Raw genomic sequence first — 134,879 nt, 5'->3', positions numbered from 1 at the left:
GCCGATGAAGGGTTAACTGCCAGATAAAGTATTGAGTGGAGGAGAAGGAGGGCAGGCTTCTCAGGTGTGAAGAATGGAATGAGAGAGACATAGGAAGAAGGGATGAGAGCAGGGGGATGGGCCGCTCAGGAGCTTGTATTATGGTTGCAGGCCCACGTTGCCAGGCAACGGAGCTGAGCGAGATGCCAGGTTGCTAGGTAACCTGGGGGATGCAAAGCATAGCGTGGTGCAAATGAGAGATGGGCGAGAGATGGGGTGGAGCTGTGCTGCTGGGCTGCTCCACCTTCCCGCTCACACTCTCTGTTTCTCACATCAATGTCTTCATCCAGCTGTGAATGAGAGTCACAAACTCAGCTTCATCAGGGAGTCAGGGTGCTGCATGCTTCAGTATCCTGCCAGTTTTACTGAAATGTAAACACAGTACAACAGGCGCACCGTTTGTGGACTATTCTCATGATACACACACTAGAGCTAATATAGGATGAATCATTGATAATGTGATTTCAGACAACGTAGTATCATGTATATTGTCTGCTATTTTAGTTATCATGTATGTAACATATCTGTCTTTTATTGTATTAAAGTGTTGAAAGTAGAGCTGCAGCTAATCATTATTTTCATTATCGATAAATGTGTCATTTTTTTTCTTGATTCATTGATTAATTGTCTCAGAGTTTGGCTTATCCAACCTATATTTCAAAGATCAAAGATATTAATGTAACTGTCATAGAGGAATAAATGAAAGATATCCACATTTGGGGATTTTTTTTTTTTTTTTCTTTTTTTTGTTAATTTTGTTTTGGCCATTTTTACTTGAAAATGATTTAAATCTGAAGTGAAACTTATCAAAACGTTCTTGTGAAATCAAAAGTAAAGCTCTCTACCCGCATGATGTGTGTCAATATCTTCTGAAAACACCCGCAGTCATACCCAAAATATTAGCACATTATCATCAAGCTGTTGAATCAGAAATGTTCTATTTTATTTTTTGAACATGCCCAGCTCAAGTGTGAGCCCGCGTACAGTCTGTCAGTATGTCACAGAGCCATTCCGCTTTTGCTGGAGTGGAAACGATAGACTTCTTCTAATCAATACAGTATCTTTTCTGCAAGAGTTTGCATTGATCAGAATGAAAAGTATTTTTGGGTGCCCAAGTAGGTGTGCAGTTCAAAATCAAGGCAGAATTATATTAAACATCCATGTATTTTTTATGTAAAACAATGTTTTAAAAAGACAAATATGGGTTGAACGGTATATTTAGCTTAATTTTCGTTTTGCCAAATCGACGTAAGGGTTCACTACACTGATGATGATAATAAGGCTGTAGGCCTGCAAGGCGTGTTACGGCAATGATCGAGAAAAAATGAGAGGAGGAAGTGAATGAGAGGGGAGAGAGATAAGAGAACGGATGGAAAAAGATAAAAAAAAAACAGAGATGCTTGTGTCATCAGGCAGGGAGTTGGGGGGATTATGCAGTTGAGAGTGGAAAGAAGGGAATCGAGGATGGGGAAGAGGAAGAGGGAGAAATAATGCTAGATCGTGGAGAAGGGATAAAAATAGTTTTCCTTTCTTGTGCACTCTGGAAAATGGACGTCTAAAATTGTGTGGATGGAGTGTTCCAGAGGGAGATTGAAGGGGGAAGAGTGTGTGTGTTTGTGTGTGAAGAAGAGAGATATGACGAGAGAGTGTTTGTGTGTCTGCAGACATACACACGTACGCCATTGTCTGTTGTCATACTGTGCACTATAATCAGTTTTAGATTTCTGTTTGAGTGTTGCCCTCCAGTGTTTTGATGGCCAAAAAAGAACCAAAAGACCAAAATGATAACATTGATTCAATTCAATACACTGTAGTTTAATCCATGTTCCAAACAGTGTGTGTACACACACATTTACATACGCACACTTCCCCCCTACCCTCATGATGTGGTTTGTTCCACTGATTTTGCGTAGGTGGGGGAGGGGGTAGAATACGATTTGATTGGATAATCCAAGGATTTAATATCCCCTAATCCTGGCACAATCCTCTCTGCATTACTGCAGGGAGTAAGATTAACTGTATGTGTGTAGTATGTGTTTGTTTCTGTGTGCACAAAAGGGCGGGTGCTCTGTGAGTGGGGAAAAGTGGAGTGCATACTGTGTGTGTGTGTGTGTGTGTGTGTGTGTGTGCTTATCTGAATGACATGTACTGTGTGTGTGTGTGTGTGTGTGTGTGTGTGTGTGTGTGTGTATTTGTGTTGGCACCACAGCATGCAAATGGAGCTGTGTTTGCATGCGGGGTTTGGTCATGCGTGCATGAGTGGACGTACCTCCACTGAGTGCAAGTGGTCATGCAAGCTCACACACGATCATATATCACAGATCTCGCCCTCATGCATCACTGCTGCTCACATACGCATTCCTCAGAGATACAGAAACTCTGTCTTTCAGTGAGGGCTTCTTAGTATGCAGCAGGACGGATCAAACCGCGCTACAGTATGGAGCCAGCTCCCTGTACGTGCGCACATTTGCAGATGGTTACTGTTGATTAAGTCTTAATTGGAACGTGAGTAATTAGAGGATAATTTGACTTGAAAGGAGCGTGTGGCTGTTCATGTGTGTTGGAGTGAAGGAAGAGAGAAAAGCAGAGTGGAGTACAGTGTGACTGACGAGCAGAGACTGTACTTTATTTGCATTTTTCTCTAAGGCTCAAGGAAATTTTAATTACTCTGCTACAGTATAGATTCAGCTCCCTCACCTTCTCGCTCTCCTTCTTTTGCTTGGAGCCAAATCACACTTACTTCTTCCTTTGGATACTGTCCACATCTCCACATTAGTCTCATACATTTTCTGGTCTGTTATTGTTCTCATACATTTTTACTCAATGCTCATTTCTCACTCATAACAGTAACTCAAAGAGAAATGGCAAGAGGAGGATAGTATCACGCCAGCAAATCACTCTCCAGCACAAATTCTTTGTTTACCGAAGAGCACAGCAGTCGCCCTTGGCAACCAGCATCCTTGTTTACCTACCCAGTGTGCCGTCATATGATTGCCATGACAACGAGCTGGTTGCTATGGCAGTTTTCCGATGCCATTGTGTTGTCTTTGCAGGAACAGTGTGCACCTCTTACCTGCTGCCTTGTGTTGAGCTGAGTTTTCTCCATCTCCTCTGATTCTTTCTCTGATCTGTTTTAATGCATTATCAGAAATTTATATTATCTGGCTGCTTTAAACAATAAAGATTTCAGTGTAGGTCAAGCAAACACACACTCGCTCACACACAGATACTCAGGAACTGATGAGCAGTGATTGATAAGCCATAGTTTGAAATCATTAGGTGCTTCTGTTCATTCTGTTTTATGGGCCCAAGGATGAGCTTGAATAGGTCTAATGAGGGAAGAAATGTAAGACGTGATGGATGGACAGAAGGATAGAGAAAGGGTTAGCAGACACAAATCTTGCTACAATCAGCCTGCTCTACAACACAGCCTGAAATCAATGAACAAGACGGGACTGATCGATGAGTTGATAGTACAAGATGGATGGCAATGTGGATGGACAGCAATAGCACCAGGACAGAGATATGATGAATGGGTGGATGGATGCATGGATGGATGGATGGATGGATAGATGAACGGAGTGAAAACTGTCTGGGTGGAGTGTGTGCGTATTTTCTGTAAGTTTATGCCAACAGCTCAAATCAATAAAGGTGTGGGGTTAAAAATATACAGCACTCCTCCTCTGAAGACTGCATGTGTGTATGTGTGTGTGTGTGTGTGTGTGCGCGCGCATGGGTGCATGTTTTACGTGAACATGCATGCAGATGTGTTTGCAACTGTGTGGCTTTGTGTCTATGATGGTGTGTGATGGCCTTGCCTTAGATCAATAGCTTTGTGGTGACAGCTAAGAGCTGATTAATCAGATGTATGGACCAGTCTCTCTCTGCTCTGCCCTCTCCTCAATTACCAGCTTCATTACATTGCCTTAACACCCCACTGGGACCTTTCTCCATTCTTCTTTCTCATCCCCTCCCTTTCACCTCCCTCTCCACCCTCCTCCTCCTCTCCATCCCTTCCTGTCCCTTTTCTCATCCTCTGTTCTTCCCTCTTGAGTTTTTGTCCTCCCTGTCTTTGAGTAACTCTCCATAGATGCCAAATAGATCAAATTCAGCCAAATCACATGTTGACTGGCAGTGAGACAAGTCACAAATTAGTACATTTTATGCTTTTTTGCAGCACAGTGAGGGACTTTAAGTCTGAGCCTGACTGATAACATTGTTTTTTAAAATATATGATGGCTTGCACTGGAAAGCAGGAGTGTCTACCCTTGTTTTTTTTCCTATTTCGGCTTTGTTTTGTGTATCAATGTCACTCCCTTCTTCACCCCCCCTCGTTCTCCTTGCTCAATCCCTCCTCTCTGGATCCATCCATTTTTCTTCTCTCCCTTCCTTGCACTTCTTGCCTCTTTTCATCACCATCGTTCTGCAGCCCTTCTCCTCCCCCACCCCATCCCGCTGGCATTAACACTCTGTCTCATTGCCTCAGTGCTATGACTAAGCACTGTGTGTGTGTGTGTAGCATGTTTTTGTGTGCCTTTCTGTGTGTGTGGGACAAACCTGTATGTCTGTAGGTAGCAAATGCATAGACAAGCCATTCAAAGCATGTGTGCAGCATGCATTGGCACTCTAGGCGATGGATCTCTGTAGTCGTGACATTTTTTAGACAGTCAGAGTCATGACTGAATCACGCCCCTCTCCTCCCCCTCTTTCTCTCTCTATTCTTTTTGAATCATCCTCTCAGGGGCAGCTTTGCTTTCATCCTCCCACTCTGTCTCTCTGTCTCACTCCTCATGTAATGCTTCTTTTTCCAGCGTTTCCATTCACTCCCTGGGTTCCTCTTGGCCTTCCACCTGCCCTTTCAGTCGGTCGAAGTCAGTCGGGGTCCCCCAGGCCTCTCTCTCTTGCTGTCTCTCGTTCTCCATCCTTTTATTTTTAGCTGACTGCGCCTGTTCCCTTTGCACACTTGTCATCTCATCCCACTACAATATCTACACCCCCCCCTTCTCTCTCTCTTCTCTCTATCTCAATCTACTCTTGTCCCTCATCTAATCCGTAGTTCTTCTGTAATCCAGATCAACTGGCCTGCATTCTTAATCTCGTCACTTCTCAATCCCCCCTCCATTCTGTGTGTGTGTGTGTGTGTGTGTGTGTGTGTGTGTGTGTGTGTGTGTGTGTGTGTGTGTGTACGTGTACGTGTGTGTGAAAGAGAGAGAGAGAGGGAGAGAGAGAGATCAGAGATTGGAAGGTTGTGTGTGTTTTGACACAGAAAGAGAGCAGCCTGGGACAGAGTTCAGACGCACCTGTCACCTGCTAACCTTGATTTATCAGTACCTAAAAAGACACATGGACACACCCAAAGACACACACACACACACAATATATATATATATATTTATATATACATATATATACACACCATCAGTGAAATTATTTTGTTCAAAAGTCTTGGCATATCACACTTTAAGCAAACATAATTTGTCAACACCGTCCCATTCAAAATATTTTTAACTATTGTACTGTTTTATGAGACACTTAATGGAGTTCATTTGGTCCAAATAACGTATAATTTGAGTTTTTCACTTGTTACGCCATGTTCTTACAGTAGTATTAACATTGTCCACTAGTTTCTCATTTCAAAATTAGTCCCTTAGCACATTTGCAGAAATGCTGGATTAATGTGTGTTGTCCTTATAAATAGCTAAATGAAATGTACTGTATCTATAACCATGAAACAAATGTCATCTGGCTGTCCACTGTGAGTGGAGGCAGTCCTAAAGAAATGTCCTGTGCTAAGACAACTGGAGAGGAACTTGTAGCGGTTGACCATCTGTGTTGATGTTCCTTCTTGTTTGTTCCTCAGATGAATCGGCCAATCCAGGTGAAACCGGCTGACAGTGAGGGCAGAGGAGGTGAGGCACACACTTAAACACACACACACACACACACGAACACACACAAAATTTCAGTGTGACAGGGAGAAAGGTGTCAAGTTGGATCAGTTAGAGATGGAAAGTAGTCAGCGGTGTGTTCGGTGGCTTACTTGAACACTTACTTTTAGTAAATACACACGTTCACAAGGACACAATTCAAACAAAAACTCTTTCCACTCCCCTCCCATATTATTGTTGTCTGTAGTCAATACTGCTCCCTGGTGGACAAAACTAGTAGCGTCATAGGTAGTTAGATTGATTTCTTCAATTCTACATTTTTTCAGTTTTATTTTATGTAGTGTTATATATGTACATATACATTTTTCTGTTTTTTTTTCCTGTTGTTTCTGTTTCATACTTGTTTTGGCAATGTAAACATCTGTCTCCTGTGCCAGTAAAACCCCCTTTGAATATATTTAAATGAATGTATTAACACAACTTCTGTAGTTTATGTATATATGTATATGCGACCAAAGTTTATTTTGTGTCCTTTGTTCTTCCACATGTCCTTGGTCTCTCAGAGGACAGGAAGTTGTTTGTGGGCATGCTGGGAAAGCAACAGAGCGATGAGGACGTCAGAAGGCTGTTTGAGCCCTTTGGCAGCATAGACGAGTGTACTGTGTTGAGAGGACCCGATGGCACCAGCAAAGGTAAAACATTGTGCAGAACATATGGTCATGACCATACGCAAACCTTATTTCTTTTATCAGTAGTTTTATTCAGTCTGTGTGCTGTAACGGACACTATCTTGTTCCAGGATGCGCCTTTGTAAAATTCCAAGGGCACGCTGAAGCCCAGGCTGCCATCAACAGCTTGCACGGGAGCCGCACAATGCCTGTGAGTTGCATACATGAGATTACAAATGATTAAAAACAGACACACAAGGCAAGCACACACTACATGGTGTTTGTATGGTCTTCCAAAGACATGGATATAAGAGTTAAATCCTTCTGTAGGTAATATTTTAAGTAATGTAAGCCTGTCACGGGCATCCTCTACAATATATTCTGGGATAGGCCCTAGCCCCATTTCACTCACAAACAGGATTAAGGGAATAAAGAAAATGAATCAATCAATGAATAAACATGGAGCCCATTCCCATTAACAGATAAAGGCAACAACACATAACATTACTTGTAATTGCAGTTGAAACCTAACGTCTCCATCTTTCGCCACACAGGGAGCGTCGTCCAGTCTGGTGGTGAAGTTTGCCGACACAGAGAAGGAGCGGGGGCTGAGGAGGATGCAGCAGGTGGCCTCACAGCTCGGCATCTTCAGCCCCATGACCCTCAACTTCCCCGCCTACAATGCGTACACACAGGCGGTCAATGCACAGGCAAGCAGTGCACCCGAGCACTACACACACATATGCACACGTTAAGTTTGTAAGGGGAGTGCTGTGCTTATGAAAGGATGTAATAAGTTTGAAGAGGCTATCAGTGGTCTAATTGGGGGTAATGTTATTACACAGACAACAGAACATACGTCATCTGGCATTAGCTTTCCCGCAACACACAACCATTAACCCACTGACTCAGGACATAATGGCCTTGTAATTAGATCTCTATTCATCTATTCCTCCATCACTCCCTCTCCCTGTCCCTTCCTCCTATTTTTTCTCTCTCTTTGTCTCTCTCTCTCTTTTTCCCATATGCATTTAACTGTCTCTTTGTCTTCTCTCTTTCCCTCACTTCCCCCCCTCTTCCTCCCTCCTCCCCTTCTTTTTCTCCGTTCCCTTCCCTTCCCCTCTCTCTCTCTCTGTTTCCTTCCCTGTCTACAGCTTGTCCAACAGCAGGCCCTGGTTGCCCAGTCAGCGTACTTGTCTCCTGTGGCCACAGTTGCCGCCGTACAGATGCAGCAGATGGCAGCGCTCAATGCCAACGGAATCATTGCCACACCCATTACACCCATCACACCGTCCTCGGGTAGGCTCCCACACACGTAGCCCTTAGTTATTAATGTTTTTTTGAGAGTATGTTGCATAACTACAGGTATTGCGAGAGTTGCAGAGACTCATTATCTGGGGTTCGATCTTTGTCTGTAGGTACAAACACTCCACCAACTATTGCAGCAACACCTGTGCCAGCTCTCCCTCCGCCAATAGGAGTGAATGGTTACAGCAGTGTGCCAGCCCCCACCAATGGACAACAAGCAACAGAAGCACTATACACCAATGGCGTTCATCCATATCAAGGTATCTTATTAAAAATCGAAGAAGTATACAGAAACGTTGAATTAAAGGAAATCCTAAATTTGTTATCACATTGCTTGCATTTTCTTCATTTTCGTTGTTTTTCTGTTTTCTCACTTTCTAGCTCAGAGTCCAGCAGCACTGGACCCCCTACAGCAGGCCTATGCAGGCATGCAACACTACACAGGTTGGTGTATGGACAGATTAACCTCTAGCTAACTGCACACACAGTGTGTAGTATACTCTTTCTGTAACAAAGGGCTTACAACCAAACGTCACCTACTGGACACAGCAGATGGGGTTAAAAGGCCTTTATATTGTTTAACAGGCAGGCTTACGAGGTATGTAAATGAAACAGGCAATCAAATGCTCATGCAACTCAAACTGAGTTGGCAAATGAACAGATAGGAAACAAGTGTACAAACAGGTCACAAGAATGGTCAGATGAATCTCACCAAGTGCTGCTATGTGGGTGGATGTATGTTAATGTTAATTGCTAATGTCATTGTGCACATTCATTTGTGTTATGTGAAACAAATATTAATGTGTAGCTAAGCAGGCAGCTCATGTAGTAGGTTAAATCAGGATACTTGAAAATGGGCAACAAGGAAGTTGACTGCCATTGTTTCAAGGGTGGAAATGTTTCAAGGGCAAATGGTTGAGTTGATTTTATATGATATATCTGATCTCAATGTGACACAGGACACGCAATGGCTGGTGATAATGTAATAAAACTGCACACCAGACTTAAACCAACATTGTCATTGTTTAGCAGACTTGCTCTTTTCGACTGTTCCTCTTAATAGTTTTCACCTTCAGCTGGAGACATTCCACTTCAAACCAAATCACTCTATTGGACACTTCCATGTTGCCACCTGTTGTTTTTACCCAATCAGATTTTGTTACTGTCTCTCCCAATAGCGGCTTATCCTGCTGCCTACGGATTGGTCGGGCAGCCGTTCCCCCAGCAGCCGACACTGGTTGCCCAGCAACACCAGCAGCCCCAGCAACAGCAGCAGAGAGAAGGTGATGTGACTTCCTGTCTGTCTGGGGCCACGCCCCTCTCTTCAGTGATCTCTTTTATCACAAGGTTTTCACAGCCTGACATCATTTATGAAGCTGCCTAATATATATGCGTGTGTGTGTGTGTGTGTGTGTGTGTGTGTGTGTGTGTGTGTGTGTCTCAGGTCCAGAGGGCTGCAACATCTTCATCTACCACCTGCCTCAGGAGTTCAGTGACTCTGAGATGCTGCAGATGTTTCTGCCTTTTGGCAATGTCATCTCGGCTAAGGTGTTTGTTGACCGTGCCACCAACCAGAGCAAATGCTTCGGTGAGACACACAGACTGGGGGGAGAGAGGGAGGGAAAGGGAGAGCAGATGCATCACAGAAAGCAAAAGGATGAGTGAAGAGGAGAGGGGGGAGACTTTGTATCCAAATTTTGTATCCAAGTGAATTTGAGACAAAGGGGATGCCGTGGAAGAGACGTGCAATTAAAATAATGACTCTTCTGTTTCTCCCTCTTCCAGGATTTGTGAGTTTTGACAACCCAGCCAGCGCTCAGGCCGCCATCCAGGCCATGAATGGCTTCCAGATCGGCATGAAAAGACTGAAAGTGCAGCTCAAAAGGCCCAAAGATGCCAACCGCCCGTACTGAGTGACAGCTGAGGGGAGGAAGAACTTAAGAGAGGTGAGGTGGCGCTGAGGAGGTGACGAGTGACACGACTTGAAGAGAAGTGAGGTGTTGTATGTTGGGTGACCAGGAAATTAGGTTAGTGAGAAAAACACGTGGAGAAGGAGGTAGCGCTAGTTTTGACAGTGCAATGCTAACTGATGGTACAAAGTTAAAATGAAAAGCTTAACATGACATATCAGTGAATATACGTTGGGTTAGTCATGTGAAAACAACTTAATCAACCCAGGAAAAGTGAAAATACTAAAATATTGCTTTATTTTCTTTCACAATCTTATTTATTTTCTTTCCTGCTGTTTTGATCTTTTCCTGAAACGGCAACTTACCTCACCCAAGATCCTCCCGTCCAATCATAATTCACGAGGACCCCATCGCTATGGCAATGGTTGCCTAGTGACCGATAAAGCCCCGACCCCCCCTTCCTCTCGCATTGTTGTAAGTTGATTGGTTGGCCTGTGTTTGGGTTGCTGTGGCGATTGATTGCCTGTGTTGGTCGCCCTTGGCAATTTTTGTTGTGTCACCTCGAGCAACCAGCCATGCGTTGACCTGCATGTCCTGTTGCTGTAGTGACCACAGACTGTGTTTGGTGCATTGTGACTTTATTTTGTATTGACCTGTGCACATACTGATCAATAACTGTCAATAGCCAGGCCTGTACTCCGAATTAATTGATTTAATTGGATATTGGATACACTTTAATCATTGTACAGTCATTTGATAAATTCTACAGCAACGCTCGTTATTTATTTTGCAGCTTTGTTTTTGATCAGTTTCTGTAGTGTTCTGTTTGGTGTCATTATGATTTGAACAAACTGTTTGGGTAAAATAGTGAGCGTGGGCATCTATGTGTGCATATGTGTCTGTGTTACACTGCTAGTGTGTAATACAGGAGTGCATAATCCTCGTTGTACTGGTGTCTGTATAGAGAGGTGTTCCAGAGGTTTCCACAGCGGACTGGTGGAGAAATGTAGAACAGCACTACAGTTTACTGCAAAACATGACATTATTTTGGATGGAAAAACTAACACGCTGTCACGATTTTGGGCAGCATACAACAACGGCAGGCCGTGTTGGACAAGAGGCCATGAAATGATTATGCAGTACAGCACAGAGAAATTTAAACATGGGTACAAGCTGGTCCAAAACATGGGCTACACAGGTTAAGATGGAGATGAACAGAAAAGGCTGAGTTTTTTTTTTTAAAAAAGCACACTATTTTTCGGCGAGCATGCATTTTGTTGAGCTGTACTCTGATAGGCTGAGTTATGTATTCCTGGATTCTGATTTGTTTACACTGTTTGATGTGGCACTCTAGTGTTTTTGCTCCTTTGTTTCTCTTCTTGGTTTCTTTTACATCTTCTATCACTGCTCTTGTGGTGTTTCCTCCCTCTCCCCTTCACTACTCCCCTCCTCCTCACCCCCCTCCTACGGACCCCTTATCTCCTCCTTCTTGTTCCTCCTTTCTCTTTCAAAGTCTTTCTTTGCTTCTCTTCATCCCAAGTTCCTCTTTCTATTCCTCTAGCTCATGTTTTGAGGTAAAGGGTATGTGGTTGTTATGGTGGAAAAACAAGTGCCTCTTGCTTATTGGAGAACAGCCTTCAACTATAGGAATTCTGGGAGAAATAAACACAGAGAGAACAGAGGATCTCTTTAGTTTGAGGTAAATTCAATTCTCCACAAACCCTAGCCTTTACCAAAGAGGAGAAAATGTGTAGCTGCTGTCAGGCTAGCGTGTGGACGCACCGTCACATGGCAGCACACATTATAAATAAAGCATTCTGTTTCTATTTCTAGACAAACTTTATATAACAAATCCTTGCGGATAATAAGAATAACTTCAATGTCTAAGTTACTGTCCATCTCTAACAACTACCACTATTTGAACCCTTAAAACTGCTCCCCCTGCCTCAGTTAGGTTAATTATCACCCAGAATTTCTATACTGCCAATGCCAGAGAGTGATGCATGTCGGTAGTAGTGTTTGCTTGCCATTATCCAAGGCACACGAGCGCAGCACATGCTCATAATGTCACACACATAAACACAATATGCCCAGATACTATTAACATTTACAAACAAACACACACCTGCAGACACACACTTCCAATCACACAAGGAACACGAATAATGGATTTTCACTGTATTGAGTTGCATGATCCAGACACTGTGTGTGTATGTGTTAAAGCACCATGATTTATTGCTGTTGAAAGACAAGAGCTTTACAACTGTGAATGATGCCTTCTTGTTTTCACTCACCGAGATGAAATTGAAACAAAGACAAGCTAGGAGCATCCCAAGGTGCAGTTTGCTGCAAGACGTACGATAGCAGTTCAAGTCATGCCTTCCAGAGTTTTGTTTGATGGGAGGAGCATGTTTGACAAGATGTGAAGATCAGACAGAAACATGGAGCTCCATTGTATTTAGAACTTTGCTCTCTAATATATCCTCCCTCCTTCTCTGTCCCTCTCTCCTTGTTTATGTGTCACTCCCTCTACCCCCCAACTCTCCCTCTCACAGGTGACCTTTCAGAGTCCAGCCGAGGTGGAATCCCAGGGTTCATAGTGCTTTCAGACTGTCTGCTACCTTTGAGCGTCCAGGGAGTGCAGCCACACACACACACACACACACACACAAATACACATGCACTCTCTATACTGAACCTCAAACGGTATGAGGCCGATATACAAATGTACATAAAGTGCACAAACACACACACACACACACACACACACACACACACACACACCTGCTGACACACACAAATACACACAGTTCACACGAGTCAGTAATCTTACCCATACAGGCAGGAACTTGGTTTGATCACAGTGTGTGTGGAGTTTGCCAACAGGGTGCTTAGAACATTTAAGATGACTCAGACCAAACATGTATGGAAGGTACTGATGAAAAATGCTGATATATCACTTCAGTAGACTTTAACATGTCTATGCTATGTCTATTACATGACAAATATAGAGGGGCCGATGTTTCATAATAAAAAAAGAAAGAAAATACAAAAAAGACGACTAAATTAGTAGGTTAGAGAGACTTTGGAGAAAATCCTAATGACCTGTAAATAGTTTAGTTTACAAAGAGCAGCATTTAAAAAACAAGAAAAAATGCAAAAAGAATACTACTTTAGATAAACACTGAACAGGACACAGCGACATTATTATTATTATTTATTATTATTATTATCATTATTATTATTATTATTATTATTACCACTAGTAACATCATCATCCTCATAAAGGGATATTACATTCCAAATTGTAAAATGGGAAATCACTAACCTATTTTAAATTTCTACTTAGATTTTAGGTGAAACTTGGGGGAGGGCGGGGATTGCACTTTTATTCGGGAGGTTTTAATATTTGAGCTATTTTTTATTTATTTACTAATTTATCAATTATTTTGTTTATTGGGAGAAGGGGTTTGAGTGGGTTGCAATATTTTGATTTTAGAATTTTCTAGAGAAAACCTTTTGTGGGCCTGTTTCTGTCAGACTCTTGCAACCGAGTAATTAAGATGTATGTATTAATTACTACAGCAATTATATTTATTTCTAATTTATTGAATCCTGTTTTTGATTCACTCTGTTTTTAAGTTAAAATAAAAAGTATTATACTAAATGTCCTTATGTGATTCATTGCATGTGTTGGTGTTTGTATGTGTGTGACAGAGAAATTAAGAGTGATTTTTTTTGATGATTTTGTGTGTGTACATCCATCTTTTGAACAGAAGGGGGCGTAAGTGCAGCTCATGTAACTACACAATTAGAGCGTTTTCCCCTGCATTAAGGTGATGTACTGTTTGTTATCTACTGTATTCGTTTATGGGAGTAGGCTACTTCAGACTACTATCAGCAGAATTAAATGCTGTATTTGCTTTATCTTTGAGGACATAGCTGCAGTTAAACTCTCCTCCCTCCAGGACAATTCTACAAATGTTTTCCCTCAAGGAGCTGATCCTCATTGAATTTACCAAAACAGAGAAAATAATAATTTAAGTGCACAGACCAAATTATGAGTCAAGATAAATTACTGATGACCTCATAATACAGCATTTGAACAACAGTATTCACCGAATGCATAAAAGATAAGAAAAAAAACTCATCCCGTGGATTCACATTTTATTTTTCTCTCCTTGTGATTTTCAAACTTTTCGAATAGCTCCACTCTTGTTACCTGAAAGTAAAGCATGCAACACGTGTTTTGTTCATGAGCAGATATAATTTTACTGTCAAGAACAAGTACAGAGTTCCATATGCATATCTCAAGGAGGAAGGATCAAGTGTGTAACAATACTGATTGTGAGACTGCATCAGTGTGAAGCATTTTCATTGAGCATGGGCCCATATGAAGAATAGGAAACAGGGCATATTTTAAAACAAAAACATTTCTTTAACTTCATAAATATGATGCATGAGGTGGTTAGGTGGCAGTTACAAGCAACCAATTAATTTTTAAGGTAAATGTGAAATTAAACAAGATCAGGAGAGGTTGTGCTGACTGTTCATATGTGGCAACCTGACCTTGTCTATCCAACCTGTTGCATGTGTGCAAACTGTTACTATCTGGAGCGAGTCCTTTTACAGGCTCCAGGTCAGTCGGCCTTATGTCATTCTGTACAGCATGTCAGCCTGCAAGCCCTCACATGCCTGTTTTATAGTTCATGGGTCAGAAGGATAGGAGGATAACCTTTCTCTACCCCATTTGAAAAAATGCTTTGGCACAAATATCACAGGAAAACTACACAGACCTGCAGAGGAAAACATTTGGAAGCGCTTTTTGTCTTTTAAAAAAAGCCAAAGGTGAACAAAACTGGTTTCCAGGCTGGAGATAATTTGAGGTGAGTCTCATACACCACAAAAGCAGTTGTTGGTCAGTGGGTAACAAGGGCAGTTAAATATTGAAAGAAATATACATATATATGAATACTATGAGTTATAACAGTCATTAAGATGAATCTTACATTTCAAGCAGTAAATGAATGCAACAGTAGATTGCGCTAAATTTACAAATAACAAGAAGGTCAAGGGTCAGCCATAGAAACTGGGGTAAAAGCTTTGATTCCAGCGAACAATCTGACACACAGCTGAGAAAAACAGTAGTTTTATCATCCATGAAAACAGGAAAATGGAGGCTTGTGTGATTATAAACATGATGAACCAGACTGCGGGGGTCTGATGCTCATTAACCCGGTTCTCATCTGTGCAAAGAAAGGGGATAAAACTTCTGTCCTAGCGGAAACAAAATGCGGATGTGTGTGTGTGTGTGTGTGTGTGTGTGTGTGTGTGTGTGTGTGTGTGTGTGTGTGTGTGTGCGCGTGCGCGTTCTTGTGCTCAGACGTCATCTACGTCCCTCCCTCTCCGTTACCCCCTCACTCCTCCCTCTGTCTGCACCCCTCAGTCCGCACTCGTGCCGGCCCGACCTCAGCCTACACCCGGCCAGACACCCAGACAGACCCCGCTGACTGCACACAAGTGGGGAAAAATTAGCAGGGACACGACGAGAGAGAAAATAGACTGAACATTTGGTGGGAGGAAAATTGCCGGGCGCATTGCAGCATCTCACATACTCTCCCTTCTGTAGCTACTTTTTTTGTTTTCACCCCACATCGATGTTTTAATTAAGAGGAAAAACAAACTTTGCTCGCCATGGAAAGATGTAAAAATCCCCCCGGATACTAAACTTGGACACCCTGAGAACAACCAGCGGGCTGGGCACTCTCAACAGGACCGTTAGGTTTTCAGCTAGCAAGCTAGGTGGGACCAGGACGACTTTGAGGGAAAAGACCAACATTTTCGCTTTCTTACCACAAGCCGCATTTTACGCTTCACTGCGGGGAAAAACACCAAAGTAAGTACGTTTCACTTTCATGTCGGCAAGTAGGCGTTATTCATTTATGTGCGCGTGAGTGGGCTAGCGGTGGGCGCACGCTCCGCATCCCCTCTTCGCTCAGACGTCATTACGCATTCATGTCGGAATCAGTTGATTAAATGTAACAGGCTCCTTTGGGTGGTTTTAACGGTAGAAAAAATAAATAAACAAATAACCAAACAAAAACAACAACACAAATGGCAGAGCTGTAGAGTTGGGACCAAAGTACGTTAATAACCGTTTACCTTTGTTAACATGAAGGCACGAGGGTTGCCTGGCTTGTGGCCCAGTGGAGGGTCGGTGTCTAAAGTTTGCTAACTAGCAGCAGGTTATACCACATCATCACCGTAAGTACACAACTGCAGGCCACGGATACAACACCCTGAGTTACAGACAGACATGACGCCACGTATAGACCATTTAAAAAGAGTTTTGTTTTTAATCACAGTGATTTTTGTTTGGGACCCCCCCTGCTGGCACCATTGTGGTCTTCATTTAGCTTTTCCGCTATTTTCTTGAAGAGTAAAAGCTAGCATGAACGCCACTGTGAGGGGAAAGCACTGAAAATGCCGGACAAAGAATTTAGGGAATAAGAATATCACAAATTGAGATACTTCAAATCGGACTGTGTATGTTTCCAGTCACACTCATTCATACTCAAAGTTATGTGAATCTGTGACTTGAATGAGTGTGCGGGTATTGTCAAGCTTTGTATCCGGGTCAAAGGTCATGTTACCTTGCCTTCACTACCTTTGCACAGCAGCACCTCAGTGTTGCAAATGTTAGATGATCATTACCCCTCAGAGCTTCCACTCAACAGAAAGAATAGCCTCGCATACTGTATATCCAGGAGCCAATCTAATTGCTCTGGGCAAAGTAACTTACTCAAAGGGCAGAACTGGCCTGCATCCAGTCAGAAGAGAATCAGCATGACAGTATTACCCTCACACCTCCTGAATAGGCCTATTCAGATCAGTCTGCTGACTGATTGAATCACCTCATCAATAATTCATGTCAAAGACATTGAAGTTGACTTTCTTCTAAAACACAGAAGATTGGATAACAGTGATAACACAGATCGCTGCAGACTGCCTGTCTGGTCTTGGGATGATTTTACATCGTCTCCCACTTGCAGTGAATCATTTTCTGCAACCTCTGTGTTTGCCTAACCACTGTAACTTGTACTTTAATGAAATTACACCGAACTGTTTTCGGAACCAGAGGAAAGTCGAAAATGTGAAGGATGTGTACTGACCCACCCACAGAAAGCATGACCTGAGTTACAGCTAATGAACCATGTGCAGAAAGCATGAGCTGCCACTTCATCCCACAATATGTGCATTCAGTATCGCTACTGTGATCTGCAAACTGTGGCTGCATGAGATGAAGGATGTCAGTACATAAGATTATTTCATCACTTCCTTACATCTACTCAAGTATGTGATTGTTTTTTGAGAGCTAATATTAATGTTTTCGGGGTAGCCACAACACCGTGAACATTTCACCAGTACATTCGGTGAGTTTCCATCAAACTTTCTACTCTCGTCAGTTTTGAAATTGCAGGAAAACATCATTTAAATGAGGGCTGCAACTAACGATTATTGTCATTATCAATGAATTAAATGAATCATCTGCTCCAAACAATGGTTAAAACTATTGTCTGTTCCCAAATACATTCAATTACTATACTGTGACAGAGAAATCATCAAATATTCTTGTGAGAAGCTGGAACCAGTCAGTGTGCCTCAAATGATTAAGTGATTATCAGATTTATTGCTGAAAAACACTTTGTCAATGGATGATGTAATGCTACATTAAATAACATACTAATTAAGTGCTTTACAGGTTATCGTCTCTGTTCGGAAAGGTGACCCATTACATCATTTTGATGACGGAGGAGGACTACTACAATATTTGAATCAATAGTCAGATTTACTGTGTCAGTGGTTTCTAACCTGTTTTATTGTAGCTGTTCTCAGGGACTCAGTGTCACTGTCAGTCCAATGTGCAGTGAAAAAAAAATGTCAGTCTTAGTGCTGGGTATCATTTCAAATCTTACAACACGGGTGCTAATATGATACCAGAGCTTTATCAATGATAGCAGATAGTACTGGTATATGACACAAGATGAACTTAGTGTTGCATTTCTTCATTTATAGGATCCATATGAGGAACTTTGCCTTAATATAATGCAATCTTAATTTAGCATGACAATGATTCAGTTCAGGAAATATGTAATCAAAGAATAAGTGAACAAGACCAAACATTCACTGCCAACTTTCAGTACCTGTCATGTACTTGGGGCTAGAGATATATTTCAGTCAGTACTCAAGAAGTATTGAACTCTATGCTTCGCCGGTGTTACGCTTGTAGTAGTTCATTCATAGGCAGTTTGAGTTTGCCTGCATGTGTGCATCTACTACACTGTTGCTCTAATCATTCAGTACTGTAGTGACACTCAGTTGGGGGACAGTAACGTTCAAGGCCATAAAATGAGTTCGGGCTGCTGACTTACTTGCAGATTCAGCCCCATTTTGACTCTCGACATGTGACCTTTTGCGACATCACCATGTAGTCGTTCTAATCTCTCTCATCTCTCTGTGCCTGTCTCCTAGTAATTTTTAAAAGTTGCGGTTTGAATGAGTCAGCCGTCTAAGTATGGATAGATATGAGTAAATGGGTAGTTATACACACATAGATGGCATGTTATTAGTGACTCACAGTCATAGTGTATTGCTACTGTCTTGTGACTTGTGGTCCTGTAGTCGACTCAGTCTCCCGTCATTCACAAAAACAAAGTATTGGGTGACTGTAAAAGTCCATAAGATGTTATTCATGCATGGAGCGTGAATGGGGCAGCTGGGGCGCTCTCTCTGTATGGTGGCAGCATGTTTACATTCTCCAAATATTCCTGGACTCTGTACCAGGTTCCAGTCTCGTCTGTTAAGGTTTCCTTTAAGGCTTGATCCCTTTCATTTCATCAAGATTTGAGAAACTGCAGTATGGCTTTATAAACATCAGATAGAGCTGAATAGAAGCACATCAGTAACATCTGGAGCTGTACCCTGCCGGCCTGATGCTGGATCTCTGTTTACAATCACCATATCCTTGTGATGTGTATTCATAGTGAGAAGGAGAGAGAGGGGACAGTCAGAGAACTTCCTCTCTCCCTCCCCTGCCAGAGGAATCCTTTATTTTTATTGGGCCTTTGAAATGGTCAGAGTCTGGTCATATGATCCCGTGGGCCAATGGAATGTAGTGTTAGAAAAGCTGTGTGGGGAAAAGAGTTTTAACGTGCTGAATTCACTGCATGATCTCTAGCAACCCTAAAAATATCCTCTTAAGTCCACTCAGCAACAATGCAAAATGTAACTTCTTCTGCCCTTTGAACCATCTTCATTTGTGCTCAGAGGGTCATGTAGTTATCTGTTTTTGGTGAGATTACGCTGCTTTTTATGGAGCCAGATATGCACAAAAATAGGCTGTTCAGCAGATCTCACAAGATCTGGCAGGACACTGCAGGAGAAGTGAGATGTTGTGCTACTGAAGTAGAAGAGTTGGCGAAATGACTGGGAAAAAATATGTCATCCACCACCACCTGTGCTAGGAGAGAGGGAGAGAGGGGAAAGCCCTGCGCTCGGCCAGCCGTGCTGCTGCAACAGGAAATGGGGGCCATGACTAACATGACATGATGTGGAAAACAACTGACACACTCACCCATGATACGTCTCATGGACAGTGTCAGAGGCTACAACCAGCAGCCGCTTGTTTCTTTAGGACTGACTTAATGCACGGTGGTCTGTCAGCGTCAAACAGCAAGAGCTGATCTGAATTAGTTGTATTTAACGACCTAGTCAGAGATTAACGTAGCAATAAGAGCAGGGTGTCAAACTTCAAGGCTTTCTTGTATTGAAATGTGTTTGTAAAACTGCACAGAAAGCTTACGTGGAATAACTGCTCAGGTTTCTGAATCTGATTGTTCCTGATCCATGATGATGTTCTTGTGCGTCTTCCGCAGCGTTTAACATTTTGCAACTTTTTCAAAGCTGACATGATGGGGCGATTAGTCGATTAGCAAACTGTAACCATGTTAATCATTTAAGTAGTTGTTTCAGTCACTTTTTAAGCAAACGAGCCAGAGGTACTGTGGTTCCAGCTTATTAAAGGTGGGGTGAGTCATTCTGGAAAAAACAGTTAATATTACCATGTCTCCTTTAAAATGTGATACACATTAACATGCCAAATCCCCCCACCCCCTCACTTTTTTCTGATATTTTGTAAAACAAATGATTAATCACTGAAATAATCCATAGATTATTTGATCATGAAAATAATTGTTAGTTACAGCCCTTTAACGTCGGTGAAAAGAAATAAGGGTTATGTAAAAGCATGTCTTCAACCTCAAAGTAACGTTTATTGTATTTGTGAATCCTGTGCGTGAAGCACAGTTCCTTACATCCAGATCTAATTTCAGCTGCATATTTTAAAGCCAGTGCAGGGAGAGCGTTACACATAGCTTTGGCTCCGTGGGCCAAAGAGGGAATCCTTCTTGATTACTGCCAGGGAGCAGCAGGGCGGGGATGGGAGTGGAAGTGAAGCGGTTCCAGGGCTTTGGCATGTACAGCTGCAGTGAGTTGGGAGGGGAGTTGCTGTAGATCTGCAAGGGGACTCCAGGGACAGAGCGTGTGGGGGCGCCCCCGCTGCTCTGCACATATGGATGAATCATGACTCACAACCCTCAGACGCTAGTTCTCCCTCACCGCCACCCCTTTTACTCTCTTTTCTGTGCCACTCCCTGAACTTAGCAGCAGAAATATTCATCTCTGTACTCTGAATAAAACACAGCTCTTGCAGCTGCTATCGACAGTTTAGGAAAGCGCTGGTGTTGAAAGCAAGAAGCTCAGTTGTTGGTCTGAGTTTTCCTCCCTCACGTGGGCCTCCTGAGCTCCCTGCCTGCACACTGCTTGTGCTCTGTTTTATGCATTAGGAAAAACCTACAGCCGGGCTTCCAGTGAGGCGGAAACAGTCATACCTTCATCTAATTCTCTTAATTACATGGTCCCATGCATTCCTAATCACATATTTCTTCCCATACATACATAGCCAGGCCTGTATAGTTGCTACCTTTAAAGCAAGCCCCTATAGACTGCTGTTGATTCCGATTTTAGGGGGAACGATGCCACCATTTTGGTTTTCTTTAGGGTGTGATTCTGCCTCCAGAACATGTGTATCTTGGGTTCTTCAGCCTTGAGCTTTACAGCCTAATAAACCCACAGAGTTGGTGCTGACTCCTTGTGTGTCCCCTGTTGCAGGATGATGTCTGGGCTGAGTGAGTGGTTCTGGCAGGAGCGGCTGTGGTTTCCGGAGGGCCTGGGCTGGGCCGACCTGGAGGATCGGGATGGACGAGTATACGCCAAAGCCCAGGACTTGTGGGTGGCGCTGCCTATCGCTCTTTTTTTCCTCATTATCCGTCAGATCTTTGAAAGGTCAGTCCATTTTTCACACTGTCTGTCCCGATATCTGTTTCTTTGGTTATTGATTCAAACTTTTGCTTGTGTCCAGTCTAACTCCTGTCTTTTTCCTTTGACCACTGCCTTGTCTTCCTTTTCTGTCTCCTTTAATCTGCCACCATTTATCTCATCCTCTGACCTCTAATTACATTACTTTACAGAATGCAGTTTTTATCTCTTGCTTCTTTTACCAGCAGTTGTTTGATATTCCCCAGCTGTGCCATACTTTATAATAGGTGAAACTTCCTTCTCTCAAGTCACTCATTGTTTCTCACACAAGCACCGTCTTCCTGTTTCCAACAGCTAATCTTTTGGAAATCAGAAACTCGTTGCAGTGTCCGCCTGTGCTTGATTGCTGCCTGATTCCAAGAAGCTTCTTTGTCATTATTGTTTTTTATTTCAACCCCACATCCAGTCATTGAGTGATAACTTATAATGTGGGTTCCTTGAGAAATATGATAAGAAAAACAAACAACAACATAACAGTATTATTACATTCAAATGTTGTCTATAAACCTGAATGATGCTTGTTGCTCTTTGGTTTGTAGCCTGACTTATATCAACCTCATTTAATTAACTCTTTGTCTCTGTTACCTTCATTTCCCTGAAATTTGGGTAATTCAGATCAAGAGAGTTTCCATGACTGCACCCTGTACTGCATCTTTGCTTCTTCTCACGCTCTCTAGCTTCTCTGCATTTCACCTCCCTTTAATCTCGACAACCTTCTTGTGATTGCAGGACGGTGGCTGCACCCCTGGCTTCTCTGCTCGGGGTGAAAGACACAGCACGGCTCAAAGCCCCTCACAATCCCACACTGGAGTCCTACTACTGTAACATTACCAAAAACCCCACACAGGTAGATGTGCGCACACACACTTAAAAAGACAGAGCACCATGCGGTGTGTGTTGTCAGGAAATTAGATACTTAAATGTGACCTCTTTGTGCTCTTCTCAGACTTCAATAGCAAGTCTCTGCAAGCAGACTGGCTATTCAGAAAGACAAGTGCAGCGATGGTTCAGGAGACGACGCAACCAGGACAGACCAAGTTTGCTCAAAAAGTTTCGAGAGGCCAGGTAAAGAGACACACACTCACACACTTTTATACATGTATGCACACGCTTCTTCAGAGCCACGGAGCAGGTCAAAGCAGCTGCTCAGCCTTGCGTTCCTCCAGCTATATGAGCACAGAGTAGCCCTCTATTTTTAACATGCACTCATTACAGTCCCACTCTGCTGCTACCAGGCATGTAGTCCACACTCTGCTCACACACACACAAATCCAGCCATCCGCACACTCATTAGCACAGGGCCTCAGCAACAGGGGCTCTGTCACCACTGTTGGTTATTTTTGTGTGTGAGCATTAAGTGTAGCAGAAGCTAAACCAACAGCATGATCACCCGATAATACGAGGCTGCTGAAACGAGCCCGTATCAGCTGCCAGGATTCACGCGGATGGCACACGGTGGCAACAGATGACACTGAAAAGATATGCAGCTAGCATAATTCTGTTAGCATCACTAGGACTGATACACTGGCAAATATGCAGTGATATGCATGTCAACACATTGATAGGTGATCTGTGCATTATTCCATCACATATGTTGTGTTCAGTGTATAAGTTCTTTGTAGTGATGCTACTGTAGTTAACATTAGCTCATCTGTCGTGGTCATTCTTCATGTCAATACTCAAAAAAGTAATGTATTACATATTATTTGTCACCTGATCTCACCTGAGATGCATTGTCATGTGATTGCCAGTTAACAGTATGACCCAACATATGCCATGTTATCAGGACAAAGCTATGTTCTAATAAGGAGGACAAGGTCTTTATTTTATGCTCTTTAATTAAGTAATACCACAAAGTCAAGCAAAGTTGGTGAAAACCAGCCCAAAGAGCACTTCACAGAGAAATGAATCGCATGTCTGGCACCGGCAGTACCAATAAGTGCCTCAAGATAAAACTATATCAATACATAAAACAACATAAAAGAGGTTGGCCTCCCTAACACCGCCTGTTACAAATATTGATTGCCACAAAATAGATAAATGAAATAATATAACATACTCGCCTTCCTAATACCATTAGATGATGACAGACTTGAATGGAAATAAAAACAAACACACTCAAACAAACTCACTCGAGTCGCTTGCTCACCAAGCCGTGGCTTTGTAATAGACTAATCCATCTCATTTCTTATGATTATTACTACTGCTATTAGGAGGAGTCTCTCAAATCATTTGTCAAGCATCCTGTTCCCTCATGGAGTCAGCAGAAGGCTGAAGAGCCTCTCCACGGGCTCACTAGATGGTGTCGCTGTGTTGAAATTCATGGATTTCGTCTTTATTGTAGGGAAACGGTTCAGGGTCTCCATCTCTGACCCCAAATATCTTCAAATATACTTCAGTGTTAAAGCTGAAGGACGCTGTATCCTCCACGTTGACTGCAAAGAAGTCTAGAGGCGGGAGTCTGTCGCTTAAGCGTTGTGTCCTGCTCATGGTGGGGAAAAGGCCACACAATTCTGCCCCTTTATGCAGCAGATACTTGAAGAATTTAGGTAATGCAAGTAACAACATTATTGTTTGATTAGTACCCTCCATGTGATTATTGAATTCAGGAACAGTAGTGCATTCCATCACTGCATTGCAGACTAATGTAATGTGATAAGAGTAATGTATTACCCTTCAACACTGGTTGACACATCCATCAAATCATGTGATTCGATGGGCCAGTTCACCTAAATCACAAGACGACACGGCTTTCATTGGAACTGCTCGAAACATAAAAATCGTTCTCGTGACAGACCGAAAACAGTCTCACCACAGGCCCGCTCAGGAGGTGCTCTGGAGCTTTTGACCAGATCACAGGGTTTTCCTCAGCTGGATGGAATTCCTCATTTGTTTGGAGGTGCAGGCCTCCAAATTTCCATGTTTTTCACAGCAGACATGTTTTTTTGCTTTAACTTGGTGTGAAGTAAATGTTGACTGCACAGTGTAGCGGCTATAGAGTAATAACACCTTCTGCGTTTCCTATAAGCCGCGTTTTCACTTTTTCATTTCTGTCTGCCACTCGGTGCGATCTCCCAGGAAAATGAAGGCCGGCTGGCAATGCAGTCAGGCTGGCACTGTTTCTGTCTGCTTTCATGTCTCCATTATCTCCATTATAGACTAAATGAATGAGTGAACTCGTGCTTTTTCTCCTCATGTTTTCGCCCTTCACCCTGACCCTGATGTTATTATCTGAAATTATGACATTTTAACTGCTCCCCTTCAGTGGACATGCTTCTTTCTCTTCTTCTCTTTCTAAAGTGGTGTTTTTTTCATGGAAATTTGGAAACAAATGCAGTTTTTTGGTAGTTGCTGGGCTCTCAGGGAAACCAAAAGCAATCCGGTTGTCTTTGCGACAGTGGCGACAACAGTGATACCACTTGGAAACTCTAGGGCTGGAAAAGTTGTCAGTTTCCACTTCTACATTTTTGAGGATGGGGGCACATTTTTTACATGCCGGCTGTAATAATTTCTTCCAATAGAAGTGACAGAATCCACTTTGTGTTTCCGTGCTGGCCTGCGGTGAAGGATAGTAACACCAAGTGGGAAGTTTGTACCAAAAAGGCCGTGACTTTGGAACTTGTTGATTTGTCTGACTCTCCTGAGGCCTAATATTAGCCTCAGAGAAACTTTGAGATAGATTTTCACACAGAGCAAAATTTCCGCATTACTAAACTGATGTGACCCTTTAATATGCAAGAAGACGTTTCTTTTTCTGCTATATATGTGTGAAAACTGCTAAACCGGTCTCCAGTGGATTGATGTCGTACATATGATGCTCGTGAGGGTGTGTGCGGATGTGCATGTGACCGCATGCTTGTCACTCCCCGGTTATGGTGTGTCTTTCGCTGTGTTTGTTACGACATTTCTCTTCTGAATCAGCCTATTGTTTGTGTGCACACAACAGGCTTTCTGTCTCTCTCCCTTATTTCCCACCACTGGTGTACCTCTCACACTCTCACTGCCTCGTCTCTCCCCGTGTTGACCCTTCTCTTCTTCTGTTTCTCTGTGTGTCTGTGTGTGCTGCTGCTGCTGCTGCTGCTGCTGTGCTTTCTGTGTGAATTCCCCTCTTTACACCTGGCTGCAGTGGGGATGACCCCCTCACTGTCTCTGTTACAGGATATTATGAGGGAGGATACTGTCTGACAGCTCTCATTGTCTGTCAGCATGTGTATGGCTCTTTGTGTGTGTGTGTGTGTGTGTGTGTGTGTGTGTGTGTGTGTGTGTCCTGATTTGACATTCTCAGCGTAGTTCACCAGATTTTTCCAGGCCGCTCATTCAGCCTGCCGTTTCTTTCCAACTTTTCTCTTGTGCGTTTGTGACTGTGAGCGAGAAATGTGTGCTTGTGCGCACATGTGTGTGTGCGCGCGCGTGTGTGTGTGTGTGTGTGTGTGTGTGTGTGTGTGTGTCATGCATTTATGTGTCTGCTGGTAGAAAATGTGTTGACTGTCTTTTCCCCATTGACTGAGTAGAAAGTGTGTTTGTATGTGTGTGTGTTCTCTTGCAGTTGGAGATTTACCTTTTACCTTCTTGCTTTCATTGCTGGCCTGGCCGCCCTCATCGATGTGAGTACTGCCATGTTAACCTCAACCCCTCCTCCTCCTCCTCCTCCTCGTCCTCCTCTTCTCGTCTCTTTACATTCACATCCTCATTCGTCACCCGCCCTGCCATTGTAACTTGACGGTTTCCATGGTAGTCGGCCTTTTTTGCTGTGATAATCTCAGCTCCCGCACAACCAGAGGGGCAGCACTGACTCATTGTCATGCTGAGTCAGTTGTTATAAATACACCTGTCGAGCTCTGCTGTCTCATTCACATCGCATCTCTCCTTCCAGAAACCTTGGCTGTATGACCTGAAGGAGATGTGGGAAGGCTTCCCTGTGCTGGTACGTCTCTGAGATGGCTATCATTCTGAATGTACCAGGTTATCTGCAGGTGTTGAAAGGTCTTAGAAAGCACTGAATGCAGTACTGTCAAAGTGTGATAGAAATGTCAATTAAATTAATCTATTTAATAAATAATTGTAGGCCTTATTCTCCCTACTGTTTTTTTCTGTCAGTCTTTGACAGGAATGACTAGAGAAGGTGTTCGGTTTCATAAAAATAATCTTTAAAAGGTCTTGAATCTGATTTTGTGAGCGCTGCAGAAACCCTGATACACAAATAACAAGACACCCTCCTGATACAGAGTTTACCAGGGCTTATTCGTTTAGATAATTGGTCCATCATTCAGCAATTTTTGAGCAAAAACGCCAAAAGTGAATCCATTTCAGCCTCTTAGTATTCGTTAGTATTCGTTGGCTGTCTGTCTTCTGTAATTGTCAACTAAATATCTTTGGGATTCTTAACTATATAAAACAAGCTATTTCAAACAGTTCTAATTAAAACCATTGTTAGTTGCAGCCCTGCTTCCCAGTGTAGATTCGAACACATTGGTGTATTGATTTTCAAATGAAAGATCTGTTTCCTCTCCAGACTCTCCTGCCATCTCAGTATTGGTACTACATGATTGAGCTGGGTTTCTACGGCTCTCTGCTCTTCAGTGTGGCGTCAGATGTCAAACGCAAAGTGAGTGAGTTGATCAGGGGAGCACTCTCCTCCTCAGTTCAGCTGTTGTAAAAACAAAAGACTTGTGACATGTCTGATACGTGTACAGACAGTAGTTCATTCTTTTCACTTTTATCTGGTCAGTACGACATAAGTGACCACTTGCAGGAGGAACTCAAAGTCTGCTCTCACTATCTGATCAGTCTGACATCTGGTACGGACTGTCGGTGGACATTAGACTGTTGTTACACATGTTTGAATGTGTGTGTGTGTGAGTGAGTGTTTGGACTTTGTTCAGCCTGGGTCAGCTGAGCACAGTGGGGAAAATCTTACCAAAGAGGCACAGCGTGTTCCTCCAACACAATATTATAACCCAGTTTCCTCCTAAGTAGGATTTACTACACACGCACACACACACACACACACACGGCGACCCATGCAACACACTGTGTACATAGTCCCAACATGTTATACCATGTCTCCTTTTGCCATGCCTTTTTCTCTTTAGGACTTCAAGGAGCAGATTGTTCACCATGTAGCAACCATCCTCCTCATCAGCTTCTCCTGGTGTGTTAACTACATCCGTGCTGGGACTCTCATCATGCTGGTGCACGACTCTTCCGATTACCTCCTTGAGGTAAATGTCTCCAAAGAGTCATCGTAGTACTTAACATTCATAGTATATTGATTAGCACACTTTGGCAAGCAAACCAGTGAAGAGTGCGTGCGGTAAAGAGGCATATAGAGTGAATGTGTAAATATGAGTGGAGCCAGGATGAATAATCACATCACATTTTATGTTGCTGTCACTGTATCTACCAAACAGAAAAATGCTGTATAGTCTGTTTACACGCTACATCTCTGCTGAGTTTTGATGATCTAGTGAGCCCTGTGAAACTTCAACAAAGATAAATTGTGATGGCGACACTGCCACCTTGTGGATGAAACTACACTTTGGTTATCTTTAGTGGGATGGAGGCAATCCAACAACCATTTTCATTATTCATTTTTCTGAAAACACTAAATTTTCTTTCTCTGTCTCTCCTTCTCACAGTCTGCAAAGATGTTTAACTATGCTGGGTGGCGAAATACCTGCAATTACATCTTCATCGTATTTGCTGCAATCTTCATTATCACTCGCCTTGTCATCTTCCCTTTCCGGTATACACACACAGACGCACACAGACACACACACACAGACACACACACATTTCATGTTATTTAATTTACCTTGTCCTTAATCCTCTTCATGTCTGTTGCAGGATTATTTACTGTACATGGGTTTACCCAGTGACCATCTATGAACCCTTCTTTGGCTACTACTTTTTCAACGGCCTTTTGATGATTCTGCAGTGTCTACATATCTTCTGGGCTGTCCTCATCGTACGCATAGCAGTCCGCTTCCTCACCAACAATGTAAGCAAACAAGGAAATCTAATATAAATATACACTAAATACCCACAAGGTGAAATAAAATACAAGAAAAGGCAAAAACAATAATATGCGCGTGTACTGCGTGTGTTATGCTAGTAGTGGCTAATGTAGCCTCGAGCTGCCATCCTCATGCAGCGGTGAGGAGCAGACAACACGGTCTGATCAGCTCACTTTTATCTAATTCAAATCCCCAATATTTTCCATTTTCAAACTTGTAGTCTTCAGCAGCAACAGGCACTGTTTTGTGAAGTCCGATAACTTGCCTCAAATGTTGTCAGTGGCGTCAAAGTGCTTACATCCTCATCATGCAGCCTTGATGACCAGACAAATATAAAGACACCAAAGAGAAAATAGAACACATAAGAACTACACACATGTGCAACAGAAGAAGCTATTCCATAAAAGCTATAAAGAACTGCAGCAGTATTACATCTCATATCATCTCACAGATCTCTTGTGCACAGCCAGATGCACCCTCTCTCTTTCTCTCACCCACACACACTCACAATTACATGTCCATGCATGTAACTGGATGATTTGTTCTGACACTGGCCAGAGCTCCAGTACAGTTTGAGCAGAAGGTCTCCTTCATTAATGATGCGTTTCCGAACGCCTTCTTTTTTTTAATTGATCGTTTTGTTTTTCTTCCAGGAAAAAGTGGACGATGAAAGGAGTGACAAAGATGAAACAGATGAGTCTGAAGAGGAGGAGGAGGAGGAGAATAAAAAGGACATGAAGAAAAATGGACCAGTGCAGAATGGTCACACAGTACACAACAACAACCACAGCAAGACAGAGTGAAAGCAAACAAGTGTCAGGATGAAAGAGTGTGAGAAGGACTCATATCCCTCAGCAGGGGAGCAGGAGGGAGGGATGTAAAAGAAGGAGAAAGAAGAAGGAGCGTGGGTCAGGGAGGTGGGGGGAATCATTCCATAAAACCAAGAACAGCAAGTATCTTTAGGAAATTTGACACTGTTACTTTTGCACAGCTCAGAAACACATTCACACACGTTCATTCGCACTTTTAGAGGGCACAGAGATCCAGCAGATGATACACACGACACTAAGAGGCATGGCTTTTTTGCTTTGTCATCTGGGAAAAAAGTATCATCGTCAGCGTGTGATGTCGGTCCCAAAATTTCAAAGAGACAGGGGAGAAAATGGAGAGGAGCAAAGTGTGGAGAGGACGCGGGAGGGAGGAGGGCGATACTGCTTCTACTTTAGCTTTCCTTGTTCTGTGTGCCTTAGAGCCAGCCAGCGGCTGTTAAAACGCCATTTTAAAGCTTTCTGCTTGAATCTTGTGTTGCTTTATTTCGTGGTACCTTTTTTGTTTTCTACTAAAAGAACAAAAGAGTGAAAGTGAGTTCTATGAAAGTGAGACAACGGGGCATTTATTTCCCTGATTTTCTGTCTATGCAATTACGTAAATGTTCAGCTATTGCAACGTCTTTGCACAAACATGCGGTGTCTCTTGCATACTGTAATAACTGGCAGTAGGACTGTGTGCCTCTGCTCTCCAATGCGGCCTGTGCCATTTATAAAGTAGTCTGCCTTGTAAGGTTTAAGGAGCAAATTGGGTGTCCGTTTTGTAAATAACAGCAAGAAAATCTTACTTTCTTGTTTTGATTCCTGTTCCGTTCATAATCCAGCGTACAATTCCTGCTTCCAAAAGAGATGTCTGACCCACGGAGGTCCTTAATTCTTTGCCATTTGAGCAATCAGAATGAGTGCTTTAGCACAAACACTGCAATATGAACAGCTTCCTGCCAAGTGTTGACGAGGCTGAATGTCTTTCCTCTGTGGTTTACCTGAAGGTGTTTGAACCAGTTGAGTCTTGAATCACCCTGATGATGCCACCCACTGAAAACCAATAACTCTTCATGAAATCATTGGAAAGGTGGGTTGTCGTGTTGAAATATAGGTGTTTTACTAAGCTGAGTGGAATGTGACACGTCAACCATTTAAAGATTTTACAAAAATGAATCAGATTTATTCATTTCACTGCCTAATGACCTGGATTATGTGTGTTTGCCTGGGTTAGACGTCGAGTGTTGATTAAGTGAATGGTTTAGGTATGATTCTGTGTATGAAATGGGTTTGCAGGTATTGCTAATTGATGTTGCTGTTTCGTTGTCATGCTTTAAAGTTTTTTTTTGTATGTCAAGTGCCTTATCTGTAATGTACGGGAAGCTCTTCCTCTCGTTTTCTCTTCTGTCTCCACCTGACATCACATCCTCCCTCCTCTGTCTCATCTGTCGCTCACTTCTCTCCTCTTCATGAATGACCTTCCTTTGAAACTCACCCTCATTCCACCATCAAATTCTTTTTTACTAACCCAGACCAACCAGCAACCTCTCTTCCCCGGTGATACAGAAGAAATAGCTGGGTCCTAATTACAGTGTTACTATTTCTTTTTTTATTTTTATTTTTTTTTTGTTTAATAACTAAGTATTGTTGTTGATAATAAAAGCAAAGATCATGAATCACACTGAAAGTGCTTTGGAGATGTTTTTATTTATTTATGCAACAGAATTCTTGAATCTTTATCTGATATAATGTTAAAATACATTTTGACCTTTTACAGAGCTGTGAAAATACTCTATTACAATACAAGGCTGAAAACCGTACTTAAGTAAAAGTATTAAAGGTTGAGCTAATTTGAACTACTTCACATACTGTTTGGTATTTTAATCCACAGCTGTGCGTCATTTTCGATAAGACTGGATGTTTGTAGTGCGGTGTCCTGTGAGAAGCACGTATTTCCAAAAAATCTACTTTAAAAAGCTGAGGAAAACAGCCTGCTTTCAGCTTTGTGACGATGAACTTTCCAGCTAATCCAAGAGGGTTTAAGTCATTTAGCTTAAGGAGTTTGAGAATTTTCTCACCTCAGGAAAGAAAAATCCATATTCAGAATCACTTTATATGCAGATACATTGGTTTTCTTTGAGCTGGAAAGGTATGTTTTTTTAAGTAACTCTTAAAACAAGCTGTCAGACAAATGTAGTGGTGTAAAAACTATAATATTTGCCTCTGAACTGTAGTGGAGCAGACACATTAATTAAGTGACGTAGCTTGAGATTGTACTAAAGTACAGTATGTGAGTAAATGTATTTAGTTACATTCCACCACTGAAAATCAGTCATCCTCTTAACTCTTATTAACGTATTCACTCTGGGAATAATACCTCATTTTTTCTATCATACAGTTAGACCTCTGAATTTCGTTTTCTAAGATACTTTGGTCAAAAGTGACTCAGTGCATTTACTCAAGTACTCCACTAAAATATTGTACTACTTCACTACATTTCAGAGGGAAACATTGTACTTTTGAGCCACACTACATTTATCTGACAGCTGTAGCTCCTGGTTACTTTGCATTTTACATACAAAGATATGATCATCTTAAAACAAACAATGCAAATACAGATTAAACAGTACAGTATACAAAGTAGCTGTATAAGCTCCACCTCAACCAGCTACAACATTAAAATACTGTTTACACGATAAGCGCCCATTCTACTTCCTGTTGAGTACTTTGAATTTTGAGTGCATTTTACAGAAATCACATATGCATGTTAAGCATTGAAAAGCAGCCCTGTGCATTTCCTCAATTACTGTTCTGTGCGGTACTGTATTTGCATTTTGTGCAACTTCCCACTTTCACTCCACAACATTTACTGCAGAGAAAATACTGCACTTGTTACTCCACTTCATTTGTTTGGCAGCTGACATTAAAAACAGATTAAAAAAAAAAAAAAAAAAGCTGCATATATAACAAGCAGGATCAGTTAAGAAAATATAAAGCATTGTTGTAGCTCAAAACACCCCCTCAAAGGTGGCTCCACATTGACCAGCAGCGACATTGCTGCTAATACATAATATGTTACACATGTTATTTAAACTTCAGTGAACTTCTTTAATCGGCTAACATTATGAATGCAGGCCTTTAACCCGGAAAATAGAGTATTTTTACATCACCTCATTGGTATGTCTTCTTAAGCTAATGATCTCAATATTTCCTCCACCAAACAACAACTTCAGGGTCAGATGCTGGAGGAAACCACCAGAAAGTCAGAGTCTGCCGCACTTACGATATATACCCAAACGGTGGTGCTCTAACTTTACGGACTCGCACCTCCCTCCATTGCCAGCGGGGCGGTGCTAAACATGGATTTCCCAACATTTCACGTCATTTGTATCTGGCTTGTGTCGTATCCAATAGAAAGAGGAGAAAAGCAGACACTGTAGACACCTTGCGCCCTGCTAGCTTGAAACGCCATCTTAAATAGAAAGGGGGTTTAAACCGGGAGAAAACAGGGTAAAGGGCACTGGGGGGCGCAAACTGTTATTTTTGTTTGTTTTTTAAATCATCGGGTCACTCTGGGACAGTACTAGACATGGCTTTGCGCGTTTCTAAGACGAAATAAAGGCGCATACGCAAGGAAATCGGCAAGGCACTTGGTAGCCTCTAGCTAGCTAGCTAGCAAGGGGGAGGGGCGGGGGGGTGTTTGAGGATTTTTTTTCCGGACCCGAAGTTGTTTGTTTATGTTATTCCACACGGACATGTCCTCTTCAAACCCAGGTAAAGTGCAATAAAAATCACAGCGACAGTTTATTGACTTCTAACTATGCAACTGTTAATCGGATGTAGGCGTTTTGTCATGCAGCGCTGAAGTGGACACTTTCCTAAAGATAGCGTGACAGCATCAGCTAAGTTAGCTTAGTAGCAAATGCCACAGCAAGGCTAGCTGGTTATTGCATAAGTGGTAGCTTGCTGGCATGCTAGCCAGCTCACAGTGGCTAGATTAGCGCTAGCTAACAGTTAAGATAGCTCAGCTGCGATCTTTTTACATGGCTAGATGAGATAACGTGAGGTGAGAAGTTAGCTGAGTACCATCCTGGTGTAGTTGATGTGTGTCTGTTTTTAGGTAGTGTTGCTTGATAACATGCTAAATGTATCTTTAACGTTAGCTTGGTGTCGTGATTGTTCTAGGTCTTTAAATACAGTTTGTACACACGCATTAAGATTGTACTTAGTTGATGAGGGGCTAATTTTATACTAAACGTGCAGACTGTAAAATAAAACCATGTCATTTCTTTGTGTTAATAATAATTTGGCCTGTATGCATGGGCACGAGCGAGTGGTTGAACGGTAGTTTCTTTTTCACAATAGGAAATCAACTGTCAGCTCTGCTACATTTAGTCTCTCTATGCCTCTGTGTTATTAATAGAGCTACCAGACCCAAATCTGGGTATGGGGGGAAGTGGGACCCAAGCAAGTGGCGGGGCTGTTGTACCAAAAGGGACCAACAAAAGAAGAGCTGCGTAAGTGTGTGTTAGTGGTGCATTTTGTGCTGACATGTCAGTATTGTGTTATGTGTATTTGCTGACTTTCAGTTGTTCTTTCATATGATTGTGGTGAAAATTCATGTGAGAATACTACTGTGAAGCTCCTCATGTGGTGCTCTTGTCCTTATTACAGGCCGGACTTTGATGATGATGAAGAAGGCAATAAGTTGTTCAGGTTTGCTTCAGTTTGTTCTGCCACAAGAAAGATGAGGTGGTATGTCAAATGTTAGGATAGTTGACACTGCAGAGACAACAAGCAATGTTTTCTTTGTTTTTCCTCAGGTGTGACGACGATACAGGAGGTTCCAATGACAAAGAGCGCTTTGCCAGGTAGGAGGATAACATAGGAGAAATAGATTTGTCTAGGGGGTGTAGGGGAGCAGTATTATTGATACAGACCCCATGCTGCTCTCTTTCCACTTTCTATTTTATTTATTTATTTTTTTTACGCTTCTTTTTATTTTGGTAGTGATTTTTGGGCCTGTGTTTTAGTGGGTTGGTTTCATTTCCAGGTTTTTGGAAGAAGATCAGAGTTTTGCAGATAAGGAAAAACTAGCCAGGTATGGCCTGTACCACTGTGGAAGGCTGCCTCTCCTGCTTGTATCCATAACAGTATTGAATGCACTGATCAAATACTATCCTGTCTGGCTGGTACCCCAGCAAATTGTCATTTTGACATCACAAAATTACTGGTATATTCTGCCGCTTACTGCGTCTGTTTTGGTGCTTGTCAGAATGTTATGTTTCTTTGCCCAGGGTAGCTGGTTGTCTCTCTCAACCCACCACTGTGTTATGTGTCACTAACTGCTATGCTGTGTGTGACTCAGATACATCTTTCACTTTGATAATCCCTTCCTCTTGAGCAACTGTCCTCTCTGTCTTTTTCTCTCCCCCCTCTCAGGACATCTGAAGGATCTCTCTCTATCTGCACTTGCTCTCTTTTGCCACAATATCTGGCCTTGAAAGACCAGGCTGTCTTACTGTCACCATCATTATAGACCATTGACTACACGTTATTGTTTTGGGCGTTCATCATTTCTCTCACCGTCTCTCATTCCCACCTCTTCTTCCCAAGTGGCATACTTACATTGCAGCTCTAACTCTAAACTCTACTCCATGTTGTCCACCCGCCCGTCTGTTTTCCCCATCTCAATCCCTCCTATCCTCTCCACCTATGCCGTCCTCCCTCGTTTCCTCTCTCCAGGGAGAATCATAGTGAGATTGAGAGGCGGAGGCGCAACAAGATGACAGCCTACATCACAGAATTGTCAGACATGGTGCCCACCTGCAGTGCACTAGCACGGAAACCAGACAAACTCACCATCCTACGAATGGCCGTGTCCCATATGAAGTCTCTGAGAGGAAGTGGCAATACCAATGCAGATGGGTCGTACAAACCCTCTTTTCTCACTGACCAGGTATGAGTGACCGAGACAGAAATTTTGAAACTGATGCGTCGTCAGCTGTGAAATATAAAAGAAATCAGGATTTTGGTGAAGGCCTGTTCAGAGAATGAAAAAAATTCAGATAAGGCAGTGCTACTTTGGTAGAAGTCACCATAGTGAATTTAATATACAGGCCTCACACATGCAGTTTAGTTCACGCTAAACCTCTGAGCTCAATGGAAATAGAGTGAAAGAGGACCGAAAGTCTCACCTTTTAAGTCAGGAAGTTAGTTTTCTCACATGGTAACAGAAGGGTAGTTGCTGTTTTTGAATTTACTAGTGTAATCTAAATTTGTCCCTTGGTCAACTTGTAAATTGTTCAGAATACACTTTGTGAATATGCAGTCGCTGTAGGAGAGCCTCCAGCAACTGGTGTAACAAACATGGAGTTAGCGCATGTCTTTATACACCCTCCCCAGGTTAACAGTGTGGACAGCAAAGATCAAGGTGCATCGGCATTTGGGTCTAAATTTAGAGAAAAGGGAGTTTATCACAAAAAAAGTGAAAACATGAAGACTGTAGGTTCATGCTCCATGATCAATCTCTCAGTGCTTAGCATGTCTTTGATGCCATCTGTTTACAGGAGCTGAAGCACCTCATACTGGAGGCAGCCGATGGCTTCTTGTTCGTGGTGTCATGTGAGACTGGGCGCATTGTTTATGTCTCTGATTCCCTGACACCTGTCCTCAACCAGTCACAGTCTGAATGGCTGGGCTCCTCCCTTTACGATCAGCTCCACCCAGATGACACAGAAAAGCTCAGGGAGCAGCTCTCTACTGCAGAGAATAACAGCACAGGTGCGTAGGATGCACACAGACGAAATATGCAGACAGAAGTCAATTTCTGATCACTGTTCATGTCAAAAATGTGTCCTTTGTCAGTATAAAAAACATGTCCCCACATGATCGCCTCACGATTGAGTTGAATCTGACTTTTTGCCTTCTAAAGGGAGGATGTTGGACTTGAAGACCGGAACAGTGAAGAAGGAAGGTCAGCAGTCATCAGCCAGAATGAGTATGGGAGCCCGTCGATCGTTCATTTGCAGGATGAGGTGTGACTCATACTATGCATAATTACCCACTTTATTATCTTTATTGATATGTCTGCCTGGATGCATAAATTGCCCATGTGGTGGCCTGTGTGTAATTGCAGGTGTGGCTCTTGTCAAGTGGAACCGCTGTCCATGAACAGACTGAACTTCCTTAGGAACAGAAACAGGTGACCAGAACCAAAGTTTTTCTTTTGTATTTGTTTTTTAAAATTGTGCTGGGATTTCTGTGCAGACAATAAGCCTTCCTGTGAAAGCCAGTGGAAATGAGATGCATGATATAAGCACAATTTTATAATTGGTGTAGAAATAGGACTTGTTGACCTGTACTTCACATTTTACAATTTCTTCCTTCACGTCAGGAATGGTTTGGGCACAGCCAAGGAAGGGGAGCCCCAGTATGTAGTGGTCCACTGTACAGGGTACATCAAGGCCTGGCCCCCTGCAGGTAATACGAGTAATTTTGTCAGGGTTGCCTATAACTATCTGTTATAGTTACGCCATAATTTAACTAAGACCTGTAAATTATGCTAAATGTAATAAATCATATTCATGAATTACTCCTCGGGGTCCATGTTAACATAGTATTTGCATGTTTTGTCTTTTAGGAGTATCATTAACAGACGATGACACAGACAACACTCAGGGTAGTCGCTACTGTCTCGTCGCCATCGGGAGATTACAGGTAGGATGGATGCCTTGTGTCAATGCACTAAAGCAACTTACAGAGATAGTCGTTTTTAACTAATGATGTACGTTCATTATTCAGTAGTATATATCTGGAAAGGAACAAAAAGTTCTGTAATTGTGAAATTGTAACCATTTGTTTGGATCTTGATCCACATAGCTGATAATTTGTATATGTCAACAAAGAATAAAATCACCTTTACTGGTGGTAAAGAGACATGTTCTTTTGAAAAAGAATATCTACCACAAGCCAGTATTTTATGGTCACAATCTGCAGTCTTATCTGAAGTGGATTATTGCTGATGTTTGCACTGTTACTGTGCGTTTTGAAATAATTTCTTGGCCTGTTAGCTGTCAATGAAACATTGATGATATTCATGACTTTTGAGTAAGCACCCAACAGGGACAGTGATGATTTGTCCAAGTAGACAACCAGATGATACTGAACATATTAAATACAATGCGCAATGTGACTTTTAGCTTGCTATGATCCATTGAACATTATTGTGCAGACTTGTATTTTTTTGAGTATTGTGCTTATGCTAAAAACTGAGTTTTGCCTTTATTTCCCCCCCACTTCAGGTTACTTGTTGCCCAGGTGACACAGACATAAACAGTATCAGTGTTCCAGTGGAGTTCATCTCACGCCATAACTGCCAGGGCATGTTCACCTTCATAGACCACCGCTGTGTGGCAGCTGTCGGCTACCAGCCGCAGGTAAGACTCACAGCTGGTGGAAATATCCGGGACAGGCACTGTGTGCTGGACGGCATCCCCTGACAACTGCTGTCCCAGAAGTTAATGTTAATGTCTTCGAGGGTAATGGTGGTTGCTGTGTGTTGCAGGAATTACTGGGGAAGAATATTCTCGAACTCGCCCACCCTGAAGACCAGGGCTTACTGAGAGACAGCTTCCAACAGGTGAGGAATATGAATCTGTGCAGCTTTCTGAGGACTGATTTTTAGCTCAGCTTATCTCTTGTGTTTGTACCACCACATTAGTGTGTTGAATGCACTTGAGAATACTCCACTGATTAAGTATCATACTCCTGTAAAATTGTTGAGTCATTGTTGACTCACAGTGGAGGGTTTAAAAAGAAAAGCTCAAAATCGACACAGCAGAAGTCTGTTTTATTCCACTCACACGCTTCTTGTTTCTAAAAACCCAGTGCTTACGTTACTCACAATGCAGCGTCACTCTACTGTACAGATTCAATTGTGTTTTGCAAGTGGAGGCTAATGTAGCTTCAAGCTGCTAGCCTCAAGCAGAGATGTGGAGGGGGCTACAGAGTTCTGGTAAACTCACTTTTAGTCTTCATCCCTATCCCATGTGGCCTTAAGTGACATCATTTTAGGCAGTTAGTCAGACTTCATGCAGCTCCCTCGTTAGCTACAAAAGGCTTTGTACAATGCAGTAATACTCAGGACCTGTAAGCAGACTTTGATGTGGTTCCGTTTAAGTAGCTGAGTTCTTGTTGACTTCGTGCAGTAATCTGATTTCTTAAATGTGCCCGTTTTTAATCTGGGTAGGCTCTCCTGTGAAGGCCGATTTATTGGTCATGTTAACACCATATCAGATGTCTAATCTGCATTTGCGTTTACATATGCATAACAAAGGCTGGACATGAGGAAAATATAGCTGTGACAGCAAGCTTGTATTCACAATAAAATAATTAAGAGACAGAATAAAACTGATCCCAAGTAACATCCTCTAAGTCTAAATTAGCCACTTTCTACATCTGAAAATTTGACCATTGGTTAAAAAAAAGACATTCATGCTGAAAGATATCTCCCTGTAACAAACCTTTGTGTGCATGTAAAACCTCGTTTTCACTGATTAAACATCATATTATAACTGTTTGACCGGCTGGACTTGTGTCCACAGGTGGTGAAGCTGAAGGGCCAGGTCCTGTCCGTGATGTTCCGGTTTCGCTCCAAATCAAGAGAATGGATCTGGATGAGAACCAGCTCCTTCACCTTCCAAAACCCGTTTTCAGAAGAGATTGAGTATATCATCTGCACTAACGTCAATGTCAAGTGAGTCACACTAACCATAGAATGATTTTACCAACACTGGTGATTATGCAACATGATTACACAATCAAATACAGCACTTAATAAAACCACTGACGTCTTGAAATGTGACTGTTGTGAAAAATCCCACGGTCTGAATGCTTACCTATCACCCTCAATCCCCAGTTCCTCTTGCACCCTGACCACAACCCCTTTTAAGAAACCACACACTGATCACTCTCTTCCTACCTCCCACCTCTCCTCTGCACCCATCTCTGATTGTGGGGCAATAGAAACTCAACACAGGACCCCCTCACTCCCATCTCCTCCCCAGGGGGTTCGCTGCCCCCATCCCTGGGCCAGAGCAGCCCAAACTGCGCTCCTGTAGTGCTCAGCCCTGGGCAGGTGGCCACCAGGTGAGACCAGGCCTGGCCTGACTATCCTCCCCATGCATGGGAGAACGGGCTGCTTCTTCATGGGACTTCACTGCTGTTTGTAGCACACTGCAGTCCTGTTTTTGTTTTCATTTTCCACTCTTGGTGATTCCTCTCTCTATCGTACTCATCTCTTTTTCCCTGTCGTATTAGAGCAACAGTGCTGTCGTCTAATAAGAAGCATGTGTAATAGCTGTTTTCTTATAGTTGGTAGTGAATTTGGTTTAAAGAGACTTTGAACACAGGAGGTGTAGCATGTTAGCCGGATGGATTTGTATGACAGACCTTTCTCTCCTGAAGCGTGTTACTGTGTTCCTCTTCTGTCCTTGTTTCTCTTTTATGTTGCCATGGTGACTGGTGGCGGGTTGAGAGCTATTTTGTCAGCAGGTGTTTGGGATTTCTCACTCAGGAGTGGAGGGCACGGAAATGGAAATGAGGCTATTTTAGACTGACTCTCCCTCACTCTGCTTCCCTTTTCAGACAGTTACAGCAGCAACAGCAGGCCGAGCTAGAGGGAGGGGGAACCAGAGACGGCCTGTATGAAGCAGGACCAATCACCCTCTCACAGGTAAGCCCAGGCACATATGGCGACACATAAATGTCCAGTTTGATTGAAGCGTGGACTATGCCCTGTTGGGTCCCTTGCTGTAGTGACTGATCAGGCCTTTTTATGGAAACGGTGGCAGGATGTTGATTACTTGCCCAGCAGGAAAACAGAGGCGGATGTCAAGAGAGTTTCATTGTCACAACGGACTGCCTGCTGTTTGAATGCATGCTTGAACTGAGCACTTTCTCTGTAGTACTTGATTATCTAAAGATATTTTAAGCCTGGAAATGTCCCTAACAAAATTCAAAGTGCCACATTTGATCACAGTCTTGACTGAAACTCTGCTCTTGCCTTCAATGTGCATGTAGTTGGAGCTACGCAGTCAACTAGCCTTTGAAGTTATTATGTCCCCGTGCTGGCAACAGCCGTGGCCAAAGGCACGATGTTTTCAGATTTTCGAGTTGTTCTCATGAATGCAGTATCTTAAGAACACCTGGAGGGAATTTCATTATATTTCATTACATCTAGCACAAACATCCACTTAGACGTTATAATTAATTAACACTGAATTATCGCTAATTCTTACTTTATTCAAATGTACTTGTGAATTATTGTGGTTAACATATTATACATACTTTTCATGCACACACACAAATCACAGAATGTTTGTCGGTGAAAGTTGGTTTAAAGTCATGGAAATCAATCGGCCCAAGTGTGAATGTAAAGACACAAAAAGTAATTAATCTCGTAAAAATATACATAGAGTCTACAAGAGTAAAAGAAAGTTGAGTAAAGTGCATAAGTTAGTGAAACACTACACAAACAGTTACCTAGAATGTTCTATTAGCAACACGTTAGCTCCAAACAGCTAGTTAGTATTAAGGCTAGTTTGGTTAACAGTAAACTGATAACAGAAAAGCAACTAATCTCCCCAATTATAAACAGCAGCCACAAAATTTAACACTAAATACTATTGAGTACGCTAAAAGAGTATGAGAGTTTTTTCAGTGTGCCCAAAACTGTAGCATGAACTAAACTGCACACAAACACTGGACACTACACTTGCATGAATATCCCAAAATGCAATGCGGCATTGATGCTAGCTAGACACTACATATTAGAAAGCAACATTAATTGCTTTTGTTTTCCAGTAATTTAAGAATTGTTTGGCAAAGAAGATGCCAGCGAGATCCAAGAGTTTGTCTGTGGCTCACAGTTCTTCTTCTCTATCTTCTTACTGCATGCATATCAAAGAGGTATTATATGATTATCGTAATTTGTATGATCACAGCTAGATAACGGTAGTACACATATTGAGTATGTAGTGCATACTATGGAATTTCGGAGGGGCCTTCACTGACAGGTCTGAGAAAATGGTGGATAAAACAACGTCTGTTAAACTGCCTTGGACCTGTGCCAGTAGTGGTTGCTACCAGCAACAGCTGCCGTTGGCAAAGCACTTTATTTACTCTGTCGTGTCCTCTTTATGTACCCAGTGCTCTGCTCTGCTAATTCTACTTCTGCTGCTTCTGTCTCCTCTGCACATATGACACCTGGTGCATGTTTGTTCCTGGAAAAGGGTTTTCTCTCTGTGTATGTGTGTTGTACTGTACAAATTGTAAAGATTATACATAAATAATAAGATACAAGAATACAGTTGACTTGACTAGGGCTGCAGCCTAACATACAGTAGCTCAATATTGTGGTTGGTTGTTTTTTTCCTGCTTTTGAGTCCAGTTTAGAACTCCTTTTGAAGAACTTGGTAGATTAATGTAATGTCTCCTGCTATTGCAGCTTCCTCCATCTGTGGTGAATGTGAGATATCATATTACAGAAACTAAGTAGACGTTTGATGTTGGTGCCATATTTGACAGCAGCTTCACAGCCTCTGTAAACATACCAAATGCAAGTGTGCTGAATTGTTAATTTCAAGTAATTAAACCTTTAGGTTGAGCTAATGAATGTTCACAATTGAAGTCAGGCCAGTTCATCACCTCTTAAAAAAAAAGTTTTGGCGCGCAATCCCTGACTGGTACTTTTGGTTGTCCTCAGATGCCAGTGCAGCCAGTGACAGCAGCAGGGCCAGACCACAGCAAGAGCCTTGAGAAGCCAGAGCTCTACCCCTCCCTGTTCCAAGGCCCAGATCAGACCAAGGTCCTGCCCTCCACCCCTACTCCTTCCACGCAGCTCTACTCTCCAGCCAACAACTTCACTGCTGGTCGTCCCAATGACGTGTACAGGTAGGAGGTCTTCTGTGTGTATACATGTCTGTGCATGTGTTCACATGTACACAAGATGTTAAACCTGGAGGGAATACTTCATCCAATCAACTCCTTGGACAGTTAATGTCACTTACTAGAGAGAAGAAGTTCATGATCATATTCTTACACAAACACATGGCGCAGAAAGGAGGAGTGTGCCTGCAGCTCTGTTCTGTTAGGTTGAGATCTGACTTCATTCGGGTATATTGTGAACTTGGATAGCAGACATTTTGCCAACCACAATAAGTATTCTTGATCTTAAGATAATTTGATTGTTATGTTCTGTAAAGTATATATGAATAACCACAGGGACTTTGCTGTCATGGGAATGAATGTATGTAGGCTTCCAGCTGGTTTGCATGTCTGGAGGTTTTGCCTATAAGAGCAGAGCTGGCATGGGCTTTTTTTGTCATGATATTGTCTTGTGTGCAACAATAGCTCCTGGGAAAACTCCCAGTTCTCTCAATTGTGAATCTGCCATATACTGCAGTCCACATGAAGGGTATAGGAGAACAAAGGCTTCCCACATGTGCTTTAAGTGGGTACAGATGCTGCCTGACAAAAATTATGGTCCCTTCTGAATGTATTCCTGAATGTGGTTACTGTATGTTTCGAGTTGTTTCTCTCACTGTTGCGCTGACTTTGAACACCATTACCTCATTTGCTGCTAACCTGAAAAGAACATGTTTGATCAAGGGTGATTTTTTTCTGTCATTATTTTCTCTCAGTAAACAACAGAACGCTCTCTCTCTGCTCTTCACGTTTGTCAGCAGGCAAGTCAATATGACTCCACAGATAGCTCCACAGATGGCTCAGCCAGGCCACTCAGCAGGACAGATGTTGGCTCAGATGTCTCGTCAGAATGGAGTCCCGCACTCAGTTACCCCGTCCAGCACTGGCAACCCCCTTCATGGAGGACCAGCAGGAGGAGGATGGCCTGGAGCTGGTGCTGGAGCTGGAGCTAGACCACAATTTAATAACCAGGTAAGCTGGTACAAGATTCATTGCCTGATTTTTTTCCTAAATGTTTGGTGTTTACTCAAATTTCATTCAAAAAGGAAACAAACTAGACATGCTTTCCATATAGATACTTTTATAGTATTATATCACTTATTTAACATCGACCCCACCTATCTCGAGTCAACAGATGGAGTTACTCTTCCTTTTCTATCCAGCAGGTGGCTCCCCAGCCAGCAAAGACCATGTCTCCACCGTTTGGACGCATGGGAGGATTTGGAGGTGGCTCCTCCAACTCTTTTGACCAGATGCCTACAGGTGCTTCTCCCACCACTACCAGCGGTGCAAACTACCCTCCCATTAATGTGCGTGCCAGCCTCAACACCAATGGTTATGGTAGGTTGTGTGCGTGCATGTGTCAGTCTCATCTCTCTGTTTTATACAAGTGCATCCTCTCACCCCCCACTGTACTTCATCCCAGATGGCTCTCAGTCTGGGGCACAGTTCCCCTCTCGGGCAGCGGAGGCAGTGTGGCCCCAGTGGCAAGGCCAGCAGCACTCACAGAGTAATGCAGAGCAGCATCCTCACGCTCAGGGCAACCAGCAAGACATGTTTCCAGTGAGTGATACGAGCCTCGTCTCTCTTTCAAGCACTTTCTTCTCCTTCTCTCAGTCACTTTAAATTAAACCTCTTTGTCTCTTTAATCTGATTCAGGATGTGTTGTCTATGCTGGACCAGCCTGCCAACTTCAACAGCGATGACTTTGAGATTCCAATCTACCCTCCATTTAATGAGTGACCTGGTCAATACTTTTCTGCTGGTCTAGCCCTTTGTCGTCTTGGCTGTTTTTGCCCTCAGTCTTTCTTATATTTAGCTCTTCTGCTCCTCTTCCTGCTCCTGAGAGTAGCACTAATCCCTTGCTTTGCATGGCTTAAATTGCACTGCCACAAGCCAGTTAAAGATGGAGGGATATATCTGACTGCAGATATACAGGGGAGGCTAATCAAGGATTTGCTACTGACTAAAAGATGATTATTTTAACAATATTCCGGCCATTGTAAGAGAATTCTCTAGCTAGCGTTCCCCAAAGCTCAACAACCTATGTTGTAGATATGTGATATATATATATCTATATATATATATATATAAAAGCGCACAATCACACAACCACACTTGAATAGATTGCACAGAAACCCTCTCTCACACTCTGGTAAACATACCCAGGAAGAAAACATACACACACAAAGGCCTTTTATTTTAATATGTTCCTAGTTTTACTCAGGCATTGATGAAGAGTGTATTTTGCTGTTGTACCCTTTAGCATGTAGACTAATCACTCCGATCATGTATTAAAACTCTCAGGAAATTGCAGGGATATACAGCTTTCTTTGGTGATTTTTAAATTCTCAGCTGTGGCACGCAAACCCACCACCGTCTGTGCTAACCTCACTCACCGTTTTAAACCCACAGCATGTCTCTGCATGTAAGCACTGCTTTCATGGAGCGCTTCAGCGATACTGAGTACACTTTTCTCTGTACATTGGTGGCTTCACCTATAAATTTTATAACTTTGTTTGTCCTCTACATGTGAGGATTTCTTCTTCAGTGAATGATTTACTTCAACAGCAGACACATAGTGTTACAATGGCTGCGTACTGTTTGTCTCAGTGCCCATTGGAAATGTATACAATCTATTTTTCTTTGCCTACATATATACAGTATGCACGTGTGTATGTATTGTAAAATGGATGCGTACAGAGTCATTATCAACTTTAACACAGTCGTAGGGTGTCTGACTTGCTTGATAATCTTCTTTCTGTGGCCCTGCTTTACCCTGTACCAATAATGGGCTTTTTGTACTCCTTTTGTAAAAGAAATATAAAAATCTCACAGCAATAATTAACAAGCAGGAATTGTGTACCTTTAAAGCCATTCTTTGTTGTCATACATGTTGTCCTTGAATAATGTTATTTTAAAAATGGAGACGTGGTAGTAATGCTTGATTTAATTGAAATGTTTCCCAGTATTTTATTGTTATTTCGACATTTTTGATGATCTCTTGACTTCTTCATTGCCCTTGTCTGATTGGTATTTTATTCGTGGTTTGATCAGGGTATTCAGGATTAAAATGGAATAAACAGAGACAAAAACAAAATGAGCTTCACTTGAGACCCCCCCAGAGTATTTTTTTTTTTTTTTTTCTAAGTGTTTTGTCCTCCTGTTTGTGACAGACATTTTGACTTGGACTGAATCTTTGCCAACCAGCTCCAATCACCTGTGTTTTACAATCAGTTTTTGGTAAGTTTGTATTGTAGACGATCGTTGTCAGACGAAAAATAATTCTTCTAAAATATTTGAATTTGTAAAATGTGGAATTAGTTAAAATTTGACCCTTTCGATTCCAGTTTTCCATTGTTGGTGAGTAGCACTTGCACACTCATGAGGACAAATTATGTAATTGTATGAAGACGCGTGCTGATAATTGTCCAGTTTCCATCTTCATGAGGGTGGTATGTCGGTGACTATGTGGTCTTTGTTCTTGTTGATAACTGCGTTGGTTGCTCTGTATCGAGACTTCTTTTTTTTTTTTTTTTTCCAATTATGTGAACTTTAATCACTCATAGAAACACAAATATATAAATATACTGTATATGTCCATGAAATGTTAAACGAGAGAAAGATATGTTTGGTTTTTGTATTAAATTGTTATATTGTTGAAAATGAAGAAGTGGGACTGTGTTTTGAATTCATTTAATACTTAATCACAAAGTCATATTTGATGATCGTTGCTTTACTGCAGCAGTACACTCTACTGATCACACTCACGCAGGCTGTCTTTAATTACATCCATGCATGTATTGACTTCCCTGAAACACTTTAATGTTATTAACGCGTAAAGAAACAGAAGCCAGCTTTGGTTTGACTGACCTATATCTGCTTTTCCTTCCCGTCCTGTGTCTCTGTGAGGACACAGAGACCTGTGGGTATGTCCTGGGATCAGTTTCTGCCTTCTTCATTCCCTCCTCTCTTTCTCAGCCTCGAGGTGAAAACAGATTTAATTAATGCTTGTACCGGTGTTAGATAGGTTTACAGCTATGCCCTGTTAGGGTTGCACTCGAGTGACGTCTTGTGCTGTAAATCTTGTTTTGCTAGTTTCATTTCAACACGTGCTCTCTCCTCCTGCTGTTTTCACTCAGATCCACTGTTATTAGCATAGAGTCACTTTACTCTTGACTTGTGTGTCTCCCTGAAGTGGCATCAGAGTACAAGCAATCTGCATTTTTTTGGTCAGGATCAGTTTCCAACCCTCTCAAGTGGATTGCCACGAAGGCATCATATCCTCTTTCTCCTCCTCAACCTTTCCATTTTGCATCCTTTCTATTTTAAGCACATATTTTCCTTCACTTTTAAGACCATAAAACAACCATGAGCATATGTGCAGACGTGTGTTGAGTGAAGTGATTCAGTATAGACAGTGCATCTTAATCTGCACACATTTGCTTTGTAAAGCTTTAAAAACGTGTGCACGGCCACATTTTTCTGTTGTGTTTGTCATGTGTTCATGCCTTGTGCTGACCAGGGATCCAGTGACTCTTGTTAAGGTGTCATCTCCTGTACACGTCTCCTGTCCTGCAGAGACCAGAGAAATGGGTGTTCTAATCACAGGAACGGCCTGATCGTTACCAAACTCCCTATTAACTATTCATGGAGGACACAGGTGCCAAATGGGGCTCTGTGCGTCCACCAATCCATTTTATGGAGGACAGTAAGTGTCAATGTTGGGAGAAGAAAAAGAGGCCACACGTAGAGGAATGGTTTGTCGAATTCAGACAAAACAGAAGAAGAGTTGGTGTCAGCGAAAAATGCAGCGTGATGGACTGTCTTTCAGCATCAACAGAGGAACTGGTTGAACCCATTCAGATAAGGGTAAACTGGATTTTCGAATAATCTACTACTACTTTGGTGTAAAATAGGGAAATAAACTGAGGAGACAACTAAGGAATAGACCTTTTTTTTTAAGTGTGCATGTGTGGATCTGTCATCATGGACCCTCCAACCCTTCCAGTAAGCACATTTGATGTGGATGTGGACCTTGGTTTTGCCCTTTTCTTCTTTTTCCTGCTCTGTTTCTTCTTGTTGGTGGCCATTGTCCGCTGTGCTCAGATGGTGCTGGACCCTTACAGCGCTATCTCTGTCACGACGCACCAGGAGGAGCAAACAGAGGACTGATGAACCTGCACATTACACAGGAGAGGTGACATCTATCCAAACTCCTCAAATGGGACCACAAACATCAGTTGCCATGAACCAAAGAATAGTTTTTCTTAAGACTGAGACAGTCTGGTGGAGCTCTTTTTGACCTAATTCCAACTTTTTTATTATTTCCACCTTTGTAAACATTTTGCACAAAAAAAGCTGTCTTACCAGCAGCAGCCAACAACTTCAAATCATGTGAGTATGCAATGTAAATCACACAATATACACACAATAAATGTGCAGTGCTGTCTATGCTTACAAATAATACAAGCTATGCATGGTTATAGATACAATTAGACATGGTTAGAAAAATCCTCAAAGAGAAAATAAACCTCATTAAAATATTGTTGAAATGTGAAACATTTGAGATTCGAGTCATTGTCACCATGTGGTGAAATGTGCAATAGGTTCATGCTTTGTTTTTGTTTTTTTTTTTAAAATCTTGAATTTTAAAATACAAATGTTTTCATTCAGGTGAGCCTTCCTGGTGTGATGAGCATAAATACATGCAATTCCATAAACTGAAACACTAATACACACAACTTGAACTACAGAGAAGTCTGAGGTGAGATCGGTTCATCATAGCAGACTGTACGCTGTGAAAAGCAGCTTGATAAAGACAGGAAAATGTCCTGCTTTCCACACTAATGTGGCACAGATGTTTCAAAGTTTTCAGTGATGGACATATAATGCAAAGCAGATGTTTTGCCCTTTTCCCTAAATTCTGTCACACAATATTCTGGAGCTTTTGCACAAACTTTCATGCAAGAAGTTTGTTTTTAATGAACAAATGAAATAATCCCTTGAACTTGTGGTATGTGTTAGCAATTCATCACTAGCAGGTCTTTCAGCAGAGTCTAGGAAGAACCAGGAGCCATTATGTCTGCGCACCCTGAGTCTAAGGCAGGGCCTGTCAAAGTGAATAGACTAAGTGGTTACTAATTAACTGTTTAAAGTTGTGGACAGGAATAATAATAAAAGTATTATTATATAAAATTACAATAATCACGATTGTGTGATCTGGTGTGAGTCTACTCCAGTATTCTTCACCATGTAGTGTTGGTGAAATTATTCTGGCACGATGATACATCTAGGCGCCTGTATCCAAGATGTGCACAGCATCATGTAGCTAATGTGCACGTTTTTAATGCCTGGACATTTCGGATGGGCGGAACTCTCGTTTTTCACAGAACAGTGCGGAAATAACACCGCCCAGTCCTACTGAGGCAGGTATCGCCCGCCCTACTGTGTCTCTGATTGGTTAGTACTCTTTGCCCTCGTTGGTTGGGTTGCTTAGGTTTAGGTATTAGGAGTGGTGATTGGTTATAGTTGTGCAAGTATATAAGGGTAAGCCAATCAGAAGCAGAGTAGGGCGGGTCATCCATTCGTCACAATAGCCCCCGTAATTTAGCTATACTGGGATACAAAACATGCACTCCTTGTTGTAGCTAGCCGGTAGCGTTAGCTAGTTAACGTTATATTTACAAGCAACCAGGATGGAAAGCACCGAGGGGTGAGTGTTGGGTGCTGTCTCTAAACGAAGTTTCCGTCTGATGTGCATCTAGCGCAGCTCCAGAAGACACAGTGTTTGTTTCCCTGAGACCTGCATCAGTCGGTCAGCAGAGAGGACACTCTCCATGCTAATGCAAGGCTAACGAGCTAGCCTGCTCTCACTGCATCAATCTTCACTTTGTTGTCATTTAGCTCCCTGTTTTCCCGCGGTGTGTTTTATTGAAGTGTCAGTGAAGTTATGGTGGGTTAAGTTTACAGTTAACTTACTCTGTCAGTCGAGATTAAAAGAAGAAGTTATCCAGATAATTTAGCGTCAGTTTACCTGAATTTTGGCTTTCAAACTGTCCCTTGTTGTTATTACCAACGTTAGCATGCTACTCTCCATTCAGACTTAGGCAGCGTCTTTAAGTTCAACATTTAGACGTATATTAACTCATGTGCACATCAGTACCACACTAACGTTGCATACTCTCGCAGTGATTTCTTTTGCTGGGACTGTTACCGTCACCCCCTGTGTCTCTGTGCTTTCCTGACTGTAAACAGAGGAACTTTAACATATTAAAGTCAGGCTGAAATGAGAGGGAATCAGTAAAACTAGCTCTTGGATGCACTGAAAACCTGCACCCTTGCCTGCACCCTGATCAGGGATACAGTAATGTTTATTTTTTGTGAGCAATTTATTCTTACAGTCAGATATCAGTATACATTTCTCATGAGTCCATGCAGACATGTAAACGTCTGTCAGCCTTGTCAGCAGATATGTTCCAATATTGCTATATGTCACAATATATCGATATATATGCTAAATCACATATTAGACAATCAAACTGGTGATCAAACCTCTGGCTTGTGTTTCAGTGTTGTGTATCCAGTCAGAACAAACTCTTTCAATGTGTTCAAATTTAAAATCCTGAAAATGTCAATTCTGCAGGTGGCCAATTGGCAATAGATGTAATGCTTTAAGTATTACTTTATATACACTGCTTTGCTGTACAGTCAGTCTATATCCATATTTGTATTTTATTTGAAATATTCTACTTTATGCCATTTGGAAATCAGATCATCTTTTACTTGCTTAGCTATTCACAGTAACAGAAATTTTGACCAGACTTTTGCATGCCACTGCAATTATCTATGAGTGAGATCTAAACAATAAACATGCAGATATCTGAAATGATGTTCAATGTCCTGTTTCTAATTTTTTTTTTCTCCTCAGAATGGAGGTGGATGGCTGGGACCCCAGTCTGGAGGAAGAACTGGGCATTTCTCTGGACGAGCTGAAGAAATGGATTGAAGATGCTGTGGAGAACAGCGAGATCGTACAGAAGAAAAAGGCTCAATTGACAGAGCTTAAGGAATGGGTGGAGCAGAAAGAAAAAGAGGAGGCGAGGACGGAGATGCTTCTCAAAGATGCCCAACAGTGAGCAGACCTTACCCAGAGTCTCTTTTATTTATTTAGTCAATATACTTATTTTTACAAGCACACATCTCTTTCAGTATTAACAACATGCAAACACAAGTTTTCTATCAAACACTAAGGGTGGCCCCGCTGGTGCTGCAGTTGATGTTCCTGTTTTCATGGAAACCACAAAAATATTTCCCTGTTTTTATGAGGAATTGGCTGAAATCATTTGATGACTTTGTGCATTATGTTCAGATTTCATTTGTCACACAGTGTGATTATTTTCACATTTTCTGCATAACTAATAAGAATCTGTGGTTGTGGGTGGAATGTGTGAACATGGACTGTGTTGTGGGGTGCATTTCAATCCTTTATTGGCTAGTGCTACAGCAGTGTCATGCGTCTACGTTGACCGAGGCTCGTGACAAATCTTAAGTAAGGTTAGCGAGCCCATAACCTGGTGAGAGAGAAATGAGGGAGAGAATTACAACAAAGGTCCCCAGCTGGACACCTTTTCCCAAATTTCAAATCCGTAAACCTCATTGTGCAAAGGCAAGCCTAAGGATCGCTGTCACCCTGACGCTCCAGATGGTTTGTTGCACAGAACCATTTGGTTGTCCATGGAAACTGTTTGCAAAAAGGCAGACACTTTCAAAAAAAATACTTGGCCGGTGATTGGATGAACCATCTGTCTATCACCGTCTGTCACACGCTAATTTCAACCAGTGAGATCAACGAACCATATGATGTAGTGGGAGAGTGAAAATATCATTTCCATGCAATGAAATGTTCTCCACTTCTGATGCACAGTAACTGACGGTGCAGCAGCATCTGCGCTGACCTGTTTAGCGGCTGCCACATAAACCATGCCTGTAGCTGCCAGTGGTTCCTCATGGGACGCTAGCTGGTTTGAACAACTGTGGTTTGGCCATGAGTGCATAACTTGGAAAGGCGGATTCTTGCCCCTTGTGATATCACGACCTTGTGAATCCAGCTGCTACAATCACAAGGTACGGTTGCTGTGGCTCTAAAAGAAAACCTTGAATTGGCAGGCAGCTGTGACTGAATAAATGTAGAGAGAATACTGATGAAGAACCTGAATTGAACGGAATCAGTCACATAATGGCCCGTTTACAACCTGCTTGGTGTGCATGCACCGGATACGATTGGTGCATCCCTCGTTGTACTGTACTTGTTTTTGTCTGACAGCCTCACGTTTTTTCCCCTCAGGTCCATATTGGAGTGTGAGAAACTGGTGAAGGCAACTTACCATAGGAACGGACTTGTTTACCATGAGAGCAGCTCAGAGGATGAAGGGGGCATAGGAGGCGTGCTGTCGTCTGAGGTCATCGAGATAGATGACGATGATGATGATGACGTCATTGCTGTTGGCTGTTGTAAGTCAGTTACCTTCTCATGGGCACAGTTACTTTTGATGCTGTTCCAACATGAAAACAATCAGGTTATTAAATTTCAGCTTTTCTTGTGTTCTTCACAATGTTTCAGTGGTTCCTCCAAAGAAGCCTGTCGCTCCTTCCAAAGATCCAGTGGTGAGAACAATCAAAAGCTTCATTATGTTGATCTGTATTTACACTTCATTGCTAAATGTTTGTTGTGGGCTGGTCGGAAAAGGAGTTTAGATGTGCTGAATTATTGTTGTTGTGTTTCTCTCAAAATCTTTCTAGACTTTGCTACTTTAAACCCTATTTTCTGAAAATTTTCTCAACTTAATCCATTATTTAACCATTATCAGAAATAACTTAGAAATACTATAGATTGCCTTCTATACATGATGCTGCATCTTGGCCAATCAAAGCAACATGTCTCCTTTTATCCTTTAATTGTAGCACCAAAGAAAATAATGGATATTGTGGGTTTGACAGCAAACATCTATGAGCGGAAAGCCATGCTGAGTGTGTGCAGATGATGAATGTTCTGTGTGTTTTGACAGGTAAAAGAGGCCTTTTCAGCTCTACAGAAAACTTCCCACCAGGTGCATAAATTGGTCCAAATGGTCAGCAAGCATTCACCAGGTGCTCCATTGCTCCGATCTCCAGCACAGCCTCCATCTCAGTCAGGTGAGCACGCATACTTTTTTTGAGGTTATGTTGCACGCAACATGCTTATGTCAAATAATTGTGTGTGTGTGTGTGTGTGTGTGTGTGAGAGACACTGAACATTTGTCTGGCTCTTCCACCCTGCAGGTATTCAAGGTTCAGTACCAGCAGTGTTCGTGTCCCAGGTTCCATCTCAGTCCATGACCCAGCCAAACCCAAACATGACAGAAGATGAGCTCAGAGTCGGGATGAGCATTCTGGGAAAGAAGCGTACCAAGACTTGGCACAGAGGCACCCTTGTTGCGATCAGCCCTGTTGGTGTGTTACTACAACATTTTGTCCTTCTTTTAGGATGTTAAACATTGAACATTTATGGTTTCCTGTGTATGTTAGAATTGATATGTTTCCTATGCTTGATTTTTCCTGATCTCCCATCTTTAATGCAACACACCCTCTGTCTTTATTCAGGAAACGGTATTTTCAAGTATAAAGTGAAGTTTGACAAAGGAAAGAGTTTGCTGTCTGGAAATCACGTGGCTTTCGACTATAACCCCACCCTGGAGATTCTGTATGTCGGGGCTCGTGTAGTCGCTAAGTACAAGGACGGCAACCTGGTGTGGCTCTATGCTGGAATAGTAGCAGAGATGCCCAATAACAAGAACCGTATGAGGTAAATCTAAATAAATAAAGCTGAAAAGTCTATGCTGTAAACAAATGGATAACAAAGATTTTTGGTACCTTGTATTTTGTTCTTAAAGAATTACAACCAAGTTCACAGTAATTTGGACTTTTCACACTTAAACATGTCAGTGCTCACTGGTGGACAAACTATGTACCAGAGATGCTGTCCATAAAATATTTCTGATATATCTCTAACAAATGAATAGATTGGCCTCTTGTCAGTATCTTTTGTTGTATGTGTTCCAGGTTTTTGATCTTCTTTGATGATGGCTATGCTTCATATGTGACACTTCCTGAGCTTTACCCAGTTTGTCGACCATGTAAGTGCCTATTTCTCAATTTTCTCCCTCTCTCTTGAAATCTGTAAACACTGTTTAATTCTACCTATTCTGCAGCTGCAAAGTTAGTCGGCTAGTTAAATTAGTTGCAGGTTTTTGGGGCGGTCACTGTGTTAACTATAAATTGATTAATTAAAGAGTGAGATTGTTCTTGTTTTCACAGTAAAGCGGACCTGGGAGGACATAGAGGATGCGTCGTGTCGAGACTTTATTGAGGAGTACATCACTGCCTATCCCAGCAGGCCTATGGTGCTCCTAAAAGTCGGACAGATAATCAAGACAGAGTGGGAGGGAACCTGGTGGAAGAGCAAAGTAGAGGAAGTGGATGGAAGCTTGGTCAAGATCCTCTTTTTGGTACGTTGGTGTAAAGCTTGAGGGAAAAAAAAAAATCACAAATCAGCTGATTTATCAGCACAGCAGTTGACAGAGAGTAAACTTGTTGTGTTGTTTTGTATTGATCAGGATGATAAGAGGAGTGAGTGGATCTATAGAGGCTCCACCAGGTTGGAGCCAATGTTCAATCTGAAGATGACCACTGCCAACACCCAGGAGAAGAAGCTGGCTGGCCAGCAGAGGACGCGACCTAACATGGGTAACTAACACACTCATACCTCCATGTACATTTATACTTGTACGTAGTTTGGATCCTGTCTCAGAGATTTGTTTTCATTTTGGCGCTGGTGTCAAAAAAAACCTTTCAGCCTCTGTGACTTGGTGATATAAAACAGGAAAATATTACAATTTTCACTTCTTTCTGTCCATTTCAATCTATAGGGGCGTTGAGGAGTAAAGGCCCAGTGGTTCAGTACACCAGTGATGGACATGTTGGAGCCTCTCCCATCAAAACACCACAGGCCTCACCCAGTCAGCCTTCACAGACCCCACAACATCCACAGCGTCCTCAGCCCCAGCAAACCCAACAAACCCCTCTGCCTCTGCAGCCCTCACAACCTCCTCGTGTTGAGTAAGTGATGTTTACTCAACTTCTAGCACAAACACTACTACCGAGCAAAAAAACAAAAGAAAGCTGAAGCTGAGGATGAAATTAGCCTTTGGTGGAACAGTCTCTAGCATGCAGTCAGATCTATAGGACAGACACAGAGCCACATTAGCCTTCATTTGGAGTTGACCTGGTGACAGTATTCACTCCTTTAGGAAGTAGAGACTGTTGACATTGACTGATATTTCTCTCCTCGCTCTCTTCAAGTAATAAACATCAGATGGCAAAGAAGAGCACTTCTCCGTTTGTCCCTGGGGTGGGAGGCACGCATGCCTCCAAAGTCATGCAGTCTCTGTCCTCCAGTCCCAGTAACCTCTCGAGGTGAGTCCACCTGATTGTTTGGTCTGTTCAGTTGCGACACAGGAAAATAGAAGAGCGCTGTCACATCCTGAACGTGTGATGCTTTTACATGTAACTGGTCTTTTTCTCTTTGTCTCTTGTCTGTCAATCCATAGTGAAAGAATGTTGAATGCCCAAAATACTGCTGCTGCTGCCACTTTCGCACAGTCATATCAGAGACAGGTGCCCCCTATGGCTCCGGCTCCACCCCCTCCTATCAACCACGCGATGGCCACCATCCCACATCAGCCCGCTTACCGCGCCCCGACGGACCGCATCTTCTACCTGGCACACACTTGTCAGCCAGCCTGTCTGAATCGCGTCCGACCTGCAAAATCAGACATGCACCGAGGAAAGAACCCCCTTCTCACACCTTTACTGTACGATTTCAGACGCATGACCGGGCGACGCAAAGTCAACCGCAAGGTAATTTTGAAGAAAGAGTACATGAATGAGAGTGGATGTGTGAAGCACGTAGCTAGATCTTCTCTCTAACCTTTAAATATAAGAAACTCAAACTTACACAACTCTTGTCTTCTTGTCCACCCCTCAGATGTCCTTCCATGTGATCTACAAAGCTCCATGTGGGCTTTGCCTGCGTAACATGGCAGAGATCCAGCACTACCTCTTTCAGACACGCTGTGACTTTATATTCTTAGAGATGTTCTGTCTCGACCCCTACGTGCTCGTGGACCGGCCCTTCCAGCCACAGAGGCCATTTTATTACATTCCCGACATCACTGGTGGAAAGGAGGACATCCCACTCTCCTGTGTCAACGAGATCGATTCCACCCCACCTCCTAAAGTAGCTTACAGTAAGAATTACCTTGAGATCTTGTGTCGCGTTTAGACTGCACGGTGTAAAAGGGGAAATCTACAGATTTTACAGATTTTGTTTGCAGGGGCTACTACTGCATATGTAAAATGAAGCTACAGGAAGCCTTTTGAGTGCGGAGCTAGAAAGAAGTCAGACCTCTGTAGTCCACTCCTCATCTCTGCTTGAGGCTAACAGCTTGAGGTTACATTATCTGCTGTTAGCACACACCTAAATCATGTCCACCCATTGCTGACTTAACTGTCAGCAGTGGAGTTGCATTGTGGGTAATTTTGGCACCAGGTTTGAAGAAGAATGCATGAAATAAAAAAGATGACATCTATATCTACAACAACAATAAAAATAACAAACTTTTTTTGTATGGCACATTGCAAGACACAGTTACACAGTGCTTTACAGAACAAGATAAAACAGTACATGCAGTCAATATAAACAACAAAAACTTAAAAAGTTCCATACATTTAAGATAGAAACAACAAATTTTTATTATTCTGTAAATATGGAACATAAGACGTGATAAGACAGTGTATATTAAAAACAAGAAGATAGGAGATTGCCTTTTGGCTGATGTCCAAATACAGGGAGTTTCAATAATGCAGATGTCATGAGATGAAAGCATGGATGACTCTAGATTTAAAGAAAAAAAAAAAAAAAAAACGTTTGATGGCTGAATAACAGCACCTCAGATTTGGACTCATTGAGTCAGCGAAAGAGAACTACAGATTATCTGACCCAAATTAAGCATGTGAAAACAACACAGTATGGGACCAAGAACTGACCCCTGGGGAACACCACATGGGGGGGTGGGGGATGAGGGGAGTTCTCCCATCACAGCAGGGAAACATCAGTCAGAGGTAGGAGTGAATAACTTTAGTGAAAGTTAAAATTTTAAATTTTTGCAATTTATATTATTTGTTTATCTTGGCCTCAGTTCTCGGAGAAAATGGTGACCTACCACAGATGCCGTTTGCTGCCTCAACCTTCTATGAAAAATCCCTTTGGATTATGTTAACTAACAGATCATCCTCTCCTCTCTTCAAGGTAAAGAACGTATTCCTGAAGATGGAGTATTCATCAACACCAGTTCAGACTTCCTGGTTGGGTGTGACTGCACTGACGGCTGTCGAGACAAGTTAGTGAAACTGCTCCGCTGTGACTCGCCGTTTTTCATATTCATCGTTAATATTCTGAACACGACTTTCTGCTCAATTACAGGTCCAAATGCTCTTGCCACCAGCTGACCCTTCAGGCGACAGGCTGTACACCAGGGGCACAAATCAACCCGAATGCTGGATTTTTATACAAACGATTAGAGGAGTGCCTCCCCACAGGGTCAGACATCGTACACACACCAAAGCACATCCCACGTGTGGTGAACTCAGAAAGACTAACTCGCTCTCACCCCTCATAACCTCATATGACGATAATTACTGCAAGAGCTAATTTGTCTTGTCTCAGAGGCCATTATCTGCCCTGCTCTTTCTCTCTCAGGATCTACGAGTGTAATAAGCGGTGCAAATGCTGTGCTCAGATGTGCACCAACCGCTTGGTGCAGCATGGCCTGCAGGTGCGTCTCCAGCTCTTCAAGACCCAGAACAAAGGCTGGGGCATCCGCTGTCTCGATGACGTGGCCAAGGGCTCTTTTGTCTGCATCTATGCTGGTGAGGAAAGGGAACAATTTTTTTCAGCACAGGGGTGATGAAAAATGGAAATTGGGCACGCATGCAGACATCTTCATCAGTTTATTTGTGACAACAGGTGACTTGGCTGCAAAGTGACCCCCCCCCCCTTTTGTCCACTTTGCCAGGTAAAATCTTGACAGATGACTTTGCTGACAAAGAAGGTCTAGAGATGGGCGACGAGTATTTCGCGAATCTGGACCACATAGAGAGTGTGGAGAACTTCAAGGAGGGCTATGAGAGTGAGGCCCACTGTTCGGACAGCGAGGGGAGCGGCGTGGACGTGTCGAGGATAAAAATCCAACCATCTGCTCTAGTATCATCTCACCCTGTGGGGCGACCGCCCAAGAAGGGTGAGTCCAAGTGCAAAGACGAGAGATGAAGGTGGTCTCTAATGGACGGTGGTGTTTGTGCTCTTCACCACAGCTGACTTTTTATCTTCCTCCTTCACCACTTTTCACATGTATGCCTCAGCACCGGCAATATCTGTGGCCAGAGGCGTGTTTTCAGGTTGTTCATTCCACTCTCATGAACACAATATCTGAGGGAAGCCATGAGGGAATTTCGTCAAATGTGGCTCAAACTTTCCTTTGGTGACAAGGATGAACTGATTAGATTTTGGTGGTCACTGTGACCTCACAAAACACATTTTTGACCATAACTCAAGAATTCATGGGCTAAGTATAACAAGTTTCACACAAATGCCTCATAGGATAAAATGATCAAGTAATGACATTTTATATCCAAAAGGTCAGAGGTCAACTTCACTGCGACATCATAATGTTCTGCAAAAAACACTTTTCTGGCCATTATTCAACACCGTAACTGTAAAAAGTGAAGACAGTATGTTTCTCACTGGAAATTATTCACTGGAATCATACATGTCAATTGATAACTTTGGCTTCTTCACTACATGCAACCATTTTTTCTTTCTTTCTTTCTTTCTTTTTTTTCCTGCTCCAGCCCGAAGCCCAAGCTCATCGGGGGACAGCAATGACGATGATGACAAGGATTCAAAGAGTGAAGATGAAAGTGACAGTTCGGACGACACATTTGTGAAGGACAACTACTACAGCTCCAGCTCTGTGTGGAGGAGCTACACCACACGTGGTCAGGTCAAGGGCAACAAGGAAGGTGAGCTGGTGGCCTCTTTAGGTGCTGCTTCTTTCTCAGAGGAAGACGCTGCCAGTGTTCAGATTCTCTTCAAAGGAATCGTTCAACATTTTAGGAAATATGCTTTTTGGAGTAACATTATTTCTAAAAAAGCAGAGTAATTGCTTTAAAGACCTGTAGTATCCACACTAGATCCACATTAGACCTGGCTGTGGTCTTGGTGTGAGACTGCCTGTTTGTGCATATGTGTGTTAATCATCATATGATATTAACGCCTGATGCAGCTGAGCAGTGGAGATGACGATCAATGACGACACCTTTTCTGAATAATTGCACCTCTCATCTTCCTGCTCCAGGGAGTCAAGACAGCAAAGATGGACTGAGCACTTCAGCCAAAGGAACCGACAGCGAGAAGCCACCGTCCATGCCAGTGGAGATGGGGAAAAGCAAAGTGGCTTCCTGGCTTACCAGCCAGGGGCTGAAGAGGGTGAGTGAGGAGGAGACAAAGTAAGAATAATGTTTCATGGAACAGAGCTCTGTGTGCAAAGACTTGTCTCACACAGAAATTAAACATAATACTTTTGTCAGAGGCTGGATGGTAAAAGGTGCCTCTTATTTTAGGACATGTTGCACCATGATTTTCTTGAATAATGATAAATAAGCCTTCTTTTTCTTTGTTTTCCCTCACAGGAATGTGGAGACACTAAGAGGTGTGTGGCATTTACCCAAATATGTTTAAAGGGATATTTCATTTTTCCTAATTTTAAACATTTAATTTAACAGCAGTGCTACAACTCTGTAATCAATTAATATCCCCTGAAGTTACATTTTTGTGAAGATTAATTTTGTGTTTCTTGCAGTCAAGTGAAGTCAGAAACGGGGAAGAAGCAGGATGTGATGACTCTGTCTGACAGCGATGATGTTCAGACCATCAGCTCTGGATCTGAAGACAACAAGGAGAGAGAGAAAGTCACCCCGGGTAAGAAGAGATACTTGAATTTACACAAGTCCAGACGGACCGAGGTCCAGAACGGCAAGTCAAATGCACCCAATTCATAATTCAGTGACCGTTAACTGTTGGCCTGCGGGTCACATCAGTCCCGCAGAGTATTAATGAATTGGGAAAATGCCGCCTCTAATGTTACTCACAGCATTGTCTAGTTCAATATCTAGTTATCATTATGGATTTTTCATGTTTTCAGGAGTCGGAGTCCTTGAATCAAAATCAGATGCAGACCTTTGAGTGATACGTTTAAGAACCTCTGTTCAATTTTGGCTGTTTTCACTTGTCATTCTTTTCTTTCCTGCTTGATCCAGGTGTGACTAAGAAGCAGGTAGCAGTGAAATCTACTCGAGGCATCGCCCTGAAGACTGGCCACGGGATGATGGTAAAAACAGGTGCACCTGGAGGCGGGGGAGGCCCGGGAGGTCAGGGAGGTAAAGCAGGACAGCAGGGACAGACTGGAGGAGGTGGGGAAAATACTCCCAAAAACACCCGCTTGTTCTTTGACGGAGAGGAGTCCTGCTACATCATTGATGCCAAGTTGGAAGGAAACCTTGGGCGTTACCTCAATGTAAGCTTGTAATTTACAGCATCTCAGTGTGTAATCATTTCCCGATGCTTAAATGAATTCTGCTCCTATGTTTTAATCTTTTATTTCATCATCTGTTTCCTCTCTGTATTACAGCACAGCTGTAGTCCTAACCTTTTCGTCCAGAATGTGTTTGTGGACACACATGACTTGCGGTTTCCCTGGGTGGCGTTCTTTGCCAGCAAGTGAGTTTTGAAAACACTGCTTGTCACAGATCCTGTTACCAACTGTACACGACCTGCTCAGCTGGAGACAGGAGGCAGCTGAAGTATCACATATTTCCCTGAGGAGTTGTCAAAGACAGAAACAGAGATGCAGAGCTGAGGTCAAAGGTTACATCATGACAGATTTATAGTTGCAGATAAGACTGTGAAATTGGTTCAGTTTGTGTTTTCATGGGCATTGAAATGACCACAATGAGCTTTTTCTTTTCCAGAACATGGATGCCACTGCTGTACTTTCACTGAAATAAATAAGCCTGCTGTGGCTTCTTTTTTTGTTTTTCATACGCTGTTGTTGTCTGTCTAAACCCCGCCTTCAGGTGGCGCTCCTGTGTCATCTTAAGACTCACTGATGGGTTTTATAGAAATGGTGTATTCTCTATGGTTTAATTTTAGAAAGAGGTGTTTTCATTGTGAATTTCAGTCTGCATCAGTAACAGTCAGACAACACGGAAATTATGAATCACTTTGCTGATTGTAATAGTTTCGTTTAAAGATTCACTGTTTGTCCATGTTATTTCTTGCTTGCTGATGGTATCACTGTTCAAAGGCACGTCAGTGTGCATATGAGTAGGTGTCGTATCATTTCACAATGCTTTGATGTTCAGTTCAAAACTAGGCTTAGAAAAGCTCTATTTTCAGGGCTAATAGTTCTGCAGCCACCTTTCTGTGTTACCTCTTAATAATTATCTCTGTGGCTTTTGCAGTTAATCTGTATTCCAGCAAGCTATTAGTCTTACAGGACTGATCAATACAGTACACTGGCTTTATGTTAACATTGATAAGCTCTTGTCCTGCACTCACTCGCCTGCTTGTGTCCTCGTGCAGGCGGATCCGGGCTGGCACAGAGCTGACCTGGGACTACAACTATGAGGTTGGCAGCGTGGAGGGGAAGGTGCTGCTCTGCTGCTGTGGATCCACTGAGTGCAGAGGAAGACTGCTGTGATGACTGCAGCCATCGTGAACTTCTCTCCCTCTGCTGTACCTGTAGGAAAACCTCGACGAGCCACGCTGTCACCTCGTGTTTTGTTCTGTTTTGTTGCCTTTATTTTATATGACCGCGTTTCCTGATTGTCTCTCATTTGTTCATCACATCGTCCTTTACATCTGAATAAAATACAGTTTTCTTTAATGAGTCAAAGCTCCTTGATCTGCTCTTTTGAGAAACAACACAGCTCATAAAAGAGATGATCAGTGCAGTTTCAAGGTGAACCAGTTTGATTATTATGGGAAAGAAGATGATGAAGAAGAAAAAAACTCACTTTCATAAAAGTTGTTATATTTTTTAAAAAGTCACTGCAGTATTGATAAAATATGTCAATACAGCACAAACCTGTATCCTAATCCAGGTGTTGCATGCAAACATCTGGGAAAAAAAAAAGAATTTCTAATGCAGGGGAGTTGTTGCAGTTGGAGTGTGTCGGACAACAAAATGACCCATTTGGTCTACAGCCTTTAATAAAGGGCACCACAGGTCTCTGCACGTAGCTAACGGGTCAAAGACCACTCTTCATTTCACTTCCTCACAGTGGGACTGACCAATCAGCTCGTCTCAAACGTAGACAAACCGGCAGACCTCCATCCACCGTCTCACCGCTCGGACGTTCCTGTATCAGCCTCCAGCCTCTTCTACTGATCGTCTCCTGCTCAGTCTGTCGCTGAAATGTTTTACTACCCGGCAGTTTTAACGCGTCATACAGGATGTTTTTCTACCATCTGGTGAGTAAAAATGTCTGACTGTCTTAAATCCATCTGCAGTGAAGTTACTTTATGTCGGCACGTTGTGTGTTTGGCGCAGTGTCGCTCACGGTGTTTTATTGAAGTAACGTGGAGTACTCCGCACCGTGAAAGTGCCGTGAAAGTGCCGTGAAAGCAGCATTTGGACTGATTTTACACACTGCTGCGTGTTTTACTGTAGAAAAATACTTGTATTTTGTAGTCTCATTGTAGGTTTTTTAAATCTCCATTTACAAAGTAACTAGTATCGACAGCTGGCAGATTACTGTCGTAATAAGTACATCATTACCCTCTGAAACGTAGTAGAATTAAAGTATAAGGTTGCATGAAATTCAAATAATCAAGTAAGTACCCCCGGATTGTACTCGCGTAGCCTAAAGTACTTGAGTAAATGTACTTAAATGTTGCTTTCCACCACTGGGGTGGGCCTATTACTTAAGCTGTACTATCCTTCATCATAACCAGATAAGCTCCTCCTGAATGCCTCCATCCTCTCGTAATATCAAGAAATTCCTTAAACATAAAATCCATATATCTTAATTGAGTTTTATGCCCCAACCTTCCTTTAATCTCACTGAAGATGCTTATCAACTTGTTACGCAGCATAAATAATGTTCAGACTGAAGTGCACAATGTTTCTTTGGGTCTGTTATAAGACCCAAAGAAACATTGTGCATTATTTAAGTATTTTTAAGGTGAACACTTTAGAGATTTTGTCCTTCAGTGAAAAAAATCCCACAATTTTTTACTATTTTCAGCATTAAAATATTAATGTTTGTCCATATTTAAAACCGAGATTCCTGATTCTCCATTGTATAAACCGCTCACACTTTTGGAGCTTGTACAATTTACCGCGTGGAAAAAAAAAAAAACTAAGGACAGAGTGCAGGTGCATCAGTGACAAAGACAACAAATATCTGGCAACAAAAACACGAAGTGAAACAACAAATCGAAGCCTTTGAAGTGGTCTTTACCAAAGACAGCAGCTGTGAGGACGAGGTCAAAGGTTACATTAAGGCAGGGTTTTAGAGGTGCAGATATGACGGTGAAATGACTTTATTTTTATGTGTTTCTTAATTTTTCTGATTCAAATGTGGTTTATTGACACGATGGTCAGTGGGTACAGTGTCAGGTTCAGTTTGCACATTCTTACATTGGATGCTATAATAAAACAACAGCTGATCCGTTTTGCCTTTGTAGCCTGATGAGTGAGATATGAATCGATTGGATCTCAGCTCTGTGCTCATTTCAGGCTGGTTGCTACAAAAGGCATCAGAGTTCCTCGTCGGGATTTCCTGAAAGTCAACGTCAAAAGTACCTGGTAAGATCTTACTGGAGTCATTTTTTCTCACGTCTGTGTAAGCGGCTGAGCTGTGATTGGTCCAGTTACAACAAAGCTGATGCCTGTACAGTGATGACATCATGACCTACGTGCTGGAGCAGGTCCCACCGCCTCAGCCGGGTCTGCCACGACCTCGCTTCTCCCTCTACCTCTCCTCCCAGCTCCAGTATGGCGTCATCATCGTCTACCACCGTCAGTGTGCTATCCTCCTGGGTAAGAAAATGAATGATTATTAAATTATTAACAAACTGGAGGAGAGAGATGCCGACAGGTGCGCTGGTTCTTATCATTCCAGAGGAGCTTCAGTCCATCGTGGGCCAGCTGGTGAAACCGAGGACATCCCAGAAAATTGATATGGACGACCACAGCAGGTGAGAACATCTGCTCAGCATTTCACACATTTGTGTGCACCTACAAACACAAAATAACTCCTGTGTCTTGCTGCTTCGCCTCCTGTTTTCTCCCAGGAAAGCTCTGGACCTCCCTGATGCCCTGTCTCTCCTGGAGGAGGCAGAAGGAGCTCCAGACCCTTTATTCGGAGTGATGTACATGCAGGATACCATGCCCAGTCCCAACACACTGATACAGGTGCCCAAATGCACAAGCAAGGAAAGGAATGCAGACATTTATAAGCGAAGGTAACGCTGGACATGGCCTACATGTTTGCACTGACAAAAATAAATCTCCTCTGCCTGTTCTGTGCCTCTCAGATGGGTCGAGACTATCTGAGAGAAACCCCTCCTGAGCATCCTGAGAGGACCAGTCCAGCTGCTGCTGCTGCTGCAGCAGCACCAGACAGTGGTAGGACAACTTGATGTGCTGTAACGACACGAATTTTAATGAGGGAATAAGATCTCTTCAGGGCATTTGGTCATTGCAGCAGAAGAAAACTAATGTTCTTCACAAACAAAAACAACAAAAATGACTCTTGAAATGAGAAATTGATACTGTAAATGCAGTAAAACGCCTGCGTTACAAACTGGAGACAAGGTTACCATGCGTCTAACAAAGAGAAGCTCTTGAGTTGCATTATGGGAAATGTAGGATCCAGTGTTTCTGAAAACTGACCCATAACAGAGACTGAAAGTCGGGACCTCTCGGCCGCTGCTGCACAGACTGTGACTATTCATGATTGATGATAGGTTCGCAGTTTTTCAAGTCTGCCTTACAACAACAGGATAAACATGTTTTGCTGGCTGTGGTTGGTCATGTTCATACTGGCTATGGAAAGACTTCCTCATGTGTTTCAGTTTAAGTGATGGGGGACAAAATCCACTATCTGAAGCTAATATGAGTGAGACAACTCAAGTGGATTTACATTTACAAATGTTTGAAATGCTATTTAAAGAATCTGCTTTCCAGAATGAGAATACACAAGGTCTGTCCTAATTAGTTCATTTACAGAAAGACGTATACAAACGTGTCCAGTGTGTCAGCTTGTGTGCGGTAACATGCACAGAAATACCAGGCAGATCCAGCAGAAATAGTGAGCAGCACATCGCAGAGAGACACCATGGGTCAGGTCAGGGCAGACTGCCTTCCGCAGCCTCCTCCTAATTGGCCGAGGCTGATACCGCGGTGTCAGGAAGTGTTGTGTGGCCGGGTTTCACTCACATTAATTGCAGCTTGATTAGCAGCATCCTCTCCTGCTGGTTTCACTGGCTTTTCTAGCTGTTTCTAGCCGAAATAGTGGCTTTTTAATAATGTCATCTATACCCCCCCCCAGACATAACGGCATCTCCAGAGGACATTACTCTGAGAGAGACGGAGCCGGTCGCTATCCCTGTTGGAGAGGTACGGCTGTCAAAAGTAGCTCATGCAAAGACATTTTTGTAGAAGATTTCCTGCTGGTTTTCATCCATCTTTCCCTTCTTTTCTCTCTTCTTCTCTAGTTTGAGGGTGAAGAGCTTTCAGTACAGCATCCAGATACTCTCGACTTCCTCTTCGCCCAAACAGATCACTTTCCAGAAGGTGTGTGGCGTAGCTAAGAGCTCCTTTCCTTAACAAGACAAGGCTGACAGCGAGGGCTGAGGAGAGGAGACAAGGAAGGAGGAGAGATGTGTTGTTTTGTCCCTTTAACCTTTTCTAACAGAGCACGTGGAGATGCCGAGAGAAGAGGTGACACCAGGGGAGGAAGAGAGGGAGCTGGAAAGGGGCGGACGAGACGAAGACCTGGAGAGACAGAGAACAAAAGAGCTCACAGGATCGCCCACTGGGTAAATGATCCAGATCATTTCAGCACACAGATCCACACAAACACACACTGACTGTGTTTCTGCCCGTGTCAGATTACAGCCCATCAGTCTCTCCAGTGAAGACGCCATGCTGTCACCACAGGAAGAGACAGGTCCATCCGCGGAGAAGCCTGGACCCCCCGTCGACCAGCTGACCCCCGTCTCCGAGCCCGTCATCCCCTCCCCGCCGCCTGCAGCAAGGGAACGTGAAAGACCGACTCCGGAGTTAGAGGTGCCCGCTTTGTCCAACAGACAGAATATGGAAGCGCTGTCTGATGAGGCACACTTCAACTAACTTCATTGTGGCTTCACTTCCTGCCTGCCTTACCCAGGATGTGCCTCCTCCTGAGGTGAAGAGGAAGAGGAAGAGGCAGCTGATCTTCTTTGATCCGGAGACGCAGATCCCCCAGGAGGAGCTGCAGCAGCAGATCAACAACCCTCGGACTGAGACCAGAAGTCCGCCTGTCCCACCGCCTTCCTCTCACAGGATGCCCTCTGCTGCTGAGCTCTTCAACACCCCCTGCACCTGTCAGTAACACACCTGTCAAAGAAAGACTACAGCAGAGCGCCGTCACAACAGCCCAAAACATCAGCTAAAGGTCCAGCTCGCTCACACAGGTGTTTTCAACCTGTCTGGCTGAACACACCTCTTGTCAGGTTGAGGTTGGATGCTGGAAATTGTTCCACCACACTTTATGCACTAACTGTCTCTCTTGCCAGCAGCCTCTCTCAAACTCACAGCTGATCGATTCAATTGGGCCGATTTACTGATGTAAAGTGTTACACGCGTCACCTTTAATTCTACTTTTTTTTCCCTCCACCTCTTGCTATTTTCAAGGATGTGACTTAAGCAACCTTTTCAAAAATAAACCTCAAAGCTATTCCCCCCCCCCCGCAGTCTTGCCTGAGGAGGTGCTCCGTCTATGGAGACGAGCTGCCACCGTGACGCCGCTGTCAGGCTCGGAGCTGCAGGTGGGGGAGAGAGGGCCCGAGTCCACGGACTCTGAAAGAGAGCGAGAGGCGATGGAGGCGGCCACAACAGAGGAGGAGAGACTCGAGCTCCAGGAGGTGTGGAGGCACGCTTGTTCATTCGTGGCCCTCTGTGGACATCTGCGAAGCCTGATGAAAAACGTGTGTGTCTGTGTGTGAAAACAGGGATCCAGAGAGTTGTCAGAGCCAGAGATGTTTGACATTGCAGGTAAATCTTGTTGATGCTGCAGTGTGGAGACTGTGGAGTGACTAGTTTGTGTTTAACTGGGGGTGAAATCGTTGTCCTCGATGTGTTTCCACTGCGGCTGCATTCAGACACGAGCTAAAGTGGCTTGTGTCCTCCCTGAGGGGGAGGCTGAGGTCAGAGGTCAGGGCTAGGCATGTATCACTTATGGTTAAGGGTGAGGACAAGCGTCCAAGGAATGAATTGAGGCTGTGTCTCTGGCTTCAGGTTCACTGTCTCTGGAGGCCTCTGATCAAAGGGACGTGTCTCCAGAGATCTCCCCCATGTACACGTCCGAGAGGGAAGGGTGAGTAACACAGACAGACCCGTGAAGCGTGTGAGCGCGCTCATGCTAATCTGCATGTGTGTGCTTGTTGGCAGGCTCCCCTTCTCCACGTCTGTTCCTACATTAGAGGACATCCCAGAGGTGGTGGACGAGCTGCTGGAAGGAGCTGAAGCAGGGTCTCCTGGGTAAGGAACCAGCGGAGACTCGTTAGGTTTTCCCAGTCTTGGGGTTTGGTTCGGAGGGTACGACTGTGTGTTTGCGTGTGTGTTCAGGCTCCTGCCGGAGTTGGCCAAGCAGGAAGAGGAACCTGTGCTTTTTCAGTCTCTTCTGCCTCCAGAGGCCGACCGCAGGACGGTCAGCAGCATTTTTCTGAGGCTCCTGGGTAAGGCCTCACCGTCACTCACCATCGGATCGTCCCATTCCTCATTCCAGAGGAGGCTCTTTAATTTCATAGTAGAGCTGAATTTTAAAATGTGTCATTTCACTCCAGCTTGTTGTCTATATGTGTTAATATATGGATTTTTTCCTACAGCTGATTTGAGTCATTTCAGTAAGTGGATGTTTTAAACTCAGTGTGTGTGTTTTGTTGGCAGAGAATTTATCGGCCAGGAACATACGGGTGGAGCAGGACGAGCCATATGGGGACATATTGATCTTACCTGGACAAGACAGAGGACAGGACAGTTCAGGACAGGACTGATGTTCTGACTCCAGTCCCTCAGGAGCCCCAAATCAAATACCATCGTTCGGTCTGATCGAAGATTATTTGGCTGTTTGTGACATTTCCTGAGTTCAGAAAAAAAAAAGTTCTGTAGAAGTCAAATGTTTTCCTTCTGATTTGTTGTTTCTGCGTCTTGATGAAAAGTTTGAGATTGTTTGAAAACTGAAGCTGTTCGGTGTGAATACCTCTCACATAATAAAAAATGAGTTGTACTCCTTCATTGTCAGAGTTTCTCCTCTCTGCATTTACGAGTGCAAGACTCAGACGGTCTGTGTGTGAGTTCACACAGGAGGAATTTGCTGTCAGACATCAACAATAGGACACAGTGAAATAAGAAAAGGAAAAGCATGTTACATTGAAACGTGTCTTGCTTTGTGATATAAAGTAACATCATCTTCTCCTGCTCTATCCATTCTCTCTAATGGCGACCACTTTCCATAGCGAGTTAATGGCCACTGAGTCTGTATCTTTCTGGGTTTGTCTTTTTCTAAGATGTCTTATTCAGGCTAAACATTGAGCTGTTGAATTAGTTGTATGATATCAGTCTGCTTGCTTTACTTGTGAGCAGTTGGGAATAATTTTCATAGCATTACTTTGACATGAACATGAGCTCCTCATTTGGACTGCCAACTTTCATCTAATTGACACCTCTGAGACGCTCCGGTGCCACACGTCCATATTTTCACACAGTGAAAAACAGCTTTCATAACTGATCACATCAAAGGGGTGAAGACACACTGACAGCACACGGACAGACGAGACAGAGCAGCAGAGTGCAGCAGAGAGTCGTTCAGACCGTCACAGGGAGAAACACACCACTGTCTTGTATTGGAATTTATTCCCATGCATGCTCACAGTCTCTCAGGTGTCCTCCTCCTCCTCCTCCTCCTCCTCCTCCACACACACAGGCAGGAGTGACAGCGAGTTTCTATCATTACGAGGATGCTCTGTCGCAAGTTTTATCATGGTTCCTAATAAGGTTTTTAGGTAAGCATAACACTCCAACATTAAAAAGCACCTTTCATTTATGTGGAATTTTGGCTCACTTTGTTCTTCAATTAAATGATTGATTTAATTAAATTAAATTGTTAAAAAATGCAAATGCACCTCTAAGCAGCACTTGTGCATGTGCTCAGTCCATTTCCACAGCACCCTTTCACTGAACTGGAGGAGACCACCCTGTACATTGATAAGTCAGAGGTCAGGGGACTGATGCTGGCCCCTTGAAAAAACATATTACTGAGGGATCCGTCTCCCCGGATGGACAAACAAATGAAAATCTTTGATATATCTAGATTATAGAAAGAGAAAAAGAGTTAAGGGGCATTATTTATTCATCTTCCACAAAGTTAATGAACCGAACGGGTAAGACTGTCATTCAGTTGTCGGTATATTCAGGGACTGAACTCTTCAATTTTTGCACCGAAAACTACAAGTCCCAAATTTCTATCTAGTATAAACAACATCGATCTAATTATCTGACATGAAACGCGGAACCAGATTCACACCAACACAGAACACACTGACAGCAGCAAAGCTGTCTGAACCCCGCTAAAAATACCCGCAATGGAACAAATGAGGAGCTCATGTTCATGTCAAAGTAATGCTATGAAAGTAACTCCCAACTGCTCAAAGTAAAAGAAGCAGAAAAACATAATGAAACTATTTCAAGCGGTGGAAACAGAAATCCAGAATGCTTTAACTTACTGGACAGAGAATTTCAAAAAGCTCAATATTTAGCCTGAATAAAACATCTTGGAAAAAGACAAACAAGATACAGACTCGGTGGCCATTAACTCGCTATAGAAAGCGGTCGCCATTAGAGAGAATGGACAGAAAGAGCCGAGAGGCTTTGTCTCGATGGTGGAACAGGAGAAGCTGAGACAGAGATGAACTTTCTCACAAGCTGTCCAAAATACAAAGAAATCAGAGAAGATGTTTTCCTCAGATTGAACCAGAAAATCTCACACTTTCTTTTCCTCTCAGAAGACAAACTGAAAGGGTTCTGGGAGGAGACAGAAGAGCAGGAGAGGATGTTGCTTCATATCACAAAGCAAGACACGTTTCAGTCAACATACTTTTCCTTCCTTTCCTGGTTTCCTCTCTGTATTCTCTTGCTAATAGATGAAAGCAGTGGTGAGCTGGGGGGGGATGTGGGTGGATGGTGGTGATGGGGTGTCTGAGGGTGAGGGTCAGGGGTCAGGGCAAAGGTCAAAGGTCATCATCAATCATTTTGTTTTGACACAAAGTGCTGCATACTGTATATCTCATCGACTTTAAGAGATTTCAGATGAATATTTGTACTGTTTTTATTGACTTTTATTGATTTTTAAAGACATTTCTTTCTATTATTCTGCACTGAAATGAGGAATGTAACCTCTCAGTTCAGCTCATGCTCTCCTTTGAACTACACAATCAAAGCTTTATAAGAGGTGTGTCAGCTATTCCTGTAAAGAAAGCATGCGCTCTATATGAGAGGTATCTGTCGCATGCAGCGCAGGACAGGTGTGGCAAAACATATTGCACGGGTTAAGGAGGTGCAAGGAGGAGGGTAAGTAAGTTGAGTGAAACTGGATCTCCCCTCCGTCGCTCCCCTTGGCCACATCTTGATTCTCCTCTGAAGACTTTCTCAGGGGGTTGTGACCAAAGTTTATTATTAGCATCTGTCTCGGCTCTCTCTTTCTCACTCTCTCGTTTCTGTCTGTCACTTTCTGTTTTTGTCTTGTGCTTCAGCTTTCTTGTTTTGCTGTTTGATGTTTTCTTTTCTTTTTTTCCTCGTAAGGTGTTTCTTCTGCTGCTGGTTTCTGTGGTTAGACCGTGAAGCTGTGTCTCTCCTTCGCCCCTGGTTTCCGCAGACAACGCTTCAGGCTATTTTTTGCTTTGTTACAACTCCATGCTCTCTAGCTTTTCTGTTTCCTTTGCTTTTGCATTGTCCCGTCCTCTGTCCTCCTTTTCTACTCTAAACTCGTCGCTTTTCTGCTGCTTCCTCACCTGCCTTCATCTTTCTGGAACCTCCCTCCATCCTCTTCTCCTCCACCCAAGCTCATCTCTCAGTATCGCGGCACTTCTGCACAATGGGAAAGACTGAGCTGTACTCTCTCTACAAAGGTTTTCTGGACTGTATTTGCCTCTGCCTCTCTGTGAGTATCTCCATTTTATGTGCATGCATTTTCACCTCTGCATCTCTGTTGACCTCTGACCTGAAATCATCTGCAATAAGTGGTAATTTTGCCTTTAAGCTCTTCAGTCTTCTAACAACAAATCACATGCAGGCCGTGTGTGTTTGCACAGTACGTGTCGCTTGTCTATTTCGTGGCCTCGTGTCCTGCAGTAAGTGTCTCCTCAGCACATGCTGGGCTTCTCATATTAATAACAGTCTCAAAGTGTGGATGGAAATAGAGCCTCTGCTCCTCCAAAGAGGCCAGAAGTCATTTGACATTTCTTATTAACCTCCTTTAGAACAAGCTCAGGTCATCAGGATCAATCTCAATGTGCATAAGCTCACATTCTGGAGGATTTGCTTTCATCACGGCTGCATTAAGAGAGGCTGCATTTTAAATGAACGCACGAAATGAAGCAGCTTTCAGTGCATTTCTTTGTATTGCCATGTGAGCTTGAATGCATCTGTCACAGCCAGAGGGGAATCCAGCTGATGACCTTTCAGGACCCAGATGTCAGACGTCACTCTGTCTTCTTTAGTTGGACAGTGAAGACAGGGACAGAAGGAGGCTGATTTCTGCTCAGATCTTTCCTCTTTTGTTCCACCTGTCATAAATTTACTTGACTTTGTTTCCAGCGGAGCAAAGATGAGCCTGCAGGCAACAACGAGAGAGACACTGAGAATGGACACCTGATCTACAAAAGTGGGGACATCCTTGAGGACAGATGTAGGTCCCAGTTCAGTTGGAAGTGATGGCAGCCATCGAACTGTAAAAACACTACCACTTTATTTTCACCTGTCTTGCATGAAAAATTTATGTGGGATTATCAAAATAATTGCCAATTAACTGATGACAAAACATCATATTTTATAAACTCTTTATGTGTTTCAGATGCAAAAATCTTACTTTAAAGTAGTTACTGATTAAAGCAGTCTGATAATGGTAGTGAACAGTACAATATTTCCCTCAGAGATGTAGTGTAGTTGTGTTAAGTAGCATGAAAAGAACAAGTACCTCACATCAACTTGAGTAAATGTACTTAGTTACATTCCACCATTGTCTGTCCTCCAGATGAAATCGTGGACACTTTAGGTGAGGGAACTTTTGGGAAGGTGGTGCAATGTTTGGACCACAGCAGGTAATTTGCTCTGACTTCTCATTAATGTTGACCAATACGCAACATGTGCAGTATTTCTATGCTTTAAAGGCGGTGTTTTAACACACAGAGGAGGAAGTCAAATTGCTCTGAAGATCATTAAGAACTTGGAGAAATATAGAGAAGCAGCCAGGCTGGAAATCAATGTGCTGGAGAAGATCAGAGAGAGAGATCCACACAACAAGCAGTGAGTAGTTTGTGACGATGTGCCTCTTTTCCTGTCTTGTACATTTACTCTCATTTATTGTGTTTCTCTTCCCGTCAGTCACTGCGTGCAGATGCTGGACTGGTTTGACTACTACGGTCATGTGTGCATCTCTTTTGAGCTGCTGTCGCTCAGCACTTTCGACTTCTTGAAAGCAAACAACTTCCTGCCTTATCCAATTAACCAGATCCGACACATGGCCCACCAGATCTGCCACGCTGTCAGCTGTGAGTCCAATGTGCATCACATTAACTGTGCCACTTTGCTTTTTTGGGGATCAATGTCAGTGATGGCAGCAAGCCGATTATTCACAGCTGTCCCACCGATGCAGCAGTGGACAAGGCAGGTAGATATTTAGAGGGTGAGTGTTACCTGGAGATGACACAAGTGTTCCTGATTTACATCCTTATACCAGACAAAGTGAAAGACAAACACAGTTTGGGCTGTTATTTTTCAAATCAATTATTCTACTGGTCCTTTTGTTGATTAGCCTAATGGATTCATTCAATTCCAGAAAATAATGAAAATTGCTCAACCTAATTTCCAAATGTCCAAAATGCAAAAGTAGATTAAAAAAAAGACAGAAAAATCACATTTGAGAACTGATGTTTTTGAGCATTTTTGCTTAAAAGGTGACTTAAAGAATTCATTGATGATCAAATGATCAACATGATCAAAATTGTTGTTGTTTATTTTCTTTTTGATCAACTAATTGATTCATCAAATAATCATTTCAGCACTAAACATGACAATAATTGCTGAGTGAGTTTTGACATACAGGGAATGAAAACAATCAAAAATATGACAAATGTATCAAGCATCAAATATACATTTTAAAGTGAGCTGCACAGTCTTTGAAACAAAGACAATGGAAGGAATGTACAAATGTTCACAGTATAAAGAATATGTGCAGCGTGCAGAGATAATAATTCACAGATGTGTGTTAATGTGACAGAGTCAGATGTGGAGACTTTATGTTAATGTGACGTGCAGCATCCCCGGGAGGGGATAAGAGTCAGTGTCAGTGGGGGTCCTGGGCCTTGTTGATGAAACCACCTGCAGTTGGGAAGAAACTGTTTCTTCCAGGTGTACAGGTCGTGGGCATGTGATCAGAGTGATGTGAATGGTGTTTAGAGCGTTGACCCCCAAGTTATTCTGTCCACACCAGGTCACCAGACGTTTATTATGAGCCCAGTAAGGGCGGCGTCATCTGCAGACCTCAGAGGCTTGACAGAGTGATGACTGGAGCTGCTGCTGCTGCTGCTGCTGTGCTCTTGAGCAAGAAACTTTGCTTACTAGTGAACTGGTCTATGTAGTGATTCAAGGTGGTCCTGAGAAAAACAGCAAGCTTATGAGGCATTATCAGTGTGACTTTATTGTAAATTATTTCTTGATGTTTTTGCCAATTATAAGTAATTAGCTACAATACATACATTAAAAACATCTTGTGTTGCCAGGTTGTGAGACCCTTTTTAACAGTGTTTACTATGAGTGTAGGTGTATTGTGAACTTATTTGAGGTGCAGATGATCATTAACGCTACCAAACAAAACACAGCACACACTGAAGGATTCCAGTATTTTCAGTTAAAGCAACATTCAGCAGACAAACTGGCTTCAACAGGGTTTCTCATATATGTAGAATTTTCCACTGACATTCATTTTTTCCCCACAAATCCATCATGATGTTTTACTGTTAAACCAGCAGAAAACCTGACCAGACGAGGGCGTCGGCTCTCTCCTGATAAATCTTAACACCCCCCCCTCTGTCTCCAATGCAGTTCTCCATGACAACAAGCTGACTCACACCGACCTGAAGCCTGAGAACATCCTCTTTGTCAACTCAGACTACTCCCTCATATACAACGCTGAGAAGGTTAGAAACAACTGCAGGCATGAGGGCTGGGACCTGAAAGAAAACCAGAGTGTTAAATAAGCAGGGATTAATGCAGATTGCTTTGTGGTTGCCCATTTGGATGCAAATTTTTCAGAGCAGTACCCGTGAACCACCCACATGTGTTTCCTTTAGGCAGGCATATTTATCCAGGATGACTGGATAAATATGCCTGCCTTCGTGAGACGATCTACGGTGTTTTTGAAGAGATTTCTTTTTACAATTTCTATTCAATAGAAAAATGCCATGTTTTTGCATCTAGTTGGTCTTTCCATCGACAGTCACGCCACCTCTGAAATTTGCCTCATGTGCTGTCTGAACACAGTGAAAATGACAAGTTGTGTTTTGTACGTCAGGCTAGGTTCTAACCCTTTTTTCCAGTCTTCATGCCAATCAAAGCTAAGGCCGTAGCCTCAGATATGCTAAAATCTTGAACTCTTCCTTGAGCGTAGTTGCACAGTTTTCTTTTGCAGTAGAGGATTATTAACACGGGTGTGGTCACTTATAGTTTTCATTGATAACAGGTGACAGCATGATGATTGGGTATGAAAGGGGCATCCTCGAAAGGCTTTGTGAACACATGATTGGATAAAGGATATTAGGCTACAAAAAGCCAAAACTATGAAGATAAAACCCAACGTGTAATTAACTAGAACGTTAACTTGACTTCTTCTTTAAATGATGAGATAAAGTTCCTAAACATTAAAGTTGCTCCATCCGTCTTCTTCAGAAGTGCAACGAGAGGAGAGTAAATGACACCACCGTGCAGCTGATTGACTTCGGTAGCGCCACCTTTGACCAGGAACACCACTCTGTTGTCATCTCTACGCGTCACTACCGTGCTCCAGAGGTCATTCTGGGTAAGAGATGCTGATTTAGACCTGGGAGGTACCAGGAGCTGTCAGTCCTGTTGTTTTTGAAGGTTTTGTTGCTCTTCTCTCCCACAGAGTTGGGTTGGAGTCACCCTTGTGACGTGTGGAGTATCGGCTGCATGCTGTTCGAATACTACGAAGGCTTCACACTGTACCAGGTCACATGTTTCATACCGCTTGCATGCAGAAAGTAGGATGATTTTGATCTTGTTCAGACGGTCTTCACTTAAGTGCTTCTGTGTTTAATTACAGACTCATGACAATAAAGAGCATCTTGCCATGATGGAGAGAATACAGGGACCAATTCCTCAGAGAATGATCCAAAGGAGCAGGTCACACACTCCTGTGTCACTGTCACGTACGCGCAAACACACATGCAAACAAACTCTGTCTGATGAAACATTATTCTTTCTTCACAGAAAGCAGAAGTATTTCCACCGTGGGCGTCTCGACTGGAGCGAGTGCTCCAAGGCCGGACGCTACGTGAAAGCCAAGTGCAAACCATTAAGGGTGAGCTGAGGCAGGCGCAAACTTCTAAACATGAGTCAAGCCCATGAACTCCCTTACACAGCGTCTCTCTCTAATCTTTGCTTTTCAGAAGTACTTGTTGTCACACAGCACAGAGCACCACCAGTTTTTTAATCTCTTGGAGAGGATGCTGGAGTACGAGCCCTCAAAACGCATCTCTCTCTCCTCTGCTCTGTGTCACCCCTTCTTCCTGCCCCTCCATCATCCAAGAAAGAGTCACGTCTGGAGGGACAGCTGTGACATGAGCAGATGACCATGAATAGCCACTTGACCCTATGAGGACCACGCCAGTGTGTCTGCAATTCTTAGTTTCTCAGTTACAAATCACATAAACGTGACATTATGTTTCAATCAGGAGAGGTGAATTAAAATAAGGCCTTAAAAAGTGATTAAGAAATACACAGTTTGATATAATGTGCACTATTGAAAAAGCTGGCTTTGGCAATGAGAAACCATTTTTATGGGGTAATAATGCCATGAGATGTACGGGAATATTCCCCTGATGGGGTTTAGACGGTGGTGGTGGTGAAAGAGTGAAGAACGAGAGCTGGAGATTTGGATGGATGTGATTAGGAAGGACCCATTGGACTGGTGGCTGCGATGAAACTGGAAGCTGCGGTGGGTCATGTCAATCAGACAGTGGAACGCCCTCAGTCAGCTGATTCAGCTGTAAGTGGAAAAGAAAACTCTACATAATTAAAGTAAGGCAAGTGAAGGCAATTTAATTCACAACAAAACAGGCAGAGACAGAGAAGCATTAGAATTCAGCATGAGTTGTGTTTCTGGCCACCCAGAATGTCCAATATTCCCTCTCTTAGCTCTGTTTTTGGTCTCCACCAACTTCTGAGGGAAATGTCTGGCTCCTTAGCTGCTGAATGCTGCTGCTCTCTAACTGTGTCTGAGGCTCCAGGCCTCATTTGCTCTCCATTCTTTTTTCTGTGGTTTGAAAATCATTGACTCTTACAGCTTGCTTTATTTGTCAGTGTTACATTATTGTTGCATTGTAATGCAGATTGATTTAAGAACAGTGTTTCATCATAACAATAATGTATCTCTGGAAAAAAAAAAAAAAAAAGCATACCTGACTTCCACACAAAAGGACAAGCAAGTTTCATCAGCCTGCTGATCGATTTTTGTATCAAAGTAAATGAGGTGGCAACCATTTGTAAAACACAGCAGCATGGTTTGCAGAATGGTGGAGAAAATGAGCCAAAACAAGCAGAATCACTGGGTCCTGTCTCTGAAACACTGGTCCTCATGTGCACCAAGTTTGCTTCAAAATGCTAAAAAGTCGTATCTCTAAAATTTAGAGGATTTAGATACAAAACCTTAAACTTTATGATCCTTTAAAAAGTAGTTTTATGCTTCAGTCACTTTATAATAATAATTAGGTTTATTTGTAATAAGTTTTGTATGGAATGACTTCTTTAGTTTTTCAATAAAGTCAGTTCTTCTGTTCACCCAGAGGACAGTCCATCCGTGCACGTCTCTCTCTCTCTCACACACACACACACACACACACACACACATAGGGCCACTTTACTTGCAGCCGTCCTTTGGCATCTTGATTGAGTGCAGCTCAGCAGAGAGCGTGGTCACAAGGCTGAGCGAGTGTGTGCTCTTGCCAGTTTTCCTCTTCAGCCTTGGCAGAGCTGAGAAAGAGTTACTGTCTGCTGATGTGTGTTTGACTGAATGAGACCTTATTTCTGAAGTGTATGCGTGTGGGAGGTTGTGTGCGCTTGTACGTGTGTATTAGTGAGGGTATGTCTAAGTGTGTGTGTATCGTCTCCGTCTTGGCTAAACTGAAAGTGATTTTGGACTGTGAATAAACATGAATGATGCTAAAAGTACAACAGGCGTTTTTAAGTGTTTTTAAGTGTGCGTGGAGACTTGATGAAGGAAAGAAAATCAATATCTCTTTGTGTGATAGTATCATGATTGGGCAGGAGATTTAGATTTAGAGGGATCCTCTGGCATTAATTGAATAGAATTTTAATTTTTTCATTAGTGCATAATCACCTGAAAATAAGAAAAGTTGAGTTTTCGTTCTCTTAGAGTGACCTCTTTATATCCACAGAGGGAGCAGGTCCTCTTTCGGATGGTCTGCCATGTTGCACAGACCTGTTTCTGAGGCGTGAGATGAGGACTATTCAGATGATTGCAATCTGCAACCTCACCACTAGATGCTACGAAATCTTACATGCTGAACATATAAACAAGTGGTTTAACCTGCATTTATTGTGTTTTAACAGGCTGAGAGCACACGCTGCCAGCATCTGCTCCAGCCTTGAACCAAAAGGATCGTGGAATCTGTCTGTGTCAAAAAGTGCTCTAAATAAATCATTGTTCATTCATATTCATGATCTGCAAACTAGTATTACATGATATTATATAGAATAAAATATGAGAATGACACTGTGGTTGTGCTACAGAACTCCAAGATGGTGCCTATTCATTTGAATAAAAATTGCTCACCCAGCGCTGCAGGGAGTCTGTCCACAGCATGATATAAAATGACCAGGAAGTACACAAGCCCTGTGTGTACTGTACTGGACTGAATGAATGAATCCCCTGATGGTCACACTGGCTTTGTTTAAGGCAACAAATTTCCACATATTTAGGTCATTATGCTCACATGTGATAAGGAGATATACATTTAGCTAACCTTTTGTTTGTGCAGAAGACACGCCTCTCGTGACTTCACGCATGGGAGTGTGTGTGTGTGTGTGTGTGTGTCTGTGTGTGTGTGTGTGTGTGTGTGTGTGTGTGATGGTATCAGTGACTGCCTTTCACGTGTTGGACACTGATCCACCTAAGAATCTCTTAAGTGGCTCTTTATGGTGGTCTTGCATGGAAGCTCTGATTCTCTTGCTCTCTCGCTCTCTCTCTCTCTCTCTCTCACACACACACACACAACCCTACGCTACACAGTGGGCTTAACAAAACTTGCATTGCTTATCAAAAATCAGCTTTAGCAGCTTTGCATGATGTAGTAAATTGGTGAATACTAACATTTCAGATGGCCGATAATGCTTTCCAATTTGGTTTCTCCATTTTTCCTGACCTGTACCTGCTGACCCAGGACCAACTCAACCTCCCTCCCATTAGTTGTTAATGCCTGTGTCATATATAAACTGATCCCAGATCTGTCACAGAACATGAGCTCGAGAGGAGGCGTGGCTTTCCTCTGGGATCTTGTTAAAGGATTAAATCCTCCTCACCTGTCAGAAATCGATGTGGTTTGTGCAGAAGGGGGAAAGTAGGAGGGAGACAAGGGATCGAAGGATTTTAAATGGGTTGGTTGAGGGTTTCAGAAGGCGTGTGTGTGTGTGTGTGTGTGTGTGTGTGTGTGTGTGTGTGATGTCAATGCCAAATAGGGCATTAGAGTAGTGCACCAAAGTCACCGTGGGGAGTCATTCAAAGACATTCAAGCATAGAAAACGTACCAAGAGGAAATCAGGAGAAGTGCTGGTCCATACTCTGAGAATAGATGTGTGTAACACAACACAAGACCCCCTATTTGGCTGCAGCATGTGAACATTTTACACTTGCTATTCAGTAGCTGTAAGCAGACTGAAGTGTTAATTTATGTATTTGTGAACAACTTTAACTCCTCCTGTGGGCACCCATAAGTGGAGGCTGGTGTATAAAATGATTCTGACTGACAATATAGTAAAATACAGATGTGCAAGTCATAAATGTTGACAAATACTGTACACAAAACCCTTTAAATGTCAATATATCTGCTTACAACTACATTATAGTATGTTAGAAACATTTTATTAATGTTTATATGATACTAATATAAAAACTGAAGTAGTCTTTGTCTGTCCATGTTATTATAGACGCACATTAAATAACCAATGAAAAATGAAGAAAATCAGTGGATTAGTAGAAAAAAAATGGACTAAAAATGATTCATGAGAGAGAGAAAAGGGGGACTAAAAAAAGATTCCTCAGATGATTTCCTAAATACTGCATCTGCAATGCAACAGAAAATTGTTCCTTCTTGTGTCTTTTACAGTTTTGAATAAAATGAATCATATCTGATCCATTATGCGTGTGTGCAGATGAACATGTTTTCGTCACCTCTAAAGTTGCATCACAAAATCAGGTACGTTCTCATTTCTCTCCCTAATCCTCGTCCTGGGTGCCTCGTCCTTTATGGAGCAGAGAATGGGGAAAAACATGCTGTGCATCTTTAACTAAGCTTCAGCATTGACATATTTTTGTTTGGTGGAGAAAAAGAGGGAGGTGGCCTCACACTGTCACTTCCTCTTTGACGTTTTGGGAAGCTTTTTTTGGTCCAGTTTGGTCCAGAGATCAATATTTTTCTCTTATCTCTCTATGACTCAGACTCTGCTGTCTCATGCCAGACTCTCTCCATCCAGGTGTCTCTTTGTTTCATTTCCTCTCCTCAAGCCTGTGCTCATCTCTTCATCTCTGACTATTCAGTGAACCAAATACTGATTGTGTTTCTGTAAGGAAGTGAAAAGGTGCAGATATTGCAGGATTTTAAGAGCACAAATAAGACTCTAAATACAGGAACAAGACTGACGTTAGCATGTGTCACTCAACATGACATCAGCTAAAGTCTCTAAGTCTTCATCACAAACACGTGAGTCATCGGGTGCATTCCCTGCCACAGCTAACGAGATTCCCCTCATTAAGTCCTTTAAGTGGTAATCTGTATAGAAGAGTTGGGGGTGTTCAAGAGTGGAGCGAGTCTGCGGGAGGGAAGCAGAAGAAGCAGAGGCTTAAACCTGGACCGGAAAACAGTGATTTTCTCCCGAGAGGGCCGAGGACCACAGGCTCAACGTCTTATGGAGAGTCCTCAGTCATTTCTTCTTTGTTTTCTCTGATTTGTTCTAAAGCTTTGGTGGATTGTCTGGCTGTGGTTGAAGCCATCTGGCTGGGGATTTATCAGGATTTTATGCTGTGAGCCTTTGGCCAACTGTGGCCTCTTGCACAGGTAAGAAAAGTCTGGACTGGACCAACATGCTAAACCAAGTTAGTACTGTGTGTGGATGAATAGTGAGTGAAAAGGTGACCTGCTTAAACTGAACCTGACTTTTATCATTTTTTTTGTTCTTGTGTGGTTTCCATCTTTCTCCTTCCGTTTCCTCTAGATGACAAACACTTCATCTGCATATGTCATCTCTGTAAGCAGGTGTGTGTGAGAGAGTGTGTTTGCTAAGTCTGTCTGTCTGAGCCTTGTCTGAATGCCGTCCTTGTCCTTGGTATGTCTCAACCTGAGTTATTGCCGCCACCGGACGTGACACCGTGTGCGTCCTGAGTTTGTCCTGTCGGAGAAACACAACATGAGCGAAGGACAAAACCTTTCTATATTTACCCATCATCTGTCAAAGAAGTAGCGACGCTCACTCCCTCCCGTCCAGAGAGCTGTGGTGCATCATGGAGTCTATGGTGAGAGCAAAGAAGTCACTGAGGACGCCCATCAGGAGGCTGACCAGCTGTGTGTCGGGGGTGAAGGAGAGGAAGTTATGTGCCAAACGCAGAAACATGACAGGAAGAGGAGGGGGAGGAAGAGGAACGTGCAACAGGTTGGGGAGGACCCCTCCTCTCCGCACTGCACACCCCAAAGACCCGGCAGTCATCTGCTCGTACCAGGCAGACCTGGAGAAGGAGAGGCAAGTGGACTCATACTGTAGAAACACAGCATGCAGAGATGGACGAAGGATTCAGATCCTTCACTTAAAGGCAGAATGAGCAGAAAAATAATCCTTCTCATTCATCATTTATGAGCTGCTACAAGTGTGCCCTGTATCTACAGAGACCGGAGCCTGAGCCTGTATTTCCTGGTTTTGCTGTGTCTTGGACATTTCGGGTGTCAGCCTCTGGGCAGTGGGTGTGTAGCCCCCAGCCATTCTGGGTCGTGATGTGGAAAAACTTAGGGTCAGTCTTCACTTTATGAGTAAAACAACAACAACTTGCTCAGCTCAATTTGTCTTTACTTGAATATTTCAGTTTATTTCACATAAATCTGATATTGGACACAGTCAAGTACTGAAATCTTAAAGTACCCTTACATTCACTTGGCTTTACACAGTTTATTCTACATCATACAGAATCTGCTGTCATCACGGCTCTATGCAGGAGGCAGGCTGTGTGTGTGTGTGTGTGTGTGTGTGTGTGTGTGTGTGTGTGTGTGTGTGTGTGTGTGTGTGTTACTTTGACGAGGCTGACATCTTATCGTCACCTCCAGACAGGCGGGAGCTTCTCAACATAAAACTTGTCAAGTGTGAAGGGCACTGAGGCTTCTCACATCAACCACATGTCAAAGCATAAATTCAGGCTTTCATAAAAGACGCAGACTCAAACGTCCCTCTGTGCTCATGAATTTCTATCACAAGTCAGAAGCCGAATTCTCCCGTCTGGACACTAACACAAGTAATGTTGCTGCTGGCTTGTTTGTAACTCGACAGATTACTCCTGTTATTATCATGACAAGTAATTATTTTGTATGTTGTGTTTGCAAACTGCAAATGACAGATCCTACTCATTCTGCCTTTAAGTAAAAATACACTGTGAAAATACTTCATTACAAGTAAAAGTCCTATATTGAAAGTGTTATTTAAGATTTATGAGCTAAATGTACTTGAATATCAAATGTTTACTACAGAGAAAGGTCACCGTGTGTGTTGTACTGTGTTAGTATTTCACTTTTCTAGCTGCTCAGGATGAACTCTTTTTTAATTATTTACCTTTAGGTGATTTCTATAATAATGGATCATAGCTTAAGATAATCATATGTTTTGTACAATCTTAATATGTTAAGTAAAAGATTGAGATTTTTTGTTGAAATGTAAAACAAATAAAAAGTGCAACATTTGTGTGGAAATGGGAAAACTGATTTTTGTGGGAAACAAATTCAACAACTGTATGAACTTCGTTTTTAGCTGTGACGTTTTTCTAATGGTTCTATCTGCAGCAGCTGTCATTTGCTTTCATTAGAGAAGGCAGCTAAAATCAATCAAGTTGATTCAAGTCACCTGTGGAGATATTGCTTGATTAAATTCGGCCTGCGATATGTCAGGTGGATTTATGCTTTGCCGTCTGTGTTTACAGAAAGCTGAGGGAGGCAATGAACGCTCAGAAGAATGCAGAGAGAGCAGCTATGAGGGCGCACTTCAGGAGAAAATATCAGCTGTCTGAGGTCTGTGTTTGTGTTTGTAGTAAAAAAGAAAAATCCACACACGCTTTTCATTGTCGTATTCATTTCCTGTTTGAAAGTAAATTCCCACTGTTCCTGTAAGATTTAATGATGTATTTTGAGATTCACATTCAAACTTGTGTACCTTTCAGTCTTTAATGAAATATTTACACTTTCTCCTATGTTGTCAAACAGTGTTTAGATATTTTGTGCATTGTGATGCATGCGGTTTCAGGCTCAAACACAGATTTAAACATTTCTATTAACAAAATAAATGCAGCAGCCTGTGCAGCCTTTGCTGAGGAAGGCACTCTTTCTCTTAAAGTTCCCCATCTTAGCATGGGTGTGCATAATGTCGACAAGTCCAGAGTTCAGTTAGATCATGAAGTTGTTTTTTTTTTGTCACATATTCAGTCTTTCAACCCTCTTCTTCTTCTTCTTCTTCTGTTTTTCCTTCACAACTAGAGCTCCAAGGACATGAACCACCTGAGGTCCGTTGGCGGGAAGGTGTCGCTCCCCCGTGAGCTGTCAAAGATCATTCATCCCGAAACCAAAACCAAGGACAACGGCTTCAACCTACTGAGCGCCTTCCAAGGCCTCAGCTTCGGCACAGCGGCGCTCACAGGGAAGAGACACAGCAAGACGACCACTCCTACGCCAGCAAGGGGGGACGCTTGTAGAGTCATGTGATCAATATGTGATCACAGGGACGATCAGTACACTGCCTTCTGATTGTCAGTGTCAATGGGGGGAAATTTCAGGGGGAATATCATCATCCATAACTGCTGCTCACACACATACTGTGCAAACATCAGCGTTCAAACTCAGTCCAGTCATCTCTTCTTACCAAGGTCACAGTGTCAAGTAGAAGAATGCTCGCTGTCTATCTGACGCTTTTAGATTAACATCACTGCTGCATTAATGTGTCTGTTGCACTTCACTGCAGCACGTGTTTAAAGTTGAGTAAACTACTTTATATACTCTCGGGTCGTTTAATCCTCGGCGATGCATCAAATTCTATGCATCACTGTCCTGTGAGAGCCACGTATCTCCAAAAAGTCAGCTTTTATTCAGCTCAGAACAACAGCGCTGTTCTCTAAGCTTTTAAAATGTTAATTCGTGTTGAGAAGTAGAAGTTTCTAAACCCGTAAATGAACAATCAATCCTTCATTTTATCAGGAAAATTTAAATTCAGAGTCACCAGATTTGGAGATACGTGGTTTTCACTGGACACGAATGGTATGGGTAATCTGAAAAGTAACTAATAACTATAGCTGTCAGACAAATTTAGTGCAGTACAAAGTACAATATTTGCCTCTGAGATGTAGTGGAGTAGAAATAAAGTTGCATAAAAAGTACAAGTACCTCAAATTTGTACTTTACTGTACTTGAGTAAATGTACTTAGTTACATTCCACCACTGCCTGTTACACACAGTGAAAACGTGTAAGTCAGACGTTCTTTTTCTACTTCTTTTTTGTCTTTTTGTAGCATTAATAATATGTAACAGCCAGATGATTTCATATCTTCTGCAAAATGTACTAAATATTAATTTAAGTTGCTTGACAACTCAAACCTGCAATGTAATGAATTCTCTGACAATAACCTTATTAATGCACCAGCCAGTGAAACTTACCTCACAAGTGTACAATGTTTTAAACCAATGATACAATAATGAAGCTAATGAATGAAATAATGACTCGAGTCAATACATCGTTTTTAACCTAATGATGTGTTATATTAGGGGTCGGTATAATTATTACATTATCAGTTAAAAGCATGTAATACAGTTTTGATAATGACATTCATAATGAGGTTTTCACATTTTCTGTCGACGGGTGGATCACACTTTCATCCCATGCAGACTGGCAGTTTGTTACATTCTAGTTCTTATTATTTTATATTATGTGTCATATAATCTGTAGCTAGTTTCTTCTTACAGGACTGTTATGTCTCTGTAAACAACACACAAGTAAGGAACCTCAGGGCAACATGTTCACATTTCATCACACATTCACACAAGTAATGAAAAAACATTTTTTATGTGTGATTTGTTGTTTCTTTGTAAATATTCTATGATCTGTATCACATGCTTATATGAGCCAAACTGTATCTGTAATGTATATGAGTCACATGTTAAGACATTAGTTTCTTGAGATAACTCTTGTTTTCATTGAGATGATATTGGTGTGTTTATAGTTTCATGCTGCTTATCAAAGTTTTTACAGGAAGTAAAAACCCTCTAAAACACATAAATCGACAGTTTATTAGCTGTGACAAAAACTTGTAATAAACAAGTTTTTAACCAGCTGGACTTGGCGTCTGTGTTTTATTTGGACTCTGTTATAATTCTCTTGAACTTTGATCCTCACATCCATAAATCATCATCTGCTATCAGTTCATTAGAGCGAGAGAGCACATTCAAGGATATGAGGTTGGGGATGGAGGAGGGAAATAATCGGGTCCCCGGAGACGACGACGAGGGGTGTCACAACTCTGGATGAGACCATTGCATCATGAGGAACATGTGCATCCGAGTGACTGTGTGTATCGGAGCACAGGGCAGCCATGGGTCCAGAAATCTGCTGTGTGGTGTCACACCACAAAGAGCTCTTTGCATGACTGCAGCAGGGACGGTGGAAGATGCAAAGTTAGAGGGGAGAAAAGGAGCTGAGAGTGCAGGAGTTAGAAAGAGAGGTGTGGATGGACCGGTGCGGAGCTTTGAGGAGATCCCTCACACAGGGAGGAACGGCTGGGTCAACCTGGTGAAATTCTGGAGAGAAGATCGTTTCCGGCAGCTCCACCGGCACATGGAGAGGACCTTCAACGCCCTCGGTCCCATCTACAGGTAGCAGGAGGATAGAGGGATCGTGTCATAAGATTAAGTGCTTAAAAAAGATTTGAGAGCAATAAAAGTGTAGGTTTGGGAGTTGTTTATCACCTCATGTGTGGAACTGATGCATCAAGGTTTTCCAGTGTGTTTATGTAGCAGTGTGTGTGTGTGTGTGTGTGTGTGTGTGTGTGTGTGTGTGTGTGTGAAGGGAGCATGTGGGCACCCAAAGCAGTGTGAACATCATGTTGCCATCTGACATTGGTGAGCTGTTTCGCTCAGAGGGCCTGCACCCCCGACGGATGACCCTGCAGCCCTGGGCGACACACAGAGAGACACGGCAACACAGCAAGGGGGTCTTCCTCAAGTAGGTACCACCCCTGTGCATGTGTATTCCTCACATTTTAGTGATATACTGTAAATTTGTATTGGATTTTGGGGGTAAAGTACAAGTCCCCACTATGTAAGTTATTCAGTTTTAGGGTTAAGGCTTAAGAATCTGGGAAAATATTGTATGAATGTAAGTCAATAGAATGTGTGTGTGTGTGTGTGTGTGTGTGTGTGTGTGTGTGTGTGTGTGTGTGTGTGCATGTAATCACTTGTGCCATCACCATCTTTCATTTCTTGGGGTCATTCAATCAGCTGTGGAAAGTGTTCAAACCCCTCGTTGCTGTAGCTTTTTAAAGCTCTTATGTGTAGAATATTGATGTGATTGTAGCATCTTTCAAATTATTCTTCTGGTTTTTGTTTACAGAAAAATCAGCCCATGCCCTTAAAAAGTGGTGCAGCCTGTGTTGCTTTCTGCCCATTCTTCACTGTGGGGATGTCATGCATTGTTGTTACCCAAATCAGACATTTTCAAATCCTGCACATAGTTTATTTCAAAGATTTAGTGTCATACGTGCATAAAATTGGAAAACTCAGAGATGTATTGACTTTTAGTCCCTAACATAGGTCAAGATGCAAAAACACTAGATCCTACACTTCACATGATTCACCAATGGCGTAATGTTCTTTTGACGCTCCCTGGCTTGTAAATGCGTTCATCTTTCAAACCTTGTGTCCCCTTTTTTGTAACACAGACTCAATGATCTCATCAGGGTTATTTAGTCAGATTTAAGAAAAATCTCCAGAGCCACAGAAGACGAAACAACTGTTGTCACACAGAAGTGCTCAGTATGAATTGGTGGAATGCCCTTTTGAAATCTGTTATTTGCTTTCACCCTGGGATTCCCCTGAAAAATGTCTCTGAGAGATACACAAAACAACTACAAAGAGACACCAAATGACCACAAAAACACAGAGGACAACCACAAAGATACAATGATGACAAAGAAACATGAAATGACTAAAAAAAAGCACCACAAAGAGGCCACACAGTGATGGAAAATGACTACAAATGATCCCAAATGATGTTTGTGTTGTTTTGTGTGTCTTCAGTCTGGGTGTCCTGCTTCTATTGAGGAGGGGTGGGGAGCTTTTTACATGTCTGTGCCCAGCATCATCTCATAATCCATGTTTGGTTAGCTTATAGCTAACCGTCGCAGAACTAACTTGGATAGATAAACTTCAGGATAAGGCAAGAGGAAAGACCAATTGACAGAGAAACAACCTTTCTGCTTCACGGATATTTATATAAAGCACATCTGCATGAGACCCAGTTTCTTTGCATCACAATGACAGAGCAGAAGCGAAACAGGTCGAGTTTAATGCCTCACTCCAAATCTTCTCTCCGCAGGAACGGCGAGGAATGGCGGGCAGACCGTCTGCTGCTCAACAAGGAGGTGATGATGAGTGCAGCCGTGAAGCGCTTTCTCCCCCTGCTTGATGAGGTGGCGAGGGATTTCTGTCGAATGCTGCGGGCGAGAGTGGAGAGGGAGGGAAGGGGCGAGGAGGGGAAACGCAGTCTGACCATGGATCCCAGTCCTGACCTCTTCCGCTTCGCACTGGAAGGTCGGAGATCATCAACCCCAGTCATTTGTGACCTGTGGTGTATTCTTATGTGTGATTGTCCACTTGAAGTTTATATGAACTCCTGTTTTATTTATACCGAGGCAACAAAATCCTGCTTCTTTTTCTACCCAGAAAAAGAGGGGAGGGAGCTTTAAAACAAGGGTCTGATGGGGACACCCCACCTCTTAACTGTCATGCCTCCTTCTCAGCCAGCGATCATTCCCGATGTCCCGCGGGAGGGGAGGGGTTGGATTAACATCACCTCCCTCTTTTGACAGGCTTTCATTCACCCCAACAATCAGCTCTTTGGGTTGAGTCACAAACGCTGACGTAGGCTGTGACAGGGTCTCACGTCAGAGGAATTACATAATCTGCATCACCTTTTCAAAGAATATGCAAAAAGAAAACTTGCTGCTCACTGCTCCTGCTCTTTCTATTTTCAATTACAATATTCTCACCTCGTATGAGAACCAAACCTCTTTTCAACCCGAGGCATATCTGTCGTTAACATATTAGAGCTGTAGGAGGTCAAGGATAATATGCACCTTTAAAAATAGAAACACCAACAAAGACGATCAAAGCTGCAGCATTCTTTCACCAGGTCTGCTCCTTTCATGTGCCTATCTGCAGCATGCCACATTCACAAGTGTGAATGCTTGTGTGACTCAGTGTGCTGTACACTTGTACACATCTGTGTGTGTGTGTGTGTGTGTGTGTGTGTGTGTGTGTGTGTGTGTGTGTGTGTGTGTCTGTGAGAGAACGAAAGGGCCAGAGTTGACTTTGAGTCAGGCTGGTTTTGCTCTTAATGGACCCCAGCACACGAAGCCAGGTGCTAAGCCGCGGCAGGAATGGACCGCCAAGAAACTCTATTCCAGTCTGCCATGTGTAGTCGATACACGCGCGTGTCTGATAGGTGATGGATGTCTGGTGGAGGAGAGACAGTTCCTCTGAGGCAACGTATGCACTGAGAAAATAAAACTGGAGCTGGATTTGAAAAAAGCAAAATATGTTCTCACTGTCACAGAGAGAGGTGTCTTTTTTTAACGTTAAAAATGGCTTTCTGGGTTTTTTTTGGCCGGTATTCCTTCACAGCTTATGTGAGTCAGAGAGTTAATCTACTTAAAAACCTGTCAGGTTCATTATTCAGTAAAGCCTTTATTCGTTTGAAATATTTTCTTGCTGTAGCCTTGTCATTTTTAAAATCTTCTGAGGGTTTGTTTGCTCACCTTGTGTTTCTTATCTCTCACCCTCACCCTCCTCCCCCTCCCTCCTTCCCTTCCTCCCCCCTGCAGCTAGCTGCCATGTGATCTACGGGGAGCGTATTGGCCTCTTCTCCTCATCTCCCTCCCTGGAGTCCCAGAAGTTCATCTGGGCTGTGGAGCGAATGCTGGCAACTACCCCTCCTCTCCTCTACTTGCCCCCTCGCCTGCTGCTTCGCATCGGCGCTCCCCTGTGGACCCAGCACGCCAGTGCATGGGACCACATCTTCAGTCATGGTAGGAAGAGCTACAAGCTGTCTTTGGACTCCTCTAAGGCAGCGAATAATGGATCATTTCACCTGGATATCTAGTTTATCTAATTCTTCAATCTATTTCCTTATTCCCCTTCATTACTTCCGTCGCACCTGCCATCCTCTCCTGGTCTTCTTCCAGCTGAGGCGAGGATCCAGAGGGGTTACCAGAGACTGTCATCCCCACAAGGTCGAGGGTCTGAGTCTGGAACAGCTGGAAGCCAGTACACCGGGGTCCTGGGCCAGCTCATGGAGAAAGGGCAGCTATCTTTGGACCTCATCAAAGCCAACATCACTGAGCTGATGGCTGGAGGGGTTGACACGGTGTGTGTGTGTGTGTGTGTGTGTGTGTGTGTGTGTGTGTGTGTGTGTGTGTGTGTGTTGTGTTTTTGTCTTCTTTGGCCTCCATCTATACACCTCACCCTGACTGATCCCCATCCTCTCTGCAGACAGCAGTGCCCCTGCAGTTTGCTCTGTTTGAGCTGGGCCGTAACCCAGAGGTGCAGCAGAGGGTGAGGCAGCAGGTGAAGGAGTCATGGGCTCAAGCTGGAGGTGACCCTCAGAAAGCCCTACAGGGGGCGCCACTACTGAAAGGCACAATCAAGGAGATTCTCAGGTACTCTAGACTCATCCATCTGTGTCAAGTCAAGTCAGTTTTATTCATATGGCCCCGAGTCCCAAATGACAATATGCCTCAAGGGGCAGACCCTGTAAAAAGAAGCCTCAGGAAGAGCAACAGAGGAAGGATCCCTCTCCCAGGACGACAGATATAAAATAGATGTCATGTGCTACAGAATATGTGTGTGGCCTGGTTAACAAATTTGTGGGCTCCTGCATGGGAACTTTTTATGTGTCGGTCACCTACAGACACCCACACACACTTTGCTCCCTCTCTGCATTGTTAGTGTACCCTGTGTTCTCCAAGCTCCAGTCAAATACACAGCCCATAGCACACTGTGGATGGCACCTTCATCATGGGCCAAGACATCCAGAAATAAACCAACACTCACATGCTGCACTATTCTTTATTTATGTATTTGTGTAAATGCACAACAAAGCAAAGGAGTCTAGAAAATGCTGTGGGTGGAATGTTAACAAACTATAATGAACCAGTTGATGTGGTGGAAAGCCCCAGAATGAGCGTGTAAGTAAGCTGCAAGCTGCACTTCATGCAACTTTCCTTTAGCCAGGCGCACAAAACATATTGTGTGCCATGACAACAGGCCTTAGGTCAGGTGACAGCTGTGAGAGGAGAAAAAAGTAATTTCTCCTCAATCAATATCGAGTAGCCCATCAATAAAGAATCATGAAGACAGATCATGCTCTGAGCTTGGGAACAGCTGTCTAAGAGTCTGTTTCCATTACCAGTGATTTCATCTACAGGTGCACCCCTCAAATGCCTGAAATGAGAATTGATTACCAGTAATCCTGAGTTTATGTTGAGAGTGAGTCAGAAGTCAGTATAGAAAAAATGAATCTGTTTGTGTGTGTGTGTGTGTGTGTGTGTGTGTGTGTGTGTGTGTGTGTGTGTGTGTATGTATGTGGTGTATCAGGTTATATCCAGTGGGAACTACAGTGCAACGGTATCCGATCAAAGATATTGTTCTTCAGAATTACCACATACCTGCCGGGGTGAGTCGAGAGTCACACGTGCACACAAGCACATTCAGGTACACTCAGCGCTGCAGCTGAACTCACTGTGTTTGACGGACATCAATTGTCCCCTCAGACGATGGTCCAGGCCTGTCTTTACCCTCTGGGAAGGAGTGCAGAGGTGTTTGAGGACCCACAGCGCTTTGACCCCGGCCGGTGGGTCGGCAGCAGAGAGGAAGGTCACAGAGGAGAGGGGACGGGGTTTCGCTCTTTGGCGTTTGGGTTCGGGGCGAGGCAGTGTGTCGGGAGGAGGATCGCTGAGAACGAGATGCAGCTCTTGCTCATGCATGTGAGTGATAGCGGGCAAGAGAAGGAGGATGAGGATGGAGGTCTGGGATAAAGGATGTGATGCAGGAGGAAGCTGGAAAGACAGACAGATGAGCAGTGGTGGAAGAAGTGCTCAGATATTTTAGCTAAATTTACTGAAGTATTAAAATTAAAATGACTTAGTTTGCAGAAAATAGGCAAATGTGACTGTTTTCATTATTAATTCTAGTATTACTCAGACAAATTTGGATTCATTTTTCACACTTTTCTCTACTTTTTGCTGTTTTGTGGAAAGTATTATGATTTTATCTCATTGTGCCCAAACAGTTATTTAAATGAAAGGGTGTGAGAAGTTTGAGGGAGAGTGTCTTCTTAGAGGCAATGCAAAAAGAAATGAATGGACATCTGAATCCAAACACAGGCCAAAAGTCTGGAAACCACTGTTTATTTAACATGTTTTTAATATAAAATAAATGTAGTGGAGTTAAAATGGCAATATTTCACCCTGAATTATCCTGGAGTGAAGGTGACTCTGAGCTACTTTCCTTCACTGTTGCCGATTGCACCATAACTGTGATCCCTCTTAAGATTTGCTCTTCTTCCCTCCCCCTCTGTCTTCACACCGCCTTCACCTCCTCCCCCTGCCTCCCTCTATCCTCCCCTCCCTCTCTGTCTAGATCCTGCTGAGCTTCCACCTCAGCGTGTCGTCTTCAGAGGACATCAGAACCATGTGCACCCTCATCCTCCAGCCTGAGACTCCGCCAAGGATCACTTTCAGCAAGCTCTGACACACTCAGAGAGCACAGTCGTGTTTAATCACACAACTCAGCCTGTTTTAATCTTCCAAACATAACCAGCACATTTACGATGATACTCACTTTTTTTGTTTGCATCCTCAAACACTTTGCATCCAGCCCAAGAATTCATAACTCTAAAGAATAAAGTATCATGTCCTCCTCCTGTTGTAACTTGTCTTCATTGTGGCAAAGCATGAAAAGGCAGCATTCACACTACTGTCCATCAGATGGCGCTAATACTCACACCAACCCGTTCATTTACATGTGTCGCGCTGGTCCCTCCCCACCGCTCAGTCTTTACCTGCGTTTTTCATCCAACAGGTTGGTCATTTTTATTTTCTAAACATCTAAAGTTTGCAGCCTTTCTTCCTCCTGTGACTGTGCTGTGTAAGGACTGCATGCAGCTAACCAACATCTCTCCCTGCGCCCTGCTACGTGTCTAACTTTGCTTTTTGTTAGATTGCTGGTTTCCAGCTAACCTAATCTACCCTGCTGTTTATTTCTGTCGCTCTGCCTGGCATCACTCTGCTTTTTCCCCTTTTGCAAGTGTCTCCTGAAGAGCTCCATTAAAAGGCTTAATTTTCCCATTAAAACAGACAACTGACACAGATTAAGACGAAGTGCTTGATATCAGAGACTAAGAGGAGAAGGTTTTATTACTGAGCCTACTTCTGGGGCCCTGTATTCTACTGTTTTCTTACTAGAAGTGTTGCAAATTGAAGTTGCATGTCATATTTTTGCACTTTGGTCTCCATGCGTAAAACTGACCTTTACGCTTGTGTAGTAATTATGTGCAGCGCTATAGGTGTGTGCTACACAGGGGGGCTGCAGGGGAAAACTTCTCTCGTCAGCTCAGGAACAAAGGTCTGTTTGTACATTGGCTAACGATTTACACCCTCTGTCAGCCTGGATTCATGCGTGACTGTGCATAGATGCAACTCCGCAGAATGCAGCTCCATGCGCTCTTTCTAGAGGCCAATGAAAGACTTAACCGGTGTCACTGAGTTGAAGACACATCATATCTTATGCGTCACCACTTCTGTCAAAGTCTTAACTGACGTAACATCGATCATTATCAGCCCACTGTTCTCTAAAATAGGACGTGTGTTATGCGTTTTCCACTACAACAGCAACAAGTTCAGAGGGTTCGGAAAATCTCTGACATCAAGAACCTCAAGCTAAATCTGATAATACTATGAATATATTACTATATCCTACTTTCTAATAAGTTACCCTTTAATAAGGGGCGAGAAGCTGTAAATCACAGTTGAAATTAATTGTTGATAAAATAAAACTACTTTTGAGTTGCCAGGTTGTAACTGGTGTTTAGTCTCCTGAATGATGGCACTTTCTTGGTATTTCTAGCTCTTAGGTCGTCATGCAAATTGACTTTTTGACCTCTGACCTTCTGGAAGAGCCGCAGGTCATCTCGACCAACATGAATTTATGACTAACTTATTAACATTTATGTTTAAAGGTGATTTCCTTACATGCTTTATTACTGTTAGAAGAAACTCTTTATTAATGAGTCAACAGTTGAGAGTGTTTTCACAATCTGGCAACCCAAAAGGTGTCCTTCTAAGGGCTTATAAGTGATTTGTAAAGAATTAGTAAAAAATTTATCAACAATTGATAAAAGCAGAATTGTTGAAAATGACAAGTGAGAGCAGTAAAATAATGTTCAAACATCTTTTTGTTGAACTCCTTGAAAATTAGTGCTGATGATATTTTTCATGATCAACTAATAATCTGATCAAGTGATTGTTTCAGCACAATAGGCAGTTGTGTGGCAAGTACTGCAAAGATTTTCTGTGTCTGTGTTTCGGGTCAATGTCAGACTCAAGGTTGGGATTACATAATCTGTAGTGGTGCAGCAAATAGACAAATATCACTTTATACTGTAGTGAACCTTGACAGTTTCCTGTCACCAGTGGACTACTGACATGCAGTTTTCCATTTTTAGCATCATCTTGGCCCACTCAGGCTGATTCACTTACGGTAATTCATCCAAAATCATCCGTCTGTTGCAAGCAGTGGACTGACTCCAAATGCTGTGAGTGGGAGGAGAGATGAGGGGGCAGCAGAGGGGTCAGAGGGTAAAAATGAAAGGAAGAGACTGAACTAAGCTTGCTCAGGTGAAACTAGACTTAGAGAATGACAGGTGCACGACCTGAGCACAGACAAGGATAAAGACAGAGGAGCACATTTAGAAAGAAAAGAAAAAAAGAAAATTTTGCTAAAATGGGTGAGTGGACCAATGATTTCCTTTTATGTTGTGGGTGCAGAGTTATGACAAGTTTAGTCGATTCTGATAGAACTTCAGCATGACCAAAAATCCAAATATGACCTTTTGGTGATTGATTAACCTGGAGTAATTGTTAAATTGAGCTGCAAGAACGCAAGAGCTTTATGTGCGGTTAATTAGGTGTGTCTTAGTCCAGTGGCTAATAATTTGTCATTTTCCAATATCTATGATTACCTATGCATCACTCAGTGGCCCCGTTTTAACTTGTTGGTCAGATAATGCGCTGCTGAATGGCTTTTCAGATGCTTTTAAAGTTTAGTGCAGAGTCATAGTTTGACAAATATTTGTTCACTGATCGATCGCACACATGCACACTGACCCATATCATGCAGGAATGTGACCCTCAGCAAACAGGTAATTCCTGCTGCAACTGGGCCTCACCCATCGAACATGTTCACCTTTCTTATCAGACATAAAAGCGTCGACTGATATCTTGCAACTGTCTTTGACCCAGTGTCTGCTTTATTTATAGTCAGCCTTCCTGTAACAGGTACCTGTATGTAAGCGTGTGTGTGTGTGTGTGTGTGTGTTGCCATGTGTACACTCTGGGAAGTGTCAGAGGAGGATCTCAGTGGGACACGTAATGATGTGTGCAGCAGTGCGGCAGAACTGGGTCATCGGGAGGTGGAGGGAGAGAGAAAAAGACACGAAGAGAAAGAGAGAGAGAAAGCACTGACAGCGACCGAATCCTGTGCCTGTTCACATTATCCTGCAAAACCTCCAGTCACCATTTTCATCGGGGACTTTCCTCTGCAGACTTCAAGCTTTGTCTGTCTCCGTTTGTGCTTGCTCATTCATCACAGAGGGCTTTGATTTCCTAAAACACTGTACCAATCAGAAGAATGTTGCTTAATGAGGTCTTAACCCTAAGACATGCAGTGCAAAAATGAAGCAACAGAAACTTAACAAATTGTGTTTTTCGTTTTTTCCCGATGTTGATCTCCAGAAATCGTGTCAGATCCCTCCTGTCTTCACATCACCCTCAAGTCTCCCTCCCCTCCTCCCCCTTACCTTCATCCTCACCTCTTCACTCCTGTTGTGCCGTTAGCAGCGACCTTGTCTGTCAGGCTCACCTCCTCCTCTTGGGTCTTTACTCTCTCCTCCCCTGTGGTGGCAGAAATTGCAGGCTTGACTGACTGTGACATCCTTTAAAATGGATGCCATTGTACTGGCTCAAAGCCGTCAGACAGGTGGACGACAGTGCTTTGCTATGAAAGACATTGGCTCCATTTACTGGTTTTTACTCTCAGGTTTTATGCAGCAGTGGGAGTCACTGGGAAAGGGTGACTTTAATTTGATTGTAGATGACTTACTAGTAGACAAAAATTAAACTAAACTATCTAGATATTTTAAAGGCGCTCTAATCAGTGTTTTTATTGGCACAAATGACTCTATGTAGCGTGAAAAGCAGTCACTGGTAGTGAGTGGCTGAGACCAAACTGTGGCGAGAAGGATGGTGAACACTGAACTTCAGTTGAACAGGTGGCTCCAGATAATGTTGCTCCGTGTCTGCTGGGTATGCAACAGGCAACTGTTTGCTAACATTTGAGCCATAACTGCATCATAAGCAAATAAAATGCCAAATAAAGTAAAAATGCTATGTTACAGCAACAAGCATCACTTAAAAATGATCATACTAGAGCTGCTTTGTTGTTTTTCACATTCTCATCTGTTCCTTTGTAATTTGTGGGCACTGTAAAAACAAAAAAAAACAACAAATTGATAAGTAAATAATTAGGACGCATTGTGGTGGATTGAGAATAATATGTCGCTCCCACACCAACAGATTGGTCAACAAAAACCGAACTGATCTTCTCTCGGTTTCAGTATCTCATCTGTGAATGCAAGATCGTTTACCTTATCTCCTTCTACAAGCACAGAGGGGGACACTAGTTTATTATTGAACATAAAACAAGATTATTTTGTGCCTTTCTGCTGTCTGAAATTAAGGCATATCAAAGGATTGCTGGTGTGGAGACCCCAATGTTTCAAATGTCACCATACAGCCCTTCATATTTCCTCTGAACAGCATTAATATCAGCCTTCCTGTTTCCCAAAGTAAATGCCTTCCTGTTGCTTGTCAAGAATATCTGGTGAACTGCACTGTTTTCTTTTCATATTACCGACTCGTATGACAGCTGAATGTCAGCATGTAAATCTTCATGACCCCTCCACGCTGGAGTTAATGTCAGGTCAATCAGCTGCACATTCAAAATCTGTGATGGCAAACTGCCATTTTTATCTCCGCTCTTCACTCTGAACACATGCTGTGAGTTTGTTGTAAAGGTTATTACCACAGAAAAGACAAAGATAACACATTTTGTACTTACGAGGTGTTTAGTTCATGTGTACTCGCAGGTGGAGTTGGCAACGGAGTTTTCATGACTAACTTCACCCCGCTGACGACATTTTCTCTTCTGCTATAGCTCGCATCAGGCGCTACTCAGAGGCGATGACACTGCCAGACTCTTTCATCCAGCGCCAACAGCTGGATGCCAGCATGGCTGACACCTTCCTGGAGCATCTCTGTCTGCTGGACATCGACCAGGAGCCAATCACAGCGCGCAACACCAGCATAATCTGCACCATCGGTGAGTGTGACAAGCGTTCGCAGACAGTGAGTCTCAGTTTCAAGTTTGTTTTCTGGCAACTGTTGTGTGCCATCGCTGGCAGTCAGCTCCCGGCTGCTGGGTGGCCTGCAGTTTCTTGGCAGAGTCTGATTCTTGGCTGTGGCACTGTGGAGCTCTCTCTGCTCCTCTTCTGCCCAGGAAAAACAGAAAATAATTAGAAGGAAATATAATGTACAAATCGCTACTTTGTTCTTCCAGAGATATGACTCCCCAGATATCGTCTTTGATTCCTCACAAATGCAGGTATTAATTCACTGCTCACTAAAGGGCTTGTGTGTAAAATGGGTAAGGAGCAGGTAAATAGGCCAGTATAATTCATTTTCAATGTACGGCTGCAAATTCCAGCCATTTTCATCATTAAGTAATGCACCAATTCTTTTCTTGGCCAGTAAAATATCAGGAAAATATCAGGAAGCAGTGAAAAAAGGCCCATCATGATTTAACAGAACACAAGTCTATATATGTGGATTGCTTGTTGCATCAGCGGCCCAAAACCCAAAGGTAGTCAGCTTCCTATCGCAGAAAACACAGAAAGTCATCACATTTAAAGAGTTGGAATCATTGGTTATTGGTTATTTTTGCCTGAAAAATTATTAAACACATCAAAGTTGCCAATTTTCTGTCAATCTGCTTTTTGTTTTGGCTCAATTTTAAAGTTAAACGTCCTCGTTTCAGGTCCTGCGTCCCGATCAATCCCCAATCTCCAAGAGATGGTCAAGGCAGGAATGAACATTGCTCGTCTAAATTTCTCTCACGGCTCTCATGAAGTATGTGCAGTACACGTGTTTCTCTGTGCACCATCTCTCACAGTGACAGTACTTGTACTTGCTCAGGCCTTTCCTTCACTGATGTATTGATTCTCTGTCTTTCTCCCTCTTTGTGTCTGTCAGTACCACAGTGAAACCATCAAAAACATCCGAGAAGCCGTGGAAACGATAACCTCTGATCTCTTGTATTATCGGCCGGTTGCCATCGCCTTAGATACGAAGGGTCCAGAGATCCGCACCGGCTTAGTGAAAGGGGTAAAAATGTCATGTTTCATCTATCAAAAAGTCTAAACCTAATCAACCAGTCACAGGCAGTCAGGTGTAAGAGGCGCTGGAAATATGTCGACTGCTTGTATCATCGTCATTTTTTACACTTCCTTTCTTTTTGGCACAGCAACACGTGTTGGTCTGTCCTGTTTGGCTTTTTCATCACCATCTTATCATGTCGTTCTTTGTGTTGCTGTTGCATGCCGTCTGCTTTGCTGAACAAATAGCTGCAAGCTGTTGGAAACCTCTTCATGCTTTGATTAGCTTATAAAACGCTCTGCATGACGTGTGAGCTGCACACTGATTCTTGCTTGTTGTGTCTCTTCTAAAGTCTGTTTAGAAGCTTAATTGCGGGATAAAACAGAGTCTACACAGTTTACACTTTATCGCATGCTGGTCCTTTGTTGTGTTATATATTATCTCTATGTTAGATTCTTACCAGCTAATTCTTGTTTCAATGTGTTACATTTCTCACATGTTTTAGCAGATGGCATTTTAAAAGAAAAGAAGAGAAAATCATTAAAAAACAACAACAGTAGACATGAACGAATGAATGATGGTAGAAAGCAGCTCACTTAGTTGTGGGACAGTTAGAGCCTCATACAGTTGATGTCATAGGGTTAGGGTTAGGGTTGTCATATAATCATCTTTGTTGTCACTCAGAACCTCTGACGTGAGTTGTCAGAACTGGGCGGCCACAAACATCACGAAGAACTGGCTTATAGAAGCTCAGCACGGGTTTAGACAGAGTGTGGGGTTGAATCAAGCAGCTTTCCAGCCCGGGTCAGACGCAGGCTGTGGTTTTGCAACAGCAAACAGAGGAAGATTCTCTCTCTGGATGAGCTTACCAAATATTTGATCTTTGTTGTTTTTCTTGCACGAGCACCGTGCTTATGAACAGATAGAGGTGCATCAACTAACTCCAGACGACAGCAGAACTTGGAGGGTTGCCATATTGTAAGTCTTACACGCCAGGAGAAAAAATGTTTATCTTTAACGCAGGACAGTTTGTGTGTCGCTGTCTGTGTGGAGACACATTCCTGCAAACATGGGAGCTTAAAGCAAAACGAGGAAGAAACTCTGTACTTGCACCACAGGATTCACCCACAGAGATGATCTCCCTGCACTCGTGATGACACATGTGTGATAACACCTTCCATGCACTTGAGTGGGTTGACCTAAAACAGCCATTTAATACATTACTTAGCTTGAATGATTACTTCGTTGAGTCATTGGCTGTCCCTCAAGTGCACCTGTCTTTTAAAAATGTGTTGATGACAGACAGGTGATAATGGTGTTAACTTAAAGGCAGCATTACTTTCTTTTCGCTTTGTGTCTGTGTGTCTTTATATAGAAAGTGGATGAGGAGGTGGAGCTGGTAAAGGGCAGCCATGTTCGTGTGGTAACAGCAGGGAGTGACAAAGACAAGACAGACGGCAAGATTATCTGGGTGGACTATCCCAGTCTGCCCAAAGTCCTTGAGAAGGGAGGCAAGATCTACATTGATGACGGCCTCATTGGGCTCAAAGTACTAGAAACAGGTAATACACATTAAGCTGACCTCAGCAAACCTTGACTGCCAACAGAGCAGAAATGTGACAATGTCTGACCTTTTATTGTCTTGTTTTATGATATGTATTTGGTTCATTTTGCAAGAAAATCATTAAGACCAAGAAAGAAAAAAAAAAAAAAGACATGCCGCCACAAGAATCTATACACACACATCCACATCCACATATGCATAGCCACATAAATACATGCACATATAGTATGCATGCAGATACAAACATATATACATATACATAAGAATGTGCCTATATGCAGATACCTGCATATACAGTTATTGAGAATTCTGTCTGCTGAAATTATACTGCATATCATTTTATTTCCCTTCAGAAAAGTCAATAATAAAGTCCTACTTCTAACATTGCCGTCGTGAATAAGCTATTCATGAAAAGATGGAGTCTTTCAGTCCCTCAACAAAATCTGCTTCTCTGACATTATATTAGTAATGCAGTCTGGATCATATCTGTGGCTCTACAGTCTGCTATAATTAGTGGGTCATCCTGAATGCATGTTTTAGGATTGAAATCAGAAATGTAACTTGAGAAATCCCAGATAACATTGATGGATATTCGTCCAATAAGTCTGACCCAATGCGCATACCCATTCATTTTCATTTTCATTTAGATCTTTCCAGCAATCTGCATGATTTCCTGTTTGACAAAACTTTTCTTCCAATTTAGTGTTTTCTTCTTGAAAGAGATCCACTGGAGCTCAGAATCCCTCATCAATGCAGTCTTTTCAGAGAATTGTAACCTTGACTGTCCTCAATTCAGGGATTTCATAACTCTTAGGACAATTTCATTGACCTTTTATTTTCCTGAACTCTTCCTCCTCCTCTGCAGGCTCCGACTGGGTGGATACTGTGGTGGAGTCCGGCGGGATGCTGTGCAGTCGTAAAGGCGTTAACCTGCCTGGCTGCGACCTGATCGGCATGCAGGCGGTCAGCGAGCGGGACGAGGCTGACCTGAAGTTTGGGGTGGCGCAGGGCGTAGACATGGTGTTCGCCAGCTTCATCCGCTCTGCCCAGGATGTCAAAGACGTGCGGCGAGTTCTGGGGCCACACGGACGAGATATCAAAGTGATCAGCAAGGTGGAAAGCCGGCAAGGGGTTCAGAAGTGAGTGAAGGAAAATACTATAAATAAAACCATTAAGGCACAGTTATTTCGAGCGGTATAGCTGGAGGCAGTGAGAATGTCATAATGAGGCTATGACAGGACTTATAAATCTGCTGCTTCCGTGGACAGCCGGCTGTCACTGATGGATGGACATATGTCAGCTCTAGATGTTACACATCGGTGATAAGCTATCTGTGTGGCTGTCTGTGTGAGTTATAGCTGCCACTTGATGTATCTGACACGATTTATGTCACAGCTCTCTCATTTCCATTACTTATCTCTCGCTGTCACCTACTGCTCGCTGGCTGCTGACAGTGTTTAACTATGGCCCTAATTTAAATGGGATCAGGAAGATTAAATTTTATGTGATTATGATGCTGTGTGTCAACGTTTGGTGTGGACAGCTCTGTTTTATATCTCCTGCAGCTGTATTTGTGCGTTTGTTTTCATATGTATTCATTATGTTTTGGGGTTTTCTTCCTCCTCCGAACTTAAGGTTGAGCTGATAAGATTTCGGTGGTCAAAGGTCAAAGGTCACTGTGAGCGCACTTAATTTGTTTTTGGTCATAACTCAGAAATTTATAGTTACAGTTATGATAAAATTTCACCCAAATGTCTCATAGGATAAAATGATGATGTGATGAGATTTTATATCCAAGAGGTCAAAGGTCAGCTTCACTGTGACATCATTATGTTCTGCAAAAACACTTTTCTTGCCATTATTCAACACCGTAACTAATTTGTATTTAAATCAACACCAATTCATATTTGAAGCATTGTCTGCTATCATGGCAACAATTTTGTGTTCTGTCAGAGTCGGCTTTACCGGCCTAGCATGTGAACATATGCCAGGAATGTCACTTTGGTTTTTGTTTCCTTAAACTTACACACTAATAGATATACAGCACGAACTCACTGAGCTTCAGGTGATTGTAGCTGCACCGTGTGTTGAAGCTCTCTCAGTCCTCTGTACTTCTCTGTAAAAATAGTCTCCAAGTGAAGACGGCGTGTTTCTCTCTGGAGTCATACATGTCAGTAGAGTGATAACTTCCATTTACATTGTAAATTGCCACTTGATTAGTTGATTGAGGTATACAGCCGCAAGGCAGTAATGCCACTTTACTTAAATCTGCATGCTGCTTACATGTTCCTGCTGTTCCTGGAGCACACTGCTCACATATGCATTTGGATTTTGTTCGGATGATGTAGGAGTTAGATCACAATGCACCACATCTCTCTATATTTTCTCAATATCCAGAAGCAGTAAGCAAAATCCTGTTTTTGCAGCTCCAAACCTGCATTTGAACGTATCCTGGATGCTTCTGCTTCCTCATCCCTGCTCACTCCTCCTCTTGTGCTCTTTTCCAACTCTCTCTTTTTTATCCCAAACTCTGAATTCTTCGCTTTCCTCACCCGCCCCCCCTTCCCTAATCTCGCTCTCAGTTTTGAGGAGATCCTCGCTGAGAGCGACGGCGTGATGGTTGCCAGGGGTGACCTGGGGATCGAGATCCCAGCGGAGAAAGTCTTCATCGCCCAGAAGATGATGATTGGACGCTGCAACTCTGCCGGCAAGCCCGTCATCTGTGCCACGCAGGTCAGGGACGAGCACATACACAAACACACGCATGCAGAAATGCTAAAATATGCATATTTAGATGCTATCTGCAGTGTTACCTAATCAAATGTCAAACAGGTCAAAATAAACTAGCATTAAAACCTAACAGGCACACATTAACCTTGCACTCCTACATAATCTACTCACACGCTCACTTGTCCAATAAATTCAGCCTTAAAGAGACACACATTTCCTCTCTTTCACACCCCTCTCCCATTATACACACAGACACACACAGACACACACATGCACACACACTCCTGCAGCCATGTTGAGTCACAGTGCTGTGTCTTGTTTATGCTACAGCTCCTGACTCAGAGTGACAGCGTTATAGCAGGTTTGCTACTCAAGACCCGAGCCCACAAACAACACCCACACATATAATCAGCATTAGCAGCAGCTTCTTAGCTACTACAAAAATGCAGTCTCTCAGGCAACGCTGCAAGCTATCTCATTTTCCAACTGTCTGCCATCCTTATTGACTCATGATACTGAGTCTCGGGCATGCCAATAATGATCTCGCGGAGTCATCTTCATCCGCCTCAGTCTAAATGATCTCTCAGTTCTCCTCCACTACTGACCATCCATCCGCAAAGCCATTAGCTGCTCTCCTCATTGTCTCTGTAAAGCCTGTGTGCCTTACATTACTTTCTCATCTGCAACAAAAATTGACATACCAAGTGACTTATTATTGATGGATTCATTGATCTAAGCCCTTTACAATGTTTTATGGAGACATAAGGCTCTCATGACATTTTGGTTATGTATTGTGTGTTTGTGTGTATTTAGATGCTGGAGAGTATGGTGGCCCACCCGCGGCCAACCAGAGCGGAGGGCAGTGACGTCGCCAACGCCGTGCTGGATGGAGCCGACTGTGTAATGTTATCTGGGGAGACCGCCAAGGGACTGTTTCCTGTGGAGGCCGTCGCAATGATGCACTCGGTGTGTGCTTCTGTGTGCACATGATGTCCACTCTGTTACATCTGAATTAGTGCCCTCTGATAACCCTCTCCCCCTCTGTCTCCCCCCACACTCCACTGTCGATGTCGCTCAGATCTGCAGGGAGGCAGAGGCGGCCATTTTTCACCAACAGCTGTTTGAGGAGTTGCGTCGCCTCACTCCTCTATCCTCCGACCCAACAGAGGTCACAGCCATCGGAGCCGTGGAGTCCTCCTTCAAATGCTGTGCTGGAGCCATCATAGTGCTCACCACCAGTGGCAGGTGTGTATACCAAACCTATTGCTAGAGAAGATTGAATGGTCATTCTATTGTTAAAGGAACGGTTTGACATCTTTGGAATATGCTTGATTTGCTGAGAGTTAGACAAGAAGATTGATACCACTCTCATGTCCGCACAGTAAATATGTAGTTGGAGCCAGCAGCTGGTTAGCTTAGCGTAGCACAAGGCTGCTCTTTCCACCTGTTTCCAGTCTTTGTGCTAAGCTAAGCTAACTGGCTCCTGGCTGTAGCTTTATTATTTATCATACAGATATGAGAGGGGTATCTATCTTTTCATCTAACTCTTGGCAAGAGAGTGAATAAGTGGATTTCTCAAAATTACAAATTATCCCTTGAAGGTTACAGAAAGATTGTGATTAAAAGGTGACTGTGAATTGAGGATCTGCAACAGGATGCAAACTCCTTTCCTGCATGAAAGTCAGACTCCATGCAAGCCCATCCACCACCCCAAATCTTGAAATGCTGAGTCATCCCAAAAGCATGCACATACTGTAGAGTAAACCTATCACACATGCTTTTTGAGGTTCTCTTCTTCCCTCTGGACGGACGTAATAGCTCATTAAAGATTGGAGCGACAGATGTTATTTTTTTTTATCCCAGAGCAAAGATTGAATATTGCACTACTGTTCCCTGCTTTTGCATCCTGAGGGTAGAGTTTTATGTTGACTGTAATGTTTATTGTGTTCCCCTCATGTTTTTGTGTATTTTCATGCGTTCTGACTGCTTGCTGGCAAAATAAAGACTACTCTACTCTGCAAACATGCACTCACATGTAGGCTACACATGTAAATTTATATTTTAAAATCACATACGTGGACCCATTTCTACATACATACACAGGCACCACAAGCAGAGGGTGACAAATGAAAGGAAAAAGACAAGATTTGAGGGGAGAAGCAACAATGTGCATTCATTGATCCTGTCACAGTCTATTACTTCTATAAAGAGGCTGAGCAGACCCAGTTCAGCTTGACTTTGGATCAGGATTGTCAGGAAGCAAGATTAATGCCTCTTTCACACTGGATAAAAAAACCCACTGACATCTGGCTTTTGTCTTCAGTGGGTCGACATTCATTCCCAGCTTAAAAGACTCCCCAGTAGTCATGGCTGTTTTTCGGCTACAGCTCCAACTCGGGTGGAAATGCTAATTTTCGCCACTTTTATCTAAGTCCAGGAGCATTGAAGCTGTTGTGGTGGCTGTAACGATACATTTTTTTTTTTGTTGGTTTGTCGCCTATCTGTACATTGAAATGCTGTTCAGTATGTTCCAACACTGAACAACAACTTCCTCGTCTCTCCAGGGCAGCACATCTCCTGTCCAGGTACCGCCCTCGCTGTCCTATTATTGCCGTCACCAGAACCCCTCAGGTACAGTCTGCCTCTGTGAACCAGAGGGCATTTGTCTCGCCTGAGTCACAACTTAACTGTTGATGACTCTTTTCAAAGCTGAACAATGTGTGATACAGTCTTTACTCTCACTGTCTGTTGTAAATAGTGACAGCACTAAAGATTTCAGATCAGTCTCACTGACTGTATTTATGTGTGGTGTTTTACTGGAGTATATTTCTGCTTTATGGAGCTTTCTACAGAGCTCTTTGTTCAGGGACAGTTAATTTAAAACATGGTCGGAGCACAAAATATGTGACAAACCGTTTCAAAGTACATCGTGATAACCTATGACTTTAAGTTCAGTTGGAGTCAGTCTACATATGAACTCCCTCCACATGCTGTATCCACCATATGGAGGTTAGAGATCAGGGTCAGATTCAGAGCAGCACATCTGGACCAAGTGAGGAAAGTGTTTTAATGATTTGTTAAAAAAGGATTATATAAGTCATTTTGTCTAAAACACCTTTATATTTCCACAAATGCAATTTTTTTCATCACTACTTGGAATCAGCAGCCTGTTCTCACATGAATTTCAGTTATTTCTAAGAAAAAGCTTCCACAATATTTATATGATATGTATGAAAAACTGAGATTTGACCTGTTTCTTAAGTCAAACAAAGCCAAAACATTACTCTTTTAAATAATGAGTAGCTAAACTATACATAATGTTTGAAGTGAATAATTACACATTGTAATTCATGATGTTATTTTAAAAATTCTGCAACAGAATAAAAAATGATGTCTTTGTCCTGTGTTTAACCCTATTCTGACCATTACTTTGTATGCAAATGTGACATTTTGATAGTGCTGCTATAGAGAAAAGCTTACATAGTGTTCAGAATGGAAAGGGTTCGTCCTCTGAGGAGCATGAATGTGCATTTCTAATTACAATACATATTTATTTATTGGTGTGCTTGTGATGCTCAAGGAAAGCTCAGAGTTTCACCGAAAATATCAATATATTCAATATTTCAAGCAAAAGTTTAGCGTTTAGTTTTTGAGATAATCTTGTCGTGGACAAAGATCTCCAATTGGCTTCACATTGGAATTAGATCAGTGGGACCCAACCTGCGGGTCGTGACTCCTTGAACATCACAAAAAAATCTCGTCTCTGAGAGCTCTTCAAATGAAGCAATCTGAGAGGGAAAATCACTCTTTGGTTGAACTCATCATAAGTTATATGGGAACCACTGCATTAGATAGGTTTGTAGTAATAAAAGTCTTTGCCTGGATTGATGAACTGACAGACATTAAAGGACATATAGGCCCAGCCACAAGCAGTTTAAAAAATATACCAAATTTAGCAAACAATTTGTAGTTATTGAACTTAAATAAAGATTCAGTGTAATGTAAGAAGATCCTGAAATCATGGCTGAGGCTTCACTTCACGTCTCTGTCCTCTCCCTCAGGTGGCCCGTCAGTCGCAGCTGTTAAGAGGAGTGTTTCCTGCCCTCTTCCATCCACTGCCTGCTCCTGTCTGGGCCGATGATGTTGACAACAGGGTCAACTTTGGCATGGATATAGGTCAGTGTGTGTGTGTGTCTGTTTGTACACCTCCATCAGCCTGCTTATTTGTATGCTATGATACTATCTGACTCACTGACCCTCCTGTGCTTCTTTCCATTCGCCTCCTCAGGGAAAGCAAGAGGATTCTTCAAGTCAGGTGACATGGTGATTGTGGTGACAGGCTGGATCCCAGGGTCTGGTCACACCAACATTATGAGGGCAGTCAGTGTCCCGTAACAGTGTGACCTTACATTTGACTGACATGGTGACCTGCCAGTGTTAAAGCCTCTTTAAGGCAGACGTTACAACATATAAATGTGATGAAAATTAGAACCTTAAATAAAACAAAAACCACAGTCACTAATAGATTGGGAAAGCATTTTGGTCGCTTTCATCATGATGGAAACCCAACATTTTGGCAAAGAAGTGTTGAATTTGTGTTTAACATGTCTTCAAAGCAATGACTCCCTCTAAATAAAACTTGAAACATTAACTTTAAGCTTCACTTATTGAGCGTTCCAGCCTCATTTTTTCATCTCTGCTATTTATGGGAGTAATATTGAATTGAAAATGAATATTGTCTCATTGCCTGCCGCTGTTGAAGCACATCATCATTGGTAGCTTTTGCAGAATTTGGAGATAAGGTTTTTATTCCTGTCCATAGTCCTGACCTTATCTCTGCGATGGCGCAATTCTTTGGCTGTTATGAGCAGTGCCAGGAGATGCTGAGATGACGGGTATTGAACCACACTCTTTGGTCCACTGAGATGACCCAGATGCCGACGTCTGTTCTCTCATAAAGTAATTATATCTGTTCCTGCATGAGGCTTTCTCATGTCTCATGATCCTTTAAGTGACATGTTCATTTTCTTCTGCATGCTTCCAGCTCTGATATGCCCTGAACCCCCCACAGTCATCTTTCAGAACACATGGAGACGATGCATTTAAAGCACTTAGAGAATATTGTGTTTATACTTCCAAACAGGGCCTGTTTTTAATGGTGGAAGAAGAATTTAGATCCTTTACTTATCGGTAAAAGTATCATGACCACACTGAAAATAGTCCTCTACAAATAAAAGTACTGCATTTAAACCCTTATTTAAGTAAAAGTATTGATTATCAGTGAAATCTGCTTGTGGTTACGCAGAACAATATTCCATATTTAGTATTTACTTCAATATTATTATGTATCATGTTTTTTTGGATTATTATTACTGCTGCATTAATATGTGTGTTGCATTTTACTGGTGTAGATTTTTAAGGCTGCACAAATTTTACTTTATATGCTGTTTGGTACTTCTATTTACAGCAATGCATCTTCTGTAAGATCATCATGTGATTGTAGCATCACCGTCCTGTGAGAACTACGTATCTGTAAAAGGTAAACTCTTCATGAGTACAGAAAAACAGCCAGGTTTGAAATAGTTCCTTTAGTTCAAGAAGTAGGAAAGACTCAATTAAGGAACACTTAATCCTTCAGTTTATCAGAAAAATCACATTCAAAATCACCAAACTGTAGCTACATGGTAAAGCTGTCAGACAAATGTAGTGGAGTAAAGATTATAATATTTGCCTCTGAAATATTGTGGAGTAGCAGTAAAAAGTAGCCTGATATACAATAGTAGAAATATTCACGTGTACAAATAGGCTACGTTAAGTACAGTACTAGAGTAAACATCACTTTCCATGACTGTTAGCTCTCAACAGGTGGCAAATTATCCTACTGACTGTGTATTTAAAGAAAACTTTCCTGGCATCTGTTGTCTTTTTAACTCCACTGCTACTATACATCAGCTCTGGGTAACAGAATATTATCATTTATTGCAGCATTTAAAAGACCTGATGTTCGTCTACATTCTACTTCAGCAGCTTTTAATGAAGTTAATCCTGAAGCATTTTCATTTTTCTCTCATTGCTTTTTACTCTTTAAAAAAAAGGGCTTGGTCAGATTTAAATAAGCTTTCATCATCACTCCCTCCATCACGCGCTCCCTCGCTGTATTGGTGAGAAAGGATGACGCGCGACTTGTACCTGCGAGGGCTGCGTGCGTTTTACGCCGGCCGGGCATGCGGCCTTGAGGGACGGATGATGGGGATGCGGATGCCATGGCAACAGGACGATTAGATCCAGACCTTTATGTGCACATTTATTTATTTAATATGTCATTTGCATGCGCTGCGCGCCACTGTGGACGTGCCGGCTCGACCGCTGACTGTTGAGTCAGAGTGAGAAGTGAATTTCTGCTTTAAAATGGACTCCATCGGCTCTGAACAGTCTTTGAATGAGCAGCCACCTTAAACGCTCAACAAGTTGTTTTATTTTTTAAGGAGGCTTTTGAATTCATCAGAGCGCATCTTGTAGCAGCTTGTTCTACTGAAATATAGAGTGTGGTCATCTGTCCTCGGTGCCATAAGTGGAAAGGACACCGCCGTATCCTGACTGAGGACACAATGTCATTGAAAGTGGGCAGAAGTGGGGGTGGATGGTAACGACTGCTGATGAGAGACAAGATTTCGGGCGTCAGACTGTGAACACCTGACCAAGTTAATTCCGGCATCAGTTCTCCAAAACTGCTGTGTTGTAGAGCCGTTTTTCTCTCCTCTGGCTGTCTGAGCGCTTCAGTCAGTCGGCGCGCCTTCCATCACGATGTGTGCTTTTTCAGCTCGGATACTGAAAATGACAACGTGCTGCTGATTCCGGGAAAGCATGGGCTAGATTTTGGGTAAATTGGCTTGTTTCCACCGTCTTGTGTGTCCCTGTTGGTTTGTTTTCGGTGTGCGTGTCTCAATGAATCAGTGCGCCGCGGAGTGCGAGCGCCTATTATGTGCGTCCCTTATGTCCATTAACAACCCATCCCTCCTGACAGAGGATCAAGTGTCCTTGTCATTCATCCGCGGATGAATGTGCCCCACTCTGCCACCTTACTCTTGCATAATGATATGCGTAGAAAATAGTAAAATTGGGTGAGCAGCCCTGCACAGAGGCTACAGACCGCACGGACAAGGCACCGACGGCCAATGAGCGGCGAGCTCCGTTATCTTCAAAAGACCGGGAATCCGGTGCCAATATGACCGGCGTCGGAGCGTTGAGGGCTGCTGTGGAGAGGAGAGGGAGGGCCTCGCGGGGAGAACAGCGTTTCAAGGACGAAGAAGGAGGAATGATACAGAAACATCTGTAAGGACAAACGAGACTCTTCAAGAAAAGAGGAAAAGTGAAGCCGCTGGCGTCACACCGGCAGGGCGAAGGATTTAATGTCTGGATTTCCAAGGGCACTGAGGTAAGCATGGCCACATCGGCGGAGAGAGGGCGGAGGTGTGAGCGGTCTCCTCCAGGAGAATGACTGGAGATACGGAGACCACTTTTCTTTAGCTTCTTCAATTTAACATTCAGATTGACATTGACTTTCTCACCTATGTAACCTAGACACGTCGGTCACACTAAACAATAGTTTTTCTGAAAGGGCGGGAGTTACAGGTTATATTCACCCTTCCCTCACTCCCCTCCTCCTCCCTGAGCTGGGATGGATGGGGTGGCTGGAGGTGTGGGTACCCCCAGTAGCGCCGGGGGGTCTGGGGGTGACAGCCTCTCCAGACGTAACGGAGGGGACTCAAAGCGGCGCAGTAAGGGCAGCCTGACCTCTCCAGGCTATAGGCTGTCCCAGGCCTCACTGGAAGGGGAGAGGGGCTCTTTCGGGGCAGACAGCACTTCCTTGGGTGGACGCGGCCGCCGGCTCTCCATCATGAGCTCCTCCACAAGGGACGGCCTTCCCTTTCGCACAGCAGGCACCCCGACCACACCGGTGCCTCTGCCGCCTCCTCCGCCCTCCTCCTCTGCCACAGCCCATCCTCCTCCACGCTCAGTGGGCTTTGCCTCGTCCCGGGCCGCCCTGGCCTCCACCTCCTCCACCGGCACAGGAGTGATGGTGGTGGCCACCGGCCTCGAGACCACCACCACCACGACGTGCAACACCACTGCAGCAGGGACCCCAGAGATGGTGGGTCAGTTTGGACTGGGTGGATTTGGCATGGGGCTGGATGGTGAGGACTACAGCACCTCCAACCAGAGCACCTTCATCCAGAGACAGTTTGGAGCCATGCTTCAGCCGGGGGTCAACAAGTTCAGCCTGCGCATGTTTGGATCCCACAAAGCTGTGGCACTGGAGCAGGAAAGACTGAAATCAGCAGGGGCGTGGATCATACACCCCTACAGTGACTTCAGGTATGGAGTCACTCACTCACACACACACACACACACACACACACACACACACACACACACAAAACAGCATCCACAGCATGAAGCTATTACTGATGCTGGTTTGTAAAGTAAATGCCACTTGTAGCCCAAAAGAGAAACATAACGTTCTTTTGGTAGATACATGGATCAAAGCAAGTTGCAATCGTGCTCACTTTAGCGAGCACACTTGAAGCATAATGATGGACACTTAAGTAGAGGGAGGAGCAGGGAAAGAGAAACAGATCGTACATTCAACAGCCGCTTCAGTTGTTAACAGGAGACATGGGGAGGAGGACGACTGGGAGGAGAGAGAGACACATGCAGGAGGCTAAATATATGTTGGTGGGGATGCAACAGAATGTATAGGGAGTAATGTGAGGGTTAGAGGGGATGCTTTGGGAGTCTCTGGAGGAAACAGGGTATACAGGGAGAGGATGGGAAAGGCTGAAAAGGCACAATGATAAGAGGAGAGTTGATGCAAAATCCTTGGGGGCACGATGAAGCCAGAGGGAGAGGTGTTTATGGAAAGGGCAGTGTGTAGGTGACAACGCCTCCAGGATAGGCACCATGTAGCAATGGCAGGTCTCCATTTGTAAAATGGTGAGAATAAATAGGCTGATTGTAGCCTGCTGTTTCCAGAAGAAATAGTTTCACAGTTAGAGGGAGACAGAGGTGAGGAGATGCAAATTAGCAGGACAAATTTAGCCAAGAGGTGTTCAGGCTGATCAGGGAGCAGGGAGAGATGCCTTCCATGTCAATTAGGCAAAATGTTAAGTATGTTTTAATGTGAACAGTGGATGAACCCAGCACAGCACTCCCTGCTGGTGACTTCGTGAAAAGGTCTGTCCTCTGGCCGAGTACAATCAATGACTCCAGAGGTGAAAATGACTGTTTAGGCTGTTTATTTTTGGTTTTCCTTTTTTCTCATGGTAAATGTTCCACTTGCTTTCTTTTTTAAAATTTTCTTTGAATGGAAGTGAGTACAGGAGGGAAATTTTGTGAATGTCTGCCTTAAACACACAAGGCCAAATTGCATGCACTCTCACATAATTGTAGTATGTCACATTGTGGACATGCTAAGCATTCTTGGACGTGCTGGTCATTGACTTGATAGAGACTTTGCATAAACACATTCCTAAAATATTCAGGTGGACAGCAGAGGGTGGGACAGCATTCATAATCTCCAGACAGACTGCAGCAACAATGGATGACTTGATCCCCAAGGCTCCTGGCCCACTTTTGTCTCATCACACGCAAACACACAGACACAGACACAGACACAGACACACACACATCCCGAATCATTTCGTATTGTCTGTCAATTTGATGATCACTCACAAGTGCTGCTTATGAGTCTCGTCACAGGAGATCTGGTGAATGAGGTCAGTGAAGGGCGGAGGGAAGGATGGATGAAGGGGTGTGGATGGATGGATGGATGGCCCACTGGATCTCAGTCCCCCCTGCACTTTACTGATATTCATGCAAGATATCTAATGATATTAACAGTCCTAATTATCCTGTCGGACAATCACAATTGAATTTTGATCAATTATGTATGACATCCTTAAATTATGCAAGTTGAATGTGCATTATGCATAATTCAGTCATCTAACTTTTCAGTTAAGTACCTGTAGTCTGGAGCGACGTCTGAAGAGGAACTTTGTGAGGCTGGAGCAAGAGAGGAAAAGGAAAGGCAGATTACTTCTAAAGCCCCTTCATGTGTTTTGTGGTGCTGACCTTGAGCACAAGAGCCTGTGTGTGTGAATTTGCAGTAATATGTACTCTTGTGTGTGTGTGTGTGTGTGTGTGTGTGTGTGTGTGTGTGTGTGGTCTGTCCTTACTGAGTCTGCTGATAAGCTCTCACACCCTTCCCCTCATTAAGAAAAGATGTGTTGCTGCTGCACCTGTAGAATACGTAACGAGACGCAGAAGAGGTGAAGACAGTTCATGCTCTGGAAGTGGAAGAGAGGGGATAAAACAAGAAGACAGGCGGCTTGGCTGTCAGTACAGATGAGCCGTGTTGAAACAGGGTTGGTGGCATTACACATATAGTAACCGAGATTTATTATATAATAGCCAGTTGCTGTTGTGCTTGTTTGTCTGTAGCTCTGGCAGGATGATGGGTGGAAACTTGCTCAGAACTGACATCTGGCCAACCGTGAACAGGGAGCCAATCAGAGGCTGCTCAGGAGACACTTGGCCTCAATTACAGTAGAATTAGTGTTTGGTTTGACAACAGCTGAGCAGGTAGATGCAGGTCAGTTCTCCTCCAGCACCTGTTCGTGTTCAAAATAGCATACTGATGAGGTTGTGGAGAACAGCCTTGATTGCATTTGCAATTCCTATTTGTGTGTGAGAGAGAGACTGTGTGTGTCTGTGTGTGTGTGTGTGTGTGTGTGTGTGTGTGTGTGCAGTTCATGAGTACACACTAGTACGCAGACACGTGGACCTGCATGAACCACAGACAATAGTGTTACATCAGTCCACACTTGGAGATCAGAAACCAGGCCCTGTCAGGTATTTACCCCAACATGATGAACCTTCCCATTGCTTTTCGTTTGGATCTGACGTCTTCTCTTGTCTGTTTGGTTGTTCTCATTTGTTTGAGCTCAACCCAGCTGCCACATTGAGAGACTACAGCAAAATCTAGTGCACAGACACTGATTAATGTGCAGTGACATGTTCAATGTCATCTGTTACGTTACTCGGCAAGCTTAAACGTCATTGCTGCATGCTGCACTGAAAGTGTTTGTATGCATGCGTATATACACAAAAAGATATTTATCTAAAGGATAATGTACAATATAGGAGGATGGTGGTAAGATCCTTTACTTAAGTTAAAGTACAACAATGTATAAATACTCCATTACAAGTAAAATGGCTTCATTTTAAGTGCTGCTTAAGTAAAATTAAAGGACTACCAGCAAAATGTAGTCAAAGCATAAAAGTAAAAGCTCTTCAGACAGTGTCAATAATATATCATTATAAATAATGTTATTAGATTATTAATAGTCATGCATCGATGCATAGGTAGCATTTAACTGTTGTATCTGATTGAGGTGGAGCTAGTCTTAGCTACTTTATAGATAGTTAAGTAGTTTAGTTCAGCCTGAGATGAAGCTGTGCTACAGATATCTGTAGAAATGTTTTTTTAATGGATTTTCTTCAATCTTTGCTTTCTTTGGTGATATAAAGGATAATCAAACAGGTATATTAATGAAACCATCTGGAAAGTTTAGAGGGGAAATGTGTCTTAATAGTAGAAACGGCTCTGTGAAAGCCATTAAGTTTGAGTCTTTGTATGTTTTTGCTTGTTTTTATATGTTTTCTATGAAAATCTTAAACTGCAAAGTAACTAGTGACTGTAGCCGTCAGATAAATGTTGTGTAATGTTATGGACTAAAATGTACAATGTTTCTTTTGAAATCTGGTGCAAAAAAATATATATATATATTTTGCCTCTTAAGAAGTTCTCCCAGGTCACGTCCTCTCTTAGAACATTAAATACCAGTGTATAGGGCTCTATTTATAGTATACTTTGGATAGCACTGACAGCCACAGTGATGTGATTTACAGACTTTTCAAATTCGAATCAGAGTTAACAAAGCATGTCCTCAAGGTCGGGGATAAATTTCCAGCCTCATCACAACAGCGACAGAACAACTGTGTCTGTGTTGCTGTAAATAATCCCTGTATTTATTGCCAGTGATTATGAAGTGATACATCTGTCAGCATAAGTGACAAAGTCAGGGAGTAGTGTGTGTGTCTGTGTAGCAGAGTGATGACTCATACTTCATCTTCATCAGTCTTGTGGTAGCGTCACACCATGAGGTTGTGTTACTAAATTAGCGCTCAATAGCAATCGACCACAGAGCTCTGAGTGAATTCAAACTCACACAAAGAGAGAGTGCGTAAAGAGGAGGAGAGAGGCTGCAAGAGGGAGCGAGTCGTTGATATGAGTGAAGGTGATGGATAAAAGGATTAGGAGGAAGAAGACAGAAAGATGACAGGAATCATCTCCAGATGATTGCATCGCCTCTTCTGTCATACTTCAATCATTTGCAGCATCCCAATGATGTGACTGATTCCCCCTAGTTTTATGAGAAGAGATGGCTACGTCATCCAGTAATACCCTCAGCATGAAATACAGATTGATGAAGCCTCCCAAGGTTACTGATCATTTGCCTCCCTCTCTGTCTGCCTTTCTTTCTCAGTTCAGTTCTGCTCTGCTTCATTGGTACGGGAGCTAAAGGATGTATTACATGATGCTTTTGCAAAGGATGAAACTGTCTTAAGGGAAACGTTCACATGTACCACTCCTGAACTTGGAAAAGACCACAGGGAAGAATATGTATATGAAAATGAGATATAAAAAGATTAACTGTAAGAAAATATGGTGCTGGTGGCAGGAGAAGAGAAAGACTAGCGTGTCAGATCAGAATTATCCTTTAAAGGGCCACTCCACTGAGTAATGGAGAATTACTCAGCTGGTAAAAACTGCTGGATAACGTTTTCAAGGTTATCTCAGGCTGGGCTTCAGAGAAAACGGGCGACACACTGGAGGTCTGGAGTTTGAAAGATGAGGGCAATTAATGGGCAGGCAGGGTCTAATTAAAAGACATTTTCCAGACGTATTATGGGATTTGTAGGATCCAGTGTTTTTGGAGCTCGACTCATACCAGAGTCTAAAAGTCAGCATATCTCAGCCCCTGTTGTTTTAACATTCTTTTCCTAATCTGTCGCTCACAGCTTTATGGTAAGTTTGATACTGAACTGAAATATCATTTTCATATCATTATATGCTGAAAATATATAAATCATAAAAGCACAGTTGTTACTAATAACATTAATGATGCTTTGTTGTATTCAACGTATACTACAAACTAATTGTACACTGTATATATAACATAATGTTTTGCAGTTAATATACAGATCAATATACTTTAATATTTGTTTATCTGTTGCAGCACCCACCCACCCATGATTTATTTATTTTTTCCAGCAGTGAGCAGCTCCTCCATTTCCTTTGTGCATTGTATTACAGCATCTTGTCACTTCTTTAGTGTGAACATGCTACATTCTATTAAACACCTGCTCAGAATTAGCATGTAGTAAGGATTAGGGACAGTATCAGCACAACCTCACATTGACGTCACAACAGAAAACAATGAAAAACAGTTGAACAACACTGTCTTTTCTGTCTAGATTCTACTGGGACCTGTTGATGTTAATGTTGATGATGGGGAACTTAATCATCCTGCCAGTGGGCATCACTTTCTTTAGAGACGAGAACACCCCATCATGGATCATCTTCAACGTGGTCTCAGACACTCTCTTCATGGTCGACTTGGTTCTTAACTTCAGGACCGGCATCATCAAGGAAGACAACACTGAGATACTGCTGGACCCCAGGTCAGTCGAAGTATTTGTGTGTTGTGTATTAGTCTTATATGTCAAGGGTGGCCACTGTTTATGTGTAGGGGCTAGAATATCAATACAGCAGCTCTGTCACCATAAATTTAAATGGGCTCTTCTGGCCATCTGCTGGGTTTGTGTTCTGACAATCCATGTATGAGAAGCTGACATGCAGCCAGTGGCAGCGCTTTGTTCACGTTCCAGTTCTGTTCATGCTGAATATTGATGAGAATCATTTTATGCCAGCCCAGTGTTGGAATCACCTCCTCAAAGCTTGATAGCCAAATTATGAATGTCACCGCTCTACCGTCCTACTCTAACTCAGGGCGATCCGCCAGAACTACCTGAAGAGCTGGTTCCTCGTGGACTTTGTGTCATCCATCCCAGTGGACTACATCTTCCTGATGGTGGACAGTCTCGACTCAGAGGTCTACAGGACAGCCAGGGCGCTGCGCATCGTCCGCTTCACCAAAATCCTGAGCCTGCTTCGACTGCTCCGCCTGTCTAGACTCATCCGTTACATCCACCAGTGGGAGGAGGTGAGAAACACAGACTGGGAAAGTGGCTGGACACGGTCAAAGGGAAAGATATATTTGTGTGAGAGCAGTAGTTCAAAGCTCATTTAACATGTAAGATATGACTCATCACAAGCCTGAGCTGGAGGAAAGACCTTATTAATCTGAGTTTTGAACAATGTTAAAATAACATTTTTGTGAAAACCCACCACCTATTAGTATTACTCTTTCCCTCTGCTCCTCCTCAGATCTTCCATATGACCTATGACCTTGCCAGTGCTATGGTGAGGATAGTTAATCTGATTGGGATGATGCTGCTTCTGTGCCACTGGGATGGCTGTCTCCAGTTCCTGGTCCCCATGCTGCAGGACTTCCCTCCTGACTGCTGGGTTTCCAAGAACCTGATGGTGGTGAGTCTCTAACCAGCCATCTGCACGTATATGGGTGTTATTTTTAATACCCTTCAGTGAATGGTTTTATTGTGCAGAGAACAAAAAAAAGATGTGACATTCAGCTCGAGCTGAATGAAACACACAAAGCACTATCTCAGCTTGTTTGAACAGTGAGCAAAATATTTATTTCAGATGAATGCAAATCAGAGATTCAGAAAGGCTCGGTTCTGGACTATCTGTGTGTGTGCAGAGTGAGGGTGTTTATCAGATCTGACACTGTTTGCTCCTTATCTGTGTTAATTGGTTCGTGCAGCGACACGTCCAGTTGGAATAAGATTGACTCTCATCATCACCAAAATAAAAAGATTTTCCAATTAAAAACCTCAACAGAGGTTCAGATGGAGGTGTGAGTGCACGCAAACAGTTGAAGGCCTTGGGACCTGCTGAAGATTTCATCACGTGCGTGCAGGCGTACGGACGTGGATGCAGATGAATGCACAGATACACAGCTGTATGAATAGCTGACTCATATCTCATCAGTTGCCTGGGAGACTGTTGCTAAGCAGGCCAATGCTGGGATTTTCCCCTGAGAAAGTCCCCTCATCCGTTGGACCATTAACATCTTAGTATAATTGGACTCGCACACAAACTAAAACAGAAGGGCACACTCACAAACATAGTCTAGTCTTTTTATTTGTATTCCTTAGGACATTTCTTAAATAATGTATAATGAGTGCCCTTTTATTGTCTGTGTGGTTTTGTGCATTCTGCAGCCACACTGTTTTGAAGTAGAGTGTGCTTTGACAGTTAAAGTGCTCTGCAGTTACATCTTATGATCTCAGCTGTATATTCTGAAGCGGTGTGGCTGAGCACCTTTGAGGGGAAAAACGCTCCTGTAACCCAACTAAAATAAGAACAGTTCAATATTGCAGCGCCTTTTAATTAACACTTGTTTTACTCCTCCTGTCACCCTCTCTGTCTGTCTCCCACTCACAGAATGACACATGGGGTGTGCAGTACTCCTATGCTCTATTCAAAGCCATGAGCCACATGTTGTGTATTGGGTACGGTGCCCAGGCTCCAGAAGGGATGACTGATGTGTGGCTCACCATGCTCAGTATGATCGTAGGTGCCACCTGCTACGCCATGTTCATCGGCCATGCCACTGCCCTCATCCAATCACTGGACTCCTCACGACGACAGTACCAGGAAAAGGTGGAACATGATACTCATCCATCTGTTACTCCATCCTTCTGACCTACTGTATTTTTTATAGTTTACCCATTAAACTTGATTCGATCAATTTCTGTCTGGGGCTGCAACTAACAATCATTTTCATTATAAATGAAGCTGTGGGCTGTATTTTCCATTAATCAACTCATCTTTTAGTTTATAATCTATCCGCTGTAGTCAGTAAGAAATGACCATCACACCTTCCCAGAGCCAAAACCCAAACATGCTCAAACAACAATATATAATATAGTATATAATATATAGTACACACATGCATATGTGTGAGTGTGTGTGTGTGTGTGTGTGTGTGTATAGGCTGTGTTCAAAAACACTCCTGTTTACTAATGTATATAGTGCACTTACTGTCTGCAATTTTATTTGAGTGTCTTAATATATGCACTGTAACAGTAGTTTCCCATAATAGAAAGAAAAAGTACATGTGGCATGTACACTGTTACAACACCTGTCAGTGATAACTTAAAATGGTTATGATATATACAATAAGTGTCTAAACTCTTAATATGCTAGTCACCATTGAGTGTCTATTATACTGTATGTGGAGTTGTGAATGAGTGAATGAGGGAGTGATTTTGCATGTGGCCATAGACACGTGTCTAAAAGGTTGGGAACCAGTGTACTGCTAAATATTTCTTTTAAAGTGAATGTGCCACACGTTAGTTTGCAGGTCCCTGACCTGTGCATGTGTGTGTTTCTATGTTATTGCAGTACAAGCAGGTGGAGCAGTACATGTCATTCCATAAACTTCCAGCAGATGTTCGGCAAAAGATCCATGAGTACTATGAGCACCGCTTCCAGGGGAAAATGTTTGATGAGGAGAACATCCTGGGAGAACTCAGCGAGCCACTTAAAGAGGTAATACATTCACAAACACCTATACTGACAAACCACAAATGTTCTGTCCTCCAGCAAGTCTGTCTTCCTTCCCTTCTCTCTTTATCTCATCCGATTGTCTAGGAGATCGTCAGCTTTAACTGCCGCAGCCTGGTGGCTAACATGCCGCTGTTCGCCAATGCTGATCCCAACTTTGTGACGGCCGTGCTGACCAAGCTCCGCTTTGAAGTGTTTCAGCCTTCAGACTTCATCATCCGCGAGGGCACAGTTGGACGAAAGATGTACTTCATCCAGCACGGACGAGTCAGTGTGCTGACCCGTGGCAACAAGGAAACCAAGCTGAGCGATGGGTCTTACTTTGGAGGTGAGAACATGCAGAGTTGTCTGCATCATTCAAGTTGCATAGAAAGGTATAGAAGATACAGGTGATGGTGATTCATGCTCGTGCATGTACATACTGCAGGGTTAATTTATCTCACTGCCTATTCTCTTTTCCACTTTTCTCTTCCTTCTGTTGTCTCTCTTCCCACATGCAGAGATCTGTTTGTTGACCCGTGGACGGAGGACAGCCAGCGTCCGTGCAGATACATATTGCCGTCTGTACTCTCTTAGTGTGGACAGCTTTAACGAGGTGCTGGAGGAACACCCAATGATGCGGCGTGCCTTTGAAACTGTCGCTGTTGACCGATTGGATCGTATCGGTAAACTGTGGATGATTGTTTGGCTCATACACTTCTCTCACCATCTTGCTGTGTTCCATTTGGCTGTTAATTCTACAACGACCTTGCAAAACATTTGCAGTTAAGCATCTAATTCTGCTAAATGTCATAGGCTCTTTGTCCTCAGCTGGAAGGTTAAAACTCATCTTCGAAAACAGGCTGAAAGAAGTAAAAGCTAATAAAGGATATGCAGTGTCCTCAGTGAAGAACAGAAAAACCTTGAGGCTATAATCTCAGATGTCTTTTCTGTGTTCAGTAGACAACATTGCCTTTCACAAGTAAACATTGTTATATTTGCTCTCCTCTTTATCCTCTCCAGGCAGGAAAAACTCCATGCTCCTGCGGAAGTCATCCCAGGGTGGTTCTCTGGGGGGAAGTATGGGTCGTGGTGGAGGCCGGGGTGGAGGGGGTCCAGGAGCCGGAGGAGGCCTGGCAGCAGGCAGCCTGGGTTCCTGTGACAGCATGCTGGTGCAGCAGATTGTCAAACACGACAGCATGCCGGCCATGCAGGATGCCATTGCAGCCGCTGCTGCAGGAAGAGGCGGAGTCATGGGAGGAAGTGGCACAGTGTCTCCTCGGCCACGCCCAGTCATCTGGGCTCCGCTGGTTCACGCCCCCCTGCAGACTGCAGCTGCCACCAGTAATGTAGCCATCGCCCTCATGCACCAGCAGCAGCAACAGCAGCAGCAGCTCCAGCAGTTGCAGCAGCAGCATGCACTTGGAGGTGCTTTCTTCCTTCCTTCTCCTCTTGTCTCTCCCTCCCCCTCCTCCTCTTTCCCTCTGTCTCCTCCTCGCCCTCCTGTGCTACAGCCCCTCCGCCCCTCTGTGAGCTCTCTCATTGGGATGATGGCGATGGGAGGGATGGGTGGTTTGTCTCCCAGGGGTGGATTTCCTGCCTCCCCCTCGACCATGGGCCCTCTTGGTGGGGTGACATCGCCCCCTATTGCTAAAACTCCCACACCAGCCTCCTCTGTCCCAACTTCTGTTCAACAAGGAAGGACTCTTCATTACAGCCTCCGTCTCCAGGCTGATCATCCCTCAGTGATTGCTGGATCTCTTGGAACCCCAACAGGTGGAGGGCCACCAACTCCACCCCTCCACAAGGTACCAACCACCAATCCCCCTGCTGCTTCTAGTGCCCCGCCAGATGGCAACACCTCTGTGACAGGCCAGCAGGGAGCAAAAGAAGCTCTCTTACGTCATGGAGGAACCAGTTCTCAGGGTCTGCCAGCATTGGGCAGACTCACCCAGGAGGCCAGGCTGCTGTCGGCCTCGCAGCCCACCCTGCCTCACCGCTCCTGGGCTGGAGTGCAGCCTCACCCTCCTCTCCACCGAAAGGCCTCTGGTGGTAATTTGTTGGCAACTCCTTTCCTGGCAGGGCAGTTAGCCAGGGGAGGCAGTGCGGGCATGCTGACCTCTAACACTCTAATGCAGCCGGTGACAAATATACCGTTTAGTGCACAAACACAAGCACAAACCACAGTCCCTGTGCAGCCTGCAGCCACATACACACAATCTGCCCCTCAATCAGCCTCTGTACCCACATCTACTGCTGCACACATGCCTTCTGCAGCTGCTTTTCCATCTTCCTCCCCGCCAAAGCAGACCCCGCTCTCCTCTGCCACCCCTTCACCTGCACCCACCCCCTCATCTCCTACATCTATACTCTCCCAGCCTCCTCGTCCTAAGCCAATCCCAATGACCTCCTCTCGCTCTTCCTCTCCTCCTCCCTGCTCCACCCCTCCTTCAGCAGGAACACACCCGCTGCCGCTCACATCAACTCCTCGTCCCAAACCAATCCCAACTCCCTCTCCCCGCTCTTCCTCTCCCTCTCCCTCCTCCACGCCACCTCCATCTTCTGTTTCTACCCCTGTTCCACTACCTCAAACTTATGGGCCCAAGTCATCTCTTACCTCCTCTTCTCCCCCATCCTCCTTGGTAACCTCTTGTCCACCGCGTCCCCAGAGCCCCCGCACCAAGGTATCCAACACACCTCCTTCTGCTTCTCCGTTGTCTGGTGCCAGCCCAGCTCCAACCCCAATCCCTTCTCCAATACCGACTCCCACTCAGACTACACGCACCCGCACTTCTACCCCCTCCCAAACTCCTACACTCACACCTGTTGTTACTCCTACCCAGACCCTTACCCCTTTGCCTTCCCCCTCTCCTGTCCCTATTACATCTGGACCCTCCCAAAGTAAATCCCAGAGTCCAACCCCTTGTCTCCAGCCTTCTGTCTCCTGCTCAGCCCGAGGCCCCATCTCGAGCCAGGTCCCAAAACAGACCTCACCTCTAACCCCAACTCAAACTGCATCTCCTTCCTCAACACCAGTTAGCACTAGCTCTCCAACTAAAGTAACCTTCTCAGTTCACCCTGTAAAACAGGCCCCTCCTGTTGTTACTCCAAGCCCCACATCAGGCTCTGGTCATTCCACCAAACCAACCCCAGCGATAACCCCATCCTCAGCAACCTTATGCCCAAACCCGAGCTCCACTAGCCCCTCCTCTCTTACTACCACCTCTCCTAGCGTCCAGTCTGCCTCTGTTCACCCCCCAAAACAAATGCCAACCACCACAACTACCACCCATCCCTCAAACCTCAATACACCCTCTACCACTGCCCAGACCTCTCAGGCATCCACCACTACACCTGCCCAGTCAGCACATGCAGCTGCCCCTGCCAACACCGCCTCCCCTAAAGGTGGTAAAAAGGACCCTCAACTGCCACTTGCCAGAAAAGACTCAGAGGGACTAAGACACAAACTGCCTGCCAACATGTAAGAAAGAAGACAGAAAATCTCAAAGGATATTGGGCTTGTGGCTGCTGCTGATGACCAGAGCCATGGATGCACATAATTGTGTTGGCACCAGATGCCCAATGACCTCATGTTGACAGGTACATCTCTTTTGCATTCACTCTAGGATGTGATTGTCTTAGAACATCAGGTGTTCATGTGACTCTCAACCAAGCCACTGGTCAGGAGAAAGACTGTATGGGTCCATTGAGTGGTTGGTGCAGACAATGGTAGAGTCTAAAAAACATCCAAATGTATACATACATATCTGTGTTAGTGATTGTTGGAGCAAGCAGGGGAGCTGAAGTGGAAACAGTAAAATGGGATGGAAGCAATAGATGAGCATCAGGAAAAAAAAAGACATATATGTGAAAAGTCTCCATTTTCTTGACAATGGAAACAGCAATACATGTGAAGCATTTGAGACTCTCTTAATGTGACAGGAACTGACCTTGACAATACAATAAATGTGAGAAAACAATACTTTTTCTGCTGTCGGGAAGAAAGTCTTTTGTGATGTCAGTTTCAGACGCAGGCAATAGAGCAGATATTTCCTGGTTTCCAGCTCCAACTCCCTCTTGCTTCCCATTCTGCACCAAAGTGTAATATTTTCTCATCAGAATAATAATAATACTTATAAAGATATAGCGTTTAAAAATCACTGTAAGGTCGATACTCATATGAATTTGAATAATTAGGAGCAGTCCACTGGTAGTTTTGTTGTCCCAGGTGTTTGGTGTTTGGTTTTTGAACAGAGACAAAACTTTTAAACATACATGTTCACTCTGACGAGTTCTGTAAATTGTGTTTTTTGTGTGACGCACAATACTCCTCTGCTGTACACTGTGGCTCACTTGATTTTGTTTCACCCGGCTCCCTGTACTGTAAATACGTGCCTCTCTGTGGGTCTGTTGTATGCTTCTTCACACCTTAGTCTTTCATCTCTTGTCTGTCTCACTGCCTTTCATCTGATTTCATAGCTCTGGTCGCTAACTGTTTCTCTGAGGCTCACAGACTCCCTCCATTTCTCTCGGTTTGCCCGACACTTTGCTCTTTGCTGCCATCAGCCTCCTGTCGCCCTGCGACACTGTTTCAGCGCCATTCCCTGTGATGTTTGATGTTTTGTGTGGGTAGCAACAAGGCAGTTCTGTCTTAACCCCTGATACCATGTTGCCTAGACTATATATTAAAGGACCAAATGTTTTATTTTTTATTTATCACAGCTTTAGCTTTTGAACAAAAAAAATAGCTAATAATGCTGTCAAGATGATAATATTGAGTGTGGTGTTGAAGATGATGATTATGATTTTGATGCTGATGATGCTATTGACAACCATGATGATGATGATGATGATGATGATGATGATGATGATGATGGTGTATATCTGGATGTAAGAATAAAGGGGATTTAGATATCATCTTGTTGATTGTGTCAACTGTGAGCTCATGTGTGTGCTTGCATGTGTTTTTCTGTACACATGTAAATATACATGTATACAACATGTATATTTAAAATACTGTTACATGAATGGCTGTGAGCACCAGAAATAAATCTGAAAAAGCTGAAATAAAACCAAGATTAACCAATATGCATCACTGGGAAAATTTTCACATCCTTAAGTCGTACTACACACATTTTCTTTTCTCCAGTCTTTTCTCGATCTCAGACGTTTAGAGGAGAAATATGTTTCCTGAAACATGACAAGGGTCCCCAACTAGACACACAAGCTTATTATATGTTTGTGACAATAAAATCTCAAAAACAACTAGTAAATGTAGCTGTCAAATGTATGCAATGGAGTAAAAAAGTACATTTCCCCCCTGAGTCGAAGTGAAGAAGTAAATAAATAGAAGAAAATACTTGAAAGTACATCAGAATTCTACATAAGCACAGTATTTGACTATTTACTTTCCACTGCTGCTGGGATTTTTCATTTGAGTGAAGCAATCCTTTAATTTGCATGTGTCATTTTACTTCAGCATGCTGAGCACCATTTGAGAGTCCACTTTGGACGTGATCACCCTGGAGGCTCAGATTTCTATTCTTTTGAAATCTCTCAGAAACTGGGATCTGATAAGTTTGATAACTCAATTTCAGCACTGTGTTAAAATACCCTCTTGTGTGAGTGACCAGTCAAATGGTTAAGAACTGTTTGCACTGCTTCAGCCTCCCGGCCCCAGCTCTGCCGCTGCTCCTGGATCCCCAACCCTAATCCTGTACCTCTCAGCAGAGGGCAGACACACTCACATCCAAGGGTAAGCTTGTGAATGTAGAGACACTTAAATCTCTTCCACCCTTGAGTGGAAGTAAATGTCCGCCTTCATGAGGCCAGATTACAGTCTCACTGACACACCTGCAGCCCCTTCCCTTCCTATAACCTTCTCTCCGCAGCACACATTTATTTTACTTCACCTTGCTCATTAACGTCCAAGTGGTTTTTAACAGCCCTTCAGCCCATGTAGGCGGCGATGAGAGAATTATTTTTCACCTCTGTGAGTTAAGAGCCATTAATATATTGGATCTATTCTCATTTTCACAGCATGAAATTGTCAGTAAGAGGATGATTGCCATGAAGGTTTTTTGTTTTATTCTTTGGGAATTATGGTGATGTTAACAGTTGATAGAGAGAGGCTGTAAGCTTGTATTTTTAGCCATGTTTCTACAGTTCCACAGTGCACAAACAGATTAGTTTTGTAGAGGAGGCCTCAGCTGAGCAGGCAATTGTGAGGGATTCGGGCCTGCAGGCTGTACAGTGACCACTAGATGGCGATGACACTTTAATAATCAGATTAAGACAGCAGGAAGAGGACGCATCTTGCACAATAGCACCATTTATATTGCACAAGTATGTATCTATCTGTACAGTCACATGAGAGAACAGGACGGCCATTTAAGTGACACAGAACTTTAATGTGAAGAAGAGAGGGCAGTGGAGCAAGGAGACAGTGGAGATGAGGTTAATGATGGCAGACCAGCCTGGATTACCAGCCATGAATAGAGGTGGGGGGATAAACAGGTCTGTAATTGCTGCCTGTCATTCTGGCTCTGAAATAGACTCAGAGGGAAGTCTTTACAATGAGGTTTCACTGGAAACAAACTAGACTGGCAGTGAGTTTTGAGGGCTAAAAACCTCACGATAATGAGCATTTTATTCCTCATCATACAACAGTGTTTCATTACATAGTATAGCAATAGCCCTGTGTGCATTTCTCTTGCAAGTGTAATCACTGGATTGATATAATCCTCAATACATCCATCCACAAACAGACTGAAGGGTCTCTTTGTAAGTTCTTATGCTTTACAACACTGTTGCAATTCCTATTCATGACCTCTTGTAACAGGCAGGCAGTGGTCTACAGAGATGGGGAAAAAATGATAGGGCCAGATGAGCCATCCTTCACGATATTCTCAATTAGTGAGCGAGTGCATGTACACCAAGAGGCCAGTACAGGGCTGAGTGCTTGACCACTTACAGTAAGGGGATCTGGCGGCTGATGGTTTGGGTCTGCTTGTGGTCAAAGAGGGAAAGGTAACTGTAAATCAATACAGAATTGTTCAGAGTGATCACCTTATCCTGATCAGAGCAGTACACAGTGCTCTGCGCCGCCATTATCAATACACCAAAAGAAGAAATATCTGTTGGAAGAAGGCGTTCCATCCACCCAGTACAGTTCCAGACACTTATAGAATTAGTACAAAGGTGCACTGAAGCCTTTCTGGCAGCACGTGGTGGCCCAACACCTTGATCCATAATAATATCTCGTAACTTATTTATTTTTTAAATATAATTAATAATTGGAATCTGCAAAGTAGGCCTAACTAAATCTGTCAAAATAAATGTCATGGAGTAAAAGTACAAGGTAGCATTAAATGAAAATACTCAAGTACCTCAGAATTGTAAATACACTTGAATACATGTACATTCCACCTCTGGACACATGTTGCATATTGTGCTTCCAGTCCAACCAAAGGGTGATGGTTCCTTTTCAGATTGTTTCATACGAAAACTTTTTAGGGGCCTGTGGAGATGAAGTATCCAGAAATTCACAATAAAAGGAAAAAATAAAAACAAACACTGTTTGTGTAGTAACAGCACGTTTTGTTCTTGTGTACTATCTCGTTAATCATCTCGTGACCCCTCAGATTTGTCTCGCACCCACAGAGCTACGTGCTTTAAAAAAAAAAGAAAAGAAAGAAAGAAAAGAAAAGAAAAAAAACGACCGTGGGAAATCAGTTATGGAATATATGTCGCACATGTAGTTTTACTTCTTTGACTAGTAGCACAGCCGCAGAGCAAGCAGAGATTTAAGGTTAGGGGGGTGGTGATGGGTGGGCTGGCTGAGCTCACCGCAATATTATATATAGACTTCCTGCAGCCTTACTTCTAAACCCAGCAGCACACAATCCAGGAGCTGCTGCAGACGAGGATGAGATTCAAACTTTGAAAAAGCGAGGTGATTCCCATCCCCATAACCACTTCAAACAGGACGCATGTACGTAAGTGTTCAGAGCTGAGTTGTTTGCAGTGAAACGAGGCTTCTGTTTAGCGTCTGTGCGTGTCACGAAAAACTGATTTTTGTCTCTCTGGAAAAAAGTGTTCATGAACAGGCTACTGTGTTTTGCGCTTCAGCTGACTTTAGCCTTTATTCTTTCTCTCTTAACTGATTCACTAGTCATTTTCTAAAAGTCCCTGGTGTTACCCCGCCGCTGCCCTCACACTGGATGTGAAACATCCTCCCCAAGAGTTTCATTTATCACAGCAGGTTCCGTTTAATCATGTGTCAGCCTCAGTCCAGTCACCTGTTTGGAGTTCTGTCGTGGCGCACCTCCACCTCTCCATCCGTGGTCACCTCTGGCTTCAGAGGGAGTATTGCTGAGTCATGAGGAGGGGGAGGGGGCACTAAGTCTGTTTCGACTGAAAATGCTTTTGCATCTGACAGGTAAGCAATAAGCAGATATCCTTCAATCCGCTTTCGCTGCCCGCTGTTTCAACCCACCTCAGCTATGCGCTGTGATGCCCAAGGGAGACAGGAGGAGGAGGAGGAGGAGGAGGAGGAGCGGGGTCTCCAAACCTGCCGACCTCTCTCCTCCCTCTGCCGCCGGCACAGCGACAGACACCGCTGTTGGCCTATCGCACCAGAGCCGGACCCCCTCCCTCCCTGCCTCCCTCCCCCTGTGCCCTGCCCACCCCGGCGGTCTCTTCTCCAGCCCTGCCAGAGCCAATCCGCGACTGGGTGTAAGTAGGGCAAGCCGCTTCCTGGTTCTCAGAAAGAAGGAGCAGGGAGTCGGAGTGGGCCAGCGGAGGCAGCAGACAGGGGGGTCAGAGCAGCCCAGAGAGCCGGCGGTCTGCAGACAGAGGAGACGACGGAGGAGAGAAAAACGCCGACGCACGATTTGGCGAAGAATAAAAGCTCCCGGGTGCCGAACTGAGGACAGCGGTTAGAGCCGGCGGAGGACAAGAGACACTAGCTGAAAGAGAAAAAGAAGAAGAAGTAGAAGAATCAGGCAGGGTGGGACGGAATAATCCAGGAAGTGTGGAGGCCGGTCAGGTGGGAGGCGACGAGTCTGAACAGGTGACACACCGGCACTCAGGTAACCGCTTCACCTGACTGCGGTCGATTTGACTGAAAACTATAACACACCTGTAGGTTAAATGTGATATAAGTGACAGGTCTGTTTTGGGACGGCTCGTCTCAACCTATAGCCGCTCTCCTCCCTCCTTCCCGGTTCTGATCGGGGTCACGGGAGGACAATCCACGTCACGGGTTTTCGGTAACTCCCGTCGACATTTATTCCCCCCGTTTTTATCCTACGGCTTGCGCGCGTTAAGTGCACAGAATGAAAACTGCGGCTGCGTGGTTGTGTTTTTGGAGCAGGTGCTGCAGCCGCTGGTTGATATGTGCGTCTGTGCGCGGCGGCCAGGTGAGAGCGAGAAAGAGAGATACAGAAAGAGAGAGAGAGAGACAGAGAGAGCGGGGTCGGCGGGTACATTTCTGGAGACTCGGCTGCTAATTATAGCCGAGAACACCGGCTGACATCCAAAACCTAACCTGCTCTCACGCACATCACCTGCCTCTCTGCTGCCCATGGCCACGCAGAGCGCTGGATCTATTGGATTTAGCCTCTTGCACCTAAATGATCCCCCTGCAGTGGTCTGTTAATCATCATCATCATCATCATCATCATTATCATCATCATCATCATCGTACTCCCCGTGGCGCACCCAGTGTTTTATGTTAATCCCGTCACTATCCTGTGTTACAATAGGATGTGTTCAGGCTGTAATGTTAGGTTAAGGCTTCAGCCTACCTCATGGGTGGGGAGGGCTGTCATGCCAGTGGGCTTTTGTGTGTGTGTGTGTGTGTGTGTGTGTGTGTGTGTGTGTGTGTGTGTGTGTCATTACAGAGGTAGATGTGTTGCTGACTCGCCCCTCTGACAGACCGGCCTAACAAGCTCAACTGGCTTGGGTTTGGTTTCCTTGTCTTGGGCACAGCTTGTTTGGTTAAATCTTTAGCCATCCAGGTAGTTAATGCCTTATGCCCTCTAGGCTGAGGTGTTGTCACAGCGTTTTTGGCTCACCTCTCGGTTCTCGGAGGGGCTTGTGTGGGAGGCTGAAACGCCCTCTGCGATTTCTTGTGTGTGGGGAAGCTTGTGACTGAAGGGAAGAAAAGTTAGGAGACAGGAAAGCTTTTCAGATTTCTTTAAGTCTGGGTGCCATCATGTGAGTGGATGTTTCTCATGCTCCCTCGCACTGGGCTGGTTCCCCACATATGGAAGAGCCATCAGGGTTTTGAAATAAATTCTTAATGCCAGCTCTGTTTGCCTTGACTTTGTCTGCAACATAATTGGACATCTGTGCTTCACCCCTCAGTCCCGCTGCCCTGACATGACCCGTATCCTGCTCTGCTTTCCACAGGCCCTCGTCTCGTAGCTCATATCTGTGTTTTCCCCCTTTCATCATCGTCGTATGTTTTAGTCTGCAGTTCTGACACACTCCTCATCGTCGCCTACATTTTTTGGATGTTTCTTACAGAGCTGTGGAAATCCTAAAAATGTACAGTATGGTATTAATCACATGCACTCAAAGACGCGTGTGTGTGTTTGTGTGCGTGTGGGCTTTCCCAAACATTACTGACCGTTGGAGAACTTCTTTTCCGAAGAAGTCAAAGCAGGAAGCGGTTGGTTTCTGTCTTTCTTTTTCAAGAACCCCCCACTCCACCCCAAATTACATCTGATGCACCATGTGATCGCCTGTGGGTGTATGTTTATCCACGTGCCGTAACTAACCTGTTTCACAAAAGAAAAGACAACATCTGCCTCAATTAGTGAGCACTTTGCCTTTTCTTGACATCAGTTCATCACATCCCCCATTTTTGTGAACATACTAGGTGATTGCCTGACTCACAGCAGCCCCCCATTTGAGATTCATATTGCTCAGAAAAAATCAGGTTGATTTTTTCATACTTCTGTGCCTTTTTCCCCTCAGGTGTATGACCTCTGCTGACCTCTGAGCAAAGAACCAAAAGAGGAGGGGGACGAGCGAGAGGCAGAAGAAAGCAGGCACCCATCTTCTCCTGGGTTTATGGACTGGAGGTAGGAACCATGCCATATATCACCGTCTATATTATAAGATCTGACATCAGTCGCTCTCTCTTTCAAATGCACTTTTATGGCTGTAGGCGCCTTGTTTTCTGAAAAGATCTGAGCCCAGAGACGTACAATAGGACAAAAGATTACCTTTGGAGCTCCGTGTTCTTCAAAAGAAGTCGGTACAAAGGTGTTAATGCCTGTTCCAAATGGACACACTTGAATGTGGGGCAAAAGGAGTTGTGATTAACTGTACCAGTGGAGATAATGGTGTGCACTTTCAGAAACACTTTTTCACTTTAAGTCTCTTATCAAAGCTTTTTATGGTGTTGCACTTTGTAAGAGTAATTGTGCAAAGAATGCTGAAAGAGCTAAAGATGGTCAAACCCTTCCTTCTTTGTCACCTCCGCAGTCGACCAGTCGCTGCGTTCAGTCGACGTGATTGTCTGTTCTGGAAAACCGTGAGGATTCCTAAAAGCAGATTCCTTAATTCTCACGTCCAAAAACTGTGCACGGAGGTTTCCGACGCTTCCACTATAGCTTTGCTTGAATTATGCTGACGTCTTTAAGATGCCTTATGGAAACGTGGCCCAAGCTCCATTCAAACGAACCAATGCAGTGTGACAGTAACGACGTGATTGGTCACAAAATGTTTCCTCTACGTCATGTCAAAGGTATGCGATACTTTTATGTTAAGTAGCGCCACCTGCAGGCACAAGTTGAAACGTGTAATTTTCCGCACATTCAATCTACGGCGAGGATAACGGGGTGTCGAGTGTTGTATGAAGTTCAGCTCGTTGCTGCTTTTGTTTTGTGGTAAAAGTCAAAGTGATGAAGTGAGATGTTTTTTATTTATCAACATTTCTAACCACACTAAGTGTTTTTAATATTTTAACAAGAGCTTCAACCATTAGTTGATGAAAAGAAAAATAATAAAAAAGCAAAATATTTAAATGAATAATTGCCAACTTTTTAAAACATTTTTGATAATTGATTAATGGATTTTCAAGTAAAAACGTTTGCTGGTTCGAGCTTTTTAAGGAGGATTTAATTCCTTTTCTTTGCATGTATGTTTGCAAATGAAGAGTCTTTGGGTTTTGGACTGTTGGTTGGACTGAAAAAGACTTTGAAGACGTCACTTTCTGGGAAAATTGTGATGAGCATTGTTCTTGTTTTTTTTGACATTTTATAGGCTAAATGATTAATTGTGAAAATCATCTGCAGATTAATCGATAATGAAAATGATCAATGGTTGCAGCCCTAGTTTTAGACTCCACCACACAGGTGATATAAAAAATAATATATTCATTAAAAACAGGGCAGATTTCATCTTTAAAGCAACAGCAAACCTGCACCCTGAAAATTCATTGAATCGACTCCTATATGATTGACAATGAACTGCGGTGATTGAGTTCAGCCCAATAAGATTCAGGATGAATTTCAGAAATAGCGTGACTGATTTCCTGGAGGTGAATCATCCGCAACAGCCAAATCTGTACCTGTTTTATTCACACATTTTGTGTTCCTCTGACACACTTTACACCACAGACACATTGCTGTGGGGGGTCACAGAAAATCGTTTTTTCTACGGTGGCTTTAGAAAAAAATATGAGCTGAATAAAGTGGTCAAGCACTTAAATATTTTATAGGCAACCTGGAAGTTAACTCCTCTGTAGTTTGTTGGCCGCAGACTCAATCGGCCTTTAAGATGGCTCGGGAATAATGCCAGAAATAAACTCTTGTGTCTAAAACGGGCTTATGATATTTATAGGTTTTGGGTACGTGATCACAACAAAGCAGCACTGCTTTAAAACCTCGTTGATATCAGTATAACAATAATACAAAGCTGAACAAAACTGCACAGCAGAGGACACATTCCTCCAATACCAGCAACTTCAACACTTTCTTTAGCTTCGGGCTAATGCTACGGTAGCTGGTTCAGAAACCTGCAATTATATTGCAACTGAAATATCTGAATTTGTATGAAGGTTTTTGCACCTGCCCAAAGCTCTGGTTCCTGTAACTAATAATACATCATGAGGGAACGTAACAGCCTAATAACATATTCATCATTTACAAAGAATGATGCTGTAGTATTTCTCGGGCACGGACCTTTTTCGGGCTTTTAACACCAATCCAATTCTAATTACTGTTCAGCTGAGAAAGCTGTGGCTCAGAAATGTACATTTATCTGCAGGTTTTGGCTCTTAAAACTGGACCACACATTGCAGACATACACAAATACCTATGTTTGATTTTCCTTTCTTTAAATTAACATCAACTCACTGTAAAATAAAAATCGTACAAATCCCACTGTGAAGACTCTCTCGGTCATGAAGGCTTTAATGTGAACATGTATCTAATACTTACTGTGTATTATTTTGATTTCGTTGGCATTGTAAATGAGACTGGACAGAACCAGTGAAGGATAGTAAAAAGAGCGTCTCTTACTTAATGCATTGTTTTCGTCTTTTAACACACTCCTGATTTCAGCCGTAAAACAGCTACAAACCTGCCTTTCGTTCCCTTCCTGATTACTGCTGCTCGTCATCAGAGGCAAAACGAGAAATTCCTGCTAAACTATATTTTGAAATGCACAAATTATATAAATGATAGAGTATTGTGTTTGAGCATGAAAAGGATTATATGTTACATATAGTTATTAACACTCGTATTTCATTTGAGTCGGATGTGAATTTTTCTGCGACTCCTGTGTGTGTGTGTGTGTGTGTGTGTGTGTGTGTGTGTGTGCGTGTGTGCGTGCACGTGGTGGGCAAGTTGGTGTGACAAATCATGTGACCTTGGCTTTGCTGGAGTATGACTGATGACAACCATGTGTCCGTGAATTGGTGGGTAGAAGGAAGTGAACTCAAGTGGTCTGTCAGGCGAGGAGCACACACACACAGACACGGACAAACACACACGCACACACAAACCATCACATGCATATAGACACACATATATACATACATGCACACAGTTCCAGGAAATGCTTTAATTAGGGCATGTGAGCCCATATAAATTCCCCCTTTTCAGACATGGGTCTTTCAGTTTCATGCAAACCGACTGAGTGGGAGGAAGGTGGGGAGAGAGAGAGAACGGGGGAGGGAGAATGGGAGATGAAAGACGTGAATGTGTGTCTCTTTTGGCCCTAATATTTGAAGGTGTCTCACCTTTTTTCACAGTTTTTTTCAGTTGATTTCGCCCACGCTGCACAAACAGCCATTTATTCTGAGATCACGGCTCGATTCCTTGATCTTCCTTTGAGTTTTGTTCACGCAAAAAAAACAAGGCGATCACATCTGCAGGCAGGCCGGTGTGTCACCAAGTGCATGAAATGGGGCTCAGCCTGTCAAGATTAGATTTCGGTCTTGACTTCTTATTTTCATGAAGTTCTGCCTATTATTTCACTGCTGTATTAGTTTAATGTTTGGAAGTTCCCTTTATTTAAAAACATGTAAACCATGACTTTATCCCTTTGACCTCTGTACAAATGCCATGTTTTCACCATATATGGCGGTTGCTTCTCCACATTGAAGCAATAGTGGCACAGGGGTGACTACACGGTGCTACTACAGTTGAGTCTTGCCCCCACTCGATCTGTGTCAATAGAGGAAGTTCTGTATCTGCCATTTCCTCTTTTCAGTCATGAGTTTCTGTAGCATTTGACAGCCCTCCCTCGCTCTCGACCACCAGCCTCGCAGCCCACGCCACCCAGCGCTAACCAATCGGCAGGTGGCCATGACTCCTCTCCTTCTTGTAAAGAGTCAGAAGACAGAGAAAAAACAGGCTTGAGAAAAAGCGACAGGCTGAAGGAGTGATCATGATTCAGCTCTTCTAGTAACAGTGCAATTGTTTCTGTACTTATTGAGCGGGCGGTTATCATAAATAGGTACAGTGAGACAACACTTCAGGGAAAGTGAGAATAAACACCCAAACACTAGCAGGCGAAGGGAGTCATTGCTGCTGAAACTGACCCCTTTCATGTGTTGTGTGTGTTGTGTTCAAAGGGGAACTCCAGCAGCAAATGGAGGCTTTTATTCCAAAAGGCATGCGCACCATCCCTTTTGGAAAAATAAAATCACTTTTTTGTTTTGCCGATATTTCAAAAACAAACATTATTATTGTTGCAGAAGGGGCGTGTGATACATCAGACTGTTCGGATTGTCTTCGATCTGCATCAAGCATCCAGGCTGTGAAAGAGAGAATTGTGACTCTGCTGTAAGACGTCCATCAGGAGAAGCTATCGGTTATTTTCACCTCACGTCTGTTGCTGGTGTTGAACTCATGCGGCTGTCTGGTTCCTGATGTTTTGACACCACAGCAGTGGGTGATGCAGTTGTGCATTTGTCAGCTGGACCGCAAGTCAAGTCCTGCCCCACAGTTACTGTTCTGATATAATTCATGGATTGCAGTTACAGTAAAAGCAAACAGTCTCCTCCCCTCCCTGTATTGCTACCATGCTGTTAAGCTGATTGTGAGGAAGGTGTCAGAAAGGTGACGCGTCTTTCACTCGCGTCCTCTTTTCTACGTCTCTCTGCTGCTACACGCCGAATATTTTTAGTTTTTACTTGATTTCTATGTTTCAGTTTAGCTTCCACTTATCTCCCCATCAGCTCTAGTGGTCGACGATCTTTACTGAGTACAGGAAGAGGAAACTGATCAGGATCAGTTAGTTTTGCGACATTTTTCTGTGTGTTTGTGTGTGTGTGTGTGTGTCCAGTGCTTTTGCAATATCTTCCTCTAAAATGAGAGGTCATTGATGGGGGAGAGCAGCAGTTGTTGAGACCCTCCCAGTAATGTGGCAACTCAACTTAATGTAAGACACCCAAACACGCACACAGTAACAGTATGAGCTGTTTGCTTTTCTAAACACGGCTTCTCATCAACAGATGTGCGCAGACTAAAAAGCCTCCATCATGTTTTTCAGTGGTTGAAGACATTTTCGCTCATTGAATGCATTGTCCTGCAGTTATTTCCGTTATTCATTGTTTACATTAGTGTGTTCACAGGCAGGCTTCAATACATTACGTGGACGCACACACTGAAACCGTATACATCAGACTGTAGATCGCAACATTTGTCTCACATCCCACTCAATTACCCCATCTACCATCCTCACCTCCAAAACCAGCTTGATTTCTCCACCACCCCAACTGAAGAGCAAAGAAG

General features: G+C 43.2%; 12 protein-coding genes across 21 annotated transcripts in view; all 12 read left to right on the top strand.

Moving 5' to 3' along the window:
* LOC143324158 (CUGBP Elav-like family member 3) overlaps positions 1-9,839 on the top strand; it is a 22,710-nt gene extending 12,871 nt beyond the window's left edge. For both annotated transcript variants that reach the window (XM_076736404.1, XM_076736405.1), the window contains 10 exons: positions 5,900-5,948; positions 6,491-6,619; positions 6,727-6,806; positions 7,150-7,305; positions 7,750-7,894; positions 8,014-8,163; positions 8,285-8,347; positions 9,082-9,186; positions 9,348-9,491; positions 9,689-9,839. In XM_076736404.1, the coding sequence (XP_076592519.1) occupies positions 5,900-5,948; positions 6,491-6,619; positions 6,727-6,806; positions 7,150-7,305; positions 7,750-7,894; positions 8,014-8,163; positions 8,285-8,347; positions 9,082-9,186; positions 9,348-9,491; positions 9,689-9,816 (1,149 nt within the window). In that variant the 3' untranslated portion in view covers positions 9,817-9,839. The remainder of the gene's footprint in view (positions 1-5,899; positions 5,949-6,490; positions 6,620-6,726; positions 6,807-7,149; positions 7,306-7,749; positions 7,895-8,013; positions 8,164-8,284; positions 8,348-9,081; positions 9,187-9,347; positions 9,492-9,688) is intronic.
* A 5,418-nt stretch (positions 9,840-15,257) lies between these two features.
* On the top strand, positions 15,258-30,761 carry LOC143324909 (ceramide synthase 2-like). The gene is made up of 11 exons (XM_076737716.1): positions 15,258-15,709; positions 21,043-21,216; positions 21,979-22,096; positions 22,196-22,314; positions 25,796-25,853; positions 26,123-26,173; positions 26,762-26,854; positions 27,342-27,470; positions 27,888-27,994; positions 28,096-28,249; positions 28,919-30,761. The coding sequence occupies exons 2-11, from the start codon at positions 21,044-21,046 to the stop codon at positions 29,066-29,068; spliced, it is 1,152 nt and encodes a 383-aa protein (XP_076593831.1). The 5' UTR covers positions 15,258-15,709; position 21,043; the 3' UTR covers positions 29,069-30,761.
* Positions 30,762-32,512: 1,751 nt separating this feature from the next.
* LOC143324434 (aryl hydrocarbon receptor nuclear translocator-like) lies at positions 32,513-44,891 on the top strand. 6 transcript variants are annotated; one of them, XM_076736901.1, is made up of 20 exons: positions 32,672-32,848; positions 33,498-33,591; positions 33,749-33,790; positions 33,898-33,945; positions 34,820-35,033; positions 35,644-35,857; positions 36,009-36,111; positions 36,213-36,278; positions 36,471-36,556; positions 36,717-36,793; positions 37,378-37,512; positions 37,641-37,715; positions 38,680-38,831; positions 39,101-39,223; positions 39,722-39,809; positions 41,841-42,028; positions 42,823-43,033; positions 43,225-43,402; positions 43,488-43,624; positions 43,721-44,891. In XM_076736901.1, exons 1-20 carry the CDS (start codon positions 32,812-32,814, stop codon positions 43,802-43,804), a joined length of 2,352 nt encoding a protein of 783 aa, XP_076593016.1. In that variant the 5' UTR covers positions 32,672-32,811; the 3' UTR covers positions 43,805-44,891. The 6 variants fall into 6 exon arrangements, with proteins under 6 accessions (XP_076593020.1, XP_076593016.1, XP_076593017.1 ...); XM_076736902.1 differs by having other exon boundaries at positions 42,820-43,033; positions 43,228-43,402; XM_076736900.1 differs by having other exon boundaries at positions 42,820-43,033.
* A 2,159-nt stretch (positions 44,892-47,050) lies between these two features.
* On the top strand, positions 47,051-47,372 carry LOC143324159 (cortexin domain-containing 1 protein). The gene has a single exon (XM_076736406.1). It carries the CDS (start codon positions 47,051-47,053, stop codon positions 47,234-47,236), a length of 186 nt encoding a protein of 61 aa, XP_076592521.1. The 3' UTR covers positions 47,237-47,372.
* A 1,281-nt stretch (positions 47,373-48,653) lies between these two features.
* Positions 48,654-61,167, top strand: setdb1b (SET domain bifurcated histone lysine methyltransferase 1b). Of its 2 annotated transcripts, XM_076738050.1 has the most exons (25): positions 48,668-48,776; positions 49,992-50,195; positions 51,408-51,574; positions 51,684-51,727; positions 52,129-52,255; positions 52,382-52,552; positions 52,703-52,904; positions 53,162-53,235; positions 53,417-53,607; positions 53,716-53,845; positions 54,028-54,217; positions 54,461-54,574; positions 54,709-55,018; positions 55,146-55,407; positions 56,469-56,559; positions 56,643-56,759; positions 56,919-57,088; positions 57,235-57,459; positions 58,070-58,240; positions 58,576-58,706; positions 58,910-58,929; positions 59,080-59,198; positions 59,537-59,793; positions 59,908-59,996; positions 60,861-61,167. In XM_076738050.1, exons 1-25 carry the CDS (start codon positions 48,760-48,762, stop codon positions 60,976-60,978), a joined length of 3,711 nt encoding a protein of 1,236 aa, XP_076594165.1. In that variant the 5' UTR covers positions 48,668-48,759; the 3' UTR covers positions 60,979-61,167. The 2 variants fall into 2 exon arrangements, with proteins under 2 accessions (XP_076594166.1, XP_076594165.1); XM_076738051.1 differs by lacking the exon at positions 58,910-58,929 and having other exon boundaries at positions 48,654-48,776; positions 58,576-58,726.
* Positions 61,168-61,695: 528 nt separating this feature from the next.
* On the top strand, positions 61,696-67,746 carry LOC143325078 (meiotic recombination protein REC8 homolog). The gene is made up of 17 exons (XM_076737967.1): positions 61,696-61,751; positions 63,022-63,090; positions 63,182-63,324; positions 63,407-63,482; positions 63,579-63,699; positions 63,822-63,912; positions 64,838-64,905; positions 65,004-65,082; positions 65,204-65,327; positions 65,400-65,577; positions 65,678-65,873; positions 66,244-66,413; positions 66,501-66,543; positions 66,787-66,865; positions 66,940-67,029; positions 67,117-67,226; positions 67,438-67,746. Exons 1-17 carry the CDS (start codon positions 61,696-61,698, stop codon positions 67,542-67,544), a joined length of 1,800 nt encoding a protein of 599 aa, XP_076594082.1. The 3' UTR covers positions 67,545-67,746.
* Positions 67,747-70,622: 2,876 nt separating this feature from the next.
* clk2b (CDC-like kinase 2b) lies at positions 70,623-75,632 on the top strand. The gene is made up of 11 exons (XM_076737371.1): positions 70,623-70,705; positions 71,362-71,452; positions 71,798-71,864; positions 71,953-72,069; positions 72,148-72,314; positions 73,867-73,961; positions 74,710-74,839; positions 74,927-75,009; positions 75,104-75,183; positions 75,271-75,361; positions 75,450-75,632. Exons 1-11 carry the CDS (start codon positions 70,640-70,642, stop codon positions 75,630-75,632), a joined length of 1,170 nt encoding a protein of 389 aa, XP_076593486.1. The 5' UTR covers positions 70,623-70,639.
* A 4,464-nt stretch (positions 75,633-80,096) lies between these two features.
* LOC143325238 (complexin-3-like) lies at positions 80,097-84,861 on the top strand. 2 transcript variants are annotated; one of them, XM_076738193.1, is made up of 4 exons: positions 80,097-80,351; positions 80,509-81,030; positions 82,469-82,556; positions 83,019-84,861. In XM_076738193.1, the coding sequence occupies exons 2-4, from the start codon at positions 80,795-80,797 to the stop codon at positions 83,241-83,243; spliced, it is 549 nt and encodes a 182-aa protein (XP_076594308.1). In that variant the 5' UTR covers positions 80,097-80,351; positions 80,509-80,794; the 3' UTR covers positions 83,244-84,861. The 2 variants fall into 2 exon arrangements, with proteins under 2 accessions (XP_076594308.1, XP_076594309.1); XM_076738194.1 differs by having other exon boundaries at positions 80,509-81,034; positions 82,473-82,556.
* Positions 84,862-85,068: 207 nt separating this feature from the next.
* cyp11c1 (cytochrome P450, family 11, subfamily C, polypeptide 1) lies at positions 85,069-91,553 on the top strand. The gene is made up of 9 exons (XM_076738192.1): positions 85,069-85,400; positions 85,594-85,749; positions 87,121-87,335; positions 88,628-88,831; positions 88,988-89,169; positions 89,295-89,461; positions 90,399-90,477; positions 90,575-90,787; positions 91,443-91,553. The coding sequence occupies exons 1-9, from the start codon at positions 85,069-85,071 to the stop codon at positions 91,551-91,553; spliced, it is 1,659 nt and encodes a 552-aa protein (XP_076594307.1).
* A 287-nt stretch (positions 91,554-91,840) lies between these two features.
* Positions 91,841-106,312, top strand: pklr (pyruvate kinase L/R). Its single transcript, XM_076737188.1, has 12 exons — positions 91,841-91,883; positions 96,294-96,458; positions 97,173-97,264; positions 97,388-97,519; positions 98,886-99,072; positions 99,940-100,213; positions 101,657-101,807; positions 102,618-102,770; positions 102,883-103,049; positions 104,369-104,435; positions 105,866-105,980; positions 106,093-106,312. Exons 2-12 carry the CDS (start codon positions 96,320-96,322, stop codon positions 106,197-106,199), a joined length of 1,584 nt encoding a protein of 527 aa, XP_076593303.1. The 5' UTR covers positions 91,841-91,883; positions 96,294-96,319; the 3' UTR covers positions 106,200-106,312.
* Positions 106,313-108,187: 1,875 nt separating this feature from the next.
* On the top strand, positions 108,188-123,537 carry LOC143324874 (uncharacterized). The gene is made up of 9 exons (XM_076737660.1): positions 108,188-110,180; positions 115,404-115,610; positions 115,939-116,152; positions 116,377-116,538; positions 117,517-117,735; positions 118,480-118,626; positions 118,729-118,969; positions 119,142-119,306; positions 119,644-123,537. Exons 1-9 carry the CDS (start codon positions 109,483-109,485, stop codon positions 122,103-122,105), a joined length of 4,515 nt encoding a protein of 1,504 aa, XP_076593775.1. The 5' UTR covers positions 108,188-109,482; the 3' UTR covers positions 122,106-123,537.
* Positions 123,538-127,243: 3,706 nt separating this feature from the next.
* The window catches only part of zbtb7b (zinc finger and BTB domain containing 7B), a 21,201-nt gene continuing 13,565 nt past the window's right edge, over positions 127,244-134,879 (top strand). The window contains exons 1-2 of one of the 2 annotated variants that reach the window (XM_076736606.1): positions 127,244-127,693; positions 129,607-129,713. The gene's annotated coding sequence lies outside the window, so the exon portion shown is untranslated. Of the gene's footprint in view, positions 127,713-129,606; positions 129,714-134,879 lie in introns of both variants that reach the window. The other variant, XM_076736605.1, reaches the window with a different exon arrangement.

The sequence above is a fragment of the Chaetodon auriga genome, chromosome 8 (genome assembly GCF_051107435.1).
Source record: "Chaetodon auriga isolate fChaAug3 chromosome 8, fChaAug3.hap1, whole genome shotgun sequence".
Taxonomy (NCBI): domain Eukaryota; kingdom Metazoa; phylum Chordata; class Actinopteri; order Chaetodontiformes; family Chaetodontidae; genus Chaetodon; species Chaetodon auriga.
The sequence above is the reverse complement of the archived record's forward strand: the minus strand, read 5'-3'. Positions and strand labels throughout refer to the sequence as shown.

Coding starts and splice junctions, on each gene's coding strand:
- LOC143325078 (XM_076737967.1), top strand. CDS start 61,696: ATGTTTTACTACCCGGCAGTTTTAACGCGTCATACAGGATGTTTTTCT. Junction 65,328..65,399: donor CTCACAGGATCGCCCACTGG/GTAAATGATCCA, acceptor TGCCCGTGTCAG/ATTACAGCCCATCAGTCTCT. Junction 66,866..66,939: donor TACACGTCCGAGAGGGAAGG/GTGAGTAACACA, acceptor GCTTGTTGGCAG/GCTCCCCTTCTCCACGTCTG.
- LOC143325238 (XM_076738193.1), top strand. CDS start 80,795: ATGGAGTCTATGGTGAGAGCAAAGAAGTCACTGAGGACGCCCATCAGG. Junction 81,031..82,468: donor GCAGACCTGGAGAAGGAGAG/GCAAGTGGACTC, acceptor CTGTGTTTACAG/AAAGCTGAGGGAGGCAATGA. Junction 82,557..83,018: donor GAAAATATCAGCTGTCTGAG/GTCTGTGTTTGT, acceptor CTTCACAACTAG/AGCTCCAAGGACATGAACCA.
- clk2b (XM_076737371.1), top strand. CDS start 70,640: ATGGGAAAGACTGAGCTGTACTCTCTCTACAAAGGTTTTCTGGACTGT. Junction 72,070..72,147: donor AGAGATCCACACAACAAGCA/GTGAGTAGTTTG, acceptor TCTTCCCGTCAG/TCACTGCGTGCAGATGCTGG. Junction 74,840..74,926: donor TGCTCCAGAGGTCATTCTGG/GTAAGAGATGCT, acceptor TCTCTCCCACAG/AGTTGGGTTGGAGTCACCCT.
- LOC143324909 (XM_076737716.1), top strand. CDS start 21,044: ATGATGTCTGGGCTGAGTGAGTGGTTCTGGCAGGAGCGGCTGTGGTTT. Junction 22,315..25,795: donor AAAAAGTTTCGAGAGGCCAG/GTAAAGAGACAC, acceptor GTTCTCTTGCAG/TTGGAGATTTACCTTTTACC. Junction 26,174..26,761: donor GGGAAGGCTTCCCTGTGCTG/GTACGTCTCTGA, acceptor TTTCCTCTCCAG/ACTCTCCTGCCATCTCAGTA.
- pklr (XM_076737188.1), top strand. CDS start 96,320: ATGACACTGCCAGACTCTTTCATCCAGCGCCAACAGCTGGATGCCAGC. Junction 100,214..101,656: donor AGCCGGCAAGGGGTTCAGAA/GTGAGTGAAGGA, acceptor TCTCGCTCTCAG/TTTTGAGGAGATCCTCGCTG. Junction 105,981..106,092: donor CAACTTTGGCATGGATATAG/GTCAGTGTGTGT, acceptor TCGCCTCCTCAG/GGAAAGCAAGAGGATTCTTC.
- LOC143324159 (XM_076736406.1), top strand. CDS start 47,051: ATGGACCCTCCAACCCTTCCAGTAAGCACATTTGATGTGGATGTGGAC.
- LOC143324874 (XM_076737660.1), top strand. CDS start 109,483: ATGGATGGGGTGGCTGGAGGTGTGGGTACCCCCAGTAGCGCCGGGGGG. Junction 116,539..117,516: donor TTTCCAAGAACCTGATGGTG/GTGAGTCTCTAA, acceptor TCCCACTCACAG/AATGACACATGGGGTGTGCA. Junction 119,307..119,643: donor TGACCGATTGGATCGTATCG/GTAAACTGTGGA, acceptor TATCCTCTCCAG/GCAGGAAAAACTCCATGCTC.
- cyp11c1 (XM_076738192.1), top strand. CDS start 85,069: ATGAGGAACATGTGCATCCGAGTGACTGTGTGTATCGGAGCACAGGGC. Junction 88,832..88,987: donor GGACCACATCTTCAGTCATG/GTAGGAAGAGCT, acceptor GTCTTCTTCCAG/CTGAGGCGAGGATCCAGAGG. Junction 89,462..90,398: donor ACAATCAAGGAGATTCTCAG/GTACTCTAGACT, acceptor GTGGTGTATCAG/GTTATATCCAGTGGGAACTA.
- setdb1b (XM_076738051.1), top strand. Junction 51,728..52,128: donor CTCCTTCCAAAGATCCAGTG/GTGAGAACAATC, acceptor GTGTTTTGACAG/GTAAAAGAGGCCTTTTCAGC. Junction 55,408..56,468: donor ACCTCCTAAAGTAGCTTACA/GTAAGAATTACC, acceptor CCTCTCTTCAAG/GTAAAGAACGTATTCCTGAA.
- LOC143324434 (XM_076736900.1), top strand. CDS start 32,812: ATGTTATTCCACACGGACATGTCCTCTTCAAACCCAG. Junction 36,557..36,716: donor CAAGGCCTGGCCCCCTGCAG/GTAATACGAGTA, acceptor TTTGTCTTTTAG/GAGTATCATTAACAGACGAT. Junction 37,513..37,640: donor CTGTCGGCTACCAGCCGCAG/GTAAGACTCACA, acceptor TGTGTGTTGCAG/GAATTACTGGGGAAGAATAT.